General features: G+C 29.8%; 11 protein-coding genes and 3 non-coding genes across 20 annotated transcripts; 6 read left to right on the top strand and 8 right to left on the bottom strand.

Annotated features, from left to right (window-relative positions):
- The first annotated feature begins 7261 nt into the window (after nucleotides 1-7261).
- Nucleotides 7262-10198, top strand: LOC103494370 (homeobox-leucine zipper protein ATHB-40). The gene is made up of 3 exons (XM_008455505.3): nucleotides 7262-7484; nucleotides 7594-7916; nucleotides 9892-10198. The coding sequence occupies exons 1-3, from the start codon at nucleotides 7397-7399 to the stop codon at nucleotides 10132-10134; spliced, it is 654 nt and encodes a 217-aa protein (XP_008453727.1). The 5' UTR covers nucleotides 7262-7396; the 3' UTR covers nucleotides 10135-10198.
- A 1119-nt stretch (nucleotides 10199-11317) lies between these two features.
- On the bottom strand, nucleotides 11318-13459 carry LOC103494368 (scarecrow-like protein 15). The gene has a single exon (XM_008455503.3). It carries the CDS (start codon nucleotides 13116-13118, stop codon nucleotides 11517-11519), a length of 1602 nt encoding a protein of 533 aa, XP_008453725.1. The 5' UTR covers nucleotides 13119-13459; the 3' UTR covers nucleotides 11318-11516.
- On the top strand, nucleotides 12521-12701 carry MIR171I (microRNA MIR171i). The gene has a single exon (NR_120704.1). It is a non-coding gene; the product is annotated as a microRNA MIR171i (primary transcript).
- Nucleotides 13460-25768: 12309 nt separating the features above from the next.
- Nucleotides 25769-27667, bottom strand: LOC103494369 (scarecrow-like protein 15). The gene has a single exon (XM_008455504.3). It carries the CDS (start codon nucleotides 27405-27407, stop codon nucleotides 25872-25874), a length of 1536 nt encoding a protein of 511 aa, XP_008453726.1. The 5' UTR covers nucleotides 27408-27667; the 3' UTR covers nucleotides 25769-25871.
- A 15472-nt stretch (nucleotides 27668-43139) lies between these two features.
- On the bottom strand, nucleotides 43140-47629 carry LOC103494367 (probable protein phosphatase 2C 80). 3 transcript variants are annotated; one of them, XM_051087189.1, is made up of 6 exons: nucleotides 47393-47629; nucleotides 47091-47155; nucleotides 46289-46932; nucleotides 45055-45379; nucleotides 44196-44345; nucleotides 43140-43780 (listed from the first exon to the last, which is right to left on the bottom strand). In XM_051087189.1, the coding sequence occupies exons 3-6, from the start codon at nucleotides 46873-46875 to the stop codon at nucleotides 43484-43486; spliced, it is 1359 nt and encodes a 452-aa protein (XP_050943146.1). In that variant the 5' UTR covers nucleotides 46876-46932; nucleotides 47091-47155; nucleotides 47393-47629; the 3' UTR covers nucleotides 43140-43483. The 3 variants fall into 3 exon arrangements, with proteins under 3 accessions (XP_050943146.1, XP_008453722.2, XP_016901553.2); XM_008455500.3 differs by lacking the exon at nucleotides 47091-47155 and having other exon boundaries at nucleotides 46289-47044; XM_017046064.2 differs by lacking the exon at nucleotides 47091-47155.
- A 1738-nt stretch (nucleotides 47630-49367) lies between these two features.
- On the bottom strand, nucleotides 49368-52405 carry LOC103494366 (zinc finger protein ENHYDROUS-like). Its single transcript, XM_008455499.3, has 4 exons — nucleotides 51852-52405; nucleotides 51378-51774; nucleotides 51032-51276; nucleotides 49368-49996 (listed from the first exon to the last, which is right to left on the bottom strand). Exons 1-4 carry the CDS (start codon nucleotides 51961-51963, stop codon nucleotides 49533-49535), a joined length of 1218 nt encoding a protein of 405 aa, XP_008453721.2. The 5' UTR covers nucleotides 51964-52405; the 3' UTR covers nucleotides 49368-49532.
- A 4558-nt stretch (nucleotides 52406-56963) lies between these two features.
- Nucleotides 56964-65738, top strand: LOC103494365 (uncharacterized). Of its 5 annotated transcripts, XR_538634.3 has the most exons (15): nucleotides 56966-57560; nucleotides 57648-57716; nucleotides 57786-57893; nucleotides 58298-58366; nucleotides 59535-59693; nucleotides 60434-60481; nucleotides 61090-61196; nucleotides 61304-61375; nucleotides 61510-61561; nucleotides 63032-63642; nucleotides 64069-64278; nucleotides 64443-64563; nucleotides 64765-64866; nucleotides 65203-65282; nucleotides 65502-65738. XR_538634.3 is itself a non-coding variant. In XM_051087187.1 (14 exons), the coding sequence occupies exons 1-13, from the start codon at nucleotides 57150-57152 to the stop codon at nucleotides 64834-64836; spliced, it is 2109 nt and encodes a 702-aa protein (XP_050943144.1). In that variant the 5' UTR covers nucleotides 56965-57149; the 3' UTR covers nucleotides 65502-65738. The 5 variants fall into 5 exon arrangements, 4 of the variants coding, with proteins under 4 accessions (XP_008453720.2, XP_050943144.1, XP_008453719.2 ...); XM_051087187.1 differs by lacking the exon at nucleotides 65203-65282 and having other exon boundaries at nucleotides 56965-57560; nucleotides 64765-64836; XM_008455497.3 differs by lacking the exon at nucleotides 65203-65282.
- Nucleotides 65739-66359: 621 nt separating this feature from the next.
- LOC127150424 (U2 spliceosomal RNA) lies at nucleotides 66360-66555 on the bottom strand. Its single transcript, XR_007822730.1, has one exon. It is a non-coding gene; the product is annotated as a U2 spliceosomal RNA (small nuclear RNA).
- A 5415-nt stretch (nucleotides 66556-71970) lies between these two features.
- Nucleotides 71971-74545, top strand: LOC103504453 (heparanase-like protein 1). Its single transcript, XM_051088127.1, has 7 exons — nucleotides 71971-72192; nucleotides 72279-72315; nucleotides 73017-73253; nucleotides 73368-73557; nucleotides 73655-73780; nucleotides 73945-74044; nucleotides 74195-74545. The coding sequence occupies exons 1-7, from the start codon at nucleotides 71971-71973 to the stop codon at nucleotides 74543-74545; spliced, it is 1263 nt and encodes a 420-aa protein (XP_050944084.1).
- A 1721-nt stretch (nucleotides 74546-76266) lies between these two features.
- On the bottom strand, nucleotides 76267-76462 carry LOC127150425 (U2 spliceosomal RNA). Its single transcript, XR_007822731.1, has one exon. It is a non-coding gene; the product is annotated as a U2 spliceosomal RNA (small nuclear RNA).
- Nucleotides 76463-79527: 3065 nt separating this feature from the next.
- LOC103494364 (aldehyde dehydrogenase family 3 member F1) lies at nucleotides 79528-82178 on the bottom strand. Its single transcript, XM_008455496.3, has 10 exons — nucleotides 81856-82178; nucleotides 81714-81782; nucleotides 81527-81623; nucleotides 81117-81323; nucleotides 80909-81033; nucleotides 80721-80825; nucleotides 80480-80652; nucleotides 80314-80404; nucleotides 80089-80238; nucleotides 79528-79900 (listed from the first exon to the last, which is right to left on the bottom strand). Exons 1-10 carry the CDS (start codon nucleotides 82033-82035, stop codon nucleotides 79664-79666), a joined length of 1434 nt encoding a protein of 477 aa, XP_008453718.2. The 5' UTR covers nucleotides 82036-82178; the 3' UTR covers nucleotides 79528-79663.
- Nucleotides 82179-87583: 5405 nt separating this feature from the next.
- Nucleotides 87584-89315, top strand: LOC103494363 (leucine-rich repeat receptor-like serine/threonine-protein kinase BAM3). The gene has a single exon (XM_008455494.3). It carries the CDS (start codon nucleotides 87864-87866, stop codon nucleotides 89118-89120), a length of 1257 nt encoding a protein of 418 aa, XP_008453716.2. The 5' UTR covers nucleotides 87584-87863; the 3' UTR covers nucleotides 89121-89315.
- A 5862-nt stretch (nucleotides 89316-95177) lies between these two features.
- On the bottom strand, nucleotides 95178-96840 carry LOC103503274 (GATA transcription factor 5-like). The gene is made up of 2 exons (XM_008467412.2): nucleotides 96225-96840; nucleotides 95178-96092 (listed from the first exon to the last, which is right to left on the bottom strand). Exons 1-2 carry the CDS (start codon nucleotides 96477-96479, stop codon nucleotides 95433-95435), a joined length of 915 nt encoding a protein of 304 aa, XP_008465634.2. The 5' UTR covers nucleotides 96480-96840; the 3' UTR covers nucleotides 95178-95432.
- An 8066-nt stretch (nucleotides 96841-104906) lies between these two features.
- LOC103494362 (cytochrome P450 84A1-like) lies at nucleotides 104907-107720 on the top strand. Its single transcript, XM_008455493.3, has 3 exons — nucleotides 104907-105289; nucleotides 105657-106301; nucleotides 106986-107720. Exons 1-3 carry the CDS (start codon nucleotides 105005-105007, stop codon nucleotides 107595-107597), a joined length of 1542 nt encoding a protein of 513 aa, XP_008453715.2. The 5' UTR covers nucleotides 104907-105004; the 3' UTR covers nucleotides 107598-107720.
- Nucleotides 107721-107937: the final 217 nt, after the last annotated feature.

The following is a 107937-nucleotide window of genomic DNA, read 5'->3' as shown; positions in this document are numbered from 1 at the left end:
TAAATGGTTTTTCATTTATGAATAGGGAAACAGCTCCTCTCAACTTTGAAAGGATGCCTCATTCTCTCCCTTTGTGACATCTAAACGTAATATAATAAATTAAATATGTGAGTGTGTGAAACATATTGTAAATGTATTGGACAAAGAGTACCTTTGCCTTTTGACCTCTTTAACCATTCAAATGTACTACCCATCATTTTGCCATTGGAACAAAAATTTTAAAACATGTTTGAATAATTTGGTTTTAGAATTTTACCATTTTCAAACTTTGGAGTTTTCAAGTGGCAAAATAGATATTTTTGTAATTTTTTTTTAACAAATAGGTATTGACTAAGTTGGACTCTATTTTTGTGCCATTCTATTAATTATCCAATAAAAAATTATTAAGAAAAAGAAAATTTGATATTTTTCAAAATATTTTAAGACGAAATCCAATAATTATAAGATATTAGCGTATTTTACGAAAGAGTGGGAATCCCGATTAAAAAGTTTTGTATGAGATCCAAGAATTACAAATAAACACCTATAGATTTTATATTTAAATCGCCTTACTTAGAAATATTTTATATTCAAATATAATTGTTGGTAGTAAAATTCTTAGTTATTTTGGATTTGAAAAGTGTTTTGGGATGAAGTCTTATTTGTTTTTAGTGTTGGAATAGTTGTTTCCAACAACACTATAGAGAAGAGAAGATGAGTAAAGAAAATAGATATGTGGGAGTGAAATTGAGAAAATAGGGGTTGGTGGAGAATGGAAGAGAAAGCAACAGATCAGGGGGAGGACCATAAAATTAATTAATTTAATATAATAAAGTAAAGGGTAAAAGTAAAAGTTGTAAGATATAAGTTGTTAATTGAGATTGATGTGACAAAAGAAAAAGAGAGAGGGTTTTGCCTGAGACTAAGCACTATGCATGGTGGGATTACTGTTTATGGCGGCTGCCGTCGTTTAAGATGAGAATGGATGAATCAAATACAAAACCTCCATTGAAAAAGTCCTAAACAAAAAGGAAGCAATAGAAGCTCCACCTAAGTTGTTCTAGGAAAAAAAAATGTTATCGAGAGTGGTTTCAACTTCATGGATACATTTTAACATAGTGAAGAATATGACATCTCCCTACAATGTATCGAGAGAAAATAATGGTAAATAGAGTAAGTGAGTTAATTTAAGGTTGTGTTTAATTATAAAGAAATACAAATGTAAATTATTATAAGTTTAGTAAGGAGAGAGTTGTATCTAATGGGATAGTAAACTTTTTTTTTTTTTTTTTTGTGAAGAAAGGTTTATATATATAAACATACAATACGTGGTGTCAACTTTGATACAAATAGTTGTTTAAAGTTCAAAAATTTGTTAGACATTTATGGTTTAAGGATTTGTTTTGTTAATAATATAAAATTTTTGTTTTATGTCATTAAATATACATTCATTCTAGCAAAAATCAATAGTCGATAGAAAAACCGTATTCATTTTTTAAATTTTATTTTCGAATATCTAATCTATCACTATCATGTTCAAATTCTAAAAATAAGATATTAATACTATCCAAAAAATTTGAATTAATTAAATAAAGACAAAACCATATTTAAAATTAAACAGTATAGGATTATATAAACTCAATTAATTTTTTAAAAATTTATGTTGTATTATATTATAAAATAATAATTACGTAACTATAGCCATAAATAAATCAATAGTAGTTTAGTGGATATAACTATAGCTAATTTTATGTTGTATAAATAATATAAAAGATTAAACAAATTTTGAATAATTGCTCAATAGCGTCTTGTTAGACCTTAAATCTAAGTAGAATTCGTATTTGATATATTAATTATTTTCAGTTTATTTACAATTATAATTTTAAAGATTAAAAAAATATAGTATAAACTCTCTAACCTTAAATACAATTATTCTATATTCTATATTATTATCCTCTGTTTGTTATATTTTTATTCATCGATTTTATAACATATCTATCATCTAAAATATGTAAAATACAACTTTATTAATTATCATTAATCTTAGGTTTTTAAATCTCTGTTGCTAAAGATTTGGTAAAAATTTGAAAACTGAACTCGTAATTTAAGTAAGTTTGATAAAGTAGAAAAAGTGAAAGATGGAGATGGATGTAAAATGGAGTGGTCCACAAAAATTGGTGAGCATTGGGGGAGTGACACGAGTGCATTTATATATATATATATATATATATATATATATGTATGTATGTATTGTATAGTTTATATAATTTATAAGTTTTAATGTTTTGTATTATTATTATTATTATTATTAATATTATTATTTAAAGAAAAGAGAAAAATAATAATATATATTTTGGCTTTTAGTTTTGAGTATTTGCTCCCCATGTGCCTATTTGCTTTTACGTGGAACCTGTCTCTATCTCACACCCTTTCTTTTTTATTTTCTTCAAATTTTCCCATTCTTCTTCTTCTTCTTCTTCTTCTTCTCTTCTTCTTCCTCTATCTCTCTCTCTTTCTAATCAAAGTCACCTCTCTTCTTTTCTCTTTCAAACTCACCATTGGAATGCTTTGTCACCTTCTGCACAATTCCTATTCTCCCTTTCTTTTTCTTTTACTTTAATTATATCTATTTCTTCAAATGTTTTAAATGAGTTATCTGCGGGTCTTACAAACAATCAGTATATGCAATTATCATTTATAATTATTTAAAATTATGACTTAATATAATGAAATTTTAATATCGTTTTAACTAATAATATCATTCGTTGGTAAACTATGCATATTGGTTTCTCTTGTGGTTATTTTGTTTTTATGTTAAACAAATATTTGAATTTGTAGGTAGAATCTAAAAATAAGAAGAAAAACACTGACTTAATATTTAAAAACATGGTAAAAAGTGAATAAACAAGAACCTAATAATTTATTAATATGCTAGATATATAATTATGTTGTAACGAAAGAAAGAAGATATTTTTTTTTTTCTCTAAAAACTCACAATTATTGGTTTCGCTTTGAAAGATAATAAAAGGAAACAACTTATCTATTTATTTTAAAACCAAAACAATAACTCTTAATAGTTAAGATATCAACATTTATTATAAATTGAATTAATTTTTTTTTAACTTCCTCATAAAGAGCATCAGCTCTCCTTAAGAAAAGGGTTTTCTTCGTATCAAAATTTATTTTGATGGTTAAAATCTGAGCTATTTGGTTACCTTTTACTTTTATTTTTCTTTTCTTTTCTTTTCTTTTATTGTTCTAATTTTTTAAGTTAAAATGGTACCTGAAAGACATGAAAGAAAGTGGAAGTGCTTTTTGAAAGCTATAGTTACCCCAATGCTATGAACCTCCCCACCAGTATTTGGTCAATATCAATGCTACGTGGTGCTTCCTCCCAAAATTGGGAGTCCCATTGTTTTTGTTTATATCCATTTTCAAAAAATAAAACATAAAAACCTAACGACGACGAATTCAAATACAATAAAACGATAAATACAATAGAAATTCAAATTATTAATTTTTTAATTTTGAGTATATCTGAACGACAGTTGAATTATATTTGTATTGATCTATAATATATTATTAATGTATGAATTGGGTAGAAAACAGATACCTGTTGAAAAAGTAAAATGTAAATATGTCTTAATGGAGATGACCAATTTTTCTCCTTTGCAAAAAATCAGCCTTTGTTCATTAAAAGCATTACAAAATCATTATCCTCAACTCACATGTAATCAAATCAACTAAAGTTCTTGGTTTCTTTTTTACTCTACTGAGACATCAAATCAACTTAACTTATGTTTTATTTTATAATTTGAGTTTAACTTCAACATTTTCAACCATGGACATCTATGATTAATGATGTAGCATATTTAGAGTTTTAGAAGAACGTTATCTAAAACCTTATCAACTTAAATTAATATTGTACTAGTAGATAATGATGAATTGAGTTGTATTTTTTTATTCAAATTATCGAAAAGGATTTTTTCAATGGGAAACATTCAACAAGAAGGTTGAAAACAATATATATACTTATGAAATAATGTAGTTTTCTTTTTTTGGCCAAATTTTTACTGTATGATCAAAAGTAACACATAATATATTAGAGATGTTAAGACCTATTTCTTTTTTTTTTTTTTTTTCTTTTTCTATTTAATTTTATATAAATGTTAATCACTACATTATTTTAAAATTATAAAAAAAAATAATGAATTTATAAAGGTTTTTTTTTGCTAGCTCAAATGTGTACTATATTTCAGCTTTTGCAATGTAACATTTTGAAGAAATAAAGAGAATGGAAGGACCATACATTTCCACCTCCATCTGTCCCCCATAATTACAAGTACTAACACCCACTTTTCATTCTTCAGATAAAATGGATATGACTTTTCTTTTTCATCTTTGAACAATTAAATATGGATAGGATTCAATCCAAATGTGTACAATTAGAGCTGTTTATATACTTTCCAATGGTCTATAATGTTATTCAAATATAGCTTTGTTTCAATGAAAAGAAAAAATTATTTTGCCAAAGCGAGCATAGCTCAATCAACACATAGAATGTGATAGCAATTAAGAGACCTATGGTTAGTATCCATCCATTAGCGGAGAGATTCGAACCACAGACCTCTTGGTTGTTAAAACACACCACATGCCAACTGAACTATGCTCACTTTGGTGAGTCTATTATTCTTTAATACTAACATAAATTTGTGATAGCTCTAGAGTGTGTTTTATTGAAGCAAAGTTGGATGACATGCACATTTGTATATCAATATATTATAACATCCAGGTGATGAGTTTGTTTAGTTATGTTAGATGATATGTAATTAAATTCTTTTTTACCTACTAGCTTAAGTTTTTAGTCAATCACTAATCTAGAAATAATATAAAAGCAAGCTATTCAGAAAGATCCTATGTTCAAGTCTCTATGTATTTTTTCGTATATTTCAAGTCGGTAAACTGTGAGAGAAATGCTAAATATTATATTAAATTTACTCTTACCTATTGACTTAATTTTAGTATCTAACACTTTATTTTATTGTCACATATGTAAAAAAATACTTCCAAGATAAACAATAATTTTGGCTTTAAATAAGAATTGACATTTTATATCAAAGATGATAGATTGAATTTAAGATGTTAGTTTTGAAAAATCACACCTAAGTTTCACTTATACGACGGTTTCATCCGTCACAAACAAAAATGAATGTTCATTAAAGATTCTTTTACGTTAATTAAGAGCAGTAAAAATCATACACCATAAGAAATCGGAAAGAAACAAATTAAATATCCAAAATAGGAAGAAGAGAGTAGTAAAATAAGAAAAGAAAATGTTTTATTTAGAAGAAGCTACTTGGATCTGAATACATGGAGAGTGAAAACGAATCAAATAAAAGAAAAAAAAAAGAGAAAAAGAAAAAGTGAAGTTATATATATACTTAATATTATTAACTATAAAAATCCTATCTGGTAATTACCCATTAAAATGAATTATGAGGATATATGTGCATTATTTATTACACAATATAATAGGGGGGATACACCCAACCCAATTGGACAACAACAAAACCAAATGGGAAGTGGGACTTTGTTTGTCCAAATCAAGAGCCTACATTTTACAACTCTCCTTTCAAATATGTTGTTGTTTATAATAATTATTTTATCCAAAAAAAATAAAAAGCTTTTGATCCTCACTGTTCCACCCCTAAGTCTCAGGTGTTGGGATCCAAGCCCACCTAATTACTTTCTCTTTTTTAATATATTTTGTTTTCTGATGTTTGTGGTGTGGGTGGGTTTAGTTCTAAGTGGGTGGCATGGCAGCCTTTTGTACCACTATACCCCCTTACCTTTCTTTTCTAATTACCTAACATGGAAATCCCATAGTCTTTGCTGTTCCATTGCTTGCCAATTTTCACCCCCACATCCCCCAATATGTACCCCATAAACAACACTATATACTCTAAATCTAAGTTGAGGTTGGGATAGTAAAAATATAAAAGTGTATTAAAGTAAGTGAAGGAGGTAGTAACATATGAGTGGATTATAGATAGGCATACCAATGCCAATCAAATGGCAAGCAAATTTACCCACATTAAATATTTGAGTCATGTCAATCAACTCATCCTCTACCCTACCCAACAAATGATGGTTTCTAAATGCTTTGCCCTAAATGAAATGACCTCATATAAGATTTACTTCTGTGCGCCTCCTTGTTATTTAAACCTTATATAGCTAGTCTTCATTGTTTGGGGTGTGTTGAAAATTAAGTTAGATAGTGAAAGTCTTAGTGCTAAGATGTTTTTTCTTTATTTTGGTTGGAGAGAACAACTTTTATCCACCTAAGACACCCCTTTAGTTATTTAGCTAGTAATTAGGAAACTCTTTTATCCATTTAGTTCCATTAAATATAAGACTTGTGCTTTCAATCTTAACGTTGGAGGTTTTATTTTCTTATTATCCCATATAGATAAACAAACGTAAGTACGTACATACATGCTTGCAATACATTAAAAAAAAATGTTTGTAGCATTAATGACAACCAACATAAGTTTCACGTTATTATCTAACTTCCTATAATTTCTTAAAATAAAAATATTATCATTAAAAAAAAAAATCTTAGCTCGTAATTGACGTGAACTTTCATAGTAGAAGTAGTAGATTTGATCCTCATCTTTGCAACTTGGTATTATTATTTCAAGACCAAACAAGTATAGCTCAATTATCATAGAGTCGACTTTACCCTTTAAAGATTGAAGGGTGTCGGTCTCTCGTGTATCTTGTTGTACTAAAAAATAAAAAATAAAAAAATAAAAAAATAAAAACTTTTGTCTCCTTCATTTACAGTAACCCAATAATAAAGTAAAATGAACTATCACCTCTCTTCCCCAAGAATTTATAAAAGGGAGGAAAAAGAGAAGACATAAAAACTAAAGCAAAATTTGTCTTTTTATTTATTTATTTTATGGATGAAACGCATGCTAAAACAAAAGAAATTGACGTGAGTATATTATAGCCTTTCGTTATCAAAGTTTCTATCTTTTATAATAATATAAACCCCTTGAAAGAAAAGACCTTTAAGATACAAAATGACCAAAATACCCTCTGCCTTTTTAACCAAAGACAACACTCTTTTCCCTTATCTTTATGAATTAATTCCCCCTCTCATTTGTCATCCATTATATTATTCATGTAAGTAAATTAAAGAAATTATGTTGTTGTTGGGAGTAGGCAACAACATATATCACTTTCCTTTATAAATAAGGCAGCCCGTGAGCTCTGTTTTCCCAACCCAATCTAAAGTCTTCCCCTTTTATTTTAAAAAAAGAAATCAAACTATTCTCCACTCCGTTTTCAAGAAATCCTGAAAACTAGATAGAGAAAAACACAGTAATACAACAAAACCAAACCAAAAACTATGAACCAACAACAAACTGAAGAACATCAATCAGTACAAATCTCTCAGTTGTACAATGGATTATACATCCAAATGCTACCCCAACAAGGTTTGTACCTTCTTTTTTGTTAAAGGGTTTTTGCCTCTTTTTGGTAAAATTTACCCTATATTCTCTCTTTTCTTCTGTGAATTGAACTTCATTTTCTTAAGCATTTTAGGTAATCTGGGTGAGTCTAAACCGAGACGACGTCGTAAGAAGAACAGAGGATCGGAAACAGAGGCGTCATCGGGTGGGAAAAAGAGGAAGCTGACGGCGGCGCAAGTTCATCTCTTGGAGTCGAATTTTGGTAGTGAACATAAACTGGAATCGGAAAGAAAGGACCGGTTAGCGTCGGAGTTGGGATTGGATCCCCGGCAGGTGGCTGTGTGGTTTCAGAACCGCCGTGCACGGTGGAAGAATAAGAAACTTGAGGAGGAGTATTCTAATTTGAAGAAGCTTCATGAATCCGTCGTCGTTGAAAAATGCCGTCTTGAAACAGAGGTTTGTTTCCCTTTTCTCTTTATCTTCTTTGATCCTTAATTGAATCAAAAACATTTCCTTTATTGTTATTCAATTTAATTAGTTTAAGGGAGAAAATGGGAGAAAATGGGAGAAAACTTCTAATGCTATGATTAGTATTTAAGATTTGGTATCATTTAATAATAATAATAATAATAATATACAGTTAATTGATTAGTTTTCAAATAATTCCATTAGTTAAGGTATACACTCCGATCAAATTATTTAGCCACATCTACTAAGCTAAAAGAAAAAAAAAGTTATATAGTCAAAGTGATTCCAAAATTGAATTGACCTTTCTTTTTAGAAATGTTCAATTTTACGTTCTTATATGTGTTGTTAAAAAGTTACGTGTACACTACTTAAAGTTAATTGGTTATTACTTAAGGTTAGGCATATATAAATATTGCGTGTAGAAAATACTCTTCCTAATTTTACATTCTGACCTTCTCTAGTTCTTTCTTATAAGATAGGTTCCTAAATTTTAGCAACCTTCTAACATAGCCAAAGGAAAGACACAATATTAATTCATACAAAGACCTATAAAAAATTTAATCATTAAAGTTTACCGATGATGATAGGGATATATGATAAGTAATAATAAACAATAGGATTAATAGAAATGGATGAGTAATAAATATAGAAGGGTTAAAAGATGAATTTGGGTAAAAGTAAAGGGTGGAAAAAGAAAAGAGTGGAGGAGAAAAGGTGGGTAACTTTGGGGTGAAAAAGAGAGGAGTGGACCAACATGAATGAACGTGCATGGGCTCTTGGCTCGAAGAAACCCCACGCCACTTTGTTTGTTTACAATCAGCTGCCAAATATATATAATATATATATATATATATATATATATATATATATATATATATATATATATATTTTTTTTTATTAAAGAGAAAAAAGAAATGGTTTGAGAGAACTTTTGATAAGCCAATTGGCTTACAACAGCCACCTCATTCCACAACTAAATTAATTTTTTCAAACTAAAAATTGAAAATTAGAATAGAAAAGAAAAAGTAAGTAATAAAGTTATTTCGTACTATGTTGTCTGTGTTTCTATGGGCTATCGGCCCACTTTGGTGGGTCTCACTTTACACATTTCACTTATCAAACACAAAATTCTATCTTCCACTTCTTCCTACCACACTACAACACATGTAAACGTGAAAGTAAATGAGAACAGTCAATATTCTCTTTAGTACCTTTCTTTTTTCCTTTAAATTAAGTCAGTAAATGTTTTTTTCCACGTTTTAGAGGGTGTCTGAGTCTCTAAGTTATAGTTTATTTAGAATAATTTATGTTTGTGATGTAGATTATTTTAGTTTGGATTATAATTATACGTGTTTGATATGTAGACTATTTTAGTTTAATAAGGAAATAGTAAACACCGTAGCAAAGAATAAAAAAATGATGAATGTCAAATAATAAAAATTCTAGCAAATAGTAAATATTGTAGCAAATTGAGAATTTTAAAATAGTGTTTCCTATAGCTAACTAAACACTTTTAAAGTAGTATTTACTACAACAAGAGGTGGTTATTATAGTTTTAGATAATTTTTTTCGAAACAGTCCTTTAATCTCTTGTTTTGTTTTGATATCTACTTTTCCACTCCTGCTTTCAAACAAAAGTCAAAATTTGCAAACTAACAAAATGTTGTTTTTTTTTAAAAAAAATAATTGTTTTTATTTTGACTAAAAATGCAAGTATTATACTTAAATTGGTAAAAAAATAAAACAAAATAAATTTAGGTTTCAAAATCCACAAACAAACAAAATAGTTAACTTTAATTTTTATAATTTAACCCTCCACTTCACCTGATAATAGTACATTTATTACAATTTCTAGGATTATATAAATTTGATGGCCCAATTTTGTCATAATATTGTATTGTACCAATATAAAAATAGAATTAATTACTAAATATTTGTTTTCAAACAAAAAAAAATGATGCAGCTATTGAAGCTAAAAGAGCAACTGATAGAAGTAGAGAAAGAGAAAGAGAGGGTAATAATGGGAGAACGGGCTGATGGGCCTTTGAGTAGTAGCAGCCCAAGCCCATCAATGTCAATGGAAGCTATGGAGATGGACCCAATATCCCTTGGGGAAATTTCACCATTATATGAAGAAGATGTGTTTTATTACATGCCTGAAAATTATTGTATTTATGGCATGGAATGGCCTAATCCCTACCTTTGATCTTCCTAATCAATTCTTCCCTCCTCCTTTTTATGTATTTTGTATAAAAAAAAATGTTTTATTACTTTTCTTCTTCCTCCTCCTCCTTTGTAGAATCTTTTATCAACTTAATGTAAATCCTTAACTAAAATTTCCTTTTCCGAGTGTTGATAATTTATAATTATACTATAAACTAGTAAGATTCAACGATTCAAGACAAAAATGATATCATACATTAATTAATAAGTAAATTAAATATTAACCAAATATACAAATTATCTTATAGTTCTTCATGTTAATAACCATATACCCGTTTGATGTCTAGAAATATTAGGCGGAAACGAGATTGCATTCTCTTTAAAGTGAGGTGATGTGGTATTTTGTATTCTTCATGTTTGTTCCAAGTCAAGATGTATCCTTCTCATATATTCGTTGAAAACGCATACATCTATCTATGCGTGATTGGACACGTTAAGGTTTTGTTTGGTTGTAGTTCAAGAATTGTTAATTCTCTATTCATTAGTATGTTTTCATTTGCTTTTTTTTAAAAAAAAGGATACAAGCCCTCAAGTTTGTCACTAAGTTGTGTTAAGTTTAATTTATCTTAGAAAGTATATATATAGTTAAATAACAAGCTTGCAGCTCAACATGTTACCGATACATAAAAAAGTAAGTAAATCTAATGTATCTTCAAAGTATATAGTTAATAAAGAGAGAACTACATGGATTCCTTCCATTTTATAAAATGTATTGGTGTTCTTGGAGAAGAAAATCCCTACAAACTTTGAAGTATGAAAAGAAGATGAAAAATAAAAGGAAAATTAACATAAAGAAGTAGCTAAAATAGTTGGAAATATAAACACAATAACATCATATAAGAAAGCAATTGAATAAACATGCACATTGACCAAGCCCCCTTGTCATTAAGGATATACACAAATTTATAGCTTCAATAATAAAACACCTCATAATATTAAACTCAAATCTAACAAAATTCTTGCAATATTCTAAGAAGAAGATTACGAGAATTTTGGATATCTAAATAAGTTCAATAAATAACAAAATCTTCAAAACCGACCTAAATGATCATCAAAAGACAATTTAAATCAAATAATTAAAAAAAGAAAAAGAATCATCATTATTAATTAAATTAGAATGGTTAAAAGAGATATTAAAAACCAAACTTGAAATATGCACGAAGTAGTAAGAAAAATCAAAATGGAATTTATATTAATTCCGAAAGGGATACATACGATTTTATGTACGTCCCTATATATATATATATATATATTTATAGTATTAAGTAAAATCCAACCCCCTAACCCCAATTTTTATGATGATTATAATAATAATAATAAATTTTGATTATTGGTTGAATCTTTTCTTTCTTTCTTTCTTAACCGTTAGCACCTCCATGCCGACGTGGCGACTAGAGGCCTCTCATGCCAACACAGCACCAGCTCAGCATTTCGTTTGCCTATTTGGAACCCTCGAACTTGTACTTTGCCAAGTAAGCACTCCGCTTGAAAATCTGCAAACTGACTCAGTGCCACCGGTTTCATCCCGGCCCCATGGAACACCTCCCTCCACGGCGGCGCCGCCATTCTCCCCGCCCCTTCAACTGCCGCCAGTATTTTCGGCCGGACTACGAACGTTTCGATCCTCCGCACCCACTCACAGCTAGCCCCCGCCGCGTCCAACGACTCCAACATCAGTGCGTAAAACTCTAGACTATCCATCAAATTCCTCTTGAACGACGTTGCGCCAGAGTCCGACCACCCGTCACCGTCGACGAACACGACGACACACGGCGACACTCTCCGCACGTCGGCGAGAAAAGAGGCTACGCTATTTATACTCCCAAGACGGGAAAAGATGGTGGGACTTAACAGAATCGCCGACTTCTCTCCTTCCATGAATTTCACGGATTTGAAAGACAACGTCTGGAAAGTTCGAAGTGGGACTAGATCTATATGAAATCGAATTTTCAAATCCTGCGCGAATTGGCAGAGGTTCTCTCTAATCAACCTACTCTCAATGGCAAATTCTTCCGGCACGATGGCGGTAATCCGAAGAACCGGCGGAACAACATTCCTAGACTCTGCTTTTTCGACGATCTCCTTCATGAAAGATGCGTACTGCCCACCAAATCCGATGTCGAAATCAATAATATGAATGATTGAGGAAGAGTTGAGAGCTTCGAGAAGGGCTTGATTGGTGGTGAAGTGAGAAAACATGGGGATCGGAGAAATAACAGAGAAGGCCTTGTAAGCTTTGATGGTATGGACGATATCGGGCCAGGACGAGAGTCGATTATGGCGATTGGGAGAGGGAGAAAGGAGAGATTGAAGAGCTTCTTTGAAGAAGAAAGCAGCCCGGTGAAGGGGGTTAGTGGAGGAAGTGGATTGAAGGCGTTGATTGAGCCGTTCCAATATCACATGAGCAAGTTGGAAATCGTTGGAATCGAAGCAATCGGCAGCGGCGACAAGATCTTCAAGGAAATCAAGAGATGGGTTGTTGGGATTGAAGGAATTGAAGGATTGGAGGATGGTGGGGGAGTGATTTGAGAAGGGTTCAGAGAGGAAGAAATCAGGGGGAAGAAGGTGGGAGGTTTGATCCAAGGATTGGGAGTGGAGAAATTCAGGAAAGTGAGGAACATGATCATGATTGGTGTTGTTTTTTAGAGAAGAATTGGAGTCATCATGTAAGCCCAAATCACCCATAATGGAGTCCCAATCCAAATTATGAAGAGCTTGTTCATCCCAATCTAGAGGATGGTTGTTGTGGCGGTCATCAGAAGAGGAGAGGGGGTTGTCGGGCGCCACGGGGCTAGGACTGCGGCGGAGATCAAGGACGGAGGTGGGCTCGTAACACGTAGTGGCGGCGGTGGAGATGGTGGTGGGAGTGTGGAAGGCGATGGTAGAAGGAGAGGAATGGAGTTTAGGATTTGGGTTAGGAGTAGAAGAGGGTAAGGATAATTGGTTATTGGAAACAGGAACTCTCATAGCTAATTAGCTAAGAAGAGTTTTGTTAAGTTTCTTCTCTCTTGGTGTGTTTCTGGTTTTTGTGAAGATGAATATATATGATTGGAGTGAATTTATGAAGAAGGGAGTTTACGGAAATGGAGTAGAAGAGGAGGGAGGGAGCGGTTTTTATCTTTGGGGATTGATGTGTTGTCAAATGCATGCCAAAAAGGCATGGCCATATTAAAGGATCCTCTTTGGAAAATGGAACTGTCCCACCATCCTTTCCTTCTTCTTTATTGGAAGGAAAAAAGATCACTTTTTATCTCTACGAGTGTCAACACCCTTCATCATACAATCTACAATACAAATTCAACTATTATAATCATACCATTAACTATAATACATATTATTATTCTAAATCTCTATTTGTCATGGATTTCATATTTCTTCTAATCTTTACTATTTCTAATTCATCCTTTCTTTCCTTTTTCTATGCAAACTCATACCAATCAACTCAACATCCTAACACCTCTTTAGTTTCATCTATTAAAGTTAGGATAAGAATTTCACTCCCATAACATCATAAACAAAAGTAAAAGTAAAAAGGGAAAAAATAGCTCCAAAAAAGGAAAAAAAGAAAACCATTATACATTATTAGGGTTATAATTGACATCCATGCACATAAAAGATGAGAGCATATCATATACATATATGTGATGGAAGAGCTTCTCATATGGGAGAAAAAAAAAAAAGAAAAGTAGTAAAATTAAAGATGAGAAAGTTGAGCAATAAAGTGTGGTAAAGTTAGATGGGGCAAAAACACTTGACCCTACAAAACACCACTACAAGTTATAAAACAACAACTTTTTTTTTTTACTTATCCCTAAAAAAAAAAAAAAAAGCATAGCCAAAAGGACCATCATTGCCAACTTTAAGAGTTGGGGATACTTGTGGCTATGTGTGAATTTAATCATCCAAAACAAAAGGGGATTCCCCTTGTCTTCACTCTATTTTATTTTTTTCACTTTTATTCCCATTAACTAATTAATCCTACCACTTAACTTTCTCATAATTTGTTATCACATCCTTCTTCTCTTTTAACTTTGCTTTTTTTTTTTCTCTTTCATTTACTTAGAATATATAAATTTTAATATAATACATTTATATATTAATTATTTCTATTATTGTAACAAAATATGTATAAAAAAATTCATGCTTTGCTTATTTTTATTTATTTATTTTGTTATATATAGTTGTAAGAAAAATAAACAAAGGACGTTAAAAATATAATAAATATGGAATTTGTTAAGTGTTTTAAATAATAAGAAGGGAGGAAGTAATAATATTCTATATAAGTGTGAATAATTAATTATCTAATTAATAGACATTTATATTTTACTATATTTATAAATATTTTAGTAAGAATTTAAATTTGTATTTTTAGAAAATAGGTTTATGTTAGAAGTTAAAAGCTTAGGTTAAAGTTTAGTTAGGATGGTTTTTCAAAAGTGGTTCGTGAAATCATAATTTTTGTTGTTTCAAAAGTTAGTTGGTCTCTTTGGCCAAAATACTTTTCACAAAATATATAAAAGACTCAAATTATGGGGATCAGGGGAAACACTTTTGAAGCTTTTTCATTAAAACATGTTCCATACTCATTATTGGAATATGTGATTTTTATTTTATCACTTATGTTTCGAAATAAATTTTATTTTTGAACATGTGATCTTAGCTGCATTTTCTTTTACATAGTGAATCCTTCTACTTAAGATTGATACAAACCACGGTAAAAAAAAGGAAAAAAAAGAGTAATTAAATTTTTAAAAACCAAAAGATAAAAATGAAATGGTTATCAAATGGAACCCTAATTACCTAATCTCTAACACATCATACTCTACAATAGTCGGTGGTGTGAGTTGTTTCTGGTCACACTTCTTCCTAATAGATTTACAATTAATGTTTTTTTTCATCATCGCAAATATTCCACCCAAGACTATGCGGACCATACTTTTTCAATAAAAAGCTACATTATCATTAAACTATTTTGCATCTCAGGCTCAGTGTCAACAAATGAGAGAGGGAGAAAGAAAAGAGAAGCGTCAAGAACACAAACTGAAAAGGAACCTCAGCTGACAATTCAATTTTCTACTCGACCATGGCGACAATTTCTAATTTATTATAAGGCCGTGAAGTTCAATAGACTGGTTCAAGTACGAACGTCCTCTCTAAGTCGGGAATGATTAAATTGAGTCCAACATAAAATCTAACTCACGAGATATATATATATATATTATGTGAATTGCACGAAACCCTCAATTAATGATCATCGTTGGATCCAATTGAACTCTGGTTGACACAAAGACGAATGAAGTTGAGAAAACACGATGAGACTTTCTAAGTGCAAAATAGAAATGAAGCATGAAGGGAAGGTTAGAATGATAGTGATAAAATTAGAATGACGAAATACAAAAAAACTAAAACTCTAAGAAGGGAATTGAAAGAATAGAAATTGGCCTTTGTCTTAAAGTGAGTGAATAGTGAGAATTGGGCCACGTAATCCCAAATATTAAAAGATGGAGAAAGTGGGTCCCATGAATGGTGACGAGGACTATCGTCATGAGTCGGCCATTGGGTTGACCACATGGGTCCCCAATGGGTCCACATGACATGATTTAAACTTGAAGATGTTATGCCCTTCTCTATTACACCACACGCAAACCACACTCTACACGTAACTTATTTATTACAATTACTTACTAATTTACTCCACCCTTTCGAACCAAAATTATCTAATACTATAATAACGATAATCTTCTCTTTCGATTTATTATGTCGTTAGTTTTTTTCTTTTTATATTTTAAAGTTTGTTTAATTTTATACCGGTTATTTTCAAATATGAAATTTTAGTCTATATTATTTGAAAAGTTTAAATTAAAGATTTGATTTGATTGATTAAGTACAAAGAAAAAAAACATTGCTCTTTTTTTAATAAAAATATTTTTAATTTTAAAAACTATTTTAAATAGTTACTAAAACTTCAATTTTTTTTTACGGTAACTTAGATTCAAAATTAAACATTTGAAAAGTTAAAAACAAACGCAACCTTAATTTATATTACACTACATGTTTGTTGTGACTTATTTCAAAATATTTTTATTATTTAATTAGCATCTTCGCTTTAAATTTTGAAAACATGTTCACATATCTCATTTCTTTTTCCTATGGGCGAATTATTGTTATTATGAAGTCATTTTCTTTTATAAAACAATAAACTTTTAACTAACTAAATTTATAAATTATTAAAAGCAGAGTATGAAAATCCAAATGATATTTTGTTTTTTTTTTCTTAATAAAAAATATAAAAGGAGATCATGGGAAGGGAATATGTTCGAATTGGGTGAGAGAGCAATTTGTGATTGCCAAATCGATCTATTTTTCAAAATTACTTACTCAAAAGCAAACCCAAACCCACCATATATTCAACTTTCATCCTTTCTTTTTCTTCCCCATCCCTTTTTTTTCTCTCTCTCTCTTTTTCTTTTTCTATCTTTTTTCTATGCCATTATTGCGACTTTAATAGAAAGTTAAACCCTCTAACTATTTAAAAAGACATGTTTTTGGGTCCTTTTTCTAGGATTTATATTTATTTCTTCAAAGAAAATCTTTTTCTTCTTCAAATTTTTCATTATTAATTAAGGGTTAATTTGTTTCTAAGAATTAATAATGATATATTAGGTGTTTGATTGGCTTGAAATCAATTTTTTAACTTTTATTTTTTCTTCTTAATTATAATATTAAAGCTAGGCATGCAATCGCTTTCTTGAGAAAAAGTGTAAACACTCTAAGAGAATCCAACGCGTATGGAAAAGAAAAATAAAAATTGCTTTTTGATTGCATGAAATTGAGTGATGATTTAATTATTTCTTTTATATGGAGTATATACATACATCTTTTTATGTTCTAAAATGTTGAATCGTAAAAATGGTGCTCACAATGTCAAAACTTTTAAATGGATGGAATAATTTAGTCAATCAAGTCATTGTATCTGTATTGATTTAGATGCGTTTAAATTAATTTAACTTTTTCAAATTTTTGATAACCATATATTTCGAAGGTATTTTTTAAACAAATTTATCAAAAAATATTTAAAGAAAGAACCCAAACAAGGTCATACAAAGTATGTTTTAATCTTTCGTTTTAAATTAAATTGTAAATATGGGGATATGATTTAGAGAAAATCAGATTTGTAAGAATTTAATTCCTATGATTTGATAAAATTTTATTTTTTCATAAATCGATAAAATCTTCATTAATATAATAGTCTCCATGGTAGAATCGGACTAATTTATGAAACTTTTTATTATAAATCATACAAAAAAAAATATTCCAACTTTCTTCCAATCATACAGATTTGTGTTTGTTTTCTAAAATGGAATAAATCAAATTTGTAATGGAGAAAGGGAGACAATGGGCAATGACGACATATAAGGGTTTCAACTAGACGATCATATGGTAGGGGTTAAGCAGCATATTATGCATTATGGACTGACAGAGCCATATTATTTAATGCGACAAATACTCTTATTTATAACATGTAGAGATCAAAAATAGAGAAATAGACCGAGTATAACACCAAGATTGACGCACAAATATTATACGTAATTCTTTGACCGTATGTGTTAGCTATGTCGTCCCACAGAGCATAATGGGAACAACTTTATTAGAGAGAATGATTTTATAACACAAAACGAGACCAACAAGGGTTAGAGGTTTATATAGAACCATTCTCTAAACTCTTATACTCAGTTGTTCGTAGCATCAGATAACAAATTCAAGACATTTTAATAAAACGACGAGAATATAAAATCTCTCAAATTTCTAAATTCAGAAAAGAAAAAATTATGACAAATATGTCATCGAGTTATTCTCACTTTTTTGGTTGAAATAACGTGTATTAAGGAACAACACACACCCTTCAACACAAAAACACATTGAAAAGGAGAAAGGAAAAAAGGTATACAAGTCTCTTAATTTTGCTTTTTTATTTTTTCTTTGAAATTGAAAAAAGTATATCAACCTCATACCTTTTTTTATTTTTATTTTTTTCTCCTTTTTCCTTTTTTACTTTTTTTTTTATTTCTTGAATTAACTTGGAAGAGATTGACTCATTTAATGGTGATAGGTAGATTCCTTTACTATTGAAGTACTTTTGAAGTCAACTACACGCAAGGGATAATCCAATTGCTACATCTTTTAATTCAACATCTCTACCTCTATACAATCAATTTTATTTTAGTAACCCTCTAAAAATCCATTTAATAAATTATTTAAAACATTAATTAAAGTATTTTTCATCAATTATTTATTATTTAGATCCTTTTATTTTCATGCATGCAGCGAGTACATGAAATATAAGATTATTAGTAACAAGCAACAACTAGCTAACTATTTAAGAATTTATGATAATCCTTCTAAGATCAAAGTCAAAGGTTCAATTTCTTTCTCTCATGTGTCAATTAATTCAAATTTATGCATACATTTATTATGAACTATTCATTTACATTCACTAATTTCTCTTGAAATATATTTAATAGTTATGTTGTTAGTTGATTTTTATTTTTAAAAATTAAGTCTATTTCCTTTAGTTTTTTTATAATAAGTTGTATTTTATAATTACAAGGTTGAATAGTTTATCCAAACTCGTTTGTGTTTTTTAAAATAGTGATAAAAAATAGATGTAACAAATAAATAAAATCTAGATATTATATTGTAAGAAAATTATAGAAAATAAACTTAATTTTTAACAATAAAAACTAAACTAATTTTTGTTTTTTAAAATATCAATAAAAATAGGTATAACCGAGAAATTTTTAGCCAAGTCTAAATGTACTAAAGAATCTTGAAAAAAATCCTTTAGATTTCGCTACCAAGTCTAAACGATCATTTACTAAACAATAACCAAATCTAAATAATCGTGTACCAAAATGTTGTTGATGACATCGTTGATGTGACATTTTTTATTATATGATATGTTTTATATTTTTTATTGCGTTCGTTTTCAAAATTATTTTAGTAAATATTTTGCTATTATATTTTTGAAAATACCCCTGATAAATAAAATTTATTCAGGGAAGGAATGTCACCTACAAAATTAATTTGTAAAAATAAGAAAAAAAGAAAGAGAAATAGTGGCCTGGGGATAGTTTTCTAGACTTCTCTTTTTTTTTTCTTTGCTTTTTTTTTGGAGAAATCAAGACTTCTCATTTTTAATTTCTTTAATCAATCGTTATTTTATTTTATTTTTGTAAATTTTGTATCTATGAGTCAAATGACAAAAACTAAATCTCTCTCTCTCTCTCTCTCTCTTGTAGTTTTCAATTTGGATTTTTCAAAACATTTTGAGTAACAAACAAAATTTATTACTTTTTTTTCCTAAAAAAAAAGCCTTATAGTTAATTAGGAATATTCTTAAGGAAAAAAAAAATAATTATTGAATAAACGTAGAGATTTGAATACATAATAAATATATGGTAACCGCAGCCTAACCCAATAACCCAAAAGATTTGAAATTTTTCTTTATTATTATTATTATTCTAAATAGTTTTAGTATTCAAAACTTTCTGCCGATAGGGAATGGTTTAATGAGAATATAATCGAAGATTGGAATTAATTAGCATCCATACCCACATTATACCCAAATTTTTTCATAGTCAAAATAAGCTTGAATTCATTAATATTGGTGTGATCTGTGTTTATAGAGATGGAAGGTTGAATCAATGGACGCAAAGAAAGAAAGAAAGAAAGAAAGAGAAAAGAAATGGGGGAATTGATATGAGAAATATGAGGTAAAGGGTAAAGGGGTAAAGGGTAAAGGGCGGCGAAGAGAGCATATAGGTTAGATTAATATTCGTAAATCATATAAATTAGTATCGGAACCTTATTTCATTTATAAATCCAATCTTTCTGACCAAACCCACAATCATTCACAAACAATGAATCATTAGACATTAACGTCATCCAACATTATTATAATTCTATAAAGATAAATAAATAAATAAAATACAAGAACAAATAAAAATGTCTACCTTTTCCCTTACCTTATATTTTAGGAATTCATTACATATATATATATATACATAGCCCAAAAATTTATATACTTTTTGTACCATTTTCTAATTTTGTTTCCCAAGTTTTAATTTTAATTTTAATTTTAATTTTATCACCTTTGGATTGGTTTTTCTTTTCATCCTGGCTTTATTTTTATTTTGCATTTAAAAAATATATATTTTTGAAATATAGTAAAATAAATAAAAATATTTATAAAATATAATATAACAAAATTTCAAATTCAAACAAGATAAAAATATGCTATATTTATCATCAATAAAATTTAAATTTCTATTATATTTTATGTAGATATTTTTAACAGTTTTGTTATTTACATTAATTTTCTTTTAAAATAATATTTTCGGTAAAGTTGATTCGTTTTTTAATTAGTTCTACCACAAAATAAAGTAATGGTCCGTAACACAATAAATTTTTTTTTTTTAAGAATTTTCTATATAACTATTTATGTTTTTTTAATTCTAAAAAGTGAAATAATAATTATTTGAAAACTATTCTTTTTCTTCTTTAACTTTTCTCCTTGTTTACATATTTAAAAATTTTAGTTATATAACATAAAGTATATAAAATGCATTAAGATAAAATTGTTGAAAGTTTACATTTGGATGAAAAATAAAGGAGTTTTGTTCAAAAATATAACAAATCGGCAAAATATTTATACTATATAGAATAATTTCGAAAATAGAAAGAGCTCATAGGTCCACAATAAAAAATACAAAAAATGTTTTAGTCGATATGATCAATCGACTACACGCACAAACATAATTCTTCTTCTAAACAATTATGATATACGTGATCGTATAGGAAATCACACACAATCATTTAAATCTGGAAAACAAAATATATGAGAGATGATGATGATCGTTTACCAAGTGGAAATTTGAAAAAATGAAAAACGAAAGAAGAATAATAATAATTGTAGAAGAATTGATCATGATTTCAAAAAAAATATATAAAACAAAAATTATAGAAAAAGAAGAGAACGAATAAGGAAGAAATAAGAGCCACACGAAATATTCAAGTATTACATGGACAAACCTAAAATATTAAAAGAAAAAAATGGTTAGTTTCATTAATTTTTTTATTTTGTGGTCTATAAATTTAATCTACAATATTATTTTTGTCAAATTTAAAACGAAAATAAGATTAGTTCATAAATTAATAGACATAAATTTTTACGTCCAATCATCCTTTTGTTGACAAAATTTAAAATAAATGCAAAGTTTAGTCGTCGTCTTCTTTTTATTCTTCTTTTAAAAAAAATGTTTAATTGCTTTTAATGTAATAAATAAATAATAATAATAATAATAAAAAAAGCACTGAAGCTTACCATCAAAGTTTATATATCTAAATTAATTGAGTTAGTTTTAGGTTTACTTAATTTTCAAATTTTTACTTGTCCTATTCGAGTTAATTTAATTTTTTAAAAATAAATTAATTTATTTTTGTAAATTTTAGAGATTGTATTAATTTGAAAATTAAATATCTAATTTTTTTAGTTAAACTTTTTAATTAGTTGAACCTTTGTTTGAAATAGTCCGACCCATCTTCTTACTTGTTTGTTGATTTCATATTAACTCACCAAAATGGATTATTTTAATTTCTATGTACAGTTTTCTTAAATTAATAAAATTATAAATCTTACATGATATTTATCTAAATATAACATAATTGATAGTCTAAATTGATTCAAAATTTTGAAAGTATTTACTTTAATTTTTATGACATGATCTTACGCTAAAATTAAACTCTTTTTACGCCTAAATTACTACCTAATCTGTTTAGTTGGATCTAACCAAACAACAATTTTCCAATCATGATCTATAAATCACTCCAAAATATACTAAATTAATTTTACATTTGATTTTACATCTTTAAAATTTAATTTCTCCACAATCGAAATTATTTATTTCAAAATATATTTTCAGCGATCTTAAACATGACAAAAATAATTTTAATCATTTCTTTAATTATTATTAGTTTAAAATCTATATAAGATAAACCGAAAAGCTTAAAAAAAAAACATTTCATATAACCATGGATAAAAAAAACCATATTAACTAGGGAGATTAAGATTTTGAATGTCTCAAACGTTTGGAAAGTTAATTTAGTGATCATATTAGTATCATTACAAACAAATAATGAGCCGTGTAGTGAAAATCGAACCCAAAAGTAAATTTTGAACCCTAAGATTAAAATTAAAATTGAAACAAAACTTAAAACATGAAAATAAAAATCACGAAAATTTATAAAACTAAGGGAGAAAAAAAAAGGAAAAAAATGGACGCACAAAACTTTATAATAATAAAGAAGGTTGAACATATTAAAATCTAAAAATTAAATAGAAACTAAAACAAATAAACACGTTGGTCGCCCTCTTCACCTTTTCTAAGATCACTTTAAAGAAGGATACAAGACTTTTTTTTTTTCTTCATTTTGTTGTGGGGTTAAAATAAGTGCACGTTTTACATTGTATAAAAGGAAAATAATAAGTATTAAAAAGGTTGTGTTGAAGAATATATGTACATGAAAAAGAAAAGATATATATATATATATATATATATATAAATAAAATGTTTGAAGTCCAATGTCCTTAAGGGCTAAGGTTGTAAAGAAGGATGGAGGGGACAGGCGGTGGAGATAAGAAGCTTGAAGAATACAAAAGAAAAGAAATAAAGCAAAATAAAATAAAATAAAACTTTATTCCAATTTTGTATAATTGATCAAAGACAATGACTTTATATTATATAGGAAGTTTATTTTAATTTTTCAGGCATGAATCATATTATATCATCATCATCATCCTATCTTCTATCTCTTGTGTTTATGCCTTTCCAAACAAATATCCCTTTTATATACTAAAATCATAAAAGATAATTTTAAAAGATTATAAAATTTTATATTTTATTAATGATAGATATCGATAAAAGTCTATTAATGTGATCATTCTAAAATTCTGTTGTATTTGTATATATAAAATAAAACTATAAAATTATAAATAAAAAATAAAAGATAGGACGTTAATCGATTTAAGTTAGAAACTTACCAAAGAAATTAGTTGGACACTACATTGAGATTAAATTTTATATTTTAGTGAATATTCTTAATATTGTATTATACTTTTAAAAAAAATTAACTATTTATAAATATAGTTTTGTTTATTTGTAAATTATATTAATTTCAAGGTTGAATGATATTTAAATCTAAGCAAAAACTCTTAGGTAGGTCAACATTAATGTTTAGATACTAAATTTAGTTTAGGGTAATGAATTTAGATCGATTAGTTAAAAGTTATTATAAATAATAATAATAATAATAAAATATTATTCGTTTCCTAAAAATAATCATAAACTTTTATCTTTAATAATATTTACTTTTTATAAAAAGAAATACTAAATTAAAATGTTGGTTTTAAATGTTTTTAATAAATATTTTTAACTTGCTATATGATATCACAATATTGAGTGGGTGAAAATTTATTCAATATGACTACAATACAACTCTAATCAAAACAAGCCAAAGCACAATTTAAATTAACATAAAACATATTTGATGAATAATCTCATATCAAAAGAAAGTTTTGTAACTTAATTATATCTTATATATACCATAAACTATATTTATGATTTTTTAGGTTACATTTATTATTAGTTTATCCTATAATTGATTTTTAAAGATATAAAATTAAATTTTTAGGTTAAATTCATTTTTATATTTAATAAGTCTTTAATATATTCAACTATTTAAAAAACAATCAATTGATAATTGATTTTTAAAGATAAAAATTGAATTTTTATCCTAATCAAATCTTAAAACTTTAGAAATTTTATGACATGAATTTAAAAAATTATCAAAAAAGTGCAATGTCATTGGACTTGTATTATTGATCACAAAGCTACATGTTTACTTATCTCATCTAAAATATTATTAAAAAACTAAAATTATATCGTATATCTCATAATATATTTAATATATATAATATGATTTATTGAGAACAAAATTGAAAATTTTAAAAATCTATGACATAAAAAAAAAACTTATTTGACTTGAAATCGAAAGTAAGAATTTAGTTTAGGCATTCTTTAAACTTCAAACATCTATTAGAAACAAAGCTTTAAAGTTTATTATATGCATATAACAAACTTTTTAAGGGAAAGAAAAAAAGGAAAGAGGATTCATTGGTTCCTAATTATACTCATAATATTCATTATTTGCTTGAAATGGAAAAGAAGAAAAAAAAAAAAAGTCCATTAAATAATTTGAGCATTCTCATCAAAATTACAACTATACTATTATTCCATGTTTTCCATATGATATCAACATCTATGCTAAAATATTAATATTAATATTTTTGTCAAAAGTGTAATTTTATAAAGATATGTCATAAATATATTTGATAAAATTTATAAACATTATTTAAATTAATCATCGACTTCTTTTTTTTATTTGAAACAAAATTCCAGTATTATATTTTTACACTAAATTACAAAAGTATACTTGAGAATTGCTTTTTGTTTTAAAACAAATATTGTTGTTATTTTAAAACTAATTTTATTCTTTAGTATAGGTTTCAAAACTAATTTTACTATCAGTCTATTAGAATCATTTTTATTGAAAACAAGACCTAATTTATTGGGTTTAGTGATAGACGTGGAAGGGTATAACAATGGAATTCTAGTCTTAAGTTTCATTCTAAATTACTCCCACCATCTTTTTCACCTCCTAATTTTCATAATTTTCCGAACATTAAAATTCTATTTGGTAACAATTTAACTTTTAAATTTTAGTTATTAAAAATTAAGTCTATAAACAACTATTTTAACTTTAAATATTTTTCATTATTGTACTTTTAAAAATCAAGTTAAGCTTTTAAATAAATTAATTAATTAAAAATATGTTTTCTTCCAAAAAAAAAATGGCTAAGAATTTATCACAATGAAAATCAAAATATATAACAAATTGAATGACCATGAGCTTTATTTTCAAAAAATAAAAAGGGCCAAGAAAAAAGAAAAAGAAAAAGAGAAGCAATAACACCAACTCTTTTTAAGTACCAGAAACTATTTCAATCAATGTCTGAAGATCAGTTTGGTATATATAATTTATAAATGGATGGAAAGTGCTTTTAAACACATTAAAAAGGACTTTTTCAAAAAAAAAGTTCTGTAATATTTGATAATATGGTAAAAAAAAAAAAAGGATTTTGAGAATTCCAAAAATTAAAAAGACAAAGGTGTTTCACTTATGGCAAAAAGTCAACTCAAACATAAGCAAATCATATTAACATTGGTGGAGTATTTCAAAAGAAAATATTGGAGGGGAGAAAAATATTTACAGATTATAAAGTCGATGGTTTTTATGTACTATATATCATTCTACATGCAAATATAAATGTAAAAGAAATTATTGTTATAAATTTCTCAGAAAAAAAAAGTAACAATTTAGTTGTGAACTTTTATATAATTGTATTGGTCTAATTTCTAAATTAAAAAGAAAAAAAGAAAACATAAGGTTACAATTCAGTGGGTTATTATTTGTTGTAAATTAGAGAGAGAAAAAATGAGTTGCATGTTTGAAGTTTACTTTTAATTTAGTCAATTCTACTATGATTATAGTTGTCGAATTTTATGGTAATTAAAAATCAAATTTGATAGGATATGAATATTTTCAACACTTAAACCTCCACGCCGACGTGGCAACAAGAGGTCTCTCATGCCAGCATAGCACCAGCTCAGCATGTCGTCTGCCTACTTGGAACCCTCGAACTTGTACTTTCCCAAGTAAGCACTCCGCTTGAAAATCCGCAAACTGGCTCAGCGCCACCGGCCTCATCCCCGCCCCATCGAACACCTCTCTCCACGGCGGTGCCGCCATTCCCCCTCCTCCTTCTACCGTCGCGAATATCTTTGGCCGGAGTACGAACGTCTCGATCCTCCGCACCCACTCACCGCTGACACCTGTCGCGTCCAACGACTCTAACATCGTGGCATAAAACTCCAAATTCTTCACCAAATTCTTCTTGAACGACGCCCCGCCGGAGTCGGACCACCCTTCGCCGTCGACGAACACAACGACGCACGGCGACACCTGTTGAATATCGGTGAGAAAAGAGGCTACGACGTTTACACTCCCGAGACGGCGAAAGATGCTCGGAGTTAACAGAATTGCTACCTTCTCCCCTTCCATGAATTTCACCGATTTGAAAGACAAAGTCTGAAAAGTTCGAAGTGGGACGAGATCGATATGAAATCGAATTTTCAAATCTTGGGCAAATTGGAAGAGATTCTCTCTAATCAACCTACTCTCAATCGCCAATTCCTCCGGCATGACGGCGGTAATCCGAAGCACCGGCGGAGCGATGTTCTTCGACTCTGCTTTTTCAGCAAGCTCCTTCATGAAAGAGGCGTACTGCCCACCAAATCCGATATCGAAATCAATAATATGAATGAAAGAAGAAGCATTAAGAGCTTCAAGAAGAGCTTGATTGGTGGTGAAATGAGAAAACATTAGAATCGGAGAAATTGAAGAGAAGGCCTTGTAAGCTTTGATAGTATGGACGATATCGGACCAGGAAGAGAGGCGATTATAGCGATTGGTAGAGGGAGAGAGAAGAGATTGAAGAGCTTCTTTGATGAAGAAAGCGGCTCGGTGAATGGGTTTAGCAGAGGAGGTGGATTGAAGGCGTTGATTGAGTCGTTCCAATATCACATGAGCGAGTTGGAAATCGTTGGAATCGAAGCAATCGGCAGCAGCGACGAGATCTTCAAGGAAATCGAGAGATGGGTTGTTGGAATTGAATGAATTGAAGGATTGGAGGATGGTGGGAGGGTGATTTGAGAAGGGTTCAGAGATGAAGAAATCAGGGGGAAGAAGGTGGGAGGTTTGATCCAAGGATTGGGAGTGGAGAAATTCAGGAAAGTTAGGAACATGATCATGACTAGTGTTGTTTTTTAGAGAAGAATTGGAGTCATCATGTAAGCCCAAATCACCCATGATGGAGTCCCAATCCAAATTATGAAGAGCCTGTTCATCCCAATCTAGAGGATGGTTGTTGTGGCGGTCATGGGCGGAGGAGAGGGGATTGTCCGGCGCCACGGGGCTAGGGGTGCGGTGGAGGTCGAGGACGGACGTGGGTTCGGAATGGAGTTTAGGAGTAGAAGAAGATAAGGAGGATGATTGATGATTGGGAACAGGAACTCTCATAGCTTAATTAGCTATTATAATAAGAAAGTTTGGTGCGTCTGTTTGTTAAGTGTTTGAAGAAGATGAATATGAAGAAGTGAGTGAGTGAGTGAGTTAAAAAGGAGAAAAGAGGAGAGGAAGGGGGAGGGGGGATTTTATTGGTAAGTACATAAGGCCTTTTTATGCTTGGGTTTGCGTGTAATTGTATAACTTATGCCAAAAAGACATGCCCATACTAAAGGATCTTCTTTGGAAAATGGAACTGCCCTACCATCTTTTTCTACCATGAAGTATTTGTTAAAATTAGATTTCACCAAATTGATATCTATATTATTATTATTATTATTATTTCTAGATTTTTAAAGACAAGAGTATGTCCACGAAGGTAAAGAAGTATTAAAAGAAAGAAAAGAAAAAAAGAAAAAGAAAATGGGGATGACATAGATGAGGGAGAAAGTAATAAGAAAAAGATGGAGGCCATAATCGACACTACACAAAAGCTTAGGCTCTCTCATTTTCATCTCTTAACAACCTTCACTTTGAAGCCTCATCTCACCTTTTCCCCTGTTTTCCTTTTCTTTTTCTTTATGATTCTTGCCCTATTTGACTTTTGCCGACTCGGAGTTGTCTCCCAATTTCATTTTATAAGAATTTTATTTCTTGTTTTTTTTTTTAAATTTTATTTTCTCCCATTTTTTTTATAATACATCTTTCTTGAATTTAAATTCTCAAAACAATTTTTTTTTAATTTCAAATTTTGCTTAGTTTTTTAAAAAAAAAAACATCGATAAATTATAGAGAATTTGGCAAAATATTCAAAAGTGAAACAAGTTTTTATAGACTTTATTTTCAAAAATCAAAAACCAAATAAAACTTTGTTTTTTAAGTTGACAAATAAAAAAATTAGGAAGTATCTAGCTCGATGATGAGTTAAAGTTGGACAGTTCACTCCTCGTTTGACCCTAGGAGTTGGCAGGTGATTTTAAGATCGAAAAAGCATCAAACTCGTGTCTTATTAGTTCCTTAACAAATCTAAACATCTTTCAAAACCTCACAACTCCCGTCCTTATTTCCTTAGGCATATCTTTAGTGGAGTCGGTTATACTAATCTTTGTATATTCTACCTAATTCTCCCAATAATAGTTTAATACGTGTCAATTGTCAAATATCTCTTATTATATTTTTTGTGTAATTAGAGTGTGATGCACAAAGACACATGAATATTGAATTTTAAGATGGTCTAATATTTTTCATTGTTATACTCTCTTTATAGAAGCATTTTTTTTTATAACCGTAGAGATGAGAGGATTCAAACTACAAATATATTTGTTGATTTGAGATATCTCATTTTCACCAAACTTCCATTTTTGTTAACAAATTTATTCTTTATTCGAATAATTTTAACATAAATAATAATAAAGAAACATTGTTTTGCTTTCAACTATTCATAGTGCTTCTATTTATATTTAAGGCATGGTATTGGCAATACTGTTTAATGACAAATAATTTGTAAAATCTTAATTGTCAAAATTAACTACTATGCTTATACCTAATTAACAATTTTTTATGTATAAATTCAATTAATGTTCTTCACATTTTCTCCATCAAAATTAAGTATCTTCTTTTTTTTTTTTTTCTTTTTGCTATGAAAATATCATCTAATAGTTTAGAGCATTTTTTCAGATATATCATTCTTTCTAACAAAAAGTATATATATTTTGATAGTCTTAAAAAAAAAATACTTAGAGGCTAAAAAAAATAGGCCTCGAAAGAATTTTGTAAAAGTTTTTAATGATCATCTTAGTAAAAAATGGAAAATAAATTTGTATGACTATTGAAAGATAAAGCTTGAGATTTTAAGTGTCAATTTTGTCCTATATTTTCCACTAATTTCATAATTAAAATTTATAGAAAATGTAATATATCTAAACTAAAATGGTTGAATTACTATGATTTGAAGGGTAGGATTTGTCCAAATAGGATTAGAGCTGTGTTGAAGAAAATTAAAATCATAGTTATTAGTTTCAAATTTTTAGAATTCGGTATTGCTTAGATTGCACCTAACCATTGCTTTTAAATATAATAACTAATTCCGTAGAGTTAGCTAATTAATCGTATGTAGATAAAGTCTAATAAAAGTTCATAAATATATAATTGTGCAGCTATTAAATATCCTAGATTAATGTATTCATGTTATGAAAAATGTAAAATAACACGAGTTTTATTTGAAAATAGTTTTCTTTTGAAGGCACAAAAGTACTAAATATGTTTAAATTATTAGTTTAATATGGTAAGAACTCTTTTACACTAAAAGTAATATACATATGTACGTAGACATATATATGTATATAAACATATATGTGGTAGATTTGTTAGGTTTTTTTTTTCTTTTGCAATTTCTCTATAATTGAAACTAATTATTCAAAGAGCAACATTCAATTGTGTGAACATATAATATTGAAATGAAATGAAAGATCATTCTTCAAATTTTAATGTTGCTTTTATCAAATTTTCTGGTGTATATATAATCATTTTTCACTTCCCTCGTCCAATACACATATTCAAAAATATTCAAAGATCATATCTTTTTTCAAAGTTAATGGAAATGGATTGAAGACTCCTTCACAACTAAATTTGCTTTCATAAATCAATATTCAACTTGGAATTTGTTTGATGATTGACAATACTTAACCTCCTTCTTCTTTGTCCTCTTTGTATCAATCATTTGTTTCACATTTTGTTTTCTTCAACTCACATCATTGTTAAACAAATATATGTAAGTGTATATATATTATTTTCATGTGTGTAAGTATATATATATATATATATATAATTTGGTATATCTCTAGCTAAAAAGGGCAAAAGGGTAAGATAGATCCAACAAAGAAAAAAAATAACCATTAATTTATTTATCATCCATGCATACAAATTAAAAGATGAGCACACACATATATATACACATAGAATTTGTAAAATCTTCCAATATGAAAGTGAAAGAAAGTGCAGTAAATTAAAGATGAGAAAGTCGAGAGCATTAAATTGAAGATTGAGTAAAGGTCTAATAGGGATAAAACTTGACCCTACAAGTTAATAGCACAACAAAACCTTTACTTATCCCTCAAAAAAAAAGCATAGCCAAAAGAGCCATCATGGCTAACTTTAAGAGTTGGGTATACTTGTAGCTATGTGTGAATTTAATCATCAAAAAGAAAAAAGAAAAAAAAAAGAGAGAGAGAAAGAGATTTCCCTCGTCTTCACTCCACATTTTTTCACTTTTGTTTCATTTAACTAAAATTTTCATTTGTTTTATATATAAGTATTTGAATTCTTCTTTAAATTTCAAATTAAAGGGAAAAAAAAACAGAAACTATATACATGAACAACAGAACAAAATAAATTTGTTGTTAAAGATTTGATGTTGGCTAATATTTTTGTTTAACAATGTTTCTGTGGTTGGTCACTAAGTTGTTTGACATCCTATCTATTGGACTGTCATTCGGAATGTCCTCAAAATACAGAAAATGATGTTTTCTAAAATACTAACTATGCAAAATGTGCATGTTCATTTTTTTTATTTAGAAAATCCTTACAATTTATTCTTTTTTTTATTGTGTTTTCTATTCAGAGCAGTGAATAATATGTTTTGTGGTTATTTATGAGAATGAATTAGAAGACGATTAGTATATTTTAGTTAATATATTTAGATCAGTTTATAACTAGATTAATTAGTGTTTAATGAGAATTAATTGATTATTTTCATTTTTTCATTACATTCACGTTCAGTTCTTTTTCTTATGGATATTTAAGAGAATATATGGTACGTTTTAACGGTTGCTTGTTTTGAAGATTTAGTATAGAGCCATTTGTCTAGTGTGTTTTTTTTCTAAAATCGCAAGTTTGTCAATCAATAGGATTGTGGAAGCTTGTTGATGTTGTAGATTTTGAGTCTTTCGCTAGATAAGATGATTTGTTCTTCAACAACTTAAGAAAGGTTTTACGAACTCAAGACGAGTCTAAGTTGAGTCGGAAAAGATAAAAGTATTAATGAGAGTTATAGCCCCACACTTAGGGTGACCTAAGTTTTATTGAACGAGAGTCTCACATTTAAGAGGAGTCTAAATGATCATTCACTAATATTCACATACTTAGAGAGTATGTTTTATCGAGAAGGAATCTCACACTTGGTAGGAGTCTCATTCAAGAAGTTAAGTCATTTGTGTGTGAGTGTAATAATCGTTGTTTCTTTACCGAGATAAGTCCAACGTTGTCATCAATTGTCATTGGTTAAATATTATATATTGTTGGATTTATCGTTCTTGAGCACATTTTCCCAGACATATATAGACGACATTTCATCAAACTTGGTTAGTAGACTTTGTATTTTGTTTTTGTTTTAATTTTTTTTGTATTCTTCTTCAATGTTATGTGAATTGTTGTAACAAGAGTTGTTAGTGTTTAACAAAAGTTGTCGTGTTTTAACTAGTCTTTATTTTAGAAATCAATAAATGAAAGGTGGTGTTCATAGGTTTAATTTTCAAAATAATCAAAAACAATTACACGATGCATTATAATTTTTTTTTATATAAGGCTTTTTTCTCTTTAACTATTTTCTATATTTAGAATTATATATATATATATAAACTTAATAATATTGAACTAAAAATATATGCCTAGGTACACAATTTTAATTTGATTTTAACTTTCTACATAGACATTGTTAACTTTTACCAACTCTTTCAAAATTCTTGACTTTATAGTACATGTTTTTAAGTAACCATAATCAAGTAAATGAAATAAAATGTGTGCCTAAGCTTGATTTTTGTCAAATACTTTATTAAAGCATCTAGGGAAAAGTATAGTGACCATTAAAATAAAATGGTTTGAAAGTCTATTGATTAAAAATGGAATAAACGTGCAAATATTTTTATTTTATTAATACATTTTTTTAAATAATCTTCTTTCTAAAAGACACCTAAATGTTTTTTCAAAAATTAAAAAATAAAATTAAAAATAACGAATAATATGTGCAATAGTTTTATTTTAATACATAAAAATAATTTTTAATTTTCAATTAAATTAAAATATAGACACTTCTATCAACATCAATGTTTATAATAGAATGATTGAGGTTAAAATAAAACGATATTTTACGGAAAAATGGCTTCAAAATTTATTTTTTGCACACATGTACTGTTTGGACTTTATATAGAGTACTATGAATCTAAAGTGTTCCAATTTTATTCCCACAACGAAAGCTAACTCTTATAATTTCTAATGTCACTTAGTTTATATAGTTTGAGTAATATAGTTTGAAGAAAAAGGTTATTTTGAGCACAACCTAACCTAATGGAAATGAAGATATCATACTATAAATTAAAATCACAAAGATATCAAAGACTAAATAATTTAGCGATAATAATAAATACAAACTATTAGAATAGAATTTGAATGTATATCAAATAAAATCTCCAACTATTTGTTTCTCATTTATCGATGAAATTAGGAGAAGGGATGTTGTTTTAAACACTTTTTGTGTAAGCATTATTTTTTATTGAATAATGATATGGATCAAATAAAAACCTAAAGACAAAGAGGGATATATTAGAATGAAGAGCAAAGTCTACCCAATAACAATGATCTTCCAACCACAGCTGACGATATGCATATGCAAGCATAGAAACCTAAAACACATAATAGCAACAGAATTACACTAACGATGTACCCAGTAGAATTCAAGGATAAATATATTTAGATGAAAACCTCTCAAATATAATAGCATCAACCAATGTTTAAAAATCTCATTTACATATCTTACACTCATCCCTACCAAGATCAGGTTTCAAAGATTTTGGAATCAGCTTCAACCCAAATTAAGTGGAAAAATGTCACCCTAAAATGCTTTAAAAACAAGCCTGTCATCAAAATGTCAATGCAAAGCAACTCTTCGTAGCAAACATAAAATAATAAGCAAACTTAAGGGTAATATCTAAAACTATGTGACATTTATTTAATGTCATATGAGTCCGTATATCTTATTACATTTTGGACTGCGTGTATTTTTTTATTTTTTTATTTCAGTTTCTATTATTTTCTGCTTGATTTTTTCCAAATAATTTAGATTCTACATAAACATTCTCTTTACAAAGTGTGAAAACATATTCACACATGAGGTATATCTTTCTCTTACATAAAACTTATCTAATCAATTTTTCATTACAGATAAATGAGATACTAAATTTAGGATCTTATTGATAGAGTAGATAGACTAACACATTTAAAAGTTCAAGTTTAAGTTTGTTATTAGTTAAAAATAAAATAAAATAAAATCATGGCAAGCACAATGGGGCAAGAAATCATCCAAAAATGCATACGAAAAAGCTATATTCACATTAACACTAGATCATAATTTAGAATTTAAAAAAAAATGACTATTCCACTTTTTATGCATTAATAAAAATGAAAAAAAAATGAAAAATATTTATGAATTTTTTTAAATAATATGTTTTTTAAAAATAATGTGAAAGATATGATAGAAGATAAACTATCGACCAAAATAAGATAACGTGTAAATATTAAATATCTTTAAATCGTGTACCGTCTTTTACTTTTAAAAAATACATTATTTAAAGAAAAGATTCAATATTTATGCATTTATTAATAGAAAGGAAGGAAAAAAAAAAAGATTTAGAAGATTCAACCCAACCATGGATATGAAAAAATAAGTAACTAGAAATAAGAGAGAATCCAAAAGACAATTTATAATAAGTATATTTGTTTTCACTCACCCTATATAGTCAATTCCCACTTTTTACCCACCCTATAGTCAATTTATAATAAGTATACTTTGTTTTCTAAAGTAAAAAAATGTTTTTAATCCCCAAATTTGTGAGATATAAGTTTTTTAAAAAATAATTGTTTAAATTAATGATATGACATTTAAAATTGTAAAAATAAATTTTTTTTTAATAGGTAATATTCATGTATGTGTTTGGTAAAATATTCATAAACCATGGTTGATAATGAGTTTTGATTATGTACGTATTTATAAACCCTAAAATTACTACACCTATTCAATAGAATATAAACCAATCTTATACAATAATTTATGAACTTGTTTTGTTTTAAAATTTTGTGTACTCCCTGTTTTAGAAAATCACATATAAGTTATAATATGTTATATTATATAATTAGGCTATTTTTTAACCGAATAAAATGAACTAAAATAATTATAAAGTACTATCTATCAATGATAGAAACTAATTATATGAATATTTATTGATTAATATATTAACATTTATCGTTCGATAGATTCTAAAATTTTGATGTACTTATAAATATTTTCAACAATTTTATCGTTTGAAATATTTTTTCAATATATATATATATATACTAATTTGAAAGAGTTTATAAATAATATATACTGATATTCTTTTAGTATAATTTTGTGTTCTCATATAAAAATTTAAAATCTAAATATACTAAAAGTTCAAAATATATAGTTTTGCATTATTTACGTTAATATATAATTAGAATTTAGATTACCTAGCAAACATGTATTAGTTGATCTCAATGAATCTAAATACATAAATAGAACTTAATTTATTTACGATAGAGATTCTTGCAATCGAACTCTATAGACTAAAAAGATAATTAAAAAAAAAAACCCCTCTATTTTTGTTGAGGAGGTTGAAATAAATAGAAAATTATCTAAAAAATATTGGGACAAAAATTGTAAATTAAAATTCTATAATAATCACATGTTGCTACAATAGAAAATATTATTAAAAATTTTCAATTAGTACAAGAAAAAACGATTTCAAAATCTTTCATTTTCTAAATTATTTATTGATCGTAATAGTTTTTACTATTTCAAATTCATTGCTTTTTACTATTCATTTCTTAATTTCAAAATAATCAAACTCCAAATCAAATAAAAAATTATTGGAATGAAACTATAATAAGATTAGAAGAAAAAAGGGTTAATATGAAAAAGAGAAATAGAAAAGGTGTAGGAAGTGGAAGGGTCCTTAAGGGCTAAGGTTTGAAAAGAAAAGAAAAGAAAAGAAAGGACACGGGAGACACGCGGTGGGGAGATGGAAAGCTTCAAACATACAAAAGAAAATTCAAAAATAACAAAACATAAAAAAGGGTTTAATTGAGATTCCAAAATTTGTATAATTCATCAAAGACAATGACTTTTATTTTTCATCTACAAAGTTCATTTAATTTGTAAGCATCATCATCCGTATCTTCTTCCATCTCTATGCATCAAAACAATATATTAAAAATAACATCTAATTATTCTATCTTACACTACGTTGAGTTCAAAACTAATCCTTTTCTATTGACTATGTCATCCTCGTAATGAATTAAAATCTAAATTTTACGTGAATATATAGTTAAAATTGTCAATTTAAAAGTTAAAAGGTTCAAAAATATTTTACAATTTAGAAATTTTTTTTAAGTTTGAAAAATATTTAAAAAGTAATTTTTTTTACGTGTATATAATTTATTTCAAGACTATAAAATACCTAAATCTAGAAGTGTGTATGGCTCAAATCAATAAAAAAAAATTAATTAAATTTTAAATATTAAGAAAAGTAATTGGGAAAGAAAAAACATGAAAACAACCCGACAGAGTTTTCAACTAATATTGTTGGAATAATTTTTAGAAAAAATGGTCTCTTCCAATAAGAACTTATGAAAAAAGAAAAAAAAAAAAAGAATACTATTTTAAAAATGTGTAGTTATAATATTTTATTGAGTTATTTTAGGGGGTCAAAATTGTTTTCTGACTTCTTAGAAAATTAATTTTGAAGAATAATTGTTTATTAAAAAAAAAATTGCTTCAATTGCTTGGCCCAAAAAATTCTAAAAATGTGATGAGAAAAAATGCTTATATTAGAATTTAGAAACCACAAATGTACCCTAATATTTAATTGAAATAATGGATTGTTTTTATCAATTCATTTAGGGTTTGTTCAAATAAAAGAAAGTCGTATAAGTTAATTAAATTCGTTGAAAGATTTACCTAAACCAATTTAAACTGATTATTAGTTTTTTTAAAAATATATGTTTTGTAATTTATTTACAACAATTATAAATACATTTAATTTATTGTATTTTATTTAGTTTTTCACAATTTGTATAATTTATACCCAACAGCTTCATGACTAGAAACAATTTTTTTTAGTATTTTGGATAGAAATACTTCGTTATATTGATTTAAATTGATGTGTTAATGTTAATTCAGTGCTTAAATAACTATGGTATATATTAACATATTACATTTTTAAGAGTAGAAAGTTAATTAAATAATTTGAATAACTTGAATTAAAGTGGGTTTAAAATGTTTCAACTTAATATTTTCATATTCTATCTAAAGCGTTTATAAATACAACGAAATTTTATATTCTATTAATGAAATAGATGTTAATAGACTTTTATTCTAGTAATGTCTATCGATATACGGTGAGAAAATAAATTTTTTACTATAATTTTGTTGAATATTTTAATTATAATAGTCAGAATGTTTAGCTTGAGATTTTAATATGAAGGATAGATTGAACCATTGAATTTTTCTCATGTTTATAATATTCATTATTTTTGCTTAAAATGGGAAAAATATGGTGTTTAGATTACTTTTGGTAATTAATTAACTTTGTTTTTTCTTTTTTCTTGTGTTTAACCAAACATGTTCCTTTGATTATCCTTAAAAGAAACATATTCACAAGGTAACAACCCTTTTATTGTTGGATCATATTTTTTCTTAATCTTTTGTAATTAATTGCATCTCTTTCTAGATTTGATTTTTTAGCCAATTTTTAAAAAGAAATCATTTTTTTTTAATTTTAAAACATGACTTATAAATGTTATATGTGTTTATAAACTTAATTTTTAAAAATTAAAAATTAAAAATCAAAATAGGATTTTTTTTTCAAAAAAAGTATATATATCTTATTATTAGTATTTATTCATGTTTACATATATACATATGTACATTGTATATATTCGATAACTCTTAACTTTGTTTCAAGAATGTATTCTTCCAAAACGTTATGACATTAATTACTTAACTATCTTTAACATTTTGGTTTAAAACTAGGTCTTCAAAGTTGGTATGAGCATAACCTAAATCGATGTAGCAATGTTTTTGTCTCAATTTCTATTATTCCAAACAATAGCACATGATTCATTTTTAGATCCAAAAATCAATTTTCATTGATAATATTATTCTTCAATGATAGTTTTGAAACCTTTATGAAAAGGTTTGAGATATATACCAAACTCTTAAAGTAACTTTTATGAATTGACTTTCATATATAGTAAGCTAAAATATTTAACATAATTGCATTCATCCAAACTCTAATTTTTCCCCTCAATTTACTACTATATATACTTTTAAAAAGCTAAACTTTTGTTAAGGGGTTACAATCAATGTTTGATGATGACTTTGGTACAATTTAAGGATGGATGGAAAGTGCTTTAAGATCCATTATAAAGTCCATCCATAATTATGTTGTTCTAAGTTTGAAATCATTTTTATTTTCATAATTTTCTACTAAGTTTTTCACTTTTTTAATAAAAACAAATTTCGATTTTAATCAAACTTAATTAAATAATGAAAACCTTTTGATAATTACTATTTTAAAGTTATTTTTAGTATAATTTTTTAAAACATATATAAGTTTAATTTTCAAAATCATAGAACAAAGAAAAAATGGTTACAAATACTTTATATTTACTTTAAGAAAAAAAAAGTATTTAAATAGTAGAATGTTTCACTTCAAAAATTTATTAACAAAAGTCATCTCAAACTCACTCAAGTGAGTAAATCAATATGTCATAGAGTGATTGATTACTATTTTTTATTTTATATATATTACCCAACGAAATTTTCTTTACAATTGTTGTTTTTATATATATTTTGTAGCAGTAATATGCTTAATTTTACATCTTAAAGAAAAAACTACCAATTTTATAATTCAAAAAGACATTTGATTTGTTGTAATATTCTTTCATATTGCAACTTTTTTATTTTAAAAAGAAAATGTGGCAGTTCAATTGACCCCTCAAATTAAACCTTTATTTCAATTGGACATGATTGATGGGGGAAAACCAATAGAGGTAACTTTTGAAATTTAAAAGTATTTAAAGCTAAGGTTCAAAAGTATGAAAAGTGATCGTTGGATCCAGAGAATAATAATCATCTTTATAGCTATGCAAATTTTCCTTTTTAATAAAAGATTAAAAATATATAGGGAAAATTAAATGTAACCTTACACCAAATTATGCATGGATCCATCAAACAAAACCTTTAAAACTAATCATTTTTTTTAATTTCTAGATTTGCTCTTTCATCTTTCATCTTTCTTTTCTTCCTCGCGATGAATCGTCTCTCCTACAATTTCTTTCATCATCTTTTTATGTGATTTTTTTCATCGTCTTTCTTCTTTTTCTCTTTTTTTTTTCTGCGATTTCTTTCCATTATCTTTCTTATTTTTCAATTGTTTTTTTACATCGTTATATCTTTCTATCGTTTTTCTTCTTTTCCTCTTTTTTTCGCTGTGATTTCTTTCCATCGTCTTTCTGTATTTTTGATTTTGCAATTTCTTTCAATCGTCTTTCTTCTTTTTTTATTCTTTTTTACGTCTTTTTTTAATATTTTCATCGTTTTTCTTCTTTTTTGATTCTTTTTTACGTCGTTTAATATTTCCATTGTCTTTCTTCTTTTCCTCTTCTTTTTTTACATCATTTAAATTGGATAACCAAATCTAATCGACCGTGTACAAAAAAATAGCAAAATCTAAAAATTCGTGTATAAAAAATCTTGAAAAAAAATTATTTAGATTGGAGTAGTCAATTGTAAACGATCGTGTAAAAAAATAAATTATCGGTAGACAAATCTAAACGATCGTGTACCAAGTTTTGACTGGAGTAGTCAAATGTAAACGATCGTGTAAAAAAAATGAATCATCGGTAGACAAATCTAAGCGATCGTATAAAAAAAAATAAACGATCGTGTACCAAAAGAATTTAAAAAAATCGTTTACCCAAATCTAAACGATTGTGTACTAAGTTTTGAAAAAGAAATCTCCAAATCTAAACGATCGTGTAACCAAATTTAAACATAACCAAACTAAACGATCATGTAACAAAATTAAACGATAGAATTGAAAAAATAAATTGTAGACATATCTAAACGATCGCAAATATATTAGGCTCGCGTTGTTGACGGCGTAGTTGACGGGACATTTTTGGTATTTTACACAATGGGCCTCTAAGCTTTTTCCATTTTTGAAATTGTTCGATAGAGTGTAAATATTTTGCCCTTTTTTTATATTTTTGAAAATACCCCAAATAAATATTAAAATATTGTTTTTATCCTAAAAATGTTTTTGTTAAGATTAATTTAGACTAACGTAACAAAGCAAAAAATATATATATTTACAACCGTATAACAAAAAAAATTCATGAAATCAGTAAAATATTTTCATAATTTTCAAATTTACTCTTGAATATTGCGAACGATTCGTCACTTTTCTTTCTTCTTCATTTATCTTCTCTTCCAGATTTCTTTTTCTTTTTTGCGATGTATTCATCTTTTCTTCTAGATTTCTTCAATCTTCTCTTTCAGATTTTCTTCCTTCTATTTTTAAACGATTTTCTTCTATTTAAATCTCCTATTTCATCTTCACCATTTTCCTCATATTCGAGAATATCAAGGTCGTTTAAATATAATTTTGACATGATCTAAACGATTGTTTACCATGGTCAACACGATCGTTTAAATTTAAAGTCTTTTTCTTACGTTTAAAACGAACTGCACGATCATGTTGGCACGATCTAAACAGTCGCTTTCCATAGTCAACACGATCGTTTGATTTGGTTTTTAACGATCATTTACATTGAATTATATAATCGCTTACCATAATCAACATGATCTTTCCATGATCAACATGATATTGTTTAGCGTGGTCAATACGATCGTTTAAATTTAAATATTCGTTCTTATCATTAAAAAGAATTACACTATTGTATATCATGACCTAAACGATAGTAAGTCATTCTTTTACACTGTAGTACACAATCGATTAAAAGAATATTACTTGCACACATGTGTGGTCGATTAATCGTATGTTGACTAAGACATTTTTGTGGGCCTATGAGCTTTTTATATTTTAGAATTATTTTATATAGTGTAAATATTTTACCTATTTGTTATATTTTTTCTTTTAGCATATGCTTTGGAGTTTATTTAGTATATGTCAATGTATATGTTTAATTTTAGTTTATAATTTTAATAAATTTTAAATTTAGTCTATAAAAAATTATTGATATTGAAAATAGTTAAATATTTATAATAATTTCTAAGTAAAGTAATGCAATATAATATATATGTAAATATGTATTTAAGAACTTTTGTGAAAATGATAATAAAAGTTATGAAAAGTTTGTTGTACTTGTTAATGGGTCTTATCTCCCTTTCCTAAATTAGCTAAAAATAACAAGTCATATTGTTATTTAATTAATTAAGGACATTAAGTAAATTTACTGATTATTAGAGGAACATATCATATTACATCCATAATTCTAATAGGGTTAATTAAAAAGTTTATATATATTGCACCTCGCTAAAACTCTAATATCAAATTCGTAAATAACATGAAGAAAAATAAATTTTAAACGGTTAAATAATAAGTCATTTCGATATTAGTCTTCCACCAAATTATTTTAGTTTACTCTTTAAAACCTATTAGTAAAAATGAGATCGTGGAATTTACATATTTTTTTCGTTATTTACATTTTTTATTTTTCATTTTGCTCTCAAGTTTTGGATTTTAAGTGTGAGAAATAGACCGGGAGGTTTAGGTAGTATAGGTTTAAGAAAACTGTATTTAGAGTGCATGTTTTTAGAAGACTGGGTTTGAGAAGCATGTGTTTGGAGTACAAACTTAAAAAGCTTAATAATGAAGTGAAGTGTTATAAATCCTCGGTTTTTGACATATTTTTTCGTATTTAATCAATGGTTAGATTTAAGCTTAGTTTAAATTTTTCATGTTAACGATTAAATTAAAAGTATTAGATAAATTTAAAATACTAATAGAAATTTACCTGAAATTTGATATTATTTTAATTTAATTTCTAGATTTTGAAATAAATTTGATAGACTTTTTCAAATACTTATTTTTATTTGTGACACTTACAAAAACTCCTTCAAAAGCATATAATACAATACATGTTATTTGACAACACTTTCTTATTAATATTTTATACACAAATTTGTTTTCTTAGTTACAATTATCGAAAGTGTTTTAAAGTTGGTGAGTATCTATCGAAGTTGGCGGCCTGAAGTTTATCGACGAAAGTTATTGAAAGTGGGAATCGGAATTCAAAGGTTGGCCAATGTAGATTGTTGGAGTTGACCGACGACGGGCACTGGAGATGGTGTCCAAGAATTGGCTAAAAACTTTCTAGATTGTATTAGAAAAAAAATGTAAAACGTGAGTTAACTTTGGATGTCTAATACACCTAATTCCACCCCTTAGTACTTTATCAAACGTATAGATATGAAAGATGGAACATGAATAGTCAAAGGGTATTTTACTTATATAGCTGAGGATAACACTTGTATGAATGAATTGCCTTTGTTGATTATTAAATTAATTCAAATTATTCCTTTTCTTTCTTTTCCTTTTTTTTTTTTATTAAATTTTTAATACCCACTTGTATATCATATAGTTGAGAAGCCCAACTGAGACACTCCACTTGAGGGAACAATTTTCTTTCCATATATTGTCACACCTTAAAATAGAGACTACTTTTATATACTTTTAATTTATGTTGTAATATTATTCAACTTTTGTACATCCAATCTCTCTCAACCTATGCTTTTCCTTTTGCCAATTCTATAAGTCTTACTGATTTAAATTCACAAACACCAAACTATTGTAGAAACTCAATTTTTTTTTCAAATTAATCTTTAGACAATGTAAATGTATACCAATTACCACATAGCCTAAACTTTAATCTTATGGTTCCACTTTGAAAAAAAAAATCAATTAATAAAATAATTATAAAGAGAAAAATCATACTACCAAAAAATGAAATCCATGACTATAAGAAAATAACATCACGAATATAGTTTGGGAGTAACTAACCTAACCAATTTTCTTATATATATATATATATATATATATATATATATATATATATATATATATATATATATAATTGGTTTTGTATTTCTTAACGGTAACCTAGCTAGCGTTTGAAATTTTCTAGTTCGACTTCGATTCTTTTCAACTTTAAATTTTTTCCTGGATACTTTTCGTTTCTTTCTCATTTCTCGATCTTTTTCTCCCTTGTAATCAATTTATCATCTTTTCCTTACATGATGATGATAATTTATAAATGAGTATTAATATCCTCAATTATTGATATCTATCAATTCTATCATGATTGAAGTCAATCACCAATGACTTTAACCGACCATTTTAGAAATTTGAGTTGGATATAAATTATGTCATCTATAATTTCTATTATATGGTGCTTATCTACTATTATTTTTGAATTTTATTATTATATTTACAACTGTCCCAAAAAGAATTTTTGCAAATAGTCTTCGACTCATCGAGCAAACATTGTATATCTCAGGACCATCATAAAGAAAGATTTTCATTGCGCTCAAAAGACCAAAACGAATAATATATGTAGTACAAGCAAATTGTTAAGTTACAAACATAGCAAATCTAAAACCATATTAATCGAGTCAATTCATTCACTAGAAGCAAGAACGTCAAGAGATTGCATCAATCAGTGGGGGATGCTACCGCTGTTTCTTTACTTAAAAATCTAAAGTAACATCTATCATCTGCCTAAAGACTGCTTCTAAACTAAAACGTGAAAGGAGTTTACAGGAACCTTAGTAAATTTGCGAACGATGATTGAATTAAAAAACCATTCTTCAGCTTCGTCAACTGCACTCCATGGAAGAAAAACTGGGACCAAAGATTGTCAATCCTCACACTCACCATTATGTTGCACTAAAATACATTTCAACCAGGTTCCATTGTAGTAAGAGAGCTTGCACTCAATCATGTACTTGTGAAATTTGTTATGTATGAGACAACAACAGTGATATCGTCCAGCTTACCACCGTAGTAGCGATAACCAGCCTCTTGGGCAGCAGCAGAAAATGGGGTTTGTCGGTTCCTATCAAGTGCTCTTTGGCGTGCTAAAGCAGCTATGTTTTGAGCGGTTGCTTCAGGTTCCAACCCAGATCTAACTGCATTAACTACAACAGCTGAAATCTCATTACTGTATAGATTGTCAAATAAGCCATCCGTTCCGGCAACTATGACATCTCCCAGTGCGACAGGTATCATAAAAACCTGGTCAGACGGACAAAGAAAAGATTCTTCAGTGCATTACATAAAAGGATACTAGGGGAAGTAGTGATTCGAGAGTACATAATATCAGTCTTATTGCTCAAGGATTTCGTGCCATTTTGAGATTGAAGTTATAAACATTGTTCAAATTCAAAATCAGACACACTGCTGGTCTAACGGTCTGTTCACATTCGTCATGTATTTCCATACTTCCGCCCCTTGCCCTGGCGGCAGGAAGATGAGGATTGTTTTAACTTTTCAGACTGTTTTTAACTTTGCAGAGACCAAGTATATGATAGTCTCAGTTTAAATGTAAGCGAAGAGACAAAAGCCTAGAACCTCTATACCTCCCTACGGATATTGATGTTTTAAGTAACATAAAAGAGCAAAAGGGAGATGCCAAAAAAGCTCAACAGACCTCTCCAGAGCTGGGTAAATCACCACCATTGCCGCTCTCCAACTGATAAGTAAAATTGAAGCCGTGTTGCTGAACGGGGGATCTGAAAATAGTGCTTCCATCTCTTATAACTATGAATCCACTATCCCCCAGATTGATAGCATGGAGTCCCTGCAGAGATGTAGAAACAAAACTTCTCATTAATATAACTTTATTTATAAAGACAAAGAAGAGACGGAATTATTCCGTTCTATTATTTTACATATTTTTAAACTAAAAATTCACTTTTCTATTATTCTACATATTTTTAAAATAAAAATTCGTTGTCCAAGTTATAGTTCTTTCTTGCAAGTAAAGAACGTAAAGCAGTTGATGTTTCAGGGCCATCTGGGATCTAAATTACAACAGAAATAAAAAAAATTGAAATGGATTAGAAGTACTTTCCAAACTACATAATTGAAGTGTAAACAACTTTCACTAAGAATAACTTTTCCACCATGATGTAATTCAATATTCCCATTGTTCAAGATGGTAAGAAGAGTAAATTTGGCTAATCCTAAGCACAAAAGCCCAACAATGTAGTACCTTCAAAGTTGGATGATAGCATACATTTTGGGTTGCTAATTATCCACGAATTTGTATTTAGGAAGAAATATGATAAGCCATGTCAATGCACAGAATATATGTAACTTCCAAGTGAGTGAGGACAAACTTTTAGAGTCACATTTCTACACAAAATTTTGTTAGACAGCATTAACTAATTCATTGGCCAAAAGTAAAGTAATTAATGTCAAATTTGGTAAGCAATCTTATGATAAACTCCTTAGCCATACAATAATAGAGAGGGATTGGATACGCCCTGGCAGTTCTGTATGGTTACCTTTTCAGAAAGACATATGATGCAGGCTGTTGAAGAACCCTTAGCTGTAGTGCCGGAGTGAGCTTTCTCTAACACCTTGGCAGGGTCAACTGATTCCCCAGGCTGCTCCTGTATGGCATTTATCGAGTTTGACATAAGTTCACGAGCAAACTTCCCAGCATCAATCCCAACATCTGCCCAACCACCTACACCATCTGCAACACCAACTACATGTTCCTCCACACAAATAAAGTGAGCATCCTCTCCTCCCGTTTCTTCTTTATCAGGATGGGGAAGATAGCATGACCCTGAAAGCAGCTTCAAAGTTCTTTCACCTAATATACCTCTAAAATTCGATACAAATCATGTCACTTAGTTAGTGTGAAGATAAAATGGCTTTACGAAGTAGAGGTTACAGGACACAAGGGAGAATGATAAAGAGAAAAAAAAGAAGAAAACCTAACATCAATATCAATAATAGTCAAGAACAATAAAAAACATCACTTGGTTGCACAAATCACTTAATTATAAGCAAAATTCTCACATTCGAAAGTATTTGTCGATACATCTACACCCATCGATCTTTATTATCAATATCCCTATATGAAGAGATACACTAATAAGAAGATTTATAACTTAGTTTGGTAGTAACAACAACTTAGTTCAATAAACAATTTTTATATTTTTTATTTGCTCTTTGATATCTGGTCATGTAATTATTTGTAAAAATTCTAAAAGAATTTAAAAACAAAAAATTCAAAGAAAAATATATAGATTGATAAATAAACATCTTACATTTTTTCTCATATCTATGAGTGTCTGGGCTAACTAGAATATCAACAAGGTGAAATGGATTCACCTTTATGTTGATATTGAACCATGAATATGTGAAATGTTGATGGAACTATCAGCATATCGACAGAAATTGAATACCACGATAGATACTGACATAGGACAGGGAACATACATGAGCAAAAGCTCAACAAGAACTCTCAAACATGAAATTCAACCATGGGTCATTAGGATTAACGCTCTCCAGCGTCAGACAGTACTTATCAGGGTAAAGAACCATGACTTAGTCCAATGATGCATCAGAAAATGATATTACCAGGATAGTCCAAAAGATTTCAACATTACTAGCCAAAGAGTTTTTTGTCAACAATAACTGTTAGATAGAAAGAAAATGTAACAATATACAACTAAAATCTCTTACAATAAACGCTTGCCAAACTAAGTGCAACAATAGAAGACATACTTGCTTGACAAAGTGGTGGAGTTTGGGAACTGATCATCACGAGAATTGCTGTCAAAAGCCGGAGAATTAGCAGTTCCAGCAGCATAGCATGCATGAGGTAAGGCATGAAGATTGGTCAATCCAACTTGTAGAAAGCAGTTGCCCTTCACACGCATTAGATCAATTGAACTGTGAGAGGTTAGACAATTATTGGATGCTTGTTTCCTTCTCAAACTCGTACGAGCTTTCTGGAAATTTCCATAACTTCTATGATTGAACACTCGCACAGGTGTTGCAAGCTCTAAACCGTTTCTACGGTTTGTGACTAAATTTTCAAGATAGACATCTCTAGAGACAGATTTAGCACTAGAAGCAGCCATAGATTTTCTATTGGACAGGAATGTTGGTGAAAAATTCAAAGGTTTTGATATTGAAAATGTGGAATATGGCAAGGAATGAGACACCCGGCAATCCTTCGATGACAATTCCCCTCGTCCAAGCAGCAAACTGTTTATATAGCACAGCCCACTTTGATGTCCAGCGGCTATTGCTTTCTGAACACCAGAGTATGAAGTAGTATTAAGCCTCGAAACAGGTCTTGTTAGCATCTTAGTCCCTTTTCGAAAATGCTTTTGAATCGGAGAATGTCTCAATCAACGTAGAACCTATAACACCATACAGATTGTAAAGTTTCATCACTCTCAATTCATCTACAACCAACCAAAGTAACAAAATTTCTATCTGAAAATTCGTCCACAGAATGCAGCTGAAACAACCCTGTTAAGGAAAATAAAAATCAATTAGTTACACCAAAAAATCATACCTGCAGCAGATGAGACAAAGAGAGCTATATCCGATATGGATAATATTTGTAGCTCCACTGATAAACTAATTGAAAATTCCAAAGCAGTATCAGAAACTATCCCTGATAGTCAAACTCAATGATGTATCATATAATGTTCATTTGTAACGCTTGACACCATCAATTCTTCAATTCGCTTGAATACCCAATTTTTATAAAGACAACAACACATTTCAACAGTGATTATCTCATGGGTATCTCTCCATCATAGCACGCGATTTAAAGAAAGTGCAATACAACAATAAATTGAAGAAAAAAAGTACCGGTATGTGTGTGAAAAAAATCGATGAGAGAGGGAGTTATAGGGTGAAGATGGAGGAAAGTGCATCTAGTGGAGATTAGCAAAAGTAGCGACTAATAAAGGAGAAAATTTTGCAAAGCAACTGGAAGAGGGTAAACCCTAGGAAGTGAAAGGAGCGCCAAGAGAGATCCGAAATGGATGACGAACGCCAATTCAAAACCTCCTCCAGTTCTGTGTAGGGTTCACAAATTTCCGATATATAAAATTACAACTAAATAATTAATTGAATAAATAAAGTTATGGAATTGATCATTTTTAGAGACTAAAAACGTGGAGTCTTTTTTCCTTTAATCCTCTACGAATCAATGAATAGAATTTAACAATTCTCCCTACCCATACAACTAAACACATCTTTTTAGGATTTGTTATTGATACGATCGACATTATCGTCATCCTTCGTTGTAAATATTTGGATAATAAAATATGATATAGTAAAGATACTAGATTTAATACGTGTTTTAAGGTCGATCGTTAATCATAAAATTAATTGTCAAGAGGTCATCTTAATTTAAATTATTTTTTTAGGTTTTGGGATTCGATAAATTTTAATTAATACTTCATTTACATATGAATTATATCATTTTTTTTTTTAATAGAACTAGTTGGGCTTGAAAAATAATTAATGGGAAAGTGAAGTACTAATTAAAACTTATCAAATTTTATTTAAGGTTTTAATTTACACCCTACATATTTTCTTCGACAAATGTTAGTGAAAAGCTTATAGTTTGTATTGGTCAAGGTTTATATAGATTGTATTGTTTAAACTTTGAGATATATTAGCTAACCAATATAGATTATGATTACAAAATGGATAATTAGAGTTTGTACGTAGACTATTTTGAAGGAAAAAAATTAATAAAAACCTAAATTGGTTTACTTTTAAAATTTTATAGGTTTAATTAATACAATTGTAGTGGTGGCATGATGTTTATATAATTTTTTAGTGCTTCTAGGAAGGGCCAATTTAGCAGATTTTATTTAATAACATTTGGTTTTCATACAATTATTATTATTATTATTTGTTTTCTACTTATAAAAGTGATTGCCAATGATTTAAGAATGGTATATTGACTTTTATAATAAATTTTCTTAGTTAAATTAATTACAATTAATTTTGTAAAAGTGTTACTAATCATCAATTAGTTACATACATGTTTGCAAAGTAATTGAATTAAAAGTATCTTCAAATTATTTTCAATGTTTTTTTCTTCTCAAATGTAATTATAGGACCTTAAAATTATTGTTAAAAAAGAATATGCATCGAAAAAAATTAGGTGGTGATAAACAAATATTATCTACATACAAATATAAATTTTAAAGACAAACTAGAGAGATTTATAAAAACTTTAGAAAATATTTTTTTAAAAAGTCAATATGTGTTTTTGGTCTCTATGTTTTAAAAATAGACATTTTTAGTCCTTAGTTTATAACAATAGACTCATTTGGTACTTTGAGTTTTCTAAATGCACCCTTTTTGTCGTTGAGTTTTAAAAAATAGGTTTAAAAGGACCTAAATTTATTTTATGTTTGATTTTTTAAAAATAATTATATAATACTTAAAATTCGAAATATAGTTTTAGGGGATAGGATTTTTAGAGGCTATTTTTTTAATTTAAAATCTTATATAGTTAGTTAAAATAAAAATATAAAGTTATTTGAGACGCTTTTAGGTTCATTTTTCAAAATTCAAGGATAAAAAAGATACATCTCAAAAATTCGGAGGCCAAATGTGTCTATTCTTATAAATTTGAAGACTAAAAATGTATATTTTTAAGTACCAAATTCACATATTCACCAAAACCTAAGAATCAACCGGGTAATTTTTCAAAAAATATTACAAAAAAAAAAAAAAAATACATGTAATGTAGTTGAAAGGTAAGAACTTATTAAAAACTTTGTGTAACTCGAAATGAAGACCTTGACCTTGAGAGCTTAAATTCAATCGAAAAACATATAGAAATTCCATTTTTTAGAACATATTTTATTTCATAGTTGTTCTGTAACCTTAGACAGCGAACAATCGCCGCCACTTTTCAACAAAATGACGATTCTGCCGCCATGTGGGGGCGGAGGCTTGCCTTTCCGGTCACCGGTCCACTAATTTATAAACTCCCCTGTTGTGCAGAAGAAGGGGAGGACGATAAACCAAGTCCACGAAACACTGATGCGCCCGCCGCCGCAGCGCCCATTTGAGCGGCCTTCTGTAGGAGTCCGGTGGCGGACATGGCCGGCGGCGTCGGTGGGACATACGGGCGGCAATCTTGGATTCCGGCTCTGAAAAGGGACGAATCAGTGTCGGTCGATAGGCACAGAGAAAGAGGTTCAAAAACCAAAGGCGGTGCAATTTCAGTCGCTCGATCGGGCCGCGCCATGGCTCGTAATAAGTCGCAAAATGCTGGCGGCTGCGGCGGCTGTAAGCTCAGTGATGCGGCAGAGGAAGCAAACAAGCTAGCCAATACGGTAGCATTGGTGCTGCTGATTGTGGTGTTGCTGCTGCCGGAGTTTCCAGTTAGGCTCGTTCTGTCTTGTGCCTCTCCAAGCGGCGGCGGAGGATTTTCCGGTGAGGCTGAAATGGATTAGAAAATGAGTTCAAAACCAAAAGGGCCACCATTGAAGATTACATAGCAAAATTAACATAGAAAATTTTATTCTTTCAAATTTTTGTAATAACTTGACGTTGTAAAATTGTAATTTAGTCCCTAAACTAAAAGATATTATTGATACTTTCTTAATCTCCAAATGTCTATTAGACCGAATCTAAATCTGTCATAAATAGTTAATTAAATTGTTAAAAGCGCACATGAAATTTTTATCATTAAGCAGAATATTAAGAACATTATTTATTTCATATCAAAATATACATTAGAAAATGTTTATAGAAATTAATTTTTACCCCTCTCTTCTAATTTCAATATTTAGTTATGTATGCTTTCTAGTTTTTAAACAATGGTTATCACACCAATTTTTATCCTACTTAACAAGAAAAAACTTCAAAATTAGTTTTTGAATCAAATTTCAAAGAAATTTATTGGATAATAAAGAGAATTTGTAACTATTGATATAATATAAACCTTTTTGAAGTATGGAAGATTAAAAAAAATGTGTGACTAAATTTCTACTGAACAATACATCTTTCTTATAATTAATGTCAAATTAGTCGAGTAATTGAACTACTTGACAAAATTGTTTCCTTCTAAATAATGAGACTTTTGTATAGACGATCTCTTCAACTAGCATCTTCATGATCGATGTCAGATTAGATTATCCATTTTTACAACTTATATATAAAGCAGGACACGAATTTAACATAATCAAAAGATTAAATTTTATATTTTTTAAGGAATGAATCGTAAAAGTGATTCTTCTGATTCTGAACCCATACAAAAAAACTTGAAGACAAATGCAAGCTCTAAGTATCTACATATCTATTTAGAGTCTAGACAAAGTAAAAGAGAAGAAAGAGTATAGAATGTTATCTTTTTTCCTTTTTGTTAATTTTTTGTAGTACCAAAAGAGTGTAAAAGATTTTAAAACATTATAAAAGATAAAATTACTTGATTAGTTAATTTAGGATTCATGATTTAAACCTAATTATAATTACCTTTATTCTCAATGGACGCGATTGATGATATCGTGTCAGTGGATGGAGGGAGGGCTACTGGGACGGGAGCGGTACCGGCGGGAAGAGGAGGAGCAGAAGGCGGCGGAGACGAGCTACCCGACGGTCGCTGAACTTGAGGATCGGACTCCAAATTAGGAATCTCCGCCGCTGCCGGAGACAAACTTCCGGCAACTTCCTTCGTCAACACATCACAGAACGCTCTGTGAGTGATGAAACTATCTCTTCTACAAAAGTACAAAAAAACAAAAATCCCAAAATCAAATTTAAAAAAAGAAATAAAATTGACGATACAAACAAAACCCACAAACTAATTTTGAAATTTGACCTCGAAAACACAGTCTCACAGTCGCACTTGTACTCTCTGGTTCCACAAATCTTAGAATGGGCCTTCCAATCGGACTTGACGGCGTATTTTTTAGAGCACTTTTCACACTTCCATTTCTTCTCGCCGTGCTTCCGGCAGAAGTGCTTCTTTATTCCAGTCAGATCGCCGAGAGCTCTCGACGGATGGTGGTGGACGCATGACGGTTCCGGGCAGACATAGACTTTCTTTTTCACCTCTTTGCTTGTCCGTTGCCGGAGTTTCCATGGAAGATTATGACCTCGTCGGTGAAGTTGAAGATTCTGATCTCTTTGAAACCCTTTGTTGCAAATTTCACACACAAATCGATTTGTAGCCAAAAGAGTCTTCGGAGACAGAGCAATTACCTCCGCATCCGGATCTGTTTCACAAAATCAAGCTTTAAAAAAAAAAAAAAAAACCCAAATTTGAGAAGGAAATTAAAATTCCGATTCTTACCTGGCATTCCAGGTAAACTACGCTTTTTTTTCACGGCGGATTTGGGCGGCGGAAGTTGATTTCCGGAGGAGGAGATACTGACTTCGGTTGAATTTTCTAAGTCTGTCAGCATCTTGAGTATCGGAAAATTGATTTAGAGTTTTGCCGGCGGCGGGGTGGTTTTTTCTTCTAGGTTTTTATCTCTCTTTTTTATGTCTCATCTACCAGTCAACCTTCTTTAATTCATACCCATAAACTGAGAAACCGGTCCCATCAACTCAAACCCCATTAAAATGAAAGGGGGAAAAAAAAGATCAAATCTAATGGGGAAGGCCAGAAGGTGAAAAAGCCAATGATACGACGACGGCGGCCGGAAAACCAGTCTCCGGCGAGTAAAATCAAAGTAAATAAACAAAGGGTATAAACTTGTAAATGAAATATACCATATGGAGTTCTTTTAAAACTTAGGTTTATGATTGTATAACTTGAAATACAGAGGGAAAAAAAAAAACAGAGGATAAGAAAGATAAAAGATAGGTTGTACTAAGAATTATGGAGAAAGCTTGATTTGAAGTTCTTTATGTTGACTTTTGATGAAGAAAAGATAAAATGAAAGACAGGGAGATTGGTTTTTTTTTTTTTTTTTTTAATAAATAAAGGGTAATTTAAATGTTGAATTAAATTCTTTTTTCTTTGTGTGGATGTGGGTTTCTATTTGACTCACTCTCTAAAAACCAATGTTTTATGGCTTTTTTTTTTTCTTCCTTCTCCAATCACAAAAATAAAATTATTAATTGAATTCATACTATACGTGAATTGATACTCCATTCCATTCCTCTTTTTATTTGTTAAATGTAATTTTCATTATTTGACGGTCGACATATTTAAAAAAAAATAATAACTTGAAAAACATTTAAAATTTTAAAAAGAAAAAAAAATCCAACAAGTAATAAAAATAACAATCGAGTATCTAACACTTACATACATAAAAGTAAATTTCATAATTATTATCGAAACATATAAAAGATTATAAAAAAGTAAGGTACTTTAATTGTTACCTTATCAAATAAACACTCATGTGTTTAATACAAAAAAAAAAAAAAAATTGTACCGATACAAAACACTTTTTTCCTTCAAACGTTAACAATTTAGCATTTGAACATTTACTACGAAACATTCCAATCACAAATTTTCATTTTTTAACAGATTGACCCCTAATTTTTAACATCTTACCATTTGATTATATAACACAATGGGTAGAGTGTGGAATGAAAATTGTAAATATATATATATATATATAATATAAGAATTAAGTAATGTGATGATGTTGGAAGAAGGTTAGCAATGGGAATACGACACTGAGTTAGGCTTAGGTTTGAGGAAATTACCGCGTAAATTGATCATATGAAAAATATATATATATAATAAAGAGGAAAGAGAAGAATATCTGGTCCCGATACAAAGGGGGTTGTCGTTGTCGTTTAGTGCCGTGTCGGATTTTTGGTTTTGGAATTGCCCAAACGGACAGCTCACCGGTTTGGGACTTTGGACCGGCTGCTTTTCTTCTTCAATTCCTTATACAAAAGAGAAGAAAAGAAAAGAAAAAGTCAAACAGCTTTTGTGTTCACTTGGGACTTTCACCCTTCCCCTACTGCTTTTTCATCCCCACTTTCCAAAATCTTTTAAATTAATTAAACCCTTATTTCTAAAAATTATCTTTTCAACTATTCTTCTCCTTCTAATCATACTCACTCTGGTTTCGGACCAAATTTGAATTATTATAGTTTTTCGTTATAGTTGTAGTTTTGTAGTAAACTAAGAGTTTTGAAATGATGTTTATCGTTGTTAAATTGAAACTTTTTTAAATAGTCTAAATGTGGTTATTATATTCTTAAATGGTATTTGTCCCAAATAGCTCACAGAAGTGTTAAAACAAAATTCCAGAACTCACAATAATTATAAAAATTGAACCCTACAAAATTTATAATCAGTACAATTTACATATATGTAAGTTTGATGTTGTTTTCAAATTTTGACTAAAAATTCAAGGCTTCCCTTGGAACATATGAACTGAGAAAATTAAGAGAAAACATAAATATGAAAAATGCAAAACAAAATATGTAATTGTTATCAAATGCAACGTAATTTGTTACAAATTCGAAAGTTTGGAGACAATATCGTTACAAACTATATTTCCGAAACCAAATCTCATCACTTTTTCATGAATAGAAACCAATATTTTTAAGTTGATTAAAGCTTACATGACTTTAAATAACCACGGACAGATGTATAGAGATTTGATACGATAAAATTGAATGGTTGAAAATTCATAAACATGGTTATTGAAGTTTCTTAAAGCACTATCATTAAATAGGCATGACTCCAAAAGTTTGCATGATCTCTGGAAAAGTAATATATATATATCTAAAAGGTAAAATATTTGATTGCTTAAAGAAGGAACTCATAGTCTAATATTTGATGGTTATATTTTTTTAGTCAATACTTGAAACCTTTTTCAATAATTGTAAGTTGAAATATTTACTCATAAACATGTGATATTATAATATTCTTTAGAGGAAAATAGGAAAACATTAGGAACTTTGAAGATATATACTGATGCAATGTGAACTTGGTAGGCATTATAAAAGTTCCCAAAAAGAGATTTTAACTTCAACTAGACACAATTTATTAACCAAAAGTTATATGTTACTGTATCCACATATATAAAAGTTGTATAATTTATATATGATATCTATAATTTATTATTTATAAATATATCACATTTTTTATATATAAATTGTTTTCGGTGTACCTTTTAATTATAGTGAGGGAGATCGTTAATTGCATGGAATCTAATACTCTCATGGAGTGGATATAGTACCATATTTTTTTACAATAACGTAAAATGTACCAACATACGATAATTATTGGACATGCATATATATAGAAAGTTGTCGAGAAGTCATAGCATTTAAAAATAATAAACTATAACAAAAGAACTTTTGAATTAACAAAAACAAAATATAAGTTCTTCACATTATATTACATTAATTATAAATCAATAAATTAATCATAAATACATTCTTGAAACATCGTGTAAATTTAAGACATTTTCGAGTAGAAATTCTATAAAATAAACATTGTCTAAATATTCTCATATATATATATATATATCAAATGTTTGTACAAAACAAACATTGGTTATTTTTAAATGTCAAATAATATCTATGATTAAGGTACCCAAAGGTTTAAGTTATGTATATAACCAAACGACACCCTTGAACATAAACCCATCTAAAATGGACGTGTTTTTTACCATTTAAAACACACCATTTTTATATATATACTCATAAATTACATAGCTTTAAACTAGGAATATGTATTATCAATCTCTCATGTTAAATATCCTAATTAAGAGAATGATTCTACTTTTAGACAAGTATCACTTTCTTGGTATCTTTGGACCAATCAATATCAATTGATATTTTGTCATCAAACAAACATAGCAAGAATCAATAGGCTTTCTAAGGGATGTACAGCTACATATGCATCTTAAGCTTTAATTTGCAAATATTGGGATAAGGGTAAGAATAATGCCAAATGCAAAGTGTGTGTGTGTGTGTGTTTCTTTAAATTCAAATAAATTTGCATTCAAATATTGAAAACGACACAAATGAGAAAAGGAAAGTAGTTTTTGATTTGATTATTTCCTCCATGAGTTTCACAATCTCTAAATTTCAATAACACAATCAATGTGAGTTCACACGCCCTCTTCAAACTTATTTGTTTTGGAAAATATCAACTTACATCTCAACATTAGTTAGTTGTATTGATTTTAATCATTAATTTTGATAATCTAAATCTACATTTTGATTTAGTTTGAAAATTATCACATGAGAGTGTTTAGAATTTTAAATTAAACTTCTAGACATGAGTGAATGAAGTTAGACTACTTGTTGTGATTATATTTGAAAGTCGTTTGTGTGCATGCAATTCTTACACGTGTGTAGATTTTTTAAATATCAAAATAAAAAATGTACAAATTTTTGAAATTAAATATTAATCGAGAACGTAAATTATTATTATTTTTTTAAAAAATATTATGAGATAAAAAGTTAATGCAAATATTCTTTTTGTTGTATTGTATTGTTAATCAATATTTAAACCTAAACGTAGGAGATTAAATTTTATTACATTTTTATAAGAAAAAACACTTGGTGCAATTAATTAATTAAGTTGCAAGTCATTTTTGTGTAATTCAAACAACATTTCAACAAAAAGTGAAAAAGAAACAACAAATTTAATTATTAATTATTATTTTTAAGTAACGAGTTGCATTAGTCTTAGGTTGCACTTAGTCATGACCTTTTGTTTAAGTGATTATTGAAAAATCAACGGTAAGAAAAAAATTGAGCCGACTTAAGTATTTGTACATCTCACTCTCTCATCATTGTATATAAAACAAATTTAGAATGAAATTATATAAAAGAAACATGTATTTAATTTTTAATATGTGATATCACGCTCCTTTGTGAAATTCGATCTATATACAATACATAGTGCAACTTATAAATTGCATGGGACTAAACACCTCCATGCTTAAGAAAGCAAAATGTGGGCGCATAGGGTAGCATACAATGTTGCGTGTAGGCGTTTTCTGGATCCATCTTTTTCTCTCATTATATTTTTTATAACAATTTTTTTTTCTTTTCCAAGCTCCAACTTAAATTACAAATCAATTAATATTTGGTATGAGCATTAAAAGAATAGATTGCATAAATATAAATGTTGCAACATAAAAATATGAAAAAACAATAACGTTTTCAACCGAGAGTGTTCTAATACTCGTATCATCACCAACTCTAGCTCCATAAAATCCACAATAATCTTATTAGAAAAGAAAATTAGATACATGCTACACGTTGTAAAATCTACGATATCCTACAATTTTGAGTACAAAAATGTTTCGATAGAGTTTAATAACAATTTTGTTTTTTCCTCTTTTGAAATTTAACCGAGTTGAGTTTTGTAAATAGTCTTAATATTTTGTTATTTTTATAAAAAGTATAAAAACTAATTTTGAAAGGAAAAAAGAATAATAATAAAGGAAAAATTAATAAAAGAACGAAAATAAACCTAAAAAAAAGCATATGGAAAATTTATGGGGGCGGCGGTCTAAGTTATAACTCACCGCCGGAGCAGTTGCTGGTTACGGAAAGGAAAAACTTCGATTGCATATTCTTCATCGGTTCTCTAGAGTCCGATAAGCTTTTCGCTGCTGATTTACCAAGAGGAAGGAACACGCCAAAAACCTTTAGGATGGACCTGGACGGCCTAGACGAACGGAGCCAGGTACCATCACGGACCTCCAGATTCGCACCCAAGTCCTCTAAATTCAAGCCGAAACCAAAGTCGGAAGTAGTTCCGAAACCGGAGCCCCAACAGCCGCCAACGAAGTTGGAACCTCAACCTCCAGTTTCTAAGCCGGAAGTTGTAGAGCCTGATGCTCAAATTGGGGAGAAGAAGGAAGACGGTGAAGAAGTTGAAGTAAAACCTAAAGTTGAATCCTCACTTCCTAATGGAGTTGCTAAAATGGACGTTGAAACTAAGTCGGAAGTTGAAGAGGATACAATGGTGGATGATGATCCAATGGAAGAGGATGCTTCTGAAGATATGGTGGTTCGTGAAATTGACGTTCTATTTACTCCTTCAGTTGATAGCAATTCGAAAGTTAGTCTTCGTTGCCTTTGTATTTCGTACCTTGTACCATTATTTAGTTCGTTTTGAAATTTTAACTTGACTGTCATCTATTTCCAGTTATATGTATTGCAATATCCTCTTAGACCACGTTGGAGGCCCTATGAATTTGAGGGGCGATGTGACGAGGTGAGCATTTTTTTTTTAATTCCTTATTGTTCTGGAAGAATTTGAACTGTACTCTTTTAGTTTCAACAGGTAAGAGTTAAACCAAGCACCGGAGAAGTGGAAATCGACCTGAATGTTGATATTGAATCCAATAACTATGACAGCAAAGCTGATGACACATTCCAAATGAAGAAGCAGGTATCTTCTCTTACTGTTCTGTTGATTTAAATTGCTGTGAATTCATCCATATTTGGGGATTTACTAGGATTACTGGTCTGGTTCATTTGTGTGATTGAGCTTGCAGATCGTGTCAGGTTTAACTTGAAAAAACATGTTACATTCCTTAAGATTTTTCCAAAAGATAAACAGTGATAGTTTTTTGAAACCGAATTCAGCAACAGTTTCTAGTTGAATCTATGTTCTTTTCTTTCTTTTTTTCACCGTCGTATTATTCTCGAGTTTGTTCTCACTTTATCAACTTAACTATGTTTCACCTAGTAATTGGTCATGGGCTATTTCTTTCATGTACTATATTCAACAGAAGATTGATTTATTGGCAGTGTATTTTTGTGGATACCAATAAAATTTTATATTTGGTTCAGACTTTGACATCTTCATGGCAACCGCCTCTAGCTACGTCCTATGCTGTTGGGCTGCTTATGGGCAATAAGGTTGCTTCTCTATCTCTTATCTTTTGAACTGCATACCTTTTCTTTTCTTCTTCTTCTTTTTATGATTGACATTGAATCAACCGTAGTTGATGGACCCTTCATTTCTTCATTGTTCTGGCACTCAGTCATTTCTAATTTTGAATCAGCAAAAGTAAGGATAGTGGTAAGCAAGAATAATAAAGTGCTTGGAGGAAGTAGGTTTAAGCCATGGTGACCTTACCTTAGATTTAATATACTATGAGCTTTATTTGGAATGTAGTAGGGTTAGACAGGGCCCCATGAGAATAGACAAGTTACACAAATGACTCAGACTCTCACATAAACAGCAAAGAATAATATTGAAATATTAAGTAACCATGAATAAACTAAACCATCCAAAGTAACGAAATTAGTTACAAACATGTTAAACATCCCCCCGGAAACCGAATCCTACAACTCAAAAGGTTTCCATAAAAGTTAAGATTATTGGAGGAATAGTTACAAACACTTCTTACAAATTACAGTATGAGCTCACATTTCGCTTAACAATATCGTATTTTCCTACCAATTTGCCTTCAAATGTCTATATTCTTAAATTTTGTCTTCTTAAAACTTTGATGGTGAAGGAAATGGAAAATATGTAAAATCTTGGCATGTGTCGCCCTTTTCTCGATAGGAAAACAACAGATATTTTGGTCTTTTGTCGTCATTGCTTGGAGACTTTTTTTTGTTTTACTAAGGAGAAGGGATTTTTGTTCGTGGGGCCTCAATCCTGCGGTGGGATTTTCTTGCAAATACTCTTTTTGTTGTTTAGTGAACCATTTCCCTGCCGTTCCCATCCATCCCACTATTTTGTTGCTATGAAAGACTAAAATTTCTTGAAGGTTATAGTTTTCGTTCGAGAAGTTCTTCACGATAGAGTTTATACTCTAGATCACATTATGAGGATCTTATACTGTTGTATCTGTAATTGATTGAATGGAAAACCTAGATTTTGTACTTGGGTCAAATTGGTCCTTTTCTTCTAACTAATTAGCATGAACGCAAGAAGACCATAGGTTCCTGCTTATTCCCCTAATCTTATGATGATTATCAAATCATTTGTCAAATTTTAGAACAAGGACTTGTTTGTTTCGATTTCCTTTAAAAGTAAATAACTATTGCTAGTGTATCTATGCGTATATTGCAGCTACACCTGAATCCCGTACATGCAGTTGTGCAACTTCGACCATCATTTGAACACCTTAATTCTGGTGGTCCGAAAAGGAAAAATAACATTAGAGCTGATTCAGATGTTAAGTCAGAAGAGCATGTGGATGTTAATTCTGCAGGTGCATCAAGGAAGCAGGTTATTTTCTATTTTTTCTATTCCATTCTAAAATACTGCTGAAATATACTGAAATTTATCTTGAGAAATCTGCTGAATCGCCGATCGTGTTTATTTGGATTTTGGTAACTGTAAAGTATAATCATAATAACAATTATTGTTATTATTTTTATAGGGAATAAAATCATTTAATAGCTAGAAACCTCTGGGGCTATGTTGGTAGGGCTTTCCTTGGCTTTGTTGGATGGAAAGGAACAAAAGTTTTATTTGAAGACAAGTTACTGATTTTATTTCTTTTTGTGGCAACTTTCAGCTATTATTAGGCGCTTGGTCGTGTCACACTTACAATCTATCCTTTTTAATTATTTTGTTTAGGTTTTGTTTGGTAACCATTTTATTTTCGGTTTTTGGAAACTAAGTATATTTATCCTCAATTGCTAACACGACTTTCATCTTTCTAGAGTAAAAAAAGTTGAATTCTTAGTCAAAATTTGAAAACTATAACAATTTTTTAAAAACTATTATTGGCGGTCACAAGGGTATTTACCCTTATTGGAAGACTTGTTTTTGTTTTGTTTTGTTTTTTTTTGCAACTTACCTTATTCCTTTGAGTGGTCTGTTCTTATTTTATTTATTTATTTATTTTTTCATTAGCTAACTTACTGTCTACTGACCTTATCATTGTACTGCATTGGTTCACATCTGGGATTACATATTTTCTTCTGGTATTTATGGATTTTTGTATTGTTTCCATGGAACAGAAGAAGCAAACAGGACCTTCAACGGAACTTAAAACTAGAGATGAGGAGGTAAACACCATTGAAAATGAATGCTCAGTAGTGTAGGTTTAAGATAGTTTCTGAGAAAAGTATTTTTTAGTGGGAGTTTCTTCCCCTGCACTTGTAGAAGAATTACTTATTAAGTGATGCTTCTAAAAGCAGTTTTAGTGCTTTTTAAGTGTTAGGTTTTTCAACATTATTTTTAACTATAGAATGACACACCTTGAAAATTTTGAAAGATGTTTTTAATTGACAAAAAAGGAGAGATGATCTTATGAACTAACTAAGAGATCATGAGTTTATTCCATGGTGGCCACCTTCTCAGACACTCAAATGTTGCAAGGTTAGATGGGTTGTTCCGTAACCGTATTATTAGCGAAATGCGCATAAGCTGGTCCAGACGGACGAATATTAAAAATTGACAAATATTTTCACCCTTTTTCTTCTTTGAAGGAAACATAACTTATCCTTGAGGTAATGAAAAGAGATAATTACTCAAAGTACAAGTAAACAAATGATAAAACATGTAGATTTAAACAATCAAAGACAAGACTATCAACCTTAGGTATGATTGCCTTAATGTTAAATCCATCATTTTATAGTTGTCTAAAATTGTTTTGTTCACTTTTTCTCTCTAGTGCTGGATTCCACTCAAGTACTATGGCTTAGAAAGTGATCTATCAACCAGACATCTGCAAAGCATGGTGTCACAAACAGTTTCCCCTATGCAATTTTCAATGAGTCCGTAAGTGTTTTTTGCTTTTATGCATCAAATCTTTAATACAGTAAATTTCATCTATCTGATAATATTTTTATTTTTTGAGTAATTGATTTCGTTCCTGCTTATTTAAGGCACGACTATATGGACTCCTTGTGTCCTGGTACGAGTACAAGCAGCAACAAGTCCAAAGGTCCATCTAAAAAGTAAACACAATTACATGTTCAGCTGTTTGATTTATGTTACTGAACATTTAAGTAGTCAGGCAACTGGTTGCAAGAAGTTATCAGGGAGACTTCTAGTATTGATAATGTTTTAATCCTACTTATGGACATTTCAGGTATTTGCTTTCATTGTCTTTGGAGGAGCGGATTAAGAAATTGCTCACCGAGGTTTGTTTTAAATAAATACTTGTAAAAATTTTATCCCTGATGCATTTGCATATCTACTATAGCATCTAACTTCTATGCATTATTTGTTGGGCGTATTTTATGCTTTCATAATTCGTCGAACATTTTTTATTATCATTTAATTTACTGTCAAATTGTACTCACAACTTAATCAAAGGAATCTTGTCAAATATGCTACTTAATTTTCTAAGTCGTTAGTATCATTTTTTTAGCATTCGGGTCTTGAGAAAACTGTGTGACTCTACTACATTTAGTTGTCAAGAAAACTTATAGTATATTGTGTGACTCTACTACATTTAGTTGTCAAGAAAACTTGTAGGATATTAAATCCTAAGTTGACTGTAATTTGAACTAATTCTTTCTACGTTCTTTACCATTTTCATTGTTCACAAAGACTACCAGACCATATGGTGGGTATTGTCGGTATTTTTTAAAAAATATATAACGTAGCTTCTGTTCTATTTTATTTATTTATTTCTATAAGAAACAATTTCATTGATCGAATAAAGTATCCAACGCTATCCGAAAATGAAAAAAAAAAAAAAGAAATACTAGAGGAACGAGAAAAAAAGATTGGGTGGATGTCTTCAGAATGGCTAAGTTTCATCGTTCTTCATGGTGCAAACTTTTTTCTAATTATATTTCTTTTTTTTTTCTTTTTTGTTCTTATGGATGGTACGTTTATGTGATATTTCATTTTTTCTTTCCGCTGGGATAATGCTGCTGTAAATGTGAAACATGGAGTTGAATTGAGCACATTTCCATTTCTTTGTTTTCAGTAACTTTGGGTATTTGAAATTCCAGTTCCTTCCCTGGAATTTGTTTCCTTTTTCAAATTTACCAACAAAAATTTTTCTTTCATTTAAAAGATAAAAAACATAGTCAAAATTCTCTATGATCATTAGTTAGCTATACCAACATGGTGGAGGGATATGAACTGTATGATGTTCACACCAGTGTTGGTGTCCTTACCTGTGTTTTTTAAGAAGGAAATGATGCTGGCGTTTTATTAGAAAGTGTATTTACTGCTTCCTCTGACACGTCTGATTCAAAAATGATTCAAATTAAAGGACCCATAGTAAGAAAAGAAAAATGGCTGGGCTTAGACATGATTTTGAAAATGAAGTATGACTGCGGCTACTGCTTTAGAAGTGGATCATATTTTCCATCAATGCGTCATTTTTAAATGTTGGTTCTTTTTGTTTCATATAAGCTTTTAAAAAAAGTTGCGAATACTTTTCAGTTTTCACATTTGCAATTGGGAGATATTTTACCTCCTTCGTCCTTCCCCGGTTAATCAAAATATAGTTTGGAATTGAAGGAGGAAGTGGGAGATGCTAATGGCTTCACTAGGAAGTGTATTGCCTTTATATCATGCTGATTCACTGTTGAGGACCTGTTTCATGTTTCCGTGTTTGTTTTCTGAACAATGTTTTTCCTCCTTTTCAATAGGGACCACCGGTTCAAAGATTTAGTGCACTTAAGCATTATGCCCCTGATTATGAAGCAGAAGAGTTTCTCGAGGCTCTTCAGCAATATGCTCAGTTGGTGCAGGGTCTCTGGGTTCCAAAAAGTTTATTTCTAATTCCGCAAGATGGCAGTGGACGTTGTGCTAGGGATTTTGTTCTTTTTTTGTTTAGCAAGAATCCAGTGGTCAGCTCTTCCCAGATAAATGTTCCAAAGTCTCTTCGGGACAGAGTGAAACATTTTTTGAATTTATTTGGCGTTGAAAGACCTGCCTTCAAGGACTGGAAATTTAAGGAGAAAACAGACCATTCATTTTTAAGCAACCACGTCAAAATTGTTCAGAAGCAAGAAGAGGGCTGGAACGCCATGGAAAAAGCGCTCCCTTTCCTGAGATCTATGAAAAGTGGGCCCCATACAACTGCAACCACAGGAAAGCCTGACGTAGTTCCCAAACCTGAAAAACAAGTCAGTTGTGACAAGACTACAACTAAAAGCAGTAATGCACCTCTTAACCGCAAAGGTGCAATGTCGGATGAAACTCGAGAAGCTTTACCAAAAGCCCTTCAAAAACTTTTTCAAAATCACAAGGTTTGCAGGTAGGGGCTCATCCTTTTCTTTCTTGTGGTTATTCTACGAGATTTTTTTCTTGGTTGGGAAGGAATGCTACTGTGTTGAATAGTATGGAGAGGAGCTTCCATGAGATTTAGGATGTCTTTGCCTTTTAACCTCTTTTTGTCGTGGGAACACACTTTTAGATAAATGATAGCCTTCTTTTAGATGGGGAAACAATTATACTCTCTGTACCTTTATATATGCACGGTATTGGTCCTTTGGGCTGCTTTGTTGAGGGGGTTTTTTCCTTCTTATTTTTTTCTTTCTCTTTTTTAAGTTTGTCTTCGTATTTTGTAATAGCCTTAGAGTTATATCTATCATAGGACGTCAAAGTAATCTATTCCTGGTGGTATCATGGGGAAGATGAATCTTCTGGTAACAAAGCTGATGCGGTTGCCTTATTATTGTAGCTTTCAGTTGATATGTCAAGGTTTGCGTGACTTGGCTGTGTCTCAGTCTACTCTTCCAAAAGCTGATGCCAGAATGGCGGTGGCTGCTGCATATGGTGTTGATGCTCCTCCAGAAGAATTAAAAAAAATCATAAGCCAAGTCGCTACTGAGATTCATGGTCTCTATGTCTTGACCTCATCTCCAGAGCATCCAGAATATGATCCATTGAGGTTGACTTTTGTTCATGTTTAAGTGTCTTTATGTGAAAATCGTTTGCATTATTTTTCCATGCTTGGATCAGCGTTGAAAAATATTCGAAAATTCACTAGTGCATGCATGCCTGAGAATTTGGCTTCTTTTTTCTTTACCTTATGTGGCATGCTGCTCTATGCAGGAAAGTTGTCATTCAACTTTTACGTGGACGAGGACCTAAAGCAGTGCTTAAAAAGGCTGATGTTTTGGAAGCTTCAAAGCGTGAACTTGGTAGAGCTATCAATAGCAATGAATATAGCAAGGTTAGCCAATATGTTATTTGAGCTTACCCGCTTGAAAAAGGGAAATTTTTAGCAGATTATTATCCTTTGAAAATGGAAAATTTTCAAGCAGGAAGAGATTGGCTTGTGCGATGAAATTATAGATTTCCGTACATGTTATCAGCCTTCTTAACTGGTGTTACGATATCCGAGTCTTGTCTTACCCTGTTTGCATTCTCGCAGGTTATGAATGAAATTTGCGTGTCCCACGGTTCTTCTTGGACCTTGAAGAGTGGCGATGGAAATTCAAGATGAGTAGGCTCTTGGAACATCGTCTTACAAAAAGTATATCAAATTACAAAAGGCATCTCTTCATCTTAAAAAAGGGGGGAGAGAGAGAAGAAAGAGGGCAAAAAAACTTTATTTATGTATTTATTTATTTTAGCTCTGATTGATAAACTATGCATTTTACATAGACATTGAATGCCATTTCTAGTGGCCTCCCACAGCGAAATTTTGACTTCATGTATTTCTTCAAACATTTTTCAAAATAAATCATAAGCGAGAGACAGATGGGGAAAGGGGAGTTTCTTTTAGAATTAAGTTATTTTACAAATAAAAATTGACTTTTAAGTTTGATCTGATAAAATGCAGCATTTTTTTCTATCTCTATGATTATAGAACATTTTTCTAGTGCAATTGCGAGCGAGTTATTGAGCCCCTCCGAGTTCAAGGGACAAAGCTCATGCCAATATCATTAGGTCAACCTCGTTTTGACGTGATTATTTGACTTCTAGTTCAATAAAACCTTCTATTTATCTTCATTTATAGCGTGTCAGCTAATCAGATTTAAAATTATAGAAATTTCTAGACAAGTGTTGGCACTGTGATCAATTTATTTCACTTTTTGATTCCAAATTACTGTGAAACTATTTATTTCACTTTTTGATTCCAAATTACTCTGCTGTCTTTATCATCAGGTACCATATTCCAGCGCAGGGAAAGCTTAGTGGAAAATGCTTTGACAGACTCAACACTCTTTAGTATCATTGTGCAACACACAAATTTTGAAATGTACAAAGGTAAATATTAACCCTCTTATAGTAGGCAATCTTATCCTTGCTGTGTCAGCAAGAAACAGCTAATGTAATGCTACACAGTGCACAATTTTAGGGGATCCTTCAAATATTGGCAATGAACAAAGATCTATTTTTTCCCCTCTTTTTTGTTGGTGTCTTTTATGAACAAAATTGAGGATGCTTTTGTTTCTTTTAGTCTTTGGACATTGTTTATTTTGTGTTCACATTGTTTTTCAGTTATTAAATTTTAGTTTGTTACTAGTATTATTATTATAGACGTTTGTTTGTATGTGTAAGAAAGGTAATGAACTCATATTCAAAGAAGATTGGTGAAAGAATAAATTGGATGCTCAGTTCTACCTCATGTGTCTCACTCAGTTCATGCGATGTAACAAAATTCAATCAAAGTCGTTATAAAACCATGATGTAATGCAGTGTAAAAAATAGTGCGATATGACTAACAATTTCCGAACTTCTTCACAGAGATCATTTCTTGCGAGCTCTTGTCCGATATTACCTTTTATGTCTATGTTTTTTCATAAGAGAATTACGAGGATTTTAATGTACAACGAGAAAGAATGGAGGTTAAGTTTATAATAGAGCACAGTTTAAGTTATCATTTGTGTGTTGTAAGAAACAAATACCACTGTCAAACTTGCACTGTGCTCTACCCAAAAAGGAACAGAAGCAAAAAAAAAAAAAAAAAACAAATGATTAAAGCCGATAGTTAGGAAGGTAAAATTTTAATTATTAAGATCGGAGGGGTGCGCCAAGCCCGAGCTGTAGTGGAAGGCCTGGGCTACACTCGAGAGCTGGAGTAGCAAGCTACCGGGGTGAGCTCTCCCCCTTGAAAAATAAATTTAATATCATGTGGGCCGATGGCCCACGTATCAGATATTAAACTGATAAGAACAGATACTACACTTGATCTTAGCCAAAAGGCCGAGAAAGGTATGAATTGTTATCAACCCATACCTTTGCTTTTATACTTCATCTTGCTCATTTGTTTCTGCGCCGACCGATGTGGGAAATGGGAATTTCCTCGCTTCCTTTCTTCTCCCCCCACTAAGGCTTCTTCTTCAATGGACTAAAGTGGTTCAAAACTCAAATTCAATCCCTTTAATTGCCATTTAATTATCCAAATAACCCTTTTTTTTAAGTTCAGTCTAAAAGGTTTGTCTTCAAAAAAAAAAAAAAAAAACACATTCTAATCATTGTCTAACATATCTTGTGTGAGTATTTGATGTTTTAACGTATTTTGTGAGTATCAAGGAAGCCAACGTAATCAAGTTATGTTAATTTGAGCATTCACACCGTTATTATGACATGGAAAAAAATCAATATACTAAAAGTAAATTTGGAGTGACGTTAGTGCTAAATCTACTTTGTTGGTTCCTCTAAAAGATGTTAAATATAATACATTTACTTGGACGTGTACTCGTCAGAGAAGAATTTGAATTGATTAAATAACATTTGCTAATAGACGAAATTGATGAAATAGTAAGAAGATGAGGAGGGGGATCAACAACTGAGAAAAATCCACAAATCAATTTTGAGAACAAGTCTAAAATTTTATCATATCCAACAGATAAAGTGAATGTTGTGTTATCCGAAAGCATTCAAGATCTAACAAAGAATTAAAACCTTTGAATCTATAAAGCAAATAAGAAAGTAGTTTTAAAAAATATTTTTAGAGCAAGTATAGTTACACGTACTCCTGAATTAATCATTTGTAGCATGCATGTGGAAAAAATATCTTGCTACACCACGAGAACATTTTCAAGTTTACAGTAAAGTTTCAATATTACTCCAAAGAAAATTAAAATCTTTTAGAGCATGTTTGGGGCTAGGAGCGGAGTGGAGGGGGCTATAATAATTCACTGCTTGTTTGGGCCAATGTTTAGTTTTAATTGAGAATTAGGATTAAGGTTTAAAATAATCTCTATGATCGTTGTCGGTCAACCTGCGACTATCACCTCCGTAACTCTATCAATGAAACTGTACTATTGAACTGACCTCGGCCATTATTCAAATACCTTTACTTCTTATTTCCTTCTTTACTTATTTAAATTATATACCATAAGCTGAACCTAACCTTATTATTTAAACAAATAAATAAATAAAGAGAGAAAAATAAAGCATTGATCTTTAATATATATTTGTCTTCTAGAATGAGGAGGAGCCTTTTGTTTTTCACTTTTGGTTTAAAGATTAGGTAGGGATGTCATCATATGGTATCGTTCTAGGATAATATAATAAGGCCTATGTCATGTCAATTTGGTTGGTGTGCGCGTGGAGTGAGATTATCTCGTGCGATGGTTTGTTTTGACGATTCAGTTGGTTATTTTGTTGCTAATGACTCTTGTTGCTTTGGTAATGTGATTGGAATTCCTTGTATCATCACAGTTTCTTTCTTCTATGCCTTTTTCGAGAAAGTTTTGGTTGTGGCGTTTTGTTTGAATGAATTGGCTTCTTAAAAAAAAAACTTTTCGTATAGATAACTATTGTGTTAGACCTATAATTTCATAGATATATTTATTTTAAGTGGGTTTTTTTATTAGTTTGGCTTTTGAAGACATGTGTAAGAATATTCATGCATGAATGATTTTTCCAACTTACGACAATATATATAAGAGCTTAATTAATAAAAAGTTCTAAGTTTAGATGGAATTATTGATGTACTTTGATGATGAGATGATTGTTTGTTGTTGCAATTCGCCTAGAAGGAGTGATGTGTTGAGAAAGCCTTGACGCCTAAACTGGATGCCTAGACACAGAACGCACAGTGTATTATATCTCGACTTATGTCTCGCGTAACATGTAGTGCTTTCTTGTCTTGTATTTCTAGTAGTATATTACTATCTCGCCTGAAAAGAACACATTCTTTAATCAACACGTGTATTGATGAACTTGCCTACTGATCAAAACACCTAATGATCAACTCGCGTAGTCAAAACGTCAACCGTAAAACATAAACAAGTTAGAAAAAAAGGGTTGAATCACTGATCTTGCTTTCTTTACGACGTTTTGCGACTCTGTTTTTTTGTGCAAACATATTTGTGTTGCCTCGTTGTCCTTAGGATAAAATAGTCCTGTTCTTCAATTAGTTTTGCACTGAAACTAATCAGAATCAAATAGACATTCTAATGCTTGGTATACTGAAAAAGAAGAGAACTTTTTTAGAGAAGAAATTGTTTCGTTGTTCTGTGTATTTTTTAAAGAGAAGAATGAGACCATATGTATAGAAAGTTTTGAAAATTAAATTTACAAAAATGTTTATGACATAAGATAATATATTGTTATTTTATTCCTCATCTCGCCACGTCCGACGTTCAATAGACGTATGACGCGTATGGAGATATCAACAATCCTACTTTTGTCTATCTCCTCATCCCTTCCAAAACTTGGGTGCTCTTAAAGCCCAAATTCATGAATGAATGTATGAGTTTATAAAGGGAAACTTCCACGTTGCTATCTAAGCAATGAGAATACATATTTAGAATAAAATAATAATAAATATTTGCTAACTCAAACTTTTCATTCAAGATTGTTAAATCACCAATTAGTAAAAGAGTTTTAGCTAATGGATGAATGTAAATTTAACATTATTATACCAACACCGAAATACTTTTATAAAAGATCACTTGCAAAGAGTCTAAAAAGATAAAAATGACTTTTTCCAGGTTTAAAAGTCACGTTTAAACACATATATACTTCAACTAATTCAAAATTGATTTATATTTTAGGAAAATTCAGAACTAAAAATGTAAAATGAAAGAAAACCATACTAAAAAAAAGAGAGTTCATATAAAAGATGATTTTAGGCTGGACCAACCTAAGGGAACAAACAATTTTATACGAGAGTAATTATAATGCGTAGCAATTTTTAGAATAATTATTAAGTATGTAACAATATTTTAAAAAAATTGCAAATATAGCAAAGTCTATCAATGATAGACTTCTATCGTTGATAGACTCTTATAGTTTATCAGTGATATATTAACATTTGCTGCATAGTCTATCAATGATAGACTCTTATCATTGATAGACTATGTAGATTTTGGTATATTTACAATTTTTTTAAAATATTGCTATATACTTAATTATTTTGAATATAATTGCTATATTTGCAACTATCCCTTTATACAAATAATAATACAATGGGCTAAGATATATTAATGGACCTAAGTTTGACTTAATTTTATATGCTTTGATAGTCCCACCTCAATTCCCCATATTCCAATCTCTTCAATTTCCCTATAAAACTACCTATTTAAACTCTTCCTTCAAACACATCTTATCATAAAACTATTTTGTTAAATCCTTCCCCCAAACACATGTTATGGTAAAACTAGGTTTATCATAACACTAATTCTCCATAACTCAACCTTTCCCTCAAACGGCGCAAAAATGTTTTATTACAAGTTTGACCTACTGTTGTCAAATTTTTCATAAATGTTCTAATAGGCTTTAATTTTATACAAATGTAGAGCTCAAAAGACCAAACTACCCATCTTTATTATATTAAAAAATTTTAAAAGTCAAATAAGGAAAGTTGACCAAGATTGACATTTATTAGCTATCCTACGTAAATATGTTATGTGATTAATTATATTATGGTAATAATATATTCAAAATTATCTCATAATTTTTTTTTGTGATTTTGTTCGAAAATTCTTCATTCTGTTAGATCTCTCTTCGTCCATTCTTTTTTATTCCGTTCATCTTCAAATTTTTTCGGTGAGTAAGGGTTTAGGGTTATATACAAAATTTGTTAGAGTATATGAAAAATATATAGTATATTAAGTAGTTCATGTTTTGGAAAATTTTTAGGGTATATGAAAAATATAATTTTGTACATGCTTCGAATTTTTTTTAGGATATATGAAAAATATATAGTATATTATATAGTTTCTGGTCAACAAATTAGAGTATATGAAAAAATACATAGTATATTATGAAAAATATATAGTATATTACGTAGGTATATGAAAAATATAAAACGTGGGAACGGAAATGTGAAAAATTAGATGAAATTTTGAGATATTTGTGTAAAACTATCTCTTAATTTCTCTAAATATTTATTATTATTATTCCATCATAATTAATTTTAAAACACAATAATTTTTTAAATCCTATATGGCAGAGATGCGATGAAGTTGGTGGTGCAAAATTTGACTGGCTCTTTGTTTTTCGGTTGAGGTTGAAGACGATGCCACCGTTGGTGATCTTAGAACTCAAATCACTACTCACCAACACAACCTCCCTTCTCACCATTTGATCTTCATTCCCTACCACGATCCCGAACGTCTCATCTCCCACACCGATGATGGAATCTCACTCGTTGATTTTAGCTTACGTGATGCTCCCACATTTACATCTTTTTCTGTCCTCTTGACGACGATGATGGTGATGACATTGAAGCTCGTCGATTCTTCTTTACTTCTTTTTCCGACATCGGATGAAATTTGATGATATTTTACGTGGTGATGAAAATAATATTGATGATTTTTTATATGGTTAAATTTAATAAATAAAATATTTCCATATTAGTAGAGATTTTATTTGATAATAATTACAAATCTAAAATGATAACGTAATATTGAATAGAATTAAAATTGTATATTAATTATAATAGAATTAAAATTGTATATTAATTATAATTAGCACAAGCAAGAAAGTAATAGATAACGTAAATAAAGAAATATTTTGTATTTAATTTAAAAAATTATTTATAATTAATAATTATAACAAGGTTGTAATAGTCTTAAAAATATACAAAATTCTAATAATCTAGGACATTAGTGAAATTTCGTGGCAAAACTAGTTCTTTTATCTAAAACTTTTATAGTTCCACTTGATTAGCAAGACCATGAGATGTTATCATTTGTAATATTAAAATATTTTTACTTTCATTACTAATGTTTACAAAAATGTCCAATGTTGAGCATTTAACTCAATTACACTTTTTAATTATATATGCACAATGAAAAATAAACAAAAACTCAAGTTGGGGCTGATATGTTCTTAATTTTAATTAACACTTCATCAATTAATAGTTTGAATTTTTCGTTTTACAGTTTTTAATTTACTTGAAGAAAGAAACTGAAAATGATGAATGAAAGAAAAGTTCCATTCAATAATTTTAAATGTTACTTTAAATATGCAAATTAAAAACTGTAATCTCAAACTATATATAAACTCCCATTTCCTCCCATTTATTTCCAACCACTCTTTCCTTTTTCTTTGTATAATCTTCATCATTTTGAGGGTGGATTTTTCTTCATTTCAACACTTTGGAGATTTTTTTCCTTTAATTCCTCTACTTTTGATTTTGTATATCAACTACAATTGTTTCCCATAATTCGTTATGGAATATCAAATATTCCTTTTGATTTTGCTTGTTGCTTTCATTCCAAGAACCATTTTGGGTCATAATGTTACAACGGGTAAAATTGTGGTTGATGGAACCACAAAAATAGCTGAAACCGATGAGAATTTCATTTGCTTCACTTTGGACATTTGGCCTCATGATGAGTGTAGTCAACCCAACCTTTGTGTTTGGGATAGCCATGCATCAGTGCTCAATCTGGTAAGATTTATTAATCTAGCTTGGACGATGTCCAAAGAAAGTAATTCATATTATATTTTATTAATCAATTTCTTTTCTTTTTTTAGGATTTGTCTCTTCCTATCCTCAATAAAGCCGTTCAAGGTAATTTTGCTCTTTGGAATACATGAACGAATTACCAGTTAACCTTTGCGTTAAAATTCTAATTAACCTATAATTTTATGCATGGTTTGTATGATATTAGCTTTCAAGACGTTACGAATTAGAGTAGGAGGTACCTTGCAAGATAGGTTGATTTATAATATTGGAGAAGGCTTTGAAGGCAATTGTCATCCATTTGAAGCTGATGACAGTTTACTATTTGAGTTTACGGAAGGATGTTTGTACATGGAAAGGTGGGATGATTTGAACAAATTTTTTAATAATACAGGGTACGTTTATCTCTCTTTTCACAACCCAACTATCATCTGAATATTTTTCTTATATGTATTAATTTTTTTTTCATTGATTATTCTATATATATATTTTCATTAAAATTAGTTTTTTTATTTTTTTATTTTTTTTTTTAAAAAAAAACAATAACAGGGCCTTGGTAACTTTTGGATTAAATGCTCTATTGGGAAAGTATCATACAAAAGGAATGCAATGGGAAGGGAATTGGAACCACACTAATGCTGAAGCTCTAATTAAATATACAGTGGACAACAATTATCAAATTAACTCTTGGGAGTTTGGTAAGTTAATATTAATTTAACAATATATACCAAATTTCATTTCTCATGGTTGAGTTAAATAATAAATGTTTTGAAGAAAGTTTAAAAGTTTAATGGAATATATATGTATAGGAAATGAATTGGGTGGAGCAAACAGTATTGGTGCAAGTGTTAGTGCTGCACAATATGCAAAAGACCTACTAAAGCTTCGAGAAATGGTAGATCGTTTGTATGAGAATTCCCAACAAAAACCTATGATTGTGGCACCTGGTGCATTCTTTGATGACAAATGGTACCATGAGCTTGTTACAAAAACTGGACCAAATGTTGTTACTGCTCTCACTCATCATATCTATAACATGGGTGCAGGTATATATATATATATGTGTAAATGTATAGAAATTGTCTTAATTTCATTTAATAATCTTCTTCTACCTACTTTACTTACCTATATATATATATATATGTTATTATTCTGTATAGGTGATGATCCCAAATTGATATATAGGTTTGTGAATCCAACATACCTAAGTGAAGTATCAAAGACATTTAGACAACTGAAGAACATAGTTGAAAAGCACGCACCTTGGTCTTCTGCTTGGGTTGGTGAAGCTGGTGGAGCCTATCATGGTGGAGCCTATCGTATTTCTGATACTTTTATCAATAGTTTTTGGTAACAATTTAAATTCTTCTTCTTTTATTACTTTTTCTTTTCCTCCATTTTATTTAAATATGGTTTAATTTGAATAATAATAATAATATTAATGTAGGTACTTAGATCAACTTGGGATGGCCTCTTTGTACAATACCAAAGTCTACTGTAGGCAAACTTTGGTCGGTGGATTTTACAGTGTCCTCAAAGCTAAGACTTTTGTTCCTACACCTGATTACTATGGGTAAGATTATTAACATTTATAAAAGTTTAATATTGTCTCAAGTGGAGTTGTCGCATGAGATTAATCGATATGCATATAAGTTGATTTGGCACTCAAACCAATATCACAAAACTTAAAACAATTATCTTACGTGATTCGGTTTTTTTTTCTTTTTACTTTGTTAGTGCACTTCTCTTCCACCGGCTTATGGGTCCAGGTGTTCTCAAAGTTTATAATGAAGTCTCTCCTTATCTCCGCACCTATGCTCATTGCTCAAGGGAAAAAGTATGTAAAAACCTCTTTTTAAATTTTAAAAAATTAGTACTTCAATTTAGTGATTATATGGATTTTTGTTTTAAAATTTTTTAAAAATAAGCCTATATATAAACACCACTTTTCACCTCTAAATTGATCATATATATCATTTTCTTGTAGTCTGGTGTAACCATGCTTTTCATCAATTTGAGCAATACAACAGAGTTTACAATAAATGTTGAAGACCCCATGAACCTAAGTTTGCACAAAAGAGGCAAACCCAACTATGATTCATCTTCAAATGATAACGTGGGAACAACAGAAAGGGAGGAATATCATTTGACACCACAAAATGGTCTTCTTAGAAGTTCCACTGTGCTTTTAAATGGAAAAGCATTGGAGCTTACAAAAGAAGGAGAATTGCCAGATCTGACACCAATCTATAGAGACAGTAATTCTTCTATAAATATTGCTACTTGGTCGATTGCTTTCGTTGTCATCCCTGACTTCGTGGCCATTGGATGCAACTAATTAATTAGATACATTTTATTTTATACGTAAGAAATCAAAGAGTCATCGTTAATGTTTGGAATAAATAAAACACCGAAATGGGTGCTTCTTTATATTAATCGTGATATTTTCTTTACTATTATTATTAATTGTCGCATATTTTTCTAGTACATAACTGAAAAAATAGCTAAATTAGAGCATTGAAACCAACGATGTGTACATGTTATTGATTAAAGTTATTAGGTCTTGACAAGTACTCCAAGGAAGGACATTGTTATAAGTGAAATATTCTTCTTAATAAATAACGTAAATTCAGTCAGAGATAAAGTACTGAGTATAGAAAAAGGGAATAATTAAACATCAAATTGATACAAATTTGTTTGGAGACACCCGTATTGATTTTACATTCAATAACCACTAATAAGGTAAATGAATATGTGATACAAATTGGTAAGGATTTGCCATAAACTTCATAAATGAAAAACCCCAAGTTAGCTTATAAACAGAGTTGGTGTGGGGTGGGGTCTTTGATTAGGAGGAAAATTTGCATATTTACACCTTCACCCTAACCTTATTTAATTGTCTTCTTCCCTCCATCAATTGCTTTCCACATGTTCTTCGTCATTTCAATTTTAACCAACAATAGTATTATATTTTCTCTGTCGTTCCCATCCACCCCACCTTTTGTTGCTATGAAAGACTAAAATTTCTTGAAGGTTATGTTTTTCGTTCGAGAGGTTCTTCACAATAGAGTTTATACTTTAGATCACATTATGAGGGTCTTATACTGTTGTATCTGTAATTGGTTGAATGGAAAACCTGGCTTTTGAACTTGGTCAAATTGGTCCGTTTCTTCTAACTAATTAGCATGAACGCAAGAAGATCATAGGTTCCTGCTTATTCCCCTAATCTTATGGTGATTATCAAATCATTTGTCAAATTTTAGAACAAGGACTTGTTTGCTTCGATTTCCCTTAAAAGTAAATAACTATTACTATAAGTGTATCTATGCGTATATTGCAGCTACACCTGAATCCCGTACATGCAGTTGTGCAACTTCAACCATCATTTGAACACCTTAATTCTGGTGGCCCGAAAAGGAAAAAATGGCGTTAGAGCTGATTCAGATGTTAAGTGATCAGAAGAGCATGCGGATGTTAATTCTGCAGGTGCATCAAGGAAGCAGGTTATGTTCTATTTTTTCTATTCCGTTCCCAAATTCTAAACGCATCCTAACCATTTTCATGATGGATAATTTTGTCATTGACAATTACATCTCATAACATTTTCGTGGATAATTTTATCATTTATAATTACATTTAATGTAAAGGAAAACCATTGAAAACTCTTATCTTAAAAAGAAGGGGAGAGAGAGAGAGAGATGAAGAAAAAGAACGTTCTTTTTCTGAAAATCACAAGGGAGAGAGAGAGAGAGAGAAGAGAGAGAAGTGAGAGAAAAACTTATCTTCAAAATAAATCATAATGGAGAGATCTGATAAAATAAATTTTTATAGTACAATTCACGTCTTCGCAGAATTACGAAGAGAATAAATAAATGGACACTAATCTTAAAAATTTTCTTGCTCTTTAGAATATATAACTAACAATTGCAGATTACAAATATCTATCTTAAACTGTGCATCTCTTAAACTGAGCTCTAACCAAAAAGGAACAGAAGCAAAAGAAAAAGGAAGGATTATAGCCCGATAGTTAGGAAGATAAAATTTAAATTATTGAGATCGGAGGGGTGCGCCAAGCCCGAGCTGTAGTGGAAGGCCTGGGCTACACTCGAGAGCTGGAGTAGCAAGCTACCGTGGTGAGCTCTTCCCCTTAAAAAATAAATTTAATATCATGTGGGCCGATGGCCCACGTATCAGATATTAAACTGATAAGAACAGATACTACACTTGATCTTAGCCAAAAGGCCGAGAAAGGTATGAATTATTTACACCCCATGCCTTTGGTTTTATACTTCATCTTGCTTTCCTTTGTTCCACCCAACCGATGTGGGAATTTCCACACTTCCTTTCTTCTACCCCCACTAATGGCTTCCTTCTTCTTCAATGGAATAAAGTGGTTCAAAACTCAATTTCAAGCCCTTTTATTACCATTTTTTTTTTAAGTTCAGTCTAAAAGGTTGTTTTAAAAAAAAATCAATTCGATTTTCAATAATGATATAAGAAGTCTAAATATATATTTTGTGAGTATCAAGGAAGCCAACGTAATATGGTTATTGTAATTTGAGCGTTATTGTGACATGGAAAAAATTACTGTACTAAAAGTAAATTTGAGTGACTTTAGTACTAAATTGACTTTGTTGGTTGCTCTCCTAGATGTTAAATACAACACTCTTAATTCTACATTTACTAATAGAAATTGATAAAATAACAAGAGGATTAAGAGGGGGATCAACAACGAAAAAACACACAAATATATTTTAAAAACCTTTTGATTCTAAAAAGCAAATCAAAAAGTAGTAAAATAAAAAAAAAACTCTATTTAGAGCAAGTGTAGTTACACGTGCTCCCGAATTAATCATTTGTAGCATGCATGTGGAAAAAATATTCTACTACACCACGAGAACATTTGCAAGTTTACAGTAACATCTTAATATCCTTTATGTATGAACCAACAAACATTTTCTAACCAAAGTTTATTACAATATGCCAAAATCTCAAGCCATTCACAACCGTTGATACGATGGTATCACCTCAAAGCTTTGGTCGGTGGATTTTACAGTGTCCTCAAAGCTAAGACTTTTGTTCCTACACCTGATTACTATGGGTAAGATTATTAACATTTATAAAAGTTTAATATTGTCTCAAGTGGAGTTGTCGCATGAGATTAATCGATATGCATATAAGTTGATTTGGCACTCAAACCAATATCACAAAACTTAAAACAATTATCTTACGTGATTCGGTTTTTTTTTTTTTACTTTGTTAGTGCACTTCTCTTCCACCGGCTTATGGGTCCAGGTGTTCTCAAAGTTTATAATAAAGTCTCTCCTTATCTTCGCACCTATGCTCATTGCTCAAGGGAAAAAGTATGTAAAAACCTCTTTTTAAATTTAAAGAAATTAGTACTTCAATTTAGTAATTATATGGATTTTTGTTTTAAAATTTTTTAAAAATCAATTCTATATAAACACCACTTTCCACTTTTAAATTGATCATATATATTTTTTTATAGTCTGGCATAAGCATGCTTTTCATCAATTTGAGCAACACAACCGAGTTTACGATAAAGATCAAAGACCACGTGAACCTAAGTTTGCTCAAAAGAAGCAAACCCAAGCATGATCCATCTTCAAATGATAATGTGGGAACAACACAAAGGGAGGAATATCATTTGACACCACAAAATGGTCTTCTTAGAAGCTCCACCGTGCTTTTAAATGGAAAGACATTAGAGCTTACAAAAGAAGGAGAATTGCCGGATCTTACACCGATCTATAGAGACAGTAATTCTTCCATAAATATTGCTACTTGGTCGATTGCTTTCATTGTCATCCCTGACTTTGTGGCTGTTGGATGCAATTAATTAATTAGATACATTTTATTTTATACATAAGAAACCAAAGAGTTATTGTTAATGTTTGTAATAAATAAAAAGCCGAAGTCGGCGCTTTTGATATTCTCTTTACTATATTATTATTTCCAACTTCTAGTTATCGATAATTCTTTTGGTAGACCACACAAAAATTATACATATACACACACATACACATAACGATATTTAAATGTGTATATGTTATTGATTAAAGTTATTAGAGGTCTTAGCAAGTATTCCAGATGCATTATTAAAAGCGAAAAATTCAACATCAACATGAGATAAAATACTGACTATATATATATAAAAAAAAGAATAGTTAGACATCAAATCGGTATAAATTTGTTCTGATACTCGTCCTCAATTTTACCTAATTGATTTTACAACAATAGAGAGATTCAATCACCAATACTAATAAGATAAATGAAAATGTGATACAAGTTGGTAAGGATTTGGCAAATTACTTTATAAAAGAAAAGCCACAAGTAGGTTATGAACAAAGTTGATGTGGGGTGGGGTCTTTACTTAGGAAGAAAAATTGCATATCCTTCCCCCATCCCATTGCTTTCCACATGTTCTTCCTCATTTCAATTTTAACCAACTATATAATTCTATTATGTTATATAACTTTAACGAAGTGATGTGCACAATGAAGTTATCTCCTAAGTATTTTTAATTAATTAAAATGAAGATGAAAATGTTCAAATTTCACATCTATTTTGTGGTTTTAAAATAAATTCAAATTTCCATTTCTAGAGAAAATAAAATAAAAAAAGTCTCTGGATCGAAGAGGTACCTAACATATTGGTCGTCTAGAAGATTCTTGTCCCATGCAAAAAGAAAAAACTTATAAGAAAATAAATTTGAACATCAAAATACAATTTCTCTTTTTGAACTTTATTACGTTGATGTATATACGATATTAACTGTCAAACCACAATATTTGATAGAATTAACTTAAATAGAAAAGATAAAATATTATTCAAATTATAAAGTTAGTTCTTATAGTACATAGAAAGTTAATATCAAACTATAAGAACTAAATTCTATATTGAAATATCTCGAATAACAAATTCAAACACTAAAAAAACCAATTAAAAAGGTGCTATTACTAAAAAAAACCAATTAAAAAAGTCTCAAAAAACACGATGAGAGTTAATATCATTAGCAATTTAACAACTAGATTTAAAGTTTAGGCCTAATAGAACAATAAAATTTATGGGGGTGGCATTGCATTTATGAAACCTCTATCTATCCCAACTACCTAACCTATTGGTCCTCTCTTTATTCACCGTTGACATTATTCTCATTAAATGGATTTCATTTTAACCCTTATTATTGTTTATGCTAATTTTATTTCTTGCCATTGAACTTTTCTATAATCACTCAGCAACAGCAAATACATTTCAAAATCTAATATTTAGAATGGGATTATAAAACCTTCACTAATATTCTTCAAAAAGCATAACCAACCAATATTATTTGTTCATGATTTGGTACAAAGTTTATGAGGAGATGAGAGGTTTGGAAAGCAGTTTATTATCTCAAGGATCAGTTAACTCTTTGATTTTTGAAGTGCTATAATATCTACTTCTTTAAACCCAAAAGGAGTAGTGCCAGCCCGAAATAGTCGTATCGGTATGCCAATCTAATGAACTTTAGCTTGAAATCATTCCATGGGGGATATCGTGGCTCGAGTTCTATCAAAAAGCTTCTCTGCATCACTGCTTTTTCATGGCTGAATGTATCAAATGAATACTTGCCGTGGTAACTCCCGAAACCGCTCTGACCAACACCGCCGAATGGTAACGAATCACACACAAACTGCAAGAGAAAACACATTCCACTTAGTCTGCTTAGTGCATGGAAAATAATCGAGAATTAACGATAAACAAAAAAGAACAAAAATAATAAATCATCAACGTGGAGAAAATGTAAGAAGTGATAGCAAGACCTGTGCTGTATTCAAGGAATTCAAGCTTTTATGAGAGTAGGAGGTAGAGAAAACGTACCTGAACCATGGTATCATTGAATGTGACACTTCCCGAAGATGTTTTGTACAAAATTCGTTTCTTGAGAGTTTCATCTTCTGTGAAGGCGTAGAGAGCGAGAGGCTTCGGTCTTGCATTGATGAACTCAATGCTCTCTTCAATTTTGTTCAACTGTTTCAATAACACTAGTGATCAGAGAATTTACTCTTGTGTGAAATTATTGAAACGTTGTTCGTTAATTCTTACTGTGATTATCGGTAACAGGGGACCGAAGATTTCTTCGGTCATGATATCTGCATCGAGTGGAGGATTCAACAATATTGTTGGTTCAATGAAGCTACAAGATCAATGCAAAGCATTTAATAGAAACAATCAGCAACACAAACTTCCTCATTAATTGAACTTAGCTTACAGTTTTTCTTTGTCAACAGAACCACCATGGACAATGGAAGCAGCAACTTTTGGGTCTTTAAGAAGATTGCTTATTCTTTCAACATTTTTCTCATTAACAATTCGAGCTATACTCGTCGAGTTTTTCGAGTTTTCACCATAAAACTTCTTGAGTATTCGCTTTAACGAGTCGATCTGAAAGAGGAAGATCACAATGATAAGCAAGAAAATCAGTAAATAATTAGAGTGAAACTTGTTTTTACCAATTCTGAAGCAAACTTATCCTCCACAAGCACATAATCTATCCCTATGCACGCCTGCCCGGCACACGGCCCCCATTTTCCTCCAACGATTCTCTTGGCCGCCACCTAGGAATTCAAAATGAGAAACAATAACAAAACGAACTTCGATCCATTAACGACATTACATTTCAGCAACCAAGTTAAACAACCTTCATATTGGAATGGACAGAGGAGTAATCGAAGATTGCAGGGCATTTTCCCCCAAGCTCTAAAGTAACAGGAGTTAAATGCTTTGCGGCTGCAGACATCACAATCCTACCTACCTTTGGACTCCCTGAAACAATCACTCGTAACGATCAAATAGTAGAACACGAACAAACCGAACGATCGCCCTTGTTAAACGAGCCAAGTTCATACCAGTGAAGAAGATCTTATCCCACTTGTACTGTAAAAGTTGTTCACAAACATCAGCTCCACCCTCCACAACCTTGATGGCTTTATTGTCAAGGTAAAGAGGGAGTGTTGCAACAAGAAAAGAGGAGAAAACCGGAGCATATTCCGACGGTTTTAAAACCGCTGTGTTGCCTGCCGATATCGCTCCGATTAACGGATCCAATGACAAAGCTGCAAAGACAAGTAGAAGAAGCATCAGAATTCTTCGATTTTAATGGAAAAATCAATCACCAGTGTTGTAATCTTCTACTTCAATTTAAACCCCCCCAGCCCTTAGAACCTGTGTAACTCCCAAAATCTAAAAAAAAAAAAAAACAGATGATGGGTCCGTTTTGGTTAAAGAATTACTTGAGCTAAAGAAGGAAAATACTCACAAAGGGGGAAATTCCACGATGAAATTATGAGGACCAAACCAAATGGTTCGGACAAAACCTCTCCTTTTGCTGGGAAGAACAGTAATGGCACAGGTTTCTACAACACAACAAAACATGCATATACGAAAGAAGAAGAACAAGAAACTAAAAAAACAGAAGGAAATCTTTTTTTAAAAAAAAAACAAACCTTTTTAGGAGCCATCCATTTGTGTAAAGAAGACAGAGCATCGTTTGCAGATTTCAGAACGATTCCAACCTTAATAGTGTTAGCAAAATTAGTTCCACTTTCCACACAAAGAAAAACTATAATCTAATTTTCCAAAATTTACCTCATCTCTAAAAATTTCCACAGGATGTTTACCAAGATCTTGATAAAGGGCTTCAAAAATGGTGTTTTCTTTGTCATGGATTAACTGAATCAATGAACTCAGCTGCTTTTTCCTCCACTCATAACTTCTTGTTCTTCCATTTTTGAAGCTTTCTCTTAGCACTTCCAAATTGGCTTCCATTTGCCAAACCCCACAAACAAGCTCTGTCAAGAAGTTGTGTTTGATCTGATTTTTATGGTGTGGGGTTTCTTCTTTTCTCTTTCTTTTGCATTTTATGTTTGTTCTAAGATTTTGGAAGTCATGCTATTACTTTCCCCAAGTGGACAGATTTTCAGGTTTTATGGAAAATGGTTAAGGCATTGAATTTAATGTTTCTTGTCCTTGCTTCTTTTATGAGAGCCACGTTTAACTAACAATCAATGATTATGGTGCTAAAAACACTTCAACTTTGAGGATTTACATTTTTTTCAACGGTTAGTTTAGGATGAGTGAAAATTTAAATGTACCGAACTAAAGTTCAACAAATCTCAAAGTTCAAGTATCGAAATAGTTCTTTAACTAAAAATAAAAAGTACATAAAAGTTAAATTATACACTTCTAACTAAATAAGAGATTCAAGATTTAAACTCTACTCATCGAGTTATTGTACTAAAAACACAGTTTCAATCTCTATCCACCATCACATTATTAATTGATCAAAATTAATTGCAGTTATGGTAGTAGAGATGGGTTTGAGATCATGGGCCATCTCTATCTTGTTGATGTTTAATTACTATGGTTAGTAGTTGGATGAGAGATGTCAATTAGGTGTATTTCCTCCCCTAGTGTGATATCAAAACCTCAAGCCATTTCACCTCATGTTTTAGATATTTCGAATGAAGCAATTAATTTATTATAGTTTATGTTACAGTTTAAGAATAAGAAAATTGTTTAATAACAAAAATAAAGCCTAACATGACGATGTTTATGGTTGTATATTTGAAATATAACTCTAAAGTAAGATAAAAAAAAAACGTGAAAATATACAAATATAACATAGGTCAAAATAATGCCTACCTAAAGTAGTCATTAGAATAATTGATTATTTCTATTTGGTGGTACATAAGTGATATATGTAACCATCATGGGTTGCCGTGTAGTGATAAAAAAGGATAGATATTTAACTAAGAGGTCATAGATTCTATCCATGGTGGTCACCTACTTAGGAATTAATTTTATAAAGTTTCTTTGATATCTAAATGCTATATGATCATATAATTTTAAAAGAATCTATTCTCTTAAAATTAATTTTCAAACTTAAAATAATAGTAATAGATTATTAGGACCTTTTAAACCTATATTCCTAATAGAACTCAAAGCATACCATTTTCAAAAAAGTAGAATAAAGGGAATTTGAACTACAAATTCGTTGGACGCTAATGCATTAGTATTTTAGTTGAATTGGGTTTGCTCAAACATAATATGCAAATAATTATGAATAAATAGCAAAACTAAATATCACTTTCTTTTATTATTCAGTGAAGAGTTTCAAATGAGATAAACTTAGATAAACTTAAATCATCGATAAATTTCAATTGTTGATGAACTTATGATGTTGAGATATGCTGACAAACAATTTTTTATTTTTCATATGCTAAAACTCATCGAGCTTATAGTCAAGTTTATGCCATATTTGAAAATAATCTTAGCTTGGGTTAGATTTGTTATCATTTAGGTAAGATTACCATATATGCAATTCGCTTACTTTTTATAAAATTGCAATTAAACTATTTTGTTTTGTCAAAACCCATGTATAGCTCTTTTTCTTTTAGTTGACAAGATGTATGAAGTTGAAGATTCGAACATTTGACTTTTTTGATAATGTATAAAATCTTAAGTAGTTAACTTGTATGTACGTTGACATTCTCTCTAGTTCCTTTTACAATCTATCTATTATAAAATCTTATACACTTTATATAGAATCAATTTTACCTTTTCCTAAACTATGCTATTGAATATCAATGTTGGATGTTACAATTTGGTGTGCAAGAAGGTCATTTACACTTATAGTACACAAGTGTCAAAAGTAAGCAATTAATAGATTAGTAATTAACATATATACAATTCTTTCAAGTGCATATGTACAATTATATTAACTTGAAGATAAACTACTCAAATGAGGTTTTTAATTTCCTTATTTATGACATGTTTGTTAGGGATTATGAAATTATTAAAAATATTTTAATCATTTCCAAAATTATTCCGAATGAACTTTCAATGATTTAAAATAATTTCATGAAATTTGTATTTTGAGATAATTTCAAGGGACATTTTCAAATATATCAAAATGTATCCAAAATATTTACATAATATAGTAAAATTTTAGTTCTATATTGATAGATCGCACTAATAGACTTTTAAAACCAATCCAATGACGAATTCCTAGACGGAAACTAAGTTCCCACTCTTGACCCATGTACATACTACACCAAAAAAGAAGTGTAGAACAATGTTATCTCATAAGCACCAACCGTTGTATAACCATTCATCATCGAAGCAGCTTCCCAAATTGGGTAAAAATGCAAAACAATAGATGCAACAGATTCACGAATACCATCAATATCTATTGGAGGAGTAGCAATGAAAGCAATAAAAATATAAAAGTTGTGGTCAATAAGATAGCGATTATCAAAACACCGAACCATTCAATATAAAGACAATTTTTAGTAATGGTAATATAAATATTGTTAATAGTCTATTGATCAAAAATCTTTCCATGTATAGTAATTTACCTGATTTTAAAATATGATAAAAACGAATTTTAATCATTTTAAAATTACTTGAAAATCATGAACTAAAACAAAAAGTAAAAAAGAAGTTGTATTACTTTAAAATAACCTCAAAAAGTTGTAGAACGGATTTGATAGACAGTTTAAATTAATTTAAATTCTATTTTGTTCTTTAGATTTATTGAGTTAAATCACTCTGTCTTTACGAGATTATCTAAATTCTATTTTTCAAAAACCATTTTTAGATTATTCAATTCAAATAATCAAAATTTTAAAAATAATATTTGTGTTTTCAATTAATGTATAAGATATTTAAATTTAAAAATTAAAAGTTATTAAAATATTAAAAAAAATATCTACGCTAGCGAAGTTTCTTTTTATAAAAAGACATACAATTCTTCATACATAGGTGATATTGTACCAAATTGCATTATTAATCTATATATATATATATAGACACTTTTGAAAGAGGATCGTCACAATAACTATAATAATCAAACAAAATGACATTGATACAAGTCTATGGCAAAAACTACAATTTAATCGATACAAAAACAAAAATTATGATGATAAAATCGAATCGTGTTTATTGGCGTGGTATAGAATTAAATAAAAATTTGAGGTTGTGCTTTTAGAAATAATGATATTAACAAAATTAATTTATTAACGAGTATTTTTTCTATAAATAATTTAAGGAGTTTTTTTTTTTAAAAAAAACAAACTATTCATGGAACAAAATCACTCAAACATTGTATTTAATTTTTCTATGAAACGTAAATATTTTGCTGAATATTCTAGTTTTTTATAATTTTCTTAATTTTTAATGCTTTAATTCTACATCTAAGCAATAAAAAATGATTTATATTGCTTAATTAAGGACATGTTTAGAAATTTAATTTTTTAGAATTAACTTTTTTAGTCTAACTTTAAACCCTAATCAAAATTAATTGGGGTTAGAAAACCATAATTTTTAATGAAGACTTCAACATCTTGAACATTGCTTAAAAATCATATGATTAATCACCTTTTCCATGATTGATGGAGAATCATCTTAAATAATTTTTATGTTAGCAAAATCACTTTCTTATAATGGTCCAACATCATAATTTAAACTCAGGAATAAATTAAACATAAATATGTAATATAAGGAAATTTATTTCCTAATACATACAAATCATACATTTTTCCTAATAATTATTTTCAATTACCTTTCATATTCCATCAAATGTAATAAAGCATCCATTGACTTTGATCCAAACAACTATATCTAGTGATGAATAAATGATATAATTGAAAGTTTCAATTTGGTGGTTGTACCCAATGACTAATTTATTTACCAATAAACAAAAAAACATTTTATTTGTAATTTCTTGTTTCCTTTCTTTACATCCACCAAATAAAAACTATTTTTTTTTATTGTACCTTCTATTTATTATTAGGTCGTCCGACACTTCCAAAATCTCTTTAGTTTTTCGTAATTTAGTATATGTAGTTATTTGTCTTTTCCCTTAATGTTTAAAGACGTACAATATATAAATTCTAATCTAATGAAATCGTATTGTATTCTGAAACATTTTCTACCGTAATATTTACTATTTTTTTTTTGTATGTGTGTGTATGTTTATATATATTGAAAAATGGGTTGGAGGAAATAATTAGAATTTTTTTAAAAGGTTTGTTCAATTTAGGTAGAAATGAAAGATAGAACTGCCAATGAAACACATCACCAACTTCTCTTAGAAACAAAGCATATTAAGATGCCCTTTCTAATTCCACCTTCACACTTTATAAAAAATACAACTTTATTATAACAAACCTTTTATTCTCATTTTCAACCACTGATTTTTTTTATACCTCTTCCATCGTTAAATATACACTAATTTTGAATATATTTACAAAATACTTTGAGCAAATTTTACAATCATAACAATGTATACTTTAAGAGAAATTTTGTTATTAATGTTGATATTTAGTTTTGTTAATGTAATTCAAATATATAGTTGGCTAAAATAGATAGAACTAAATGACAAATTGTATATGCCTAGAAATATTGTCATTGTCGTCCATCCATGATGAACCGTTAGATACAAATAATCGTCTATTTACATATGTCGTAGTCTATTTATCACATATAGATTGTGGTATTTGGATATATTTGTAAATATGTTTATAAGTTTGTGGTTAAAATTCAATTGTTTTAGTAAGAAATAAATATTTAAAACAAAATCTAATTATCAAACAATTCAGTATGGAAAGTCACTAAGAATAAGTACATACTAATATGGTAATTTATTTATGGAGATATAAGACATTGAAATTATAGTGGTTGGTTCCATTATTGTCAATGATATCTACGTTTATTCAGATATTTTTTATTCTAAAGTTTTATTGATGAAAATCTAGAGGTAAAATTGAATTTTATAAAACGTTTAGCTACAACTATCCATATTTACAAACTCTTATGGATGGCTCAAAAATCATATAAAGATCACATGATCAAACTAAAATGAAATAGTCGTATTCATGGACCACATATGTACTAATGCATTAAAATCGTCCACTTATACATACTAGTTTTTTTATTATTACTATCAAAATAATCATAACCTAACTCGATCAAGAGTACGATACAAGGACAATGTAAACCTATTATTATCTATCTTATTAGGGTAAATATTAGTTAAAAATCCTTACACTATTTTAGAAAACTTTGAGTTTATATGGTAATTACTAATTGCTATAACATTTTCTATTTTATATATAATGTTTACTTACTCTTTGTCCAAAAGGATTTGTAAATAATTTTTCATATTGGTTAAACAATATAGTTGAATTGTTAGGGAATAAAAACAAAAATTTAAAAAAGTACCATATTTGTTTTTGTTATTTTAGTTTTGAAAATACAAAATAGTTATTAAAGGGAAGTTAAAATTTGATGATTGAGTTTATGGGAAAAGGCCCCCCTTTGCTTGTTTGCCTTCCCGTTCCTCACAAAACCCACGACATGGCTTCCAAAATTTAAATACAAAGTTCCAATATCCATAGTTTGATTGCTCTGACAATTTCTCTGTTTCAAAACCCACTCCCCAAAATTATAAACAAAAGGCAGCATCTTCTTCTTCTTCCTCCTCCTCTTTATGTGACTCTGAGCCCCTAAAACCCCCCCTAATCTCTTTTTCCTTTCCCAATATCACCTCCATTAACCCTCTCACCTTCTATTTCTTCTTCATACCCCTTCAAATGGGTTCTCTCTATCTACCTCTCTTTCCCCTCCTTTTAATGGCTCTTCTTCTTTCTGTACAATCCAAGACCCATTGGGAAGATACCCAAGTCCTCAAACAGCTCAAGAATGCTTTGGACCCAACTTCCATCTCCTCTGGTTCTTGTGTAGATTCTTGGGATTTTTCTCTCGACCCATGTGACAATCTCTTCGGCGAGAAATTCACATGCGGTTTCCGGTGCGATGCTGTAGTCTCCGGCGTTTCTCGTGTCACTGAGCTCAACCTCGACCAGGCAGGTTACTCTGGTTCTCTTTCCTCTGTTTTCTGGAACCTCCCTTTCCTGCAAACCCTCGATTTGTCTAACAATTTCTTCTCTGGTTCGGTTCCTGACTCTTTCTCCAATTTAACTCGGTTGCGTTCACTGAGTCTCTCTGCTAACATGTTTTCCGGCGAGGTTCCACCGTCAATCGGGTCGCTCTCTGCTTTGGAAGAGTTGTATTTGAATGGAAATGGGTTTAATGGTTCTGTTCCGGCGAGTTTTGTTGGGCTTGTTAGTTTGCAGCGGTTGGAATTGCAGTCGAATGGTTTCACGGGTGTGTTTCCTGATTTGGGGGTTCTGAAGAATTTGTATTATTTAGATGGTAGTGATAATGGGTTTTCCGGGGAGCTTCCGGCTGTTCTTCCGACGTCATTGGTTCAATTATCGATGAGGAACAATAGCTTTGAAGGTGTGGTTCCGAGTAGTATTAGGGATTTGGTTAATCTTCAAGTCGTGGATCTGAGTCACAACCGGTTCTGTGGCTCTGTTCCGGCGGTTCTATTTGAACATCCATCTTTAGAGCAACTTACGCTCTCTTTCAATCAATTCTCCGCCGTGGAAACCCCCGATTCTGACGGCGTTGATAGTGGACTTATCGCCGTTGATTTGAGCGACAATGAAATTACCGGATTTCTGCCGCCGTTCCTGGCGTTAATGCCGAAGCTCTCAGCATTGTCACTAGAGAACAACAACTTCACTGGAATGATTCCGATTCTCTACGCCTTCAAAACCGCTGCACCGGAGCCCGGAATCTCGCCGTTCGTTAGACTATTGTTGGGCGGTAATTACCTGTTCGGGCCAATCCCAGAGCCGTTACGACGAATGAAACCCGACACGGCCACCGTCCGACTCGCTGGAAACTGCCTGTTTTGGTGTCCGACATTGTTCTTCTTCTGTCAAGGAGGGGAGCAAAAATCGTTGGTCGAATGCCGGAGCGCCGGCCCAATAATCCCATAAAAGAAGAAGAAAGAAAATGTTTGATGAGCATTATGTTTATATTGTGTTTCTTTAAGGATCTTAGGATTTGATTCATTTAGCTACCTCTTCTTTTTACTTCATTAATGGGGATATTGGGAGTTTGTTTGTTTGTTTTATTGTGAAACCATCTTAAGTTGTAATGCTAATAATTGTTGATAAATAAGCTTTGAAAAATTAGAACTTCTCTCTCTTTTTTTTTTTTCATGTAAAATAAACTAAAAAATACATATATATATATATAATATAAAATTTTTTGGAGCTCCCAAAAATATAATAAACCGTCGGAATATTTTTATTGTATAATACAATTTCGAAAACGGATAAATATCACATGTCTACAATAAAAAATACAAAAAAAAAAAAATGCTTCAATCGACATGCGATTAATTGACCATACGTGATCATGTATGACATGATACACGATCACGTAGGTAGTATTAACACTGACTACACGTACGTGTGTAATTCTTCTCCTAAACGATTGTGAGCCAAAATCATTTAGATATTGGTATATAATTGCGTACCAAGAGCTAAACAATCAGGTACAAAATCTAAACGATTCACAATTGTGTACCATGATCTTTTATATTTGGTAACAAAAATCTAAACGATTTTGGTTCAAGACCATGTATCAAATATAAAATATTTTTGTATAGAATCTTAAATAAAAATCATTTAGATCTTCATACACATTCTTTTAGATTTGGAAGATGAAATATATGAGAGGTGACGAACATCGTTTACCAAGTGAGAATTTGAAGAAGTGAAAAATCAAATAATGAATACATTTTAGAGGAAGAAACAAAGAAACCACGAACAAGAACAAATAGAAAATGAAGAATAAGTAATAATATGAAGAGGAGATAATAAATCACAGAAGAAAAAAAAAAGTGAAAAATCGTCTGCAAATCGTCAACAACATTTAAAGACAAACCTCAAATTTAATATTCAATAAAGATACATATAAGAGAAGTCAACAATATAGATCGATAGAAGTATATTAATATATATAATATAAAATTTATCTATATATATATATGTACGATTTATTTTATATATATTTTTAATGAATTTGAGTGGCAGTGTTTATGGGGTTCACTTCCCACGTGTTGATGCTAACGGATCTTTTTCTCTTCACGGGAGGGGAAACCATTTTTTTAATACTTTATATTATAATTTTAATATATGACTTTTTCTTTATATATTTATGTCTTATTATTGGTCAATTATTTTCCAAACGTTCGGATTGTGCCACCAAATTTTTTTTAATTATAAACTTCTTATAATTTGGCACTCTAGGTTGTTCATATTGTTATTTAAATGTTAACTAACAACCTTCACTAATAAGCAATGATTTCATATAATTAAATTAGGAACGATAAAATAACAGCAGAAATATTCTTTTATATTTTTGAGTTATACTTTAGGGGGCGTTTGGGGGAAGGGTTGGATTATGGGGGTTAGGGTTATGTAATCCAACCCCCGTTTGGGGGAAGGGTTATGTAACCCTGGTTACTCCTTAACCCTTCTTCAACACTTCTTAATCCTTTTTCAACTTTTCCTCAATCCTTCTTCACAACATTATCATAACACTTCCCCCAAACACATCTTATCATAACACTTCCTCCATAACCCTTCCCTCAAACACATCTTATTATAATCCTAGGTTTATCTTAACACTAGGTTTATCATAACCCTAACCCCCCATAACCCAACCCTTCCCCCAAACGGCCTCTTATTTATTGATAGAGTAAAAGAAAAAACTTGAGAGATTGTTATGTCTAATATTGTTTCAATTAAAAGTTCATTCATAGGATTGCATCACATATTCCCTTTTGAGAATAACACTTGTACATGAATACGACATTATGTTTAACTTTAAAATATATTCAAAGATAGAAATGAATAAATTTTGATGGGATAAAATTACATATAAAAATATTTTTTCACTGTGTTAAAAGAAACGAGGGTTAAAAAGAAGGAAATAAGTAAAGTTTTCGACTAACGTAATAATAAACATTATAAAATTATAATATTTAATATTTATTCATATCAATCTTAATATGTAACTATGAAATTTAACCCAGTTAATTTCCAACAACGAATCAACAACTCAAATGTTGATAATGTCTAACATTCACGTGTACTCAACTTTATCATATCAAGTATGTGCTAATATATATATCATAATTACACCTATAATTACTTAAGTATGTTAAAACATGTGTATGTGATATTTATGCCTTGTTTAACATGAAATTAGTAACCTAAAGTTAAACCCACACACTATAATTAAAATTATACCTCAAATAACTTATAAAATGTAGCATTCAAAGAAGATTTTATTCACTCTCCTCCCTTATAAAATTTTATAGCCATGATTCAAAATATCCAAAGTTTTTCTTAACCATTTTCGTTTTGATTTTTTTAGGTCTTTGATACAATTTCCCTTTTCAAAATTAGGAATAATGAAAGACTCAGGATGGCTGTTGGGCCTAATTTGGTGACATGGGGCTCACTTTACCCCTACCTATTTTGGGCTTTTTAAGCCCAATGTTTTGTCTGATTTTCTTAATTTCTAATTGTTTTCTTTCCAGAATAATTTTAATTTCAATGTTTGTTTTTTATACGGTTTAGGTTGATTATTCAAATTCATGTTTTGCTTTTGGAAATATGTGAATTTAAGTATGAGAATGCCAAGTTTCATACGTAGTAGTTTAAATTACCTAAGATCTGCTCATTACGAAGATGGGAATGATTTTACAAATATACTAATTTTGCTTCATTTTAACGAGATGTCCTCGTATATATTTTTTAAAGTTTAACAATTGAGGTCATGAATTGGCAACCGATTACCGTTAAGCTAAGTTCATTTTGGCCGTCATCAGATAATCTTAAATAAGCACTTAAAGAGAGGGATCTCGTGTATATAATCAGATATAGTTGATAGCGATACAAGTGTGTGCATCTGCCATTACATGTCTGTCATAAAAAACCTTCTGCTACCTATATTATGGATGACACTGTCTTTGTGGGCTAGACCAGATAATTGTGACGATTTAAGATCACCAAAGCTATAAAAATATAGAGTACTCCTTTTTAATAGTATTTGAATTTGAATTCATCACTTCCCTGAATTGTTATGATGTGAAATTGATACTATTTCAAAAAAAAAAAAAAAAAAAAAAAAAACACTTACAAAATCACTCCCTATCTTATTTTGGAGAATATGCTAGAAACGAACCATTTTAAAAACTTGTATGCGACCGAAGAATTAATGTATATGAACTCTAGCGATGTTATTTTAAAAGTATAGGGAAATTAAGTTATAGATATGAAGCAATAAGAAAGCTACAAAGGGAGTGGCTGAAAAAAGAAAAGAATATGTGTGTATAATATATGTATGGGATATGGGCAGGGTATTGCATTTTCGTAAAGGAATTCATTTATGCAAAGGGGTTATGGGAGAAAGACGAAACCACCATGGTTGGTTGAATCAGATTGCTTTCCTCCTACTTATAAATCGATTCCCAATATCTCTTCTTTTTTACGCAACCATATGGAACCAATTCAAATACAAAAGGTTTGGGCATTTCTCACCATTTCTTTCTTCTAAATTTAATTAGCAATTTTTCAATTAATAAATATCTATTAAAAAATAATTGAGTTAGAATTCAAATACGCGACAATTATATTGCAACATCGAATGTTATTGATATTGTTACTGACTAAGTCACACATGTTATTTAATAGCATGCATAAGTCTAAAAAAGAGAGACTTTACTTTACTTATTTTGTGGTTAATTGAATTAGTCAATTTAAAGTAGACTCAATTTTACATTGGGATATCTTGAGCAAATCAACTTGAAGTATGTTAAAGACCAAACTATAAACAAGTCAAAGGATAAAGAACTTTATGTTCATTAGACTAATGACATGTTTAAATTACATTTTCAAGTGTTTAATTTAAAAAAATTAGTTATTTATTGAAAAAAATTAAAGTGTTTAAAAATTACTCAAAACTATTTTTTAAGTGTATTTTAAACAATTTTCACAAAAACGGATTTAAACAAAAATAAGTTTCTTGAAAAACATTTTTTTTTTCTAAAATCGATCAAAACGTACTCATGTATGCTATTAATTAATAGGGAAATTATATCATATGACAAAAAAAATTTAGAAAAAAGTAACTCATAACACATTTTTTTCTTGTAGATTGCAAATATGACAAATAATTAGATATATCATATCTATCAAAGGATTATCAAAAGACTATCAGTCCTATTATCATAAAATTCTTTTGCTATTTTTGCAAACACCCCTAATTAACATTTTTTTTTCACTACATTTCTTTTCAAATTTTGAATTAATTAGTTATGAGTCTCGACTTTCTTTCATTTAGAAACTAATTCATTACTATTCTTTTAGAATAGGTTTTAATTTATCCTAATCTTTTTCTTTTTATTTATTAAAACATTATTTATTCATGATTAGGACAGAAATAAAATTTAATCTCTAGTTCAAATTAAAATCGTATATTACTTAAATTTGTCTAAAATCTAAACGAGACCTCATACTTGATCATTCAAAGTGTCAGATAACAAATTCAAGACATTTCAACTTTAATAATAGAAAGAAGAAAAAAACATTACAATCCTTTAAAATCATATAAAAAAAAACTATTATTCTTTTTTATATATACCTTTTATTACAACAAGGGATTCGAAAAAAAAAATCTGTTGGATTTGGTAAAGCATATATATATATATATATATATGATATTGGAGTTGAATTGTTTGTATATTGACTAAATATTGATTCAACATGTACACCATACATACACCATACTCTTTGGCACATGTGGGGTGTCCATAAGTATGTTTTTTCTTTTTTTCTTTTTAAAAGAGAGGTGGTAAAATAAGAAGAGAATATATTCTTTGAGAAACATAGGGAGTGCACAAAAGGAATTTAAAACTTTACTTGGTATGTTTTTATTTTTCAATTTCCTAGAGAGTGATAGTAGTGTAGTAGTGGGTTGTGACAATGATAAGTGTAGGTATATGTATCCTTCACTTCAATTCAAACTCAAAACAAATCCCCAAATTTTACTCTTCTTTTGCCTCAATTCTATTTGGAAAATAATAACAAAAAAAATGCAATTTTTGTTTTAAAATGAAATATAGTGAATAAAAACCAACTTGTGAGATGGTCATGTGAGTTTTCTTTTTTGGTATAGATGACCTTTAAACAATTTAAATTCTAATGAGTAATGGTCTTATAATGACCTAAATCACCTGTACATTTACCAAAATAACTTTTAGTCGCCTATAAATTTATCAAAATAACCCAATTTTGGAAGAAGTATTTCCTACTATTGTTTTGTCTCATATAGATAACATATTGGATTCAAAAATTCTATTTGGTATATATATATATATATAATATCAATTTTTTCTTACTAATTTACTATATTTTCTTAGTCACACATTTTACTAGTTGATGGCTTGAGTGTAAATAAGCATATATAACATAGACATAAATCTCTTCAACTTTCCCTCCTAAAATCTTAGGTTATTTTTGCAAATTAAATTCATTATTAATTTTCCTATATTGTCTTAGTCATATATCACACTTGTCCTAACATTATTTACAATTGGGACAGACTTTTGATTATCAAACCAAACAGCCCAAAAACTTTCAATATATTAGCTCAAAATTACGTCATAACAATGAAATTTTTATTTTTTGAAAAAAAAAAAAGAACATCATAAATAATAAGCCAAAGTTAATTTATAATTTTATTACGTTACATTAAACATTTTCATTCATAATGTTTTTGCTTGGAAACGGCCACCAAAGCCGTTTAAAACTCACCCAAAACCCTCTTTCCCCTCCAAAATTTATTTAATTAACTGTCCAATTAAATTATTTTATATTATAAAATTTATTACGTCTATTATTGTTCTACAATAAACATAAGTTGAACATCAGAAAATTAAAATACCAAAACTCTTAAAATAGCCTACACTTAAAATGTCATTTAATCTAAAATCTTCTTAATGATCAAAGAAATTAAAATTTTAGAATAATACATATAATCATAATCTTTTTCTCTAGAACGGTTACGTTACGTACATCGCTACAGACCTAACCGCGAACCCAGCAGGGAAAAAATGTACACTAACTCGGATTAACTGAACCGGCTCGACAAACCCGGTTCTTTACCTAAACTTTACTCTTCTCTTCATCGCTCGCATCGCCCTCTACGGCGCCACCTTTCTTTTCTTTTTCTTAATTTTTTTCTACGGTCAAAAACTCGGCTGGGGCCGTGACTTCCTTTTTCCGGCGCATTTCGAGGACTTTCCGGTGGTGGTTGGAGTGCAATTCGCTGGAGAAAGTGGGACTGCATGCGGGTCGATATTCGGGTAAAAGTCGACCCGATTTGAACCGAACGCCACAAGCGTTGCAGAGGGTTTTTGCTCCGAGGGGGCCGGTTCTCCATTGAGGAGTTTTCTGGACTCCGCAATGGCTGCACCGCCGAGGCGGTTGTGCTCCAATGGTGATTCTGGACTTTTCTGATGGCGACTTTCTTCTTCTTTTCTTCGTGACTGGAATTTCCGGTTCGAAACGGTTGGAAATGATGAGCCAAGGACTCGCCGGCGATGACGAGGAGGACGACGTTGTAGAACAAGAGGATGAATCGGTCAACGACGGTGAACGAAGGCACCAAACTCGACCGCTGGTTCTCCTCCGTTTGCTTCTAGCCTTAACCGGAATGGGGGTCTTGAAACACTGCTCCGGGGGCGAAACAGAACCATCATCCTCCAGTTGTTCCTCTAAGGTTGAAATTTCCTTAGACGATTTCATGAGAGAAGGAAAGGGAGCGGAGAATCCAGAGAAAGAATCCTCAACAAAATGGGATAGCCATTCGAGGTCCTCCAAATCATCCGCCTGTAAAGTTTATCACAAATTCCATCAACGAAACAAAAAATAAACAGAAACCCACATCTCCGATTCTTCAAAAAAAAAAAAAAAAAAACACGAGAAACGAAACAAAGACCATAAAAAGAAAAAAAAAAGTACCGGAACAGTAAGTTCGCTGGAAGGTAAAGAAGGAAGATCGGAAACAATGGAGTCCTGATGAATTTCCTGAGCAGAAACAAAATTGGAAAGGGAAACAGAAGGTTTATCATCATCGTCATCATCATCAGGGGTTTGGTCTTGAAGAAATTCGTCATGATCAGACAAATCCAAGAGTTGGTCGACGAAAAAATCATCAGGGGAAACAACATTCTGAGGATTAAAACAGAGTTGAGGGCTTAATCGAACACATTCCATGATCGGAAGGAGAGAGAAAAGAGAAGAAATTGAAAAGAGAAAATGGGGATTAAAAGGGAAAAAAAAGAAAGAAAAAAAAAAGTGGGATATCCCAAGAAATGTACCTGAAAACAGGGGGGAAAGGGATAAGAGAGAGTGGTTGCAGAGAAGAGGATGAAAAGGGGAGAGAGAAGAAAGTAAAAAAAAAAAAAAAAAAAAAGAACAAAGCAAAAAAGAAAGGGTTTGTTTAGGGAACAAAAATGAATGGTGAGTTCGGTAAAAGCATTAAATGAGGCCTCAAAGCGTCCGTGCTCCTCTCCTCTCCTCTCCTCTCCTCTCCTCTCCTCCTAAAGTCCTATCCTATATTTACTTTTCTTTACTCCTCTTTTCTTTACTCCTCTTTTCAATTTTCTACTTTCTATCATTTTTACCATCCCAACCTTTTCATTCTACCTCTACAACTTTGTGTTTTTGCACTTTCACCCCCTTTTAGTCTTTCCAAATTTTCAATTTAACACAAAAAAAGAAGAAAAAATAAAAAAAATAGTATCAATTAATATATTTATATGTTGATGAAATTTTAATACCATGAGCGATGTCTTGATTTTGTGAAAATGTTTGAAATATAAACTAGATATTAAAAATTAAAGTAAAAATATATAAATTCTATAATTTTTGAACGAGACAAAATATTTGTTGTTTATATCATCTTTATACTAGTAGCAATCTATTTATTCTTTTTTGCCTATTATTTTTTACAATACACGAAACATGTCAATTCACCATCTTATGTTAATGTTGAATCTATGAACATGCGAAATTGTTGACACGTGAACACAATTTTAAAAACCTTAGTCTACCTAAAAAAATATAATATATATTTTCATCTTAAAAGTCGAAGGTTGGTTAATCTTTGTTATTGGTATTAGCAAGTCGTTGTTGATGTATAAGAAAATTAAAAAAAAAAAAAAAAGAAAAGGAAAGATGATGTGTGCATGGTGATAAGTTGGGGAGGGAGGGTTTTAAAGGGACGTTTTCCCGCTCATCGGACTTAAAAATCTTTTTTTCTTTTTTTTTTAATTTAATAAAAATGGATGATTAACCAACTCGTCTCCCAAAAAACACCATCTAATTACGCCTTACAATAAAGTCAATAAATAATTATCATACCCTAACTTAACCTTTTCTTTCCTTTTACTTTTACTTTTTACTTTTTTCTTTTCCACATCTAGGTTTTTGAGTTGATTGGAATAACAAAAAGTTGTTTTCATTATTGGAAATAAAAATCAATTTCCACTCTTTTGGAAAGTTAGCTAAAGTTTATTTTAAATTCAAATATATATATATTATTAGAGAAAAGTTTATTTCACATTTTTTTTCTTGATTACGACTATGTAAGGTTTAAAATTGCAATTATAGTGGAAGTAATTAAAAAAAAAAGGTAAGAATTGAATAGAAATTGTTTTAATTTTTCGTAGTACATAACTAAAAGATTCGTCACTGTTTTCCAAGAAAAATTGCAATAATTCAATGTGTAGATATGTAATAAATAGATTATAAAATTCAAAATTTGTAGTGTGTGTTTTTGTCAATGTCTCGTTTACATATATAAATAGATTATATTTTGTCAAATCTATATGATGTCGTTATTATATATATAGTCTAAATTAAGGGCGGTGTACCATGTACGTTGCTACATTTCCAAACCCATCAAATATTTCCATCGACTTATTATTCCAATTCTTATTATATTTTTCATCTTCCTTTTATCATTATATCTTAATCATACTACTCTTAAATATTTAAACTTATTCTATGTGTTTTATACATTGTTAAAATCTAAAATTTTGTTATATTTTATAAATATTTTAAGTGATTAGGTAATACGATAAGGTATTTTACCTTAAAATTATTTAAAAATGAGAAACATTACGGAGTATTTTGATTTTTTCCAAAGTGTGACATTTCTAATTCACCAACGTTTATTTAAGTCCATCGTTGTTTTTTCTCCCCTCCCCCATTTTTCTTCTTCCCCCATCCTCGTCTCTCCCTTTCATCTTTCTACCTTATAGGTTTGGAAAATTAAAGTGCCAAAACTCAAGTATAAAAAATGACCCAAACAAGGTCTAAAGTCCTGTGCTATCAAAAGTGACAAAATTAGTATATTGTTTGGTCATAAAAATGTTTGATTCATGGTTTAATAAAGTTTAATGCTGAATTTGATTAAGTTGAAACTCAACCATAAGAGTAATGATAATTGAGTGGTGTAAATATGTAATCTAAAAAAGTAAAAATATCAGGGTATGGAAAATGCAATAAATGTATGTACTGTTGGGTGACTTAGTTGAGTGGGACATGTGAAGTTAGAGCATTGGTGAAGTGTTTGAACAACAACAACAACGACATAATTAAAAAAAAAAAATTAATTTCCAAGAATATCTTTTTTTCTTTTTTGACTTTTTTTATTAAAAAATATATATTAATTTAATTTTTTACTACATTTTTTTTTCTCCAATTAATTTTGCATTAGATTTTCAAACCATTCTTATTTTATCCTTATATATTTTCATACTTTTTTATTTACCTTTTCTATTTCCCCCTTTTTCATTAGTAAATTAACATTTAAAAAGACAAATTTCCAAAACTATTACTAAAATATGGAAATAGATACCATTATATCCTCAAAATTTTAATTATTGAACCCTATAACAATAAATTAGATCATTAAATATTTAACTTATTTAATTATTAAAATTATCGATTTCGTATGAGAAACAAAATGTGAAACCATCGATTCAGTTTCTAAATTTTTATAGACAAACCAATTTTAAACTCTTTATAATGATAACCATCAAAAATCATTCATGAATCAACTCTAACACATGCACCAGTTTCTTTTGTACATCAATTTTACAAAATATAAACAACTAAAATTAACGAATGATAGACGATTATAAAAAAATAACAATCGAGAGTCCGTATTAAATCATTTATGAAAATTTAGACGTTTAATTGAATATAATAAGTATAAACCTCATAAAAATAATGAACGTAATAAAAAATATATATAAATCAATGTATACATCAAAAATTAAAAATACGAATTAGAAGTAAACATGATAGACCAAAAAATCGATCCGATCAACTAAAATCGACCAAACCAAAGAAGATTGTTCGAAGACTTGTATGAATTCACGATAGGAATTGGTTCGAAGGATTAGTAAGCCATAATAGTGAATGGAAGGACATTTAGTTTGGGAAATGGAGAAGGGGCAATTGATGGTGATCCATTCCATGGTAGGAATTGATATTTTGGAGAAAGGAAGTGTGATAAAAGAGATGAGAGACAAGACATGTCTTGGAAGCAAAGTGAAGGGAAAAAGTGGTTAGTAAGAGAGATGACAAATGAACCAGCTTTTGTCGCCGACCCACCCAACTCTAAATGATTCCCCACCCCTTCCCCTCCCTCCCTCCCTCCCTCCCTCCCTCATCGGACAAAACATTCATTACTTCTATGCCCCCAAGGCCAAATTGGTAATACCACACACCTCCCAAAACCCACTCTTTTCCATTTCTCACACTATTCTTTTTTCCATATATATTTTTAAGTCCAATTTTTTGTTTAAAAAAATGAACAGCAAGTTGGGGCAATGAAGTAGGAAAGTAAAAGAAAGCAATAATTGTCCTATATGAAAAATATGATGAAGTGGGACTACTTTTTATGTATAGATGATAAATACTCATCTTTGTAGTGGGCTTTTTGCAAAGACGTTAAAGTAAATGGCTTCTTTTATACGCATTGGATAGGGTGTGCACATTCTGCAAGTGCATCAACTATAGATATCAAACTCCAAAAACGTATAGTTGAGGCTATGTTGGATCTCCCAAGTTTGGGTGTGGATGCTATTGCTATTGCTTTTGTTGAGACTCTGTAATCCTCCTTGCAATTATCCTCTACTCTCAATGAGGACCTAGTTTGTCGATTTGTTCTTTTTAATAAAGTTATCTTTGAAAAAAAATAGAGATACCGAAGATTGAAAAATAAATTACGTAAAAAAAAGTCAATTACCTATTTGTTAAACATAAGTCAACTGTTTGAGTTATGCTTCAATTGAAAGTTATGATGAGAGCAAAAAAAAAAAAGTAAATACGATTAGAGAAGGATTAATTTCATTACGTCTAATGTTGGATTTTAGATTTAATTAAAGTGAGAAGCATGAAAATGGTTGTAAAATTGGAAAATAAACATTAATAGAAAATGAAGAAGCCAACCAATAAATAAGCTAAAAGTCTTGCATTATTTGTTAAGGATATGTCAACTGTTTATTTATTGCTAAGGATATTTGGATACATTACAAAATATATCAATCTTAGTGTATCTTATATTAATCACGAAGAAATTTTTTTAAAAAAAAATTAAAAAAAAAGAGAAGAGCTTGTGATGTGATAAACTATAATGGAACAATTGAGTGGAATATAGGAAGATAGGTGGAACACAGAAAATTGTAGTTTTAATTTTTGTGTCAAATGTAATAAACATATAATTTTTATTTATTTGATTTAAATTCCATTATTTATTTTCCTAATTTTTGTGAAAATTGACAAAAAGAAGAAAAATATGGGATTTTATTGGGTCAGAAACTTGTCATATATATTTACTGAAGGCCCAAGTTGAAGGCCAATAAATGGAGGCCTTCTCCTAACCCATTGGACCATTTTCTTGACTCAATTCTTCTCCCATTGTGACCATTCCATTTTTATTTAGGTAATTATTAGTAATTTTAAGAATAATAATTAAGTTAAGAAAATAGTTTTAAAAAAATTATAAATATAACAAAGTTTATTTATAATAGATCAATATTTTTAATATGGTGTATCTATAATAATTTTCATTATTGATTGACTTTGATGAATTTTTTGCTATATTTACAAATTTTTAAAGATATTATTATATATGTTAATATTTTGAATCTAATAGCTATATTTGTAATTATCTTTTTTATTTTGATAAATTATGATCCATACCTAAAATGAAACTACACTTCGAAATTACCTAGCTAATATAGATTGTTATGAATAGCAGCAACAACAACAAATGATAAAACTATTTACAAAATATAACAAAAAAAATTTAAATGAACTAAAGAGAGTTAGATGATTTTTCAATATTTTGTAAATAGTTTCAATATTTTGGTATTTTTGAAAATGTCTTTATTTTAAGATATCATTTCCTAGAATAATGCTAGCTAGATTTTAAATTTAACATTTACAAACGATCTTTCTTATTTATGTATTTATAAATTAAGATTATGAACACTCATTTCATATTTAATTTTCGACTATTTTTCTATTTTTGACAATTTTTTTTTGCTATTCTTGAAAATGTCCCTATTTTTTTAAGATATCATTTGCTAAAATAACGGTAGATTTTAAATTTATGCTCATTTCAAATTTTCTATTTACACTTTTTTCATATCTAATTTTTTACCTTTATTTTAATATACTGTTCTAAAAAATAAGCTAAAAGTTTTAAAATTAAAATTATGTTTGGTAATGATTTTATTTTTTTACTTTTGTTTTTCTAAAAGTGAAATCTACTTCCTCTCATTTTCTTGCTATGGTTTATATATCTCAAAGTATAAGAATTGGATTCTTGTTCTATTAACATTCTTTCTAAGTAAAATTTCAGGTATATAATTGTATTAGTTTCATATCAACGTTAACTCAAAATTCATTTCAAGTGTTAGTGTTGATGTATCATTAATATATATATATACACACACTCGTTCAAATAAATCAATAGTATATCCACTTAACACTGCCATATATCGAAAACATGCACCTATTATTATTCAATTTTAAGTGCAATAAATGGTGTGTATCGGTAGTTCATCACGATCGACCTTCATTCAAAATGGTTAACCAACATTTTGGGGATTTAAGTTGATAACTGTTATGTACATGTTTAATATGATCTTTTAAGAAAACTATTGCTAACTTTTTAAGTTTAACAAAAATGAGGAGAAGCCATAAGAGAACATGTATCCTAGAAGGAAAAAAAAATCATAGCTTTAGGGTTTGGGCTAACCAGCCGACCACATAACTAAACATATACAAATTGAAAAATATAAGCACTTGAGAAATTTACATAGTGGAAACAACTTTGACGTTGCTAGTATAGTACGTAACCGACATTATAAATAACCTCATTCAACGACTCCAAAATAGAAAAATGAGTAATCTTAAAAAATAAAAGCTCTAACTTTGTTGTGTACATAACTAAACTCTACATTTTTTGTACTAATTAATTTAATTAGGCACCAAAATGTGGGAGGCTCGACATTACATGTGAAGATCTTTCACGTAGGTAAATTTAAAAGAGAGAGAGAATGAGAGAAGTGGGACCATGGTTGAAGATTCATTAAGACAACACGAATGAATGAAAGATCCCATCGACAACAATATGTGACATTGACAAATTAATCCTATGTACATTGTTTACTTTTGTTGAAAATAATATATAGAATAAAAGAAGTAATTCATGTATAATTTGAAGAAAATAAGTTGGAATATAACAAATATGATTATTTTCGAGTCTTTATATATTTAGAAACTCCACGTTCTCTCTGTTTGGTAGAGATAATCAGAATAGCTGCATCGAAAAAAAACCTCTCCCACCTAACCATACAACATATCATCACCATTTGAAGCTTTCCATGCCAATACAGGACACAATTAATCTTATTACCTTCTCTACAATCAAAATTACAATTTATAGCTTAAAATAATCTAAAAGTGAAAATATTTGTCTTCAACCATTATTTTACCTTTGATAATTATTATTATTTTTTTTTTAATTTTTGAAAATCTCAAACTTATTTTCTCGATTTTATAAAATCATTTAGATTTATCTGAATTACTGGAGTTGAATTTTAAGACAAATTCCAAGAAAAAAAAAACAAAAAATTTAAAACTACTTATTCTTGTTGTTTTTAAAATTTGGCTTACTTGTTTTTTTTTCTTTTTTTAAAATAGATATGATCTAGAAATTTTGGTAGGTGAATAAGTATAGGTTTGATTTTCAAAATGTAAAATATAAAAAACAAATGATTACTTTAGTTTTAAAATTTTGATTTGGTTTCTTAAAAATTTATATAAAAGAAAGTGAATAATAAAACATATAAAAATATGGGTACAAAATGTTGTTTATACGATAAAATTTAACATTTGGATGAAAGGTTTTTCTTTTTCATATTGAAGTATCTGAACCAAATTCAAAATTAAATCAACACCTATTTTTAGTGGTTGACATTCACAATCACTCCAATTTTTTTTTTTTTAAAAAAATTAATTACTTATTTTCAAAATTAGATACGTAAAAAGTAAAATATGGCGTGTTCTAATATTAATTATATTAATTTTAATTTAGGGTCTGTTTTATAGAGAATTTGAAAATAATGAATTAAACAAAGAAAAAGTTGTATTAATCATGTTCTTATATATATATATATATATATATATGTATTTTGGAAGCATAATTCAGAAATTGGATTTGAATATAAACAATTGCATATTAGTTGTAGGTACCTTGACAATAATCTATTATTAATTTATTTTTTAACATAGTTTTATGTTAAAAAAAATTGTATAACTTATTATTTTGTAATATTATATAATTTTATGGGATACATTAAATTTTTTTTGTCCCACTACAAGAAGAAGGGTTTCTCTCAATGGTAGAAATAATTGTTAGAAGTTATGTTGTCAAAGATAGGGCATCCCCTAACAATGTATAAAAGGCATTGAGAGTGTTCACCAACTCCCAACATCGTATATCACCTACCAAGATCACTATTGGTATTGAAGAAAAAAAGCTAAAATTTAGATTTATTGTTTATAGTTAGAATTTAACTTTTTATGGTTAAAAAAACTTCATAAATACTTTTTAGGGTTAAAAAAACTATTTAAGAGGATTTAACAAACCTAGAAACAACATATAAAGTTGGATCAAACAATAGGAACAAAATTTTGAATTTAAAACCATATGAACTGTTTAGATACTTTATCCAAAATCTACGACTCTATGATACATTACCTAATACATATTTTAATTTTAGAAAAGGAATAAAATTTAATTATAACATAACATACTATATTTTTAAATGTTTCTACATCTTAAAACATAAAAAAGGTTGTCTTCTAGGTTTGAATCAGAAATTCCATATATATATATATATATACAGTTTTAGAAAACGAACACATTTAATTGAATAAATCTAAAAATATACAATAGAACCGAAAATTGCAAAGGGAGACGACTCTTATTCATTAGTCGGTGCCCAGATAACTCATTTTCAAGCAAACAATTTAGCTGTTTGTGGGCCTCTGTACACAATGAGACATTTAAAAGACAAACAAGAATTTGTTCATATTATTTATTATACAACCAAATCGTGTCCAATTAAAAGCCATATATCTTTCCCTCCAAAGTCTGAATTCAGCTACCATATTCTTTCCCTTTTTGTCTTCCGTTCAATTTTCCGTCAATGGATTTCGTTTTGCAGAGTTTTCCGATTTCAACATTTTTGTTCTTCATTCTGCCTCTTGTGTTCCTTCTTCATGCTTCCATTTTCCGGCGACCACGACGACCGCCACTTCCTCCGGGGCCTAAAGGGTTACCCCTCCTCGGCAATATGCTGATGAGACACCAACTCACCCACCGTGGACTCGCCGCCTTGGCCAAACGGTATGGCGGAATCTTCCACCTCCGCATTGGCTTCGTCCACATGGTCGTCATTTCCGACCCTGACGCTGCTCGGAATGTGCTTCAGGTCTAATCACCACGACTTTTAATTAAACAAACTTTAATCCATAAACTTTAATAATTAAAGGCTATCTAGTTTTAGTTTTCAAATTTATTCTTAGATTTTCCCCTTTTTCGTTTTACATTATTTTAAGTTATTGAAGAAACTACTAGTACAAAATTGGGTTTTCAACAGATATTATAAGACTACGATGTTGATGACCAACAATGACGTGCATTGAAAATTAAAAATAAATAAATCTGAGTGATTAAACATTTTGTTAATTTCAAAATTTCAACTAAAAATTTAAATATATATTCTTTTAAGAAATGAAAAAATGCTGTATGAAATTTAGAAAGGAAGTAATATAATATGAAGGATTAATTTGTTGTAGGTGCAAGATCTAGTGTTTTCAAACCGTCCAGCAACCAACGCTATCAAATACTTAACATACGATCGAGCCGACATGGCATTTGCTCACTATGGCCCTTTTTGGCGACAAATGCGAAAACTATGCGTTATGAAATTATTTAGCCGGAAGCGAGCTGAGTCGTGGACATCTGTTCGACGTGAGGTTGATAATCTAATCACCACAATCGCCAACAACACACAAACCCCTTTCAACCTCGGCCACCTAGTCTTTTCAATGACCATGAACATCATTTATCGCGCAGCCTTTGGGACCTCCCAACCACGAGACCAAGCCCAATTCATCAAAATACTTGAAGAATTCTCAAAACTTTTTGGAGCTTTCAATGTCGCTGATTTCTTCCCTTGTATTGGTTGGATTGATCCTCAAGGTATCACTAGTAGATTGGTGGAGGCTCGTAGATCGCTCGATCGATTCATTGATAGAATCATTGACCAACATTTGGTAGAAAGGAAGGAAAGGGATCAGGAAATTGACAAGGACATGGTTGATGAGTTACTAGCTTTTTATAGTGAAGATGAGGGAGGAAATAATGAAACTGACTTAGAGGATTTGCATTTGCAAACTACAATCAAACTCACTAGAGACAATATCAAAGCCATCATCATGGTATGTAGCTACCTACTTACTACTATAAACTTAATTACCCTTTTTCTAGTTAGGCAATTGACTGATTTTCCATTAGGTCTTTCATTGGAAGCTTATTTTTCACTCTTTCATCATCATCATGCATTCTATTTCACACATGTATTTGAGATTAAAATGCATTTCTTTTTCTTGTTTTTATATTTGAAAGGGAAAAAAAATACTTCGATGCATTTTATAGTATATGCTTATATTTGTTCCTTTTTGTCCTATGACAAATTTCTAATCATACTACAAATAAGTAAGTTGGAAATGATATTACATTTTTAGTATAGAAATACTTAAAGTATTACAAGATATATATATATCTCTTTTATGCATGTCACTCTCATTATATATGAAAAAAAAATTAAAAGTATTTTAGAAAAAAGGAACTTAGAAGAAATTATTTCATAGTCAAATTATGATGGCATGCACATGACTCAATTAATATATACATTATTTCATATGAACTTCTACTTCAAATGTAGTACGGATCATTTAAGTCTATGATACGTGTCCAATGGTAAAAGACTTTTCTTCAACAATTTGTTGATGTAATGTTACATCAATCAATTTAATCAAATAACAATAATAATAATATTGTTGTTGTTACTGTTATTATTGAAATCAAAACTCCAATAATTGCAAATGTTTCACATTTTTCAGGATGTAATGTTTGGCGGCACAGAAACCGTGGCCTCCGCCATTGAATGGACCATGGCCGAGCTCATGAGAAACCCCGACGACCTCAAAAAGCTTCAACAACAACTCGACGCCACTGTCGGCCTTCACCACCGTCCACAAGAATCCGACTTACACAATCTAACATACCTCAGATGCATTCTCAAAGAAACTCTCCGCCTCCACCCGCCGATCCCACTCCTCCTCCACGAGACGGCGGCCGACACCGAACTTGCCGGCTATCGAATCCCTGCCAAGTCTCGTGTCTTCATCAACGCATGGGCGGTCGGTCGGGACGAGAAGTCGTGGGTGGACCCCGATATTTTCCGGCCGGCGAGGTTTGAAATGGAAGGTGCCGCTGATTTTAAAGGTGGGGACTTTGAGTTTATTCCGTTCGGGTCAGGGCGGAGGTCTTGCCCTGGAATGCAGCTGGGGATTTATGCAGTGGAGATGGCGGTGGCGAATTTGGTACATTGTTTTGAGTGGAAGTTGCCGGAGGGGATGAAGCCAGCCGAGTTGGATATGAATGACGTTTTTGGACTCACTGCACCTAGAGCGAGTCGACTTGTTGCTGTTCCCTACCAGAGAGTTGTTTGAATCTTTCACTATTACGTGTCAATTAAGTAATTTGAAAAAGTTGGATTGTGTGGATAAAAAAATCAACCCATGTTTCTCATATATCTTTGTTTTTATTAAATCAATTCAATACAACTTAACACCGATCATCGTCTATTATGAAGTAATTGAAGTGATGAATAAGAAAAATCATGTGAACCTAAAATGTAATATATATATCCATTGTTTAACCCTTGGTAGTTTCAAAATTTTCAAATTTAATCAACATGTTTTTAGTAAAGATTAAAATAAACTTAAAAGTAAATCTTTTGTTGAAATGTGTGGAATGATAAAGTATTTTCATGCAAAAAAAAAATAAAGT

Source organism: Cucumis melo, chromosome 7 (genome assembly GCF_025177605.1).
Source record: "Cucumis melo cultivar AY chromosome 7, USDA_Cmelo_AY_1.0, whole genome shotgun sequence".
NCBI classification, from domain to species: Eukaryota; Viridiplantae; Streptophyta; class Magnoliopsida; order Cucurbitales; family Cucurbitaceae; genus Cucumis; species Cucumis melo.
Note: the sequence above shows the minus strand (reverse complement) of the source record. Positions and strands in the feature narration are given on the sequence as shown.

Excerpts from the sequence above, each read along its gene's own strand:
- LOC103494369 (XM_008455504.3), bottom strand. The coding sequence starts at position 27,407 with ATGAGAGTTCCTGTTCCCAATCATCAATCATCCTCCTTATCTTCTTCT.
- LOC103494366 (XM_008455499.3), bottom strand. The coding sequence starts at position 51,963 with ATGCTGACAGACTTAGAAAATTCAACCGAAGTCAGTATCTCCTCCTCC. Across the intron at positions 51,775-51,851 it reads TAGTTTACCTGGAATGCCAG|ATCCGGATGCGGAGGTAATT; the intron begins GTAAGAATCGGA and ends TTTGTGAAACAG. Across the intron at positions 51,277-51,377 it reads TGTGAGACTGTGTTTTCGAG|AAGAGATAGTTTCATCACTC; the intron begins GTCAAATTTCAA and ends GTACTTTTGTAG.
- LOC103494370 (XM_008455505.3), top strand. The coding sequence starts at position 7,397 with ATGAACCAACAACAAACTGAAGAACATCAATCAGTACAAATCTCTCAG. Across the intron at positions 7,485-7,593 it reads CCAAATGCTACCCCAACAAG|GTAATCTGGGTGAGTCTAAA; the intron begins GTTTGTACCTTC and ends TAAGCATTTTAG. Across the intron at positions 7,917-9,891 it reads AATGCCGTCTTGAAACAGAG|CTATTGAAGCTAAAAGAGCA; the intron begins GTTTGTTTCCCT and ends AAAATGATGCAG.
- LOC103494365 (XM_051087187.1), top strand. The coding sequence starts at position 57,150 with ATGGACCTGGACGGCCTAGACGAACGGAGCCAGGTACCATCACGGACC. Across the intron at positions 57,561-57,647 it reads CAGTTGATAGCAATTCGAAA|TTATATGTATTGCAATATCC; the intron begins GTTAGTCTTCGT and ends ATCTATTTCCAG. Across the intron at positions 59,694-60,433 it reads CAGGTGCATCAAGGAAGCAG|AAGAAGCAAACAGGACCTTC; the intron begins GTTATTTTCTAT and ends TCCATGGAACAG.
- LOC103504453 (XM_051088127.1), top strand. The coding sequence starts at position 71,971 with ATGGAATATCAAATATTCCTTTTGATTTTGCTTGTTGCTTTCATTCCA. Across the intron at positions 73,254-73,367 it reads TATCTATAACATGGGTGCAG|GTGATGATCCCAAATTGATA; the intron begins GTATATATATAT and ends TATTCTGTATAG. Across the intron at positions 73,558-73,654 it reads ACTTTTATCAATAGTTTTTG|GTACTTAGATCAACTTGGGA; the intron begins GTAACAATTTAA and ends ATATTAATGTAG.
- LOC103494363 (XM_008455494.3), top strand. The coding sequence starts at position 87,864 with ATGGGTTCTCTCTATCTACCTCTCTTTCCCCTCCTTTTAATGGCTCTT.
- LOC103494364 (XM_008455496.3), bottom strand. The coding sequence starts at position 82,035 with ATGGAAGCCAATTTGGAAGTGCTAAGAGAAAGCTTCAAAAATGGAAGA. Across the intron at positions 81,034-81,116 it reads GGATAAGATCTTCTTCACTG|GGAGTCCAAAGGTAGGTAGG; the intron begins GTATGAACTTGG and ends TGATTGTTTCAG. Across the intron at positions 80,826-80,908 it reads CTGTCCATTCCAATATGAAG|GTGGCGGCCAAGAGAATCGT; the intron begins GTTGTTTAACTT and ends TTGAATTCCTAG.
- LOC103503274 (XM_008467412.2), bottom strand. The coding sequence starts at position 96,479 with ATGGAATGTGTTCGATTAAGCCCTCAACTCTGTTTTAATCCTCAGAAT. Across the intron at positions 96,093-96,224 it reads CCAGCGAACTTACTGTTCCG|GCGGATGATTTGGAGGACCT; the intron begins GTACTTTTTTTT and ends TAAACTTTACAG.
- LOC103494368 (XM_008455503.3), bottom strand. The coding sequence starts at position 13,118 with ATGAGAGTTCCTGTTTCCAATAACCAATTATCCTTACCCTCTTCTACT.
- LOC103494362 (XM_008455493.3), top strand. The coding sequence starts at position 105,005 with ATGGATTTCGTTTTGCAGAGTTTTCCGATTTCAACATTTTTGTTCTTC. Across the intron at positions 105,290-105,656 it reads CTGCTCGGAATGTGCTTCAG|GTGCAAGATCTAGTGTTTTC; the intron begins GTCTAATCACCA and ends AATTTGTTGTAG. Across the intron at positions 106,302-106,985 it reads ATATCAAAGCCATCATCATG|GATGTAATGTTTGGCGGCAC; the intron begins GTATGTAGCTAC and ends CACATTTTTCAG.
- LOC103494367 (XM_051087189.1), bottom strand. The coding sequence starts at position 46,875 with ATGCTAACAAGACCTGTTTCGAGGCTTAATACTACTTCATACTCTGGT. Across the intron at positions 44,346-45,054 it reads TCATATGTCTTTCTGAAAAG|GGACTCCATGCTATCAATCT; the intron begins GTAACCATACAG and ends ACATCTCTGCAG. Across the intron at positions 43,781-44,195 it reads ATTTACCCAGCTCTGGAGAG|GTTTTTATGATACCTGTCGC; the intron begins GTCTGTTGAGCT and ends CCGTCTGACCAG.